Source organism: Pinus tabuliformis, chromosome 2_1 (genome assembly GCF_031772625.1).
Source record: "Pinus tabuliformis cultivar Carrire ecotype Pingquan chromosome 2_1, CPIR1, whole genome shotgun sequence".
Taxonomy (NCBI): domain Eukaryota; kingdom Viridiplantae; phylum Streptophyta; class Pinopsida; order Pinales; family Pinaceae; genus Pinus; species Pinus tabuliformis.
Genome location: NC_142299.1, coordinates 57,602,139 through 57,746,317, shown reverse-complemented (window position 1 = coordinate 57,746,317; position 144,179 = coordinate 57,602,139). Strand labels below are relative to the sequence as shown.

General features: G+C 37.0%; 1 protein-coding gene across 2 annotated transcripts; it reads left to right on the top strand.

Annotated features, from left to right (window-relative positions):
* The first annotated feature begins 41,833 nt into the window (after positions 1-41,833).
* Positions 41,834-133,075, top strand: LOC149198765 (cyclin-dependent kinase F-4-like). 2 transcript variants are annotated; one of them, XM_089402154.1, is made up of 20 exons: positions 41,834-41,991; positions 53,340-53,668; positions 53,810-53,856; positions 54,128-54,793; positions 55,081-55,159; positions 55,316-55,384; positions 55,500-55,589; positions 55,707-55,845; positions 62,419-62,521; positions 62,618-62,670; positions 62,797-62,863; positions 62,991-63,099; positions 63,311-63,376; positions 63,485-63,553; positions 63,654-63,717; positions 63,908-64,027; positions 64,165-64,196; positions 64,611-64,683; positions 100,451-100,514; positions 132,521-133,075. In XM_089402154.1, the coding sequence occupies exons 4-20, from the start codon at positions 54,786-54,788 to the stop codon at positions 132,693-132,695; spliced, it is 1,380 nt and encodes a 459-aa protein (XP_089258280.1). In that variant the 5' UTR covers positions 41,834-41,991; positions 53,340-53,668; positions 53,810-53,856; positions 54,128-54,785; the 3' UTR covers positions 132,696-133,075. The 2 variants fall into 2 exon arrangements, with proteins under 2 accessions (XP_089258280.1, XP_089258279.1); XM_089402153.1 differs by having other exon boundaries at positions 53,340-53,674.
* The last annotated feature ends 11,104 nt before the right edge of the window (positions 133,076-144,179 follow it).

Sequence of the window (144,179 nt, the reverse complement as noted above, 5' to 3'; positions counted from 1 at the left end):
CCATGCAAAAAATTTCATAACCATAAATTGGAAGCATTGGGGGCTTTCCTTCAAGTTTGAATAAGAAAATGAATGAAAATTCTTCTTATGTTTGAAAGATTCCCTTTCTTTCCAAGAGGGTCTGAGCTTTAGGGGAGCATTTGTTGGATGTAGGACTAGCCAACATTTTTCTACAATATGAAAGGAAGAAATTATGTACAGGACAAAAGTGAAACTGAGTTTTATAATTCTAATGTGATGGGCACCCATATTGTACTAGGTCAAAATCAAATTTCGAATGTTGCAACCTTGGCATGCCCTTGAAGACATTGAAATAGATAATAGTGTAAACCAATATGAAGACATATAAAACTTCTTTGCTTTAGTGAAATTTTCAAGATGGTACAAAATTTCAAGAAAAAAATAAAATGTATAAATTGTATGAGCTTGGTCGAAAATGGTTCCCTGATGGAACAAATAATGTAACATAGGAACAATGTCAGTAGATTTCTCACCAAGAATCCTTTCAAATAACTAGGTAAATTCCCTATACGAAATTTCCAATGTACATACCTCAATTTTGTTGGTATTAACTAGCTACTTGGTAGGTATTTTAAGAATTTTTTGAGAAGAGGTTTTCCTCCATTATGGTTGGTGAGGAAGGTGTCGGCCTCTGTCGTTTTAAAGAATCAATTAGCTTCAGGAAGTTGAAGTATCTTCTCGAATAAATTGGGAGTTAGAGGTATACGAGTGTTGCTTGGTTTTGCAAATTGTATATGTCTCTTTCTACTATTGAATTTATTAGCACACCAGGAAACCAACTCTAAAATATCAAAGACTTCAAGCATGCACCTAGTGTGTACAATGCCTAAAGTCTAGGCCTTATTAGTACTCTTATATTTTAGGTAAATCTTTGAATACCATTGGTAACCCATGGACCACTAAAAATCATAATCTTGTTTCCCAAGCACTTTAATAATGTCTCCACAAAAAGCCTTCCTTATTTTGCTCGACATCTATGTTTGGTACTTATTTAACAATGTTCAATGAGTGAATGAACTAAGATCGGGCTTATTGGAAACTTTGGTAGTGTTAAGTGTCGTATTAACTTCTTTTAAGTGAAGATCTGGAAGGAAACGTGGTTCATGAATAAAAAGTATTGATTTAATTAAGAAATATGATCGTATCTCAATGAAAATGTGCATCATTTAATATAATATGAATTTTTGGTCATGTGAAGTATGCACTAGCCTAACAATTTAATACATCTTGAGAAAAGGTAGTGGGAATATAATGAATGTGGATGTGGGATACAAGTATATGATAATGTCAAGGAAGGACTCCCACAATTGCATGCAAGAGGAATGGTTAACTATGAAATGACTAAGTATAGGGCCTTGTCGGAGAGAGTCATGTGGGCTCTAGGATGTGGGGAAGTAAGTGAGAAAATGGTATCCCACAACTCGTATAGAAACAAAAGTGGCTAAGTATAGAAAGGGGGTGCAAATTCTAGATTGCAAAAATGTGGGTGCAAATTGAATATCGTGCGATGTGAGTGTGAAATGACTTTGGGAAAAAGAGGGTTTGCAACCCACATACATGAAATGACTAAGTATGGTAGATGTGTTGTGTTGTGAATAATGCAGGAAGAAACTAGTAAAAAGGCCTTCCATAACTAACATATGCAAAAAAAAAAATGAATAAGTGTTTTGAAAGAAAGAATGTTCGTTTTAATAATGTGTCAAGAAAGATGGCACATTATTTATCAACAAATGTTGGTAAACTAAACACCATATTTAATACATTTTGGAGAAGACAATAGGTTTTTGTTTTTTTTTGTTTTTTTGTTTTTTGGTCTAGAGGAATCAACAACTAGGCTAGGCTCATACTCATGTGACATGTGTTCTATTTTGACCACTACCACTAAACCTCCAGGTGAAACCATGTGTGCCCCAATGCCACAGTACACAAGGCTTTTAGGGGGGATTTGAACCTCAAACCACACACTTAACAAATACTTCATATCATAGCCATCGCCAATCAAGTTGCCCCCTAGGGGTGAACCACAAAGGTTTATATATGATATCTTAAAGACAATTTTTTGCATTATTTTCATCCAAAATGGATAGAATATTCCAAAAACCTTGGATGAATTTGTTTTTGTTAGTTGATGTTCTTTTGAAATGTGTGTGTGTGTGTGTGTGTGTGTGTGTGTGTGTGTGTGTGTGTGTGTGTGTGTGTGTGTGTGTGTGTGAGAGAGAGAGAGAGAGAGAGAGAGAGAACATAAGTTAAATTAGATTTTTAAACGGATGTAATTTAAATGTTTTACATTTTTTCATATATTTTTATTATTTTTTCTTGATTTTTAGTCATAAATTATTTAAGGATTTCTTTTTAGTGCACCGAATACAAGTTCTACAAGAGTAGAATTTCACCCTTAAAGGATTAAGTTATCTATTTATTTCCAAAAAACATGAACTCTTAACAAATTAAAAATAATTTGCAATATTTCTATAAAAATAAAATATAACTTTTTAATTAATAATAATTATAATAAAACCAATATATCATTTTATCATGAAGACAACCTCCTCACCTCTCTCATTTCAAGCAGTGATTAAGCAAGAAAAAGACCAATTTCATGGTTTCAAGGAGGGAAGAACTGATCTTCCTTGGGAAAAATAATCCCAAATTATTTTGGAAGGAGCTCCAACGAAAAAAGATACAAACTGGAAATAGTATTACAGCTTCTAAATGGTTTGACTATGCAAGACAACTCTATGAGCAAGATCCCAAGAGTGACCCTCCCCCTTTGGTCAATACTAATATTGAACTCTTCACAGTGCAAGAGGTAGAGATGGGTATCAAGAAGTTGGGTGTTGGAAAAGCAAAAGACTTAGCTGAACTCCAAGTAGAGTATCTAAAGTAGGGCTCAAAAATTCTTACACCTCACATTACAACAATTTTAAACAACATCATACAACAGGGGCTCCCCACAGATTGGACAACTAGTATGGCAATACCTCTTTTCAAGAGCGGTGATGTCAATAATTCCTCCAATTATAGTACCATCACGATAAACCCTTTGTTTGCAAAGCTATTTGGAAGCATGCTAGAAAACAAAATTAGCAAGTGGGCAAAAGAAATAGATAAGCGTGCTAAAGGGCAAGCAGGTTTTAGACCTAAACATTCCACAATTAATCATTGTATAACTTTAAGGCACATCATTGAAAAAGTTTGGGAGAAAAAGGAAGAAGTCTTTTGTTGCTTTGTTGATTTCAGAAAAGCGTTTGAATCGGTTCCTAGGGATAAGCTTTGGCACATAATGGAGGAACTTGGGGTTCCTAAACATTCGAGAGTAGTTGTGCATAGGCTGTATGAAGAGGTGAAAGTCAAAATTAGAACTTCAGTAGGAATTTCTGAAAGTTTCAGAAGCGATATCGGGGTCAAGCAAGGTTGCCCACTGTCTCCTACCCTTTTTGGTTTATATATCGACAAGCTTGAGGAGTGGTTAAATTCGCAAGGGGTGATGGTATCTGTTTGGGCAAGTTTGTTATAAGGCTTCTTTTGTATGCATATGACCTTATTCTGCTTGCTAAATCAGCTCTTGGTTTGCAAGAGCACTTACTATCCCTTGAGAATTTTTGTAGAAGTGTGGGAATGCAAGTCAATATCAGCAAAACGAAAGTAGTGGTTTTCTCTAAGAAACGAAAACATAACCAACATAAGTTCTATTTTGAAGGCAACATTCTGGAAGAAGTTGCAGATTACAAATATCTCGGAATTGACTTCAACAAAAATCTAAGCTGGAATGGTTGTAGAAAGAAAAGAACTTTGGGGGTTGGAAAGCATTTTATGCTTTTCAAAATAGGTGTAGAGAGGCAGAGTTATGGGACTGGAAAACCTCTCAAACTCTTTTTAGGCTTCTGGTGATTCCGATGATTCTCTATGGTTGTGAACTATGGGCCAACAGTACATCCGACATTCAGTGGAGACAAATTGAGAAAATTTAGAAGCGTTTGATTACAAACAAATTCAATATTAAAAGTGTAGTTCCTTATGCTATATTGTTAAGTGAAACATGGACTCCTTCTATTGCAGCAATTGCTATGGTGCGAGTCATAAGGTATTTAAAAAAATGAGCAAATGGAAGAGGGTAGATGGCCTAAGGTTGTCTTTAATGACAAATTGTGCAAGAGAAAAAATACTTGGATGTAGCAAAATAACAAATGGTTTAGTAAATGGGGTATTTGCTTAAACGCGTGTCCCATAAACAACAAAGAGATAAATTCTTTTGTTATGGGAAAGTTCCACAAGCGTACTTGGGATAAGGAGCTAGGAAGAAAGAAAAAGTATTATATTGAAGTGTTTAATCCCACTAATAGTCATCAACCAAAAGCATACATAGAGGTCAATATCTCTTTGAGAGCCAAAATTCTTATTGCTAAGTTAAGTACTAATTCTCATCAACTCCGTTGTGAAATAGGGCACTGGAAAAGGCCAAAAGAAGTGTGGGAGGAAAGAGTATGCATTTTTTGTTCTTCCGGAAAAGTGGAAACAGAAAAAACATTTCATTTTTGAATGTGAGGCCTTCAAAGACAACAGGGAAAATTATGCAGATACGCTGGCAGCTAGCTCTTGGGATAATCTATTCAGCGAGGGGTTTGTCGAGAAGTTGGGAGCATTTATTTTGAAGCTTCACAGAAAAGGGTCAAATACATCAAGCAGATGAAGAAGCAATTTGTCCCATAGGCTATCTTTAGCCTCGTGGACGTTAAAATAATTTCTTTCTTCTTTCTTTCAAATAAAATATCTAGAAAACACAAACAACTATTTTATTTATATTTCAAAAATATTTTAGTACAACTTTAATTTCTTTTTTTTTTAAGAATGTGATAAAAGCTATCATAACTCATTTGTTAATGGGTAAAAATAATTATAGTTTATTATTAATATTGATAATGTAAACTAACTCATCACTATTATTCCAAGAAAACTACATCAATTAAAATAATTTATTAGTAATTTATAAAAATAGATTTTCACTCTTAAAGATTTAACTTATTTACTTGTTTCCAAAGAGCATGGACTCTTAATAAATTTGAAATAATTTGAAATCTTTCTATAAAATTAAAATATATATTTTTAATTAATAATAATTATAATGAAACTAATATCCCCTTTCATTGTTAAAACAACCTCCTTAACCCTCTCATTTCATCAACTAAAATAGATTTTCAAACTTTTAATTTTCTCAACCTAGATGAATATTGAACTTATAAACTAAATATTTATGAATCAACCACATCACGAGAAACACAGTGAAATATCAACCAAATGCAAATAATAATGGGAATGCACAGAACAAGGAAATCTTAAAAAGTGGTGCACGCGATCCTCTTCAACAAATTATTCACTAGTTTGAAATGTATTTTATGCATATCGCTCCCTATTAAATAATATTTATGCAACTAAGTAATTTAAAGGGTAAATTCAATCAAATTTTCATAAAAAAAACTACTCAAACTAATGAACTTCACAAAATTAAGCGTAAACCAGGTGAACATATGAAAATACTTGGGGTTTTCACCTTTTATTGTTTTGATTATGATTATTCTCTGGCTTTACTGTTTAACCATGGAACATGAGCGGGAACAACCATTACAACTATGACTTTGATTCTTATTATTGTTCCGATTCAATGTTTAACCATGGAACATCAACAAGAAATGACGATTATAATGTGCAGGGATACAACGACTCAATGCCCCAATCAAATCCAAAATCATGCTTCTAAATGGTCTATGTTAGAACAAAATACCATGGGAAAACCATGGGTTAAGAATACTATGGTAAAACCATGGGCGAATACAATGTTATTTTTATTTTATTTTAATGTATCACTATTTTTATTATTATTATTTTATTTGTATTGTTTATAGGACGTGACAACATCTTTTTGTCGCAATCAATAAAAAAATGAGTAATTTTTTTAAAATATTATATTATATTTTAAAATAAAATATATATATATATATATATATATATATATATATATACTTTAAAATATTGTTTTCAAAATCTAGAATCTAAAAATTGCCAATGGTAAATAAACTATTTTACTTTAATTATTAATTTATTTTATTTTTATTTTTATGCAATTTAACCGAGTCAAAATGGTAAACAAGAAAGGACAAGACATTACAACATCTTTATGGTACTAGGATGAAGAGCGCCTTTGCAATCCATTGTTTTTTAAATTTAAAAATTAAATACTATGGCGATTAGCATCCATTGAGCTTACATTCGGTTTATTGAAAAGTAAAAATTACTTAGATTCCTTTAAAATCTTATTTCTATGCTCAAAAAGCAATACGAGAAGCATTCCAAGATTACCATGGTTTTGATGACTTAAGAGGTTAGGAAGGTCAATAATGACATATTTTGAAAGTGAGTTCTAATTTGGGTGTACATAGGGAACTCTAAGAGAAAGTTTATTTTATCGTCAACCCTCTTAATGTCACAAACGTGATAGATTCTTGCATCCCATAATGTTTTAGGAATTGTCCAATTCCCAATTTCACTATGCAACTCATGGGAGTTGTTTCATATTTTAGCAATGTTGTTTTCTTTCTTTGTGGTATTCACAAATTGAAAGATACTTTTGATCTTCTAGATTAGTGTTGACCACCTACTTGTAATATCTTAGCTTCTTTTTATTTCCTAACTCTTTATTGCACCACAAATTATCTTTAAATTTATATGTAATGATATTTTTTTATATTTTCAATATCCTACAAGATGATACCTTCTTGTATTCCCCAATGATTTAGCCAAAACTTGATGTCTTAATTATCTTGTTGTGTGAGCCACTCGTAATTAGGGTCAAAGTTGGAAGTAATTTTGTGGACCCTCTTGTCATTCATGTTGTTTATCTTATTCTTGTACATTAAGTACCTAACCATGGTTGTGCATTCAATGCGAGAGATGCTTGTTTCTACAAGGAGTATATGAGAGGATGTATTTCTTTTAGTATTAACATTATAGGTTATAAATTTCTTTTGGATTTCCTATATCCTTCTCCAATATTCTCTATATATACTGCATCCCCAAACTTCACATCCATATAAGGTTATAGGAGTGATGAGAGTATCAAATATGAGTTTTTTTCTTACCCCATAATTGAAGATTTACTAATTTCTACTTGTTTTCAAGCCCATAATAAGCTTCACACCCTCCATTTATCCTTTTTTTCAACACTATCATTCAAATTGAGCTTATGATGTATATCGATTCCAAGATATTTATATTCCGACACTTCCTCCAAATTATTATTGTCATATATAAAAGTGTCATAAGTGATCTTATGGGATTTGATTATCAGAACCTTTGTTTTCTTTGTGTTCACATTTGTACCCATACTAGAGCAAAAGTCCTTGAGGATTCACATATGATTATCGAGGTCATAGGGTTTCCATTCCATAAGAATAATATCTCACAACATATAGAACAAGGATGGTGACTATACTAGTGAGAGTAGGGCTAGTACAGTCAACTTCTTCCAACCAACATTCTAACTTATCAATGTAAATGCCAAAGAGAGTAGGGGATAGGGGATAATCTTGCTTGACGCTTATATTATAATTAATTTCTTTCTACCACCCTTTGATGTTCCTAAACTTGACAATGACACTTTCATATCACCTTATAATAGTAATTTTACCTCATAGAACTCTTAAATCTTCTAACCTACTCCAAAGATTAATCATAGGCAGAGTGTCAAAAGATTTTCTAAAATCAATGAAACAACAAAGGAGATTGGTTTTATTATTGTGCCACTCTTCCACAATGATCCTCAATGTAACAAGTCAATCCACAGTCAAATGACGTCCTCTAAAGTCAACTTGTCCTTTAGCTCTTTGTTCATGGCTTTCAAGTGATTTGCTTCTTCTTTTTTCCAAAATATTTTCGTAAAACTTGGTTGAGATAGGGTTGATCATAATGTTCCTATAATTAGAGGCATTGTTTTCAACTGCACTTTTAAATACAAGAACAATGAGGCTTTGAGTCTAGGGTTTAGGGAAGCCCTGCTTGATTTCTAAATTGAAGAACTTGTGTATATGAAGAAAGAGGGTAGGCCCTCAAATTTTCAAGATTTCATATTAGTAGCCTTCAATGTCCTTATATTTCCATTTTACAAGTCATTTAACCCCAAAATGTATGTATTTTATAGAAAATATTTCATCCTCTATGTGAACATAAGGAACAATGTCCAAAACAATATATGATTCATAAAGATTTTTTAGATAGGAGTTCCATTTCTTCAAGTGAATCATATTATTTTCTTTAGTCTTGCGACTCAAAAATTACTTCAAAAATATCCTAGGATCAATCTTTGATAGCTAGAGAAGCTTCTCTTGTTGTGCCTTATTTTGCTTTTAATTAGGGATTTATATCGTTTTACCCCATCCAATTTATGAACTAGTAAAAAGCATCTTTGATGATTTTTCTAACAAATTTGCACTCACTTTCATACCAAGGGTGGCTATCCTATTTTTCTTTTTCCCCAACACCTTGATTAAAAAATTAGTTAATGGAAGTACATAGGGTTGCCATAAATATATCTTCCCGCTGGCTAACATTGGATGACCAATAATATCCTATCTTTCTTAACGCTATACTATAACTAGTGTTCTTCCTTTTCAACACTTAATCATTTTTTGCATATGTGATTTTGGAAGATATTTTTACCCAGTTGCTTCCTGCATAATTCATAACTAAAACTTTCAACACTTAGCCATTTTTGTGTGTGAAAGTTGCAGGCTCTCTTTTTCCTAAAATCATCCTACATTAATCATTTTACACTCACATTTCTATAGCCTAAAAATTACCCCCCTTTCTCACTAACCATTTTCGCTTCCATGTGGGTTGCGAAAGACCTTTTTTTTTTACTTATGAACCCACGTGACTCTCTCACGCAAAGCTCCAAAGCTAGTCATTTCCATACTTAAACAATCCTCTTGCATGTGAATGTGGGAAGCCTTGTTAGACACTATTCCATACATCTCACATATTGCATTCATTGTATTCCTATCACATTTTTTAAGATAGATTAAATTATAATGGCTAGTGCATACTTTGCACAATTGAAGAACCCTCTTGTATTAAACCAACAATTTTCATTTATTAACCATGTTTCCTAACACGTATTCATATAAAAGAGGTTAATAAGACACCAAACACTATTGAAGTTTTTGATTAACTTGATTTTAGTTCATTCGCCCATTGAACATTGCAATAAGTACCAAGGAAGATGTGAAAGAGAACAAGAAAGGGTTTTTGTGAAGAAATTGTTAATACACTTAGGGGACAAGATCATGTTTCTAGTGGTGCATTCCTTACCGGTGGTATTCAAGGCTTAACCTGGAATAAAAGAGCAACAACAAGGCCTCGACTTCAGGTATTATACACGTTGAGTCCATGCCTATACTCTTTGATTTTTCAAAGTTAGTTTCTTGATGTGTTAATAAATTTGATAGTAGAAAGAGACACATACATACACATACAACTTGAATATGCTAACAAGACACTTATACCTTTAACTCCAAAATTATCCAAGAAGATGTTTTAACTTCCCAAAGCCAACTGAGTTTTTAAGATAACAGAGGTTGACTCCTTCTTCAATAATAACAATGGAGAAAAAAATTTAACCAATATGGCCTACCAAAGAATTGGTTAATAACAGAAAGTTGAGGTATTCATGTTAGACAATCCCTATAGGGAATTTTCCTCGTTATTTGCAAGGATTCTTGGTCAAGAATCCACTAAGTTTGTTCCTAGATATTCTCTTTATGTTTTACATTATTCTATCCATGAGGGGGTCATATTTTACTAGGCTCATACAATTTCTATTGAAATTTTATTCTAACGTGGAAATTTTACTTAAAGAAAGAAGTTTTATATGTCTTCCTGCCTGGTTTATGCTAACATCTAATCCAATGTCTTCAAAGGCCATTTAAGTTTAAAACGTTGAAAATTTGACCTTGACCCAGCGCAGTTCTAGTACCCTTCACTCTGGAAGCACAAAGCTCAGTTCCATTTTCATCCAATACATAATTTCTTTATCGCATGATGTAAGAAAACTTTAGTTTGTCCTTTAGCCAACAAATGCTCCTCTAAAGCCTTGATTCCTTTACAAATGAAGGGAATTTTTCGAGTACAAGAAGAATTTTTATTTATTCGCTTGAAGGGGAGGCCTAATGCTTTCAATTTATGTTTGCGACAATTTTTTCCAAGTAGAAGTGTGTCAACAATAAAAGCGTTGGGCACATTTCTTTAATGAAAAAAGAAAGGAACAATTTATAACTTTGCATATCAAATTTGGCAGTTTTAGCGTCAAGAATATTTCCAATATAAATGAATATGCTACTTACTTTGAGAGTTTTAAATTAAATGAATTAGGAGAAATCAAAGGTTTTGACACTAAAACTATTTTTTTATGCTCATCTTAATTTTATTGGATGTGACACTCTATTTTGAGCAAGGCAAGTTGAAGGTGGAGGAGATAATGAGGTCTTACCTCAGACACCTCAAGTTTTCCATGGAGATGTCAATTCCCTACATGATACCACGACGACATGGATATTATGTTGCAAGTGTTGGTTTTACCCCACAACAATCCCATAAGAGTAGTTCTACATCTAGAAGTCAATATCGAAGAAAAGAACCAAGGGGAAACACTAGTGATGGTGTTGGAGAAGGTGGTAATGGAAATCACCCAAGTATAATATGGAGAAGAATCATGTTGTTGGAGTTAGTTGAAAAAGGAAGAGAAATAATACACAAGGAAATACTTAGGATACACCTAAGAATGTGAATATTCAAGTAATGGAAATTGGTATGAGATTGGGCTGAAAAAGAAGTGCTAGAGAGTTATTCAATTGTTGAAAAATTGACTCGAGAAGAGTCTCTTGATTTTAAACTTGAATTGGTTACATTGCATCATGTAGTGTATAACAAAGTTCTATGAAGAAGCAATTTGAACAAGTGAATTTAAAAAATTCGTAGGTGGTTGATAAGGTAAACTTAAAAAAATATGTCAAAGGAATAAAATCTCCAAGTTGTTCAAATTTCATCAAGCAACTGAGATGCACTAGCTTACCAGATTACTGAGAAGAAAATGGAAAAAGGTAATGTTGAGGAGGATAAGAAAAGAATTGGAAATGACATTGTTATCTAAGCCATTGTTTGTTAAACATATATCCACCATCGAGCCAAGTAAAGCTTTAGAAGATACGTCGAAAATTAGTTCAATGTTTAGAGCAATGTCAAGTTTCTTAATCAAAATCCGATAATACATGGTCAATAATAGAAATAAAAGGATTGACATAATATTGGATGTGTGGGAAGTAGTCACGACTTCGGCCAACTTGTTCATTAGAAGTAATTTTCTAATTGAATATGCACTAGAGGACTTACAAAAGGATGAGATGCTCTATAAAGAGGATTTAACTAGATTTATCATCAAAGTATCAAATATGAATAAAGCTCAAAGAAAAGAACAAAAATTGTCATCCCAAGGAAGAATTAAGAAATTAAAGGCTTGTTGGAAGGAGAGAATTAACACGAATTAATTCCAAATGTGACAACATTAAGAAAAAATGTAGCTATTTATTCTTCAAGTTAATTGAGGTGGCTAAGGAGCTAGAGGGTCCCAATTTAATTATGGATGTGATGTTACTAAACTAAGAGTAAATGCAAGAACATGTTGATGTACTAAAAATCAAATAGGGAAATGGCTTCAAAAAACTTGTTGATTTTCCCAAAGAAGAAATTGAGAAATGGTTTATTCATTTTGTGAACAAGAATGATGATTAATCAAAGATAGTACATCAAACTGGTTATGATTTAAAGGGGATTAGATATGAATCATTCAAAGCCCGAGTAAATCAAGAAGTGCCCCTTGCACCTTTACGAGATTACACTGAACAATTGCTCAAAGATGTTCTACAAAACATAACGACTTCAAGATGACTCATCAAAAATACTAACGATTAGGTCTTCAACACACATCCAATATTTAAATTAAGGAAATCTTCAACACAAAGAGAAACTTCTTTATCCAATATTTCAATTAAAATTGTCTAGTTTGGGCCCATGTCTCTCTTCTTCTCGCTTAGTAACCATTCAACCTTCTTATCTTTGGAGCTTTCAAAGTATCAAGGTCAATTCTTAATTGTAATTTCTTTTCACTTATAAGAATTTGTCTTATTTATATTATTCATGGGAGCCCCATCACTATACTTAAATTGATGAATATATTTTAATTTCTCAGATATTATAAACTTTTATTTAAACATTTGTACATATATTTTTAAAATGGTTCCTAGGAGGACTACCAAGAGTTCATGTGTAGTGTGATCCTTTAACTTTGAGTTTTAATACTAAGATTGCAAGTGTGTAACTCTTTTCATCCCTACAAGTTTGAATGGAAATTATCTTTTAAAAATCATTGCCAATGTGTTCCATGATTATTTCCATCTATCTAGTTATGTGATTCTTTACTTATAGTTGTAGTGGAATTGGTGATATTCAACTTTATTCATGTCTTTCTTAACGTTGTATTATAATTTTTGAATATTTAAGGCTTGGTCCTACCTCCTGCCCTTTCTTTTCTATATATTTTTTTTAAATTTTGGTATTATTTGTGAAAGAGGACTGCCACATCTATAAAAACGAGCAGGGGAAATTGTTCCCTCAAAAGTTATTTTTGATATTTTGTCCAATCCCAGTGATCAACATTTATTAGCGATCATAATGGGCACAAATAAAAAGGTAGTTTCACGTATCTGTAAAATTTTTGTGACTTGTTGAAATCGAGTTCTTCCCCAACCACCAAATGGACTCAAATATCAAAGGAGTGTGCTCTATTAGTTGTATGGATTGTTCTTACAAATTACATGGACTTGACAGGAACTCGAACAATCTTGGCAAGTTCTTGGCTAACAAGAAAGACTTGCAGATTTACAAAGAGAAAGACTTGCAAAAATACAAAGACAAAGGAACCTGTGTTGAGCACTAGAGTGTCTCAAAACTTTTGAAGGGCCAATTACAAGAAGTAGATGAAGACTTATTTAGACAATTAAAGAGATCAATCATAAAAGTCAATTATTTCATATGGAGATTTCATAAAGAAAGAAGATACGATAGGACATCACGAATGAGAAAATGAAGAACAAAGAAATGAAGGGGGAGTGAGTAGAGGAAATAGCAGAAGGAACCATCAAAGAAGACAAAGATATAGCCCTCTCGATCTTAGAGGAGAACATATCAATTTCCTATTATTCCTCCTGGAATTATTCTTGTGTTTAGTGGTGATGGTGTTATGGATCCAAAGAAACTTCCCAATCAATTTTTGACTATATTTAACATTCTTTTGATTCAACACAATGATGTTATGGTGAGAACCTTTTTGCACATTTTGATTGGACCAACGTATGATTGGCATCTTTCACTACCTCCTAGAATAAATTATTTTTTCTATGATGAACAAGTATATATGTTAAGATATGCTTAGCTAGTTGTATATCATACATTGCCTACTAAGTTTATTAAAATCCACCTTGATAAAAACAAGAGAATTAGGGATTATTATTATTATTATTAATTTATTTATTTTTATTTCTGATTTTACCACAAATTCATGTACATCAATGTTTATTGACCTAGTGGTATTTGGATGTTATCTTGATTCCATGCCCTCAAATATGCAATATGTTATGAAATCTTCTCAAATTGAGCAAGGCAAGTTGAAGGTGGAGGAGATAATGAGGTCTTAACTAGACACCTCAAGTTTTCCATGGAGTTATCAATGCCCTACACGATACCATGACAACATGAATATTATGTTGCAAGTGTTGGTTTTACCCCACAACAATTCCATAAGAGTAGTTCTACATTTAGAAGTTAATCTCGAAGAAAAGAACCAAGGGGAAACACTAGTGATGGTGTTGGAGAAGGTGGTAATGGAAATCACCCCAAGTATAATATGGAGAAGAATCATGTTGTCAGAGTTAGTTGAAAAAGGAAGAGAAATAATACACAAGGAAATACCTAGGATACGCCTAAGAATGTGAATATTCAAGAAATGGAAATTGGTATGAGATTGGGCTGAAAAAGAAGTGCTAGAGAGTTATTCAATTGTTGAAGAATTGACTCGAGAAGAGCCTCTTGATTTTAAACTTGAATTGGTTACATTGCATCATGTAGTGTATAACAAAGTTCTATGAAGAAGCAATTTGAACAAGTGAATTTAAAAAATACGTAGGTTGTTGATAAGGTAAACTTAGAAAAATATGTCAAAGGAATAAAATCTCCAAGTTGTTCAAATTTCATCAAGTAACCGAGATGCACTAGCTTACTAGATTGGTGAGAAGAAAATGGAAAAGGTAATGTTGAGGAGGATAAGAAAATAATTGGAAATGACATTGTTATCTAAGCCATTGTTTGTTGAACCTATATCCACCATCAAGCCAAGTAAAGCTTTAAAAGGTACGTCGAAAATTAGTTCAATCATTAGAGAAACGTCAAGTTTCTTAATCAAAATCCGATAATACATGATCAATAATAGAAATAAAAGGATTGACATAATATTGGATGTGTGGGAAGTAGTCACAACTTTGGCCAACTTGTTCATTAGAATTAATTTTCTAATTGAATATGCACTAGAGGAATTACAAAAGGAGGAGATGCTCTATAAAGAGGATTTAACTAGATTTATCATCAAAGTATCAAATATGAATAAAGCTCAAAGAAAAGAACAAAAATTGTCATCCCAGGGAAGAATTAAGAAATTAGAGTCTTGTTGGAAGGAGAGAATTAAAAAAATTAATTCCAAATGTGACAACATTAAGAAAAAATATAGCTATTTATTCTTCAAGTTAATTGAGGTGGCTAAGGAGCTAGAGGGTCCCAATTTAATTATGGATGTGATGTTATTAAACTAAGAGCAAATGCAAGAACATGTTGATGTACTAAAAATCAAATGGGGAAATGGCTTCAACAAACTTGTTGATTTTCCCAAAGAAGAAATTGAGAAATGGTTTATTCATTTTGTGAACAAGAATGATGATTAACCAAATATAGTACATCAAATTGGTTATGATTTAAAGGGGATTGGATATGAATCATTCATAGCCCAAGTAAATCAAGAAGTTCCCTTTGCACCTTTATGAGATTACACTAAAAAATGGCTCAAAGATGTTCTATAAAACATAACGACTTCAAGATGACTCATAAAAAATACTAACAATTAGGTCTTCAACACACATCCAATATTTAAATTAAGGAAATCTTCAATACAAAGAAAGACTTCTTTGTCCATTATTTCAATTAAAATTGTCTAGTTTGGTCCCCTATCTCTCTTCTTCTCGCTTAGTAACCATTCAACCTTCTTATCTTTGGAGCTTTCAAAGTATCAAGGTCAATTCTTAATTGTAATTTCTTTTCACTTATAAGAATTTGTCTTATTTATATGTTTCACGGGAGCCCCATCACTATCCTTAAATGGATGAATATATTTTAATTTCTCAGATATTATAAACCTTTATTTGAACATTTGTATATATATTTTTAAAATGGTTCCTAGGAGGACTACCAAGAGTTCATGTGTAGTGTGATCCTTTAAATTTGAGTTTTAATACTAAGATTGCAAGTGTGAAACTCTTTTCATCCCTGCAAGTTTGAACGGAAATTATCTTTTAAAAATCATTGCCAATGTGTTCCATGATTGTTTCCACATATCTAGTTATGTGATTCTTAACTTATAGTTGTACTAGAATTGATGATATTCAACTTTATTCATGTCTTTCTGAACATTGTATTGTATTATTTTGAATATTTAAGGCTTGGTCATACCCCATGCCCTTTCTTTTCTATATTTTCTTTTAAATTTTGGTATTATTTGTGAAAGAGGACTGCCACATCTATAAAAACAAGCAGGGGAAATTGTTCCCTCAAATGTTATTTTTGATATTTTTTCCAATCCCAGTGATCAACATTTATTAGTGATCATACTGGGCACAAATAAAAAGGTAGTTTCATATATCTGTAAAAAAATTATGACTTGTTGAAATCTAGTTCTTCCCTAACCACCAAATGGACTCAAATATCAAGGGAGTGTGCTCTATTAGTTGTATGGCTTGTTCTTACAAACTACATGGGCTCGACAGGAACTCGATCAATCTTGGCAAGTTCTTGTCTAACAAGAAAGGCGTGCAGATTTACAAAGAGAAAGACTTGCAAAAATACAAAAACAAAGGAACGTGTGTTGAGCACTAGAGCGTATCAAAACTTTTGAAGGGCCAACTACAAGAACTAGATGAAGACTCATTTAGACAATTGAAGATATCAATCATAAAAGTCAATTATTTCATAAAGAAAGAAGATACGATAGGATATCAAGAACGAGAAAATGAAGAACAAAGAAATGAAGGGGGAGTGAGTAGAGGAAATAATAGAAGGAACCATCAAAGAAGACAAAGATATAACCATGTCAATATTAGAGGAGAACAACATCAATTTCCTATTATTCCTCTTGTAATTATTCCTGTGTTTAGTGGTGATGGTGTTATGGATCCAAGGAAACTTCCCAATCAGTTTCTGACTATATTTAACATCCTTTTGATTCAACACAATGATGTTATGGTCAGAACCTTTTTGCATATTTTGATTGGACCAACATATGATTGGCATCTTTCACTACCTCCTAGAATAAATTATTTTTTCTATGATATGGAACAAGTATATATGTTAAGATATGCTTAGCTAGTTGTATATTATACATTGCCTACTAAGTTTATTAAAATCCACCTTGATAAAAACAAGAGAATTAGGGATTATTATTATTATTATTATTATTATTTTTGGTTGATAAGTGGGTGAACCCTGAAAATCACGCTTACCATGTGGCTGAGAGGCCACGACTTAGGGGCATCTAAGCCATCAAAGTCACCCAGGGATCGCACCCGGCCTGAGCCGCACCAGCAAAAACCATGCTGGATTTTTGGTATCGGCGAGACTAGAACTGGTGACCTTTTGCTTACGGAGTGCCTTAACAACGTGCTCCTTCACCGACTGTTTTGTATCTCTTTGATATTAGGGATTATTATTATTATTATTTATTTTTGTATTTCTAATTTTACAACAATGTTCAATGACCTAGTGGTATTTGGATGTTATCTTGATTCCACGCCCTCAAATATGCAATATGTTATGAAATCTTCTCAAATTGTTACTTTACAAGAAGTAATAAGAAAAGTGATTGACATGGAGGAAGATATGATTGAAAGTAATGTTGACCCATAAATTATCATTGGACATGTTGGAAATATTTTCGTCGTTGATGTCAAATATAGGGGAGACTACAATGTCCAAGATAAAGATTAGAAAATAAAGGTTGTTGTAATTTTTTTATTATATATATATATATATATATATATATATATGTATATATATATATATATTTTCCAGAGTTGTGATGCCTAATCTAGATACCCTATTATTGAAGGCATTTTTACTCTATGTTAAAAAGCTTATTCTAAGACCTTTCCAGTGGTATATGGCGCTCCCTCTAAATCCATAGGAATGGGGAAATATGAAAGATTTCATCAAGATGACCCAACCAAAGTATATGGAGGTCGATCCAACCAATTTTACAAGTTGGCCCCATATGTGAACATAGAAACACCATAAATAAAGGACATATGAGTTCATTTGAAGAGTAACCAAGCAAAAAGAAATATGAGGTTGCAAGAGGAGCCGAAGATTAATTTTTGGGGTGAGTTTTGGAGTTTAAATGTTGAAGCAAAAATGTGATTTATGGGGTGAACGAGTCATCTATGCTTTTTTGCTATAACTTTTCTTTTGGGTTGTTTTAGACCATGAAAACTATAGGAGAAAGAGAGATGATTTTCATGTACTCGTGGTAAAAATTTCAGACCTTAGTTTGTTACAATTTCAGGGATATGCTCTTAGGATGTTGGGCTTCCTAAATGCTCCTGAAATTTGCTTCAAATATGTCAACTTGCCATTTTCACTATAGATTTTATTCTTGGATGTTTTAGTCTTTGAAACTTTATGGATATAGGTATAATATCTTCGTATACAGATGGTTAAAATGTCATACCTTGTTTCACTCTAATTTCAAAAATATGCTCTAAGGAAGTTGGGATTCTTGAATGCTCTGGTTCAAATATGTCGGCGTTGCATTTTCGCTATAGATTTTCTTCTAGGATATTTTAGTTCATGGAAATTGGTGGATATAGATAGAAGATATTCATGTAGCTATGGTTAAAATTTATGGCCTTGGTTTGCTAAAATTTAGAACATATGCTTTAAGAAAGTTAGACTTTCTTAATGCTCTTGAAACATCCTTCAAATCATTCAACTCCGTATTTTCACTACACTTTATTTCTACGATTTTTTAGATTGTAAAAATTGGAGGAGATAGAGAAGAAATCTCAAGGTACCTCATTAGAAATTTCAGACCTTGTTTATTTTGGATATATGATCTAGAAAAGTTAGTGATCTTGAATGCTCCCAATACATGCTTCAAACAATTAAGGTTGGAATTTTTGCTATAACTTTCTTTTTGAGATGTTTTATACTGTGAAATATAGTTTAAGTAAAGAAGAGATCTCAAGCTGCTAGTGGTATAAATTTCAGACCTTGTTTTGCTATAATTTTGCAGATACGATCTAAGGAAGTTAGTGTGTGTGAATGCTCTTGAAACTCGCTTCAAACAAGTCAGCTTGGTAGTTTTGTTATAACTTTCTTTCTGAGATGTTTTATATTGAAATCTAGAGGAGATATAGAAGTTATATCAAGGTAATTGTTGTAGAAATTTCATATATTGTTTCGCTATGATTTTAGAGATATGGTCTATGGAAGTTAGTGTTCTTGAATACTCCTGAAACATGCTTCAAATAGGCTAGCTTGGTATTTTTGTTGTAACTTTCTTTCTGAAATGTTTCAAACTATGAAATCTAGAAAATATAAAGAAGATATTTCAAGGTATCTATGGTATAAATATCATACCTTGTTTTGCTATATTTTCAGAGATATAATCTAAGGAAGTTAGTGTTCCTAAATTCTCCTAAAGCATGCTTCAAACAGACAAGCTTGGCATTTTTTCTATAAATTTCTTTATGAGATGTTTCAGGCTATGAAATTTGGCTGAGATAGAGAATATACCTCTAGGTACATGTGGAATAAATTTCAAAACCATATTTGCAAAATTGGATATGTGGCATTTTGTTCAAATTCATTCTCGAAATCAACAAGTTTTGGGAAAAGTAGGCCTAATGAAGGAAGAAGCAACAAGTAAACTTGGTGAAGATATAAGCAACAAGTAGACTTGGTGAAGGAAGAAGAAACAAGTAGACTTGGTGAAAGAAGAACCAACTAATAGACATTGTGAAGAAGAAATCAAACTAAGTGAAGTAGGTTGGTGCCTATGAATATTTGCAAAATTGGGGATTGGTATCTCATATAGGTTGGTGCCTATGAATATTTGCAAAATTGGGGATTGGTATCTCCTATAAGCTGGTGCCTATAAAGTAGCAGAGGGGATTTGTGTCTTCCATAGGTTGGTACTTACAAAGTAGCAGAGGCGGTTGGTGTCTCCAGTAGGTTGGTGCCTACAAAGTTGCAGAGGGGATTGGTGTTTCCTATAGGTTGGTGCTTACAAATTGATGTAATAGTAGCTTGGTGCCTACAAGTTCTCTCATATAAATAAGTTTTGTGGTTTTCTCTTGTAAGGGTTTCCACATATATCTTGTGTACTTATTCAATTTATGAGTTTGATGTTTTATGATGTTTGGTTGGATTTAACAAGTAAAAATTGTTATTATATTGATTCTCTCCGCCTCTCAATATAATTGTGAATTCCAACAATATGTGTTTAAAGACAAGTATCTTGGCTAGTAGGGTCATCTTGACTCCTCTTTTCATCAAAATTAACATGAGAACAAGGGATTGGAAGATGTGTTTTTCATGATAAAGGAGTTGAAAGAGGCATTTTTTAAGGATGGACTCAAAATGTAAGAAATATTGTAGAGGAAGTTTTGAGAACACAACAAGAGGAAGAAATTGCACAACTCAATCAAACTCCACAACAAATGCAAAATGAAATCACTCATTTCAAAAGAAATGACAATTTTGTCTAATGACAGTTGCCCTAATCGAAACATTAATGATCCAAACCCAAGATAATGGGGTGATAGAAATCAAAGAAATGAAAAAGCATATAACAAGAGCACCTCACGTGCCAAATCCAAATACAACTTTATTAGGAAAAGATGATGTATTTGAAGAAATTCAAGAATATTTGAAAGCCCCAATAGATGAAAATATTCAAGAATATCATATCTTAGAATCTATGCAATGGGAAGAAAATATGTTGGCCTCCACATAAGGAGATTCTATTGCACAAGAAAATTGCGAAGAAAATTAAGAGAACCTAATTCATACAAGAGCAAACTAAGAAGAACAAACCAAGGAATCAAGTTGATAAAGGGGAAATTATTAATATTTTTTTTAATCAACATCTCAACAAGTCACTCCACTTCTCACAAAGGATCAAGCAAATATAGCAACACATATGTCTTATAACATAGTAGATGAGATTATGAAGTTCCACGTCAGCCTTTCTTTTCTCAAGATAATCAAATTACCTCAATTAAGGGAGAATCTCCTAAATTTTTTGGGGAATACGAGTCCATCATGTTCAAGAATAGAAGCAACCTTAGTTGCATTCAACAAAGAGAAAATATCTCTCCACCAAGAGTACAAGGAAAACCACCTCATTTCTATATTTCTCTTGAAAATCATGATTTTATTCTTCATAATTGCATGGTTGATAGTGAAGCTACAAATAACATCATGCCACTTTCAATAATGGAATCTTTGGGCTTAGAATGCATTAGATAATACGAAGTTGGAAAAAGTGTTTATGCTACTAATTTAAGAAAAGTTCCCATTTGCAGTGAAATTAAGTACTTTTATGCATGGATAAATTCAACAACACAAATTGCTACAATGTTCACCATAATAGTTGTAGATTTTATAGCCACCCATGGAGTTGTTCTTGGTCATGATTGGTGTTCTATGATTGGATGTTATATCATGAATAGTGGAAGCTATATAATGTTGCCAAACCAAGCTGGAACCATGGCTAGAATTCCAGGGGAACAAAGGAAAAATGATCGGAAAATATTCAAAATTGCATAGATTCATGAATAAGAAATTATGTTGTTCTCACTATGGAGTAGACTAAAGATTGTGAACCAATTTTTTTCCAAGGATTTTGGGGAATGCCATTTGATGTTTCCTATTCGTGTTTTGGAACTATAGCTGGGATTGTATTTGAGAGTCCCAATAGCTCCATCCTTGTGCTCTCATACTAATGTTTTGTTATTCAAATAATGAGGCAGAATATGAGGCATTGACTCAAGGTTAATCCTTGCCATTCAAATGCATATACAAGATTTAGTTATAAAAAAATATTTTGATTAATCATAAAAAAAACAAGGAGAAGTGCGAGATTAAGAAAGAACAATTGAAGTGTTATGTTATAAGAGTTTGAGATATTTTCAAAATTCCAATTCTTTCAATATAATCTTCATTCCATGAGAACAAAATCAAATGGATAACTCCTTAGCAATAGCAACATCTCTTTCCAATCTAGAGAATCACATAGCATAGAATTCATTTCATGTTGAGAGAGTCCATTACCCATCAATACTTGATAATAAATATTATTGGAAAGTATTCGAAAACAATGAATATATCACATAATTCATCTTTGATGCAGAATAGATGTTATCATTCGCACTCGATTCTAAAGATTCTCAAAGGGATATGAATAATAAGGATTCATGCTTGACTAAGATGCAAAAAAGTCATCTCTTTCAAAAAAATGTGCAATTTTAGAATCTTTATTTACGAGAAATGATTAGCACAAAAGAAAAATCCAAAAGGAATTTTCTTTGAGGAGTGTTCAAGAAACTCAAAAAAATAATCTCGGCATATCAAAAGCCCCGAAGTATCTAAATCTAGGAACCAATTGTACTCAAGAAGAAATTAAACAATATCTTAATTTATTCAAATAATTTCAAGATGATTTTTGTGTGGACTTACTATGATATGAAAGAGAACAATAAGTCCATTATTTAACATACAATATCATTCAAGGAAGGTACAAAACCTTTTAGGCAGAAGGGAACAATCATAAATCCAAATTTGAAACCACGTGTCAAAATGGAAGTTGAGAAGAGGAAAAAGGCTGGTATTATTTTCCTAGTGGAGTATTTGAAACAAAATTCTAATTTAGTGGCACTAAGAAAGAAGAATGGTGAAAATTGTCTCTGCTTCATTTTTTCAACTATAAATAAAGCATATGTAAAAGTCAATTATCCACTCCCAAATATGGATTTTTTCTTCTAACAGGTTATATATTTTGCATTAATGTCCATGCTTGATGGGCTCTTGGGATATAATCAAGTGTTAATTACCAAAAATGATAGACATGAGATTGATTTTGTAATGCTATGGGGAGCATCCACGCATGAAAGGATGTCCTTAGGGTTGAAGAATGTTAGAGCTACACTTCAAAGAACAAAGGATCATATATATATATATATATAATAAGGACATGATTGGTAAGTTTAATGGTATCTTACCTAGATGATTTTACTATCCATTCAAAATTAAGGGAACTACACTATCAAGCATCTAAGACAAGTATTTTAGCATTATAGATTGTATGGTATATTTCTTAATCCATGGAAATATGTTTTCATGGTAACAAAAGTAAAAAATTTGTGTCATTGTAAATAAAGAAGGGATTTATATTGATCCAAATATAATTAAAACCATAAATGATTTACAACCCCCAACTTCCCAAAAAGGGGCACTATAATTTTTTAGGATTTTTTTTTCAAAGATTTAAGCTAGAATATGCCTTAATAGTAAATCCCATAAATAAATTGCTAAAGAAAGATTAAATATTTGAATGGACACTAAAAAACACAAATGGATTTTACGAATATCAAATAATCAATTATGACAACCACAGTACTAGCAAGTCCAAATCTTGAATGAGATTTCATACTCTACTCCTTTGCTTCAGAAGAAACTATCACCTATATACTTACTCAAGGGAATAAAGAAAGGATACGAGCTCACTACGAGCTCACCATTTCATTCACAAGGAAAACTTTGCATGACTATAAGTTGAAATATTCAGATATAGAGAAGCAATCTTCTGCCTTAGTAAAAGTGGTTTCTCATTTCATAAAATATATTATCTCAACACATGTTATTGCTTATGTACCACATCCTCCTGTCAAGGCCATTCTTAATCTATAATTTAGAGAAGGAATATTGGCAATTTGGTTGTCAAAGTTGCAAAAGTATGATATTGAAATAAAACCCCTAAAAGTAGTAAAAGGACAAGGATTATGTAAGTTAATTACAAGTATTGAAGTTGTGAATATTGTTCCTACAAATTTTGAAGAAGATCATATTATTGCAAGTGTGACTAATACAAGGATATTGTCTTTTATTTAAAATTTGGGAAATTTCGAGTCAAAATTACTTCAAAGAAAGAAGGGCACTCAAAATGAAAACCAATAATTATGTTTTAGTCTTTGGAGTTTTATTTAAAATAAATTTTGATGGTATGTTGTTAAGATACTTGAATACTCCAATTTATCACCAAATTCTTCACAAATTACATGGGGGAGTTTGTTGGAAGAGACTTTGCTCCTTTGGTAAATACTCATAAGATTATCAAAGTTGGTTATTATTGGCTGGCATTATTTAAACTTGCTTATGTCATGATCAGAAAAAGTGTTACTTACTAGAAATTCTCTGGAAAGATGAAGATAAGAGTTATGTCATTGGAGCCTATTTCATTAACAAGTCCATTCTCACAGTGGAATTAGATGCCATCGATCCAATAAATCCAAAAGCTAGTAAAGGTTTGGATAGACTAGAAGATCACATAAAGGCTTAATGCATCCTTGATTCACAATATATCTGCAAACAAAAGTAGGAATCAGATTGTCTCATTGTATCAACCGACTAAGTTCTTGAACATCTACATCACATTGACTATTATCAACAAACACTTCTCATTACATTACATTTTCTAAGTTGACCCCTTTGTTTATTACTGGACAACCCATTTTAGCAATTATTGTGTTGATAATATATATTCATTAAATACATACATGATTTGATCATGTATAACACCAAAAGTAGCATTAGATATAGCCCGTGCTGCTTCTTTCTTGATATCAAACTCAACTGATTTGATATTCACCTTATGAGTGACATCAGTTAAAGAATTATTAAACTAAGGTATTACAGACTCATGTGCTGGTGTGTGTTCTATGTTATTGAAGCAACGGATCGATCAGATTTCCAATACATAGACAATAAAATGGAAAGACGACATAGAAATACAGTAAGCAACACAAAGACACAAACAATTTTAATAAGGAGTTCACAATATTCTCAAGGGCTATGTCTCCGGTCCAGCTTTCAGTGGTGGCCTTGTTTTATTGTGTCTTTAAGCAGAGAAATTACAATACAGGGACTCAATATGAGTTCTCCTGAAGCAGGTTTTGCTTGGCAGGGTGGTTTCTTGGATTCCCCAAGCCACTGGAGTACACAAACTCTTCTTCTTCCTACCAGCTCTATGACCTTTTGGTCTACAGTGGAAAGACCCAAATGTGATGCTCAGTCCGGACAGATTCTTCTATGGGAAGGCTTGAATCTTCAAGCTCTCTCGTGCTCAATGTTGCCTTTGGTCAGCTCGGCCCTCTGTCTCCTTCTGCTTTGCTTTACTATTCTCTGTGTTCAGTCCTCCTCTCAGGGTTCACTGTTACACTTCGTCTCTCGACTTCTGTCTCTCTGTGTCTAGCTTGACTTCCAACTAACTATCCTCTTCCCTTGTACATGGCTTTAGCCATTCGAATCCTATGCCTGTTCGGTTCCTCTTTCGCCTGTCGATTCACCTTCTGCAGCTGCGCTTGGAGTTCCCTGTGTTCGGCATCATCATGAACGCTCAGGGAGTGGCCACTTGTCCTCCTCTAAACGACACCAGCATGCTTCGTCGGTTCGTTTCTTCAGTTACTTCGTGGATGCGTTCTTCCTCCACCGTGGTGGTCAAACAGATTCCAAATCCCTGTAAAATTCAGCTTAATTCCCTGTCGATTCCGCTTCCTCCATCGGGCGCGATCTCAGCCGTCCGATCTGGGCCCTCCAGATCCAACGCCATATGCATGTTTCGCGCGGTTGACTTGCTCGATCGATAGCGCGCTATCAACAGTGGTTTTCTCTCACCTCCGCCTGCCACGCGTCAATCAGTGTATGGAATCACTCTGATTTCGTCCAAAACCTCTTACCGTTCAAGGGTGCCCCGATCAAAACCGTCGGTTTCCAGAGCGTGGGTCCCTCCATTTGTGTTTAGCGCTTTTTCCCTTTTCCGCCCGCAGTCCTCCGGTTCCCCCGCACAACCGAGTGCTCGGGATTTTCCTTCATGGTCCTGTTTGTATAGCAATGCGCGATTAGCGCTAAGCAAAAATCAAAAATCACTTCCTTTTCCCATTTCGGGGCTCCCAGGGGCTACTTTGGCCTCCTGCGCAGTCTCCATGGGCCTCGGTCAGCGCGCTTTGACTGAGGTCCTCGTCGTTCCACGTTGGCTGTCATTGCCACTGGTTCAAGGTGTTTTTTATCGTTGTTTTGGATTTCTTTAGAAATTTGTTCGACCTGATACAGTCATGGTTCTTTGATAGTCTTTCATGGATCTGATTCGGATCATCAACAGTTTGCGACAACTATACAAGAGAGGGAATGATATTTGCATCGATCACAACATGTAAACTAACCCAAAATCAAGATACATGAACTTCAACAACATTTTATAAGTAATATGACATTCAATGAAGTATCATTCTTAATCTATAAAGCACTAGCTAAGGAACCTGTATTTGATCATTGTTTCCTGCAGTTATGTTTGAGATGGTCCAAAATGCTTCCTTCTTAGTACTTTTCTAATGATTATGGGTCAACAGGGCCAAGAGGCACGCAAGTGCTTGATTGTTGATAATGTATCGAGGTAGCACATCCCCATAAAATTACTTGAGAACATAGTCTAGCAAATAAAACATAAGTATTCATTTTATCCCAAAGAACTCATTGGAATATTTAATTTATGTGGGATGGTATAGAAGACTAATTAAATCTCCACTTGGATGCGTACACCATAGGTTGACTTGCAATATTTCAAGTTTCAAACTAGGTGCGAATAAAGACAATATATATATGAGTCTGTACATCGTCTCTAGTTACAATTTTGCTCATAGTCCAGAGAGCAGGGATAAGAATAGATGGAGATGGATGATTGTATGATTGTAGAGACAAAACATGTAGATTTGAAATTTTCAAATGCCTTCAAACAAAATAATAGCACTAATCAACCTCTAACCTCTATCTAAAAAACATAATTTTGGAACTAATAGAACACATTCTTAACCATAACATTAATATTCGTACACGAAATACACCTATCTACAACATTAACAATTTGTAGAAGCTTAAAAAATTTCATCAATTTTTCAATGTTTATGCTTACAACAAAAGCCCAACCAATCTTCGTCAGACACCAACTTCAATCAAAGCTTGGATTTTATCATTTGTTCCATTAGAAAGCTAAGACAGAGACCAACAAGCATTTGTTAAGACTTCTTCATCATTTGAATGAATAAGACACTCAAGTGCTCATAGAGATCGCTTTATTTGCAAGAAAATGGTTCATGAAAATTTTAGTCCGATGACAAATTGATAGAATGAGCAAGGCAAAATTATTTACAAAATCAACGATATAAATTCCCTACCTGGTCGAATGCAAGTTATGGCTTGCCTTGATAGAAATTAGACAAGGTCCAAGTGGTATTTCTCAACATAAAAAGCTTAGTATGCTCATTCAGTTGAGCAAGGAGTGTTATCAAGGCACCATGGCTGAGAACTAGATCTATGCATTTGGGTGAGTTGTCGGCCACATTTTCCAATGCCCAAACAACTTATTAATGTAAAAAGACAAGATATTAAACAACAATGGCATTATAGGCCCAAATGCAAAAACAAAATCTTGGACTAAATTTATTGGAAAATACTCTACTCCAGAGTATAAATATTGGACCAAAAACTTGGTATCAGAAACAAAGTAACGAAACATTAAAAAAGAGTTCTCTAACTTGCTCATGAACATCATCACTAGGTGAATTTAGCAGTTGTACAAATATTGGCACAACTCCACGGTCAATGACAACTCGTGGATGCTCTGATGTTCCTAAAGTTATGTTTGTCAAAGCATGATCACAACTCGTATATGCTCTGATGTTCCTGAAGTTATGTTTGTCAAAACCCATGCTGCTTCAATTGTAATCAAGCAAGCAAAAAGCCACAAAGCTACTTTCAAACCACTGAAGCATTATTTCCTATAGGGGAAAGAAAACATAATCCCTCAACACTTTCATGAAATTTTCAATCAAGCGCACTCCTACCTTCTATCATGTATGGTATAAAACAATTAGGGCCTTCACCTAAAGCTGTGGAAAATCATGCTTCATTAGGAATTCAATAAAGTGAGGAACAACACTTGTATCAATAACTTCTTCTATAGGAATACTACGCTCTGTGAAAAGAACAAAACAAATGAAGCAAAGCTTCGACATATGAATCAAATAACTACAACTATACCAAAATGACTTCCAAGAGGTGGAAAACTCTAGGGCGTGTAGGACATAAATGAAATGAAACGATATTTTAAGGTCCACAAGACTAAAAATAGTCTATGAGACAATTAGTTCCTTGTTTTCGCTTTTTGCAATTCAATCCTTTTCCGATTCAAATTGATGATGCGCTGGCTCAACCTTCCAACAATCCCCTCTCTAAAAAGACAATGCCAAGAAACTGATGCTAACATATTTTCATAACTTTCTTTGATGTCTTTGAATACATCACATTCCAAAATGAAATATTTTTCTAATTCCATAAATCAAAATTATTGCTCAAATTTCAATCTTAACAATTTTGAATTAAACTTTCCTATCCAACTCGAATCCATCTATACTCGCACGCACTGGACCACCCTACTCGCGAGCATTGGACCACCATACTTTTGAAGCATAGGTGCGGAGCCCTGCCAGAAATTAAAGTTAAAAATAAGGAAAATCTGGGCGGGGGACGAGGTTCGTGCGAACGTCATCCCTAGGGGAATGGAGTGGGTATGCGACAAAGGGATGACGTCCGATAAAAATCAACGCACAAAACCATAGTAAACATTGTAAAAATACTGAATTTTCTTTTCGTGTAAGCTAGACTAATGAAAAAAAAAAAAACAATACTATATGTGAAAGTTAATCAGACCATTGTTAAATTATTATTATTTAACCATTATTATGTGTGACATAATAATTGTTAAATAATAATAATTTCTTTCATATAATAATATATATTTTTATTGATAATTTTTTAAAAAACTTATGATTAGTTGACTAAAAAAATTGACACGGATTAACATAGTGCATTGTGATCTATTTATGAATAATATAAAGTGTATGCAATAATGAGACACAATTTAATTGTAAATTATTTAAGAAAAATAATATTTAAGGAGCACTAACCTAATGGACTATGTCATATATTTATGAATAATACAACGTTTATGTAATAATGACTCACAATTTAATATATAAATTATTTAATATTATTATTTTTTGATTTATTTAAAAACAAAGAAAATAAATTGAATTTTATTTTTAAAGTTATAATTTTATTTAATTAACTAAAAAATAAATCAAAACTAAAAACAGATAAAAAATAATTTTGTGTTAAATTTATAATTTTATTTAATTAAATAAAATTATTAAATTCTATTTTGAAAAAAGATTAATAATTCTTTATTTTTATTTAACTTTATTGAAATAATTTTTTATTTTTTTTAAATATTAAACTTTTAATGACAATTTTTTATTAAATTCTCTATTACTAAAATTCTTTATCACATATGCTTTTCTCAAATTATTATTCCCCGTTTCAAAGGGTAATAACATATTTAAAATACTTTTGATTGTGATATTAAATCTCAATGAATTAAAAATTGATATAGGTTTTTTAATGTAAACATTAGAAAGAAAGGAAAAAAATATTTCTTTAAATTTTTTAAATTTATTTTTTCTCAAATTTGATTGGGTAATTTGCCTAGGCTCTTATTTTGCCATCATTATATGTACTTTACAACACAATATTCTTCTATTAAAAACATCTTACACATCATTAAAAATACTTTGAATAATTCAATTTTGCAGACTCTAACCGCATCTCAAACCAGCAGAAATAAAAAACAAAATCCACGCCTCGTGTGAATGACTAGACAAAGGTACAAAGTCGTCAGTTCATCAATTCTGAAATGTGTACTGACATTTAATGTTCTTTAAATGAGTAAATACATTAACTTCAATCCATCGCCTAGGCCCCAGGGTCTTCTTTCGGATTGTAATTCATCAGATGCAAGCAGTCAATGCCTTTAGACGTTAATTTATCCTACGAGCATCGAGTTAATTTAAATTTAATTGACACGACCTTCATAATAACTCAACGTGATTGCTTTAATCTTCGCTTTCAATTAATCATTTTTTATATGGAAGGATGAGGTTCTGTGCTTTAGGTCGGACAATTTCATCAATTTAAGAGAAAGTGTGCAACACGTTTAACAATATATATGTCAATTAAAAATAGTTGAAACGACATTCATAATGGCACGAACTGATTGAAAGTTGAATAAAATGTAATGGTTTAATCTCCGCAGATTTATTTTGATTGATATCAAATTATTCCTACCCTATGAGATTGATATGATATATATTTGCATTATGTCCTGCCAGAGATTCCAACAATCTTGGGAGATTTTTGCATGTGATACTGATATATTTGCATTAGGTCCAATGCGTGTACTAAAAGTTGACAGAAGATTCGAGCAAGGATCGGATCAGAAGTTGGTGTTTTGTTCCGAAACAAACAGATTTGGATCAATGTCAGGGTTACCGAGTTTGATTCATATTTCGCCAAACCATGTAGTTAATAATAATTAAATTATATTTTTAAATTCTAATATAATAATAAATACAAATTAATTATATTCTAATATAATAATAAGTACAAAATCAAGTAATTTAATTAGACGATTAATAATAATCTAATTTCAATGACATAGTCAAGTTTTAGAGATTAAACTATTAAAAATTTTAAATTTTATCTTTAAAAAAATAAATTGTTTTCTTTAACTACAATATTCTTATAATCATTTAATTTTGCAAAACAATTTAATAAAGTATAGAAAATACTATGTTTTTAAAACAACTATAGCTATTGAAAATGTCCATGGAAATAAATTTTTATATTATGGGAGAGACTAATAAGACTATTGTTGTGGTTGAGTAGGATTAGACTCTCCACTCTCACAATGAAGTACTACAATAAACAAAATATCTCAATCTACCAATTAGTAAAGGCCTAGTCTAACTTATAGATTAAATTACTTTTTTTCATGATGGTTAATTTTAATCAAAATTTGGATCCAAAAAGCAAGGCTGATACTGTAATCTCGGCTCCCGCTGCAAACCCTGGAGTCCGCACCTGCGCATTCGACTATCTGCGAGCGTGTCTGCTCTCGGCCGCCCTGCTCCCTGCGAGTGGATCTGCCTGGGGCTCCCTTTCACCTCTACGGGCGTGCTGATTAATGGAGGTCTGCACCGGTTTTGACAAGCCCATCCCCTAGGGCTCGCGGTCATGGAGGCACTGGGCTCTCCCCAGTCACCCCCTCCTCCTTCTCAGCCACTCTCACCTTCTAAGGCCTTCAATCAACTTCTGGCAGGGCTTCCAAAGAAGAAGAACTTTGAAGTCTCGAAATTTGTCAAAAAGCTGGATGATATCCCAACGATCTCTCTCCCTCCTGAAACCCGATCCAAGTTGCTTTGTCTTTGGCTGAACGGGCTCTCATCGACCAGTTTACTGGGCTATGGCCATCTCCAAAAACCATTGAGAGCTGGGTCAACAGAAACTGGGCGCCGTTGATCAAAGAAAATGTTACTTCTTACTTTCTGGGAAGAGGATACTTTCTCTTCGAATTCACTGCAAAGGAAGACAAAGATTTGATCTTCCAAAATGGCCCCTACTTCATGGTCCCTCAGGCATTGTATCTGAACAAATGGACCCCGGATTTCGATCCGGTAGTAGATGTGCCCAAAGCAGTTCTGGTGTGGGTTAGACTCTCGAATCTCCCAGTCCATTGTTAGAATTGGGACTCACTGATGCACATTGGAAATGCCTTGGGGAAATTTATAAATCGAGCGAACAATAAGGATCAATACGACTGCGCCAGGATTTGTGTAGAAGTAGATCTGGAGGTAGGGCTTCCTGAGGCCATCAAAATAAGTGTAGGAAGTTGGACGCATCTGCAGAAACTGGATTATGAGCAGTTGCCCTTCAAATGTTGGAAATGTCATGTTTATGGTCACTTCGCCAGAGGCTGCCCAACCAACAACGAGGCTGTGCAGGGGAAGGAGGATGGACGGAATCAAGTCAAGCGCTCCAAACCTTCCAAGTCACAGAAGTTGGGAGGACCTAGTGGAAAAGGACCTCATCAGTCTTCTGCTCAACATATCCTGACTAATCCAACTTCAGAAAACAAGTTCGACCCTCTCAGCTCGCAACCAGAGAAAACCCAGGAGGTAGAGATCCAAAAGGAGACAGAAGCTACTCAGGAGATCGAGAACCAAAAACTAGTCTCTCCAAGAAAAGGTACATATGCAGCCTCCCTCAAAGGTACAAGCGCTGAAAACCCCAAAGGTAAGAACTTAGAAGATAATGAAGAAGAGTAGGACACAGATGAGTCAGAAGAGGAAGGAGAAATAGGAGAGTCCCAAGCCTTGGTAAGAAGATCTACGAGAGGCCATAAAACGGACAGGGAAAAAAGAGAGGAGGAGACGTACAAGGAAAAATTACAAGGCAGCCAACCAACTCTGGAAAAACTGCTAGCCTCAAAGCCCAGAATGCTGAAAAACCAGCCCCAAGGCTCCAAGGGAGCCCACCAGAAACATAAATAATGAAGGTCATCTCCCGGAACTGCAGAGGTATGGGGAGTAAAGTCAAGGAAGAAGCCATGAGAAGCCTGATAAGAACAGAAACTCTAGACATACTTCTCGTCCAGGAGACTAAGCTGGAAGACATAGTCTTCCTTCAAGCAAGCAAGAAACTTTGGTTTAAAAGTGAAGCAAGAGCAGTCTCTGCCAAGGGCGCCTCGGGAGGGATTGGCACTCTATGGAACGCCAATAAATTTGTAGTCATCAGTGAGGCTAGCAATACTCACTGGTTGATGTTGAAAATGCAGAATTTGGATACTAAAGAAATACTCTGCATCTTCAACGTTTACTCTCCAGTCAGTGCGGGGGAAAAAAAGGTTTGTTGGGACTCGATAAGACATCAAGCAGACTTAATGAACCTGGAAAATATTATTATTGCTGGAGACCTCAATCTCACCCTTCACTCATCTGAAAAAAGGGGAGGTAGTGCAGTCCGAGATTCAACAAGAAAATGGGCGGAGGATCTCATGCAAGACTGGGACTTGCTGGATATCAAGCCTTCTTCCGGTAAGTACTCTTGGACCAATAAAAGATTAGGCCCTGGTCATAATACTGCCAGATTAGATAGATTTTTCATTCAAAGCACCTACTTGTTGCTTAGTTTAGAGCCCAGAATGCACATCCTTGCTAGCAGTATCTCTGATCATAAACCCATAAAGCTAGATCTTCTAGCCCATCTTGATTTGGGTCCTATTCCCTTTAGATTCAGTCCCCTCTGGGTCAAGGAGCCAGACTTCATGCAATTAGTCAAGGATTGTTGGAGTCAACCTGTTAAAGGATCTCCTTTCTATATCTGGGAATAAAAGCTCATAAGGGTAAAAGGAGCACTAAAAAGATGGGCTAAAAACCTATCCAAACCTGATATAGAAAGAAAAAATATTAAAGTCTCCCTTGCCACTCATCAAACGCATATGGAGAATGCTATAGTCACAGAGGAACTTCTGGATCAAGAGGCCCATCTGCAATAGTGTTATCATAAGGCCTGTTTAGCTGAAGAGGAATACTGGAGAATAAAATCTCGAAATCTCTGGCTCAAAGCTGGAGACAGAAACACTGCTTTTTTCCATAAACAAGCACAGATCAGAAAATGCTTCAACACTATCTCTGAGATTAAGGAGGACAACGACACTTACAAGGAGTTTGCAGACATTAAGAAAGCAGCCTATGCCCATTTTCTAAACCTGTACAGTGAAGAACAGGATCAGCAACAATCCCTAGATCTGTTAGACTCTATTCCTTCTGCAATTTCTCCTTGCATGAACGAAATTTTGGAGGCCAAACAAAGTCACTAAAGATGAAATTAAAAAAGCCCTTTATGATATGGATCCGGATAAGGCCCCTGGGCCGAATGGCTTCTCTGCCAGGTTTCTCAAAGTCTGTTGGCCGATTGTTGAAAAGGACCTGCTCAAAATGATTCAAAAGTCACAAAACACTCAGAAAATAGGCGGCAGCATAAATTCTGCCTTCTTAGCCCTCATACCTAAGGAAAAAGGCGCCAGCAACTTCAGTAGATTCCATCCGATTTCCTTATGCAATACTGGGTACAAACTAATCACAAAAGTAATAGCAACTAGATTGAACCACATTCTTCCCAAAATAATCCCGGAGAATCAAGGAGGCTTCATCCAAGGGAGGCAGATCGTGGACAACTTCACCCTAGTACAGGAGGCAATTCTTTCAAGTCTTCTTCGAAAAGAACAAGGTATGGTGATTAAACTTGATTTAGCAAATGCCTTTGATCGAGTAAATCATAGTTTTATTTTAAAAGTCATGAGCAGGTTTGGTTTTGGAACAAATTTCATTAACTGGATCCGGGCATGCATCTCGGAGCCATGGATTGCTCCTCTTGTAAATGGAAGAGCCACAGATTTTTTCAAAGCTTCGAGAGGGCTTAGGCAGGGGTGTCCCCTTTCCCCTCTGTTATTTGTCATGCAAGCCTCTGTTCTCAGCGTTCTGCTAGACAAAAAAATGCAAGATCAAGATATTAATGGACTGTGTATCGCAAGAGGGGTCAAGAAAATTAGTCATGCCTTATTTGCGGATGACACTCTGCTCTTGGGTGCTGCCTCTCTCTCCTCTGCCTCTAAATTTAAAGCAGTTCTGGAAGAATTCAGCAAGGGCATAGGCAGCGTTGTAAACAATAATAAATGCCACATCTTCAGCTGGAACACCCCGCCCAGATTGCTCTCTGCTATTTCTAGATGTCTGGGGTTTGCAGCCTCCTCTTCTTGGACTTCTTTCAAATACTTGGGCCTTCCTGTTGCTCACAAAAGACCTACAAGCAAAGACTGGCTCCCTCAGCTCGAAAAATTCCAGTCTAGGATCCAAGCCTGGGGTTTCACCTGGCTCAACTCTGCTGGCAAATCTATCCTTATCAAATCAATGCTTTCTAGCCTCCCTCTATTTCAATTTGCCGGGATGCTTGCTCCAGCAACCATACTAAAAAAAATGGAAGAGTTCATATGGAGGTTCTTCTGGAAGGGAGGAAAACAGAACGAAAACAAGATGCCCCTTATCAGTTGGGAATCCATTTCCAAGCCATTGTGGGAGGGTGGTTTAAACTTCAAAAACTTTGGGCATCAAAATGTGGCTATGGCAGCTAAGATCATCTGGAGGATCATCGCGCCCAATCCTAGCTGGGCCCAATTGGCCCTCTGGAAAAAAATACTTCCGAGGTCCACGTTCTAGCTGCTTAGACAATGTGATCTGCTTGCCCAACTCGTCTTTCCTCAAGCTGTATGCCAAAGTTGCTACTCTAATCAAGGATCACACCCACTGGATCCCTGGAAACGGCAAAAAGATCAACATTTGGACTGATAAAATCATGCATATGGATCCGATTGAAGACAGAGCCCCACTGGAGTGTTGTGAGACTAGATGGATAGAGAGGGGCTGAGTACGCTGTGGGGCATTTCTCTCTGGAACGATACTGATTGGGCAGGGTGGAAAAGAATTGGAGTGCCAGTCCATCTGACCAACGAATGGGCCACGCTGCTCGATCTTCTCCATGGTCTGGCGCCCACGCACAGGAGGAAAAAAGATGCGAAAGGCTGGGGGCTGAAAGCCAGAGGCTATACTGTCTCCGCGGGATATGCTAAGTTGAACGAGAGACCACATGTCCCCCCCAATCCAGCACCTTGGCAGGGGGTCTGGCGTTTCCAGTCATGGCCCAAAATTGATTTTTTTGCCTGGCTTCTCTGTCATGGCAGAATCCTAACGTTTGACAGATTGCAGAAAAAAGGTTTCTACGGTCCCTCTATTTGCTCGCTATGCAACGAAAATGCTGAGACATCAACCCATTTAACTCTGGAATGCATCTTCTCCAAGTAGATCTGGTTCTCCCTTATTTACTCCTTGGATACCAACTTTTTGCTCCCTTGTTCCACCGCTGATCTTTTCTCCAATTGGGCAAACAAATATCCTGGTCCCCCTCCTAAAAACCTGATAATCAAAACATCATGGGCTATCCTTCCAAAAGTTATTCGCTGGCAGATATGGCTAGAACGTAATAGAAGAATTTTTAGAAATTTTAGACAACATCACAAGGCCGTTGAAGTCAAGATCAAATGTCAATTAAAGGAATGTTTGACTGATATAAAAGATGATTCTAGCCTCAGCCAGCAGGATATCACTTGGGGTTCATTCCTTGACTTACAATTTCAACCAGCAAATAGAACTGTCCACCCTTTTAAAGATTGGCAAATAAGTAAATCGGAAGTAGACTTTCAAGACTGGCTCAAATCGCATTCAAGGCACTCTCTCTTTTTCGATGGGACAGCTAAGGGCAATCCGGGTAGAGTTGGTGCAGGAGGTGTTGTTGTAAATTCAATTGGGGAAAAAATACACTCCTATGCTTAGGGGCTTGGACACTCAACCAACATCCAAGCTGAAGCTTTGGCACTCTTGCAAGGCCTCAAGACCCTTAAGGAGCTGAACATAAAGGAAGAAACAGTTATAGGTGACTTCTAGATCATCATAAATGCAATGGTCTCCAATTCCCCAGCTTGAGATCTTAAGCTAGCTAGGCTGATATCCAGAATTAAGGGCTTGGAAAACGGTTTTCAGAAGTTGAATTACTATCATGTGTTGAGAACTCATAATAAAGATGCGAACAGTGAAGCCAATAAAGTTGCCCTCCTCTCTTCGGGGTCAAGATGAAAGACAGAGAAGAATCATGGGAACCCATCCCATAAGCTGTTTATCATCATGTTTTACTGCTTGATCTTAAATAAATTTGTTTGTATTTCCAAGTGGGGAAAAATTTCGGAAATAGAATCTATAGAAACCCAAGCAAGGAAGAAGACCTCAAGTTTCAGCAGCATTCTCACTCTCAACAGTGAGACGCACCAGGATTTAGACATCCTCATTGTAAACAGATTTTCGGCATTCAGGCCAAGATGAATATAATCACTCCATAGCCGTTTCTGTCAAAAGAAAAATTTAATCAAAATTTGATATATATATATTTTAAACTTGAGTTTAAATTGTTTAATCTGCGTAATTGGAGTGCCCTAGTTTTCAGAGTGTTGAATTGATTTATGAATTCAAAAATGTATTTTAAAAAACAACAAATCTTGAAATTGTATTGCTGGATTTTGGTGAATTCCGATGAAAAAGGTTTTTTCGTCTATAAGTTAGACTAAGCCATTAGTAAAACCTAAATTGACTAAATTCTAAATTTTAACATTAACACGAATTCAATGTTTTTACTTTAATTTAACTAAGCCATTAGTAAAACCTAAATTGATTAAATTCTAAATTTTAACACTAACATGAATTCAATGTTTTTACTTTAATTTAGCTATATTTAAATTAAGCGATGAGTACTAGCTACTATATAACATTTGTTTTAATTAAATTTCAAGTAAATTTTAGCTTTTCAAGAAAATTTTAGCTTTAAAATTTTCAATAAACATCAAATTATAAAACAATTATGAGTATAATATTAAAAAAATACATTGATGTGCTTCTTTTTAACAAAGAATCATCAAATACAAATTTCCTATTATATTTGCAAATAAATAATAAAGTTGCACATGGGAGAACATGCTAAGCATATATAAATTTACATTAATGATGAAGAACATGAAATAATACTTGGTTAATATCTTTCAAAATTCAATAATTAAACTAAGTCGCAGGGAATGCTAGCTATACGACCTAGTTAAATATTTTAAACTTAAGAATTTTAGAATATATTAGTAATAAAGAATCTGATAGAAATTTGTGGTTTAAAGCTAATTTATTTGAAAGAATTAAAATTAAAGAAAAAATTGTAACTTTATATTGTTTTAATAAAAATATGATTATAAAGTTTTGTATATTCAAAAATTATTTCATATTAGGGATGTTCATTTTTTTATAATTAAAAAAATGAATTGGAAAAAATATTTTTGGAAAAATATTGTTGTTAAAAATAATTAAAGTTGTTTCCATTTTAAATAATTTTATTATTTATATATAATTTATATGTTAATATTTTTTTAGCTTTATTAGTATTTAGAACTTTTTTTAATGCATACACTTTACACAGTGTTTTTTTTTCCAAACTAAAGTCAACATTAATAAAATTTGTTTCTAAATAGATATCATTTTTTATTCAAACGTTAAATAGATAAATTAAACATCTCTCTTCTCTCTCTTTCTCCCTCTCTATATATATTTCGAAAAAAATATCTATATTCATATAAATATGGATATACATGTTGAGATTGTTTTTTAGTTAACATTGATAGACATTCTTATTTTGGAATTTGATTGAGGGTGCAAGATTGGATAGTGGAGATATGTCAAATTGTCATGTACCTTTTTTAATCCCTTAATAATAATGAAGAAAGAAGTAGATTCAATATCTCGAGAGGGACTTAGTCTCTAGAGAGGTCATGTTGGTTTTCTATAACCTTAATTGGCAAGGACAATGTAGAGAAATCGAAAACATATGTGCTAGTTTTATCCAGACTGAAAATGAGGAATCTTCATCTTTGTTTTTTTGTAAAGATAGACCATTCATATTACTTTAAAAAAAATGATACACACAATTATCATTAGCTGCTAGTCTGCCACTTGGAAAACTAGACTAGTAGCATAAGTTCAAAATTTTAAGATTGCTAATAATGTTCGATATATGAGAATTTGTTAAATTGACAATGTTTCTAACAAAGAAAATAAACTCTATAGTAATGGACATATTAATAACATGAACATAAAAGAGGTTCTGTTGCAAGTGAATGACTCACTTGGGCTTCTTATTACAAGACTATCCACTTGAACTAGTGGTTGTGGCTCATTATCATTATTAGAGGAGGAAAAGTTAAGGTTTGCCAAGTTCTTAGCAAGGATTGTGACTTTTCTATTGAGCCTATCAACTTTGTTTAATAGTTTTGTCATGCATATAATTAGTTATGGTTGTGTAATTTCCTTATTAGTTAGGACTCTACCTATTAGGGTCTTTATATGCCAATAAAGATTATTAGTTTGCATGCAAGAGGTAGTCTTGGCTCTAGTGGAATTCCCCACATTTGGAATCTAGTTCCTGGTTTCTTAATCCACGTGTCTATTAAGAATGTAGCGTCTTGATTGTCGACCATGCTCTTTCGTGTTTGAGATGGCTCTTTGAACCACTACATGGATTATGTCCTTGTATTGTTCCATTGCTGCCAAGCTCCTGATTAGGCTCGAGTTTGTGTGTTGAAGAGGGATTATACTCTTAACGAGGGGAGAGACTAAGACACCCTCATATGCCATTGCATCGAGGAGTAGATACTCGACACCTAGCCATAGCGATAAGCTTGAAACAAAGAGTGGAATCTAAGTGGAAAGCTAGCGAAATGGAAGTAGGTGGAGTGTCGAGAGAGTTATGCAGGAAGATAGAGATAGGGGGAGGGGTAGGAATAATAAAACAAAGCACAAGAGAGGTAAACATAGAGGGATGAAACCTGGGAAGCACGAGATGAGACAAAGAAGGGAGATCATAGCAACGAAGGAGATGAGGACCAAAATTAATTGCAGTAAGAAAAACAAGCCCCACATAATAGTTGATCCTAGGGAAGGGATACAAAACTGGAAACCCACAAATTCAAAATTTGAGTTCAATGTATTAAGAAAGATTTCTTGTAGAAATTTTGAATAATATGACACTTATTCACAGAGATTATCCTGATTATACACTATTGCCGAATACATGCATAATACATAATCTCCTCTACGTTGATCATCAATTTTGCGGAATTAAAAACAATGAAACATCAATCGCATGCGCATATAAACACAGTATGTAACCCAGGGAAAGCATACAACTGAAAACCCCAACTATCTGTATATTATATTGATTGAGAACATGTAACAATACATAGTACAATACTCCTCGCAAGTACTCAGTACTATCTCCACCTGTTACACACAAACTAGCTCAGATCTGATGCCTCAAATCTCCTCCACTGTTTGCCTGCCTCCACTGCGCAATCCTGCAAGAGAATAATGATGAATGGCTGAACCAAACTCGTTATACCTAGTGTGTGACCACGCAATCCTCATTGGCATTACTCAATCCATTGATTGTGCAAATCTCATGCACAACTATAGTCACAACTGACAGTTGTCTTGCCCTTTCACTTACCTCTAACACCTGTCTCCACTGAACTGTCCATGCACTGAGTTAACTGATGTATTCTTCAATTGCTTTATGAGTTAATAATTAGTGAATTAATTAATAATTAATTCACACAACTCATCACTAGTGTATTCTTTAGTTAGACTAAATACAACTAGTTCAACCAAGTCAAGCTGAACACAACTCCATCAACTCCTCAATCAACTCCACCAGAACTCAACCACTTGAGTTCTAACTGAAGTCCCTCATGCAATAGCTCAACTGACCCATAAGAAAAGCGTATTTCCTTTTGACAGCCGCATGTGCCACATCCGTAGCTCGAACTGAAGTGCTCCAAGAGAATAAGATAATGTTTATAGTCCAAATATTATTAAGAGCTAATAATATTCGACTGTTCTATATTTAGACTTGGCAGTCTAAAAATAGACTCTCCCGATATGTCTAAAAATAGAAGTCCATCTATTTTTACCAACATGACCAATCATCCACAAATAGCATCCTGCGACTCATAGACCATGATCCATATGTCTAAAAATAGAATTTGCGCCAAAAATAGCCTGCAGGCCCACTTAGTGAAGGCGACTCCTTTCCACTAAGCTCCATCATCTTGTTGCATTTTCAACATTTCTAAAATTGAAGCATAATTCCAAATTGGAATGACGATTAGACCAAATGACCCGTAGAGGCAATGACTATTGCAGGTTGTTCCAGTGAGGGAATTGCTTTGTCTGAAAAGTTTCCTGTAGGGAAAGATCACTAGTCTCACATTCCTCAAAGCTTCCATGAAACAACCTTCCAAAACCAACAACACCACATTGACTTCCTACTACCCATGGTTGATAGATTATATGGATGCAACAAGCATCGACCCTTGTATATTTGTCCTCAACCAACCTCCCCTTAACATTATGCTATTTCCATTATCCAATTCGTTCTGTAATGACACTCGAAATTCCCTTGCAAGTCGAGATCCAAATTGATTGTACTTCTCCCAAGTTCCACATGATCAATTGTAGATGCACTACAGGTTCCCATAGGTGGGTTCACATTGCTTCCAGGGTGTTATGTGTAGGAGGTCATGCATGCTATCAATTGGAAGGCAAATTGCCTTCTTCATTTATGTCTACGACACTAATCCAAGTTGGGGAGAGCAACCCTTTGTATACATATCCACCATGGGGAGAATCTCCATCTTTGTTATCAAAGAAGAGAAGCATGAATCGAAAAGAAGGAAACAACAAACAAAGGTGTACTCATATTGTTTCATATCCATAAATGTTATTATTGATGCTATATAACATATCATTATTGTTTAGTTATCCTCACACATTTCAAGAGCACTAATAAAATGCTATATGAGCTGTGGTCTTTTTGTTTAGTATTGATTGCAAAGCATCCCATTTTTGTTCAAATCGCTTATTGATACACAAGATTTGTTCAAAATTAGCTTAGGATATCAATGTTAGACAAATTTAACTAATAAGTTGGAGTTGCACTTTAGTTTTCAAAAAAATTCCCTCCATAAACAAAGAAAAATGAACACATTAAATTTAACCTTTGTATGATCATCATCATCTCTATAAAGGTAATGATACCTATTGAAGTTCTCCATTCACCCATATATATATATATATATATTAATATAAAAGCAAAATAATTGGAGTTTTATTATTATTTTTTAATTAAACATGTAAAACTATTTGAATTCAAACATTGCTTAACAATACACTCAGTCATTTTCCATTCAAAACAGTGTAAACAAAACACTATTAAATTTTAAATTAAATGAAGTTAAAACAGGATGAGTTTCTCAATTTATAATATTATTTTCATTAATAAAAGCCACCTAATATTTTGGTGGACCGAAACTCCCGGGACGTATTTCTTTGGGTTGATGATCCTTCGTCCTCTTAACTTAACTCGAGTCGAGTCAAGCAAAACCACACCACGTATACTATCATAACCATATGCGAAGCGAAACTCCAGTATAAATATGTATTCGCAATTAATAATTTCAATCTTCTGCGCATCGAAGGGATGTAGAAAACAATTAACGTGTGGAATGCCTTGTGTAGGAAGAAACTTGGTGCTTCAGGGCCTTGCCATGGGTATAGCACATTAAAGACTGATCAAGTAAGTTTTCTGCATCTTTACGCCATTCTTGAATAAAAATTCTGTATCTGTTCGAAAGATTTGAGCTTTGGATCGTTTTTTCTCTTAAAGATTGATTACAGGGTTTTGAAAACGCTTTATAACAGACAATTTCTGTAACGGCATCGGAGTATTTTTAGTATTTGAGGCTTTTTCAATTCATGCAATGTGGCGGTAGGGTGTTATTGTTATTCCTGTTAGAGAAATTGGGGCAGAAAATGCATTTGTTTTATATTTTGTCTGTTTGTAAAATTTTTGCTTTCAAGGCCGTGGATAATTTATTGCGTCATTGCGAATTTTGAAATATATCCTTGAATTTTGTTTTGGGACTAGTTTATCACAGGCAGATCCATTTTTGAGACTTGGTGACCATATTTGCCAATACGACAAGCGAAAGAGCGAAATTTTAGGTTAAATTTGGTTTATCCTCCAAAATTCTGATTTATGCAAATTTTTATTTCCAGAGATTCCAAGGAGATTATGAGCGGCAGAGATTTGCATGTTTTTTTTTTTTTTGTCCTGGATCGAATTAGAAAATTTTCCACACAGAGAGGAGAAGATAAGGTTCGGCTCTAGGGTGCATCATCGTTCCATGGAGGCTGAGGCATGGTGACCATATTTGGAAATATGACAAGCTATAGAGAGAAATTTAGGGTTAAATTTCGTTTGTCCTCCAATAAAAGGAAAAACAAAACTGATGTATGCAACATTATTTTTCAAAGATTCCACGGGGTTTAAGAGCTGCAAAATTTATGTGCTTTTATTACCTGGGTCGAATTAGAAACTGTTTTCCATACAGAAGTGAAGATAACTCTCGTCTTTAGGTTACTGTCGTTCCATGCAAATTGCTTCTGGTCTTTTTGTCCGAGTTCCGTTCTATGCAGACTGCTTCCACCCTTCTATTCTTTCTGCTAGGGAGCCCTAATTAAAATAAACACGGACAACAACTTTTTGGGAATGCTGGAGAGTGAAATTTTAAAATTACCGTACCACATGGACGACAGTTGTCACTAACCAACTCCTATATAACCAGAAACGTGACCAGACCTATTTCTTTGCCTTATATCCATTTCTGCGCTTGGTACTACATTAGTAAATTAGTAAATTTCGAATCAATATCATATAATAAGAAACACGGAAGGGGTTACAATGTACTGAAATGTTATAGCCATAGCTCAGGCAAGGGTAAGCTTAGGAGTTCTGAAAGTTCTGACTGATACCTGCCCAGGTAAGTTTGCTTCTTCTCTCGTTTCTGTTTCCTCTTTTTGGTAACACATCAAACTGCCTATTGCAGCGGCAGACAGCCTGCGTATCCCTTTGGAGGCTTAACTGCTCCGTAGACAATAGGGTCACAGATTTTTTTAGGGACAATATGCATTCTTTTATTTTTACAGTTTCCTTGAAGGAAGAACCAACACCTTGTGGAAATGTGAAGCACATTGGGAAGCATGGGGCCATATATTGTTACGTAGTTCAAGGAGACTTAAATTAAATTTTCTTTTGATTCAGTTTTTTAACTTTTTAGAAACCACCTATTAACTTTGTGAGGACTTGAACAGGGGTACTTAGACAGGATGGCACTTAGATGGCATATCATGAGGGTCTTGGTCCTAAGATAGCTTTTTGTTTTCAGCACTTTTTGAAGTGGATGAGATGAGATGGAGTCATCCTTCTTGCATACATGGGCAAGCATTGGATGAAGTCACATAGGATTCCTCTTTGTTGGTGCCAAGTTTGCTCTCATCAGCTTTAGGCTGAAATAGATCACTGCCTTCCTTGTTTGGATAGATTTGTCAACTTTGTTACATATAAGTGATGGGATAGAGTTTGCCTCATCTTTGGGTCTCTTCCTTAAAATGAGACTAGGAAAAGGTTTTATTGTCTTTACATGGACTTAGGTGGATCTCTATCTATAATTTTATATTATTTAGTTCAAGTGACTTTCTTAGATTCTCATGTATAGATAGCATAGTTTTAAAAACCAGAACGAGTGACCGGACTGGTCCACCTAATAAACCGGAACCGGTCAAACCGGGAATGGTTAGATCTCAATGAACCGGTTTCAAAAAAACACATGAAATAATTATTTTTTAATGAAAAAACTGTTTTTAAGATTTAAAACCATGATTCCAAACCAATAGACACAAAATATGCAAAGTTTGCTCATATATATACCATGTAAAGGTGAAAATATCAAAATCGCACCAAGTGCAATACATATCAGCAACAAAATATATGATCAGTGAGGCTCTAAATGGCCTCTAGAGTCCAAAAACAAGGCCTACAAGCTATGGGGCCACTGGCCTACTGCAAGTCTACATATATGATATTAGTAATCAACATTATCACTTGAAACTTCTCATCATGATAAAACTTATTTGATTGAGTCTTGACTCCAAAACTTTGCAACTGCTTGAGTCAGAAACTTCTCTATTGGTTCGGTGACTTGGGTCTCAAACTGTTGAAGGTATTCTGCTCTAATATACCCTATTACTTCATTTGGTGCTCCACATGCTTTACATGGCCTCCTATCCCAGCAAAGTGTTGCTTGAACCTGTTAGTACTCCCTCCTATAGATTTTTGGCAATATTTGCAAATTAGTTTGCCGTCAATCATATCACAATGAGTCCATGCAGTATCCTTGGCTTTTGGAGACATGGCGGCTACTACTTAGCTCAAACTCTCTGTTGTTCCATTACTCTAGCAAAAATTCAAAACTCTCTAAGCTCCCAATGAAACTCACAAAAGCTCCAAATGAGATTTGTGAGGCAAATGGGGGGGTGAGCTCCTTTTAAAGACTTGGAGAGGGCGTTTTTGGAGGGAAACAACCCTTACTTTTCCTCAAACACCTAGGAAGCTTCCGAAAAAAGTCTGTGTGGGTCTGTCATTGTTCGTAGCAGCCTTGGTAATGGGCCGACCAGTTTATGATGATACCGACTTGCGTGACCATAAATCAGCTGGTTCTGTCATAAATCAGCTGGTTTGACTGGTTTTTGTGATTTTTTGGCGAAGTCAGCCCTCAAACCGGGTTTTTTCTCGGTTCAACGCGGTTTCCTAATGAATTGGCTGGTTTCCGGTTCATGCTTGTCGGTTTTTAAAACTATGATAGATAATAGTCCTTATGTAGGTCTTGTAATTACCTTTTTTTTCCTTTTTTGGCTAGCTCAAGTAGTGAATGACGATCAAAGGTTCTAGATTCTTTTGATATTAGATAAATTATACATGAGTTTTTTCTCAACTTCCCCTCCTTTGGTCATTCTACTTTTGCGATGTTTTTGGAAAGGTCTCGCTCTAGGCCTTGAGATAGGACTTCATCGAATTGACAAACAAGGTAGTTTTATGAGGGACCAAAGTAAAAAATTTCTTATACTTTGTTGCATCGCTATTTCACCAAAAGAAATGTAACAATTTATTGTAGTCCCACCCAAAAAAACTCGGCATTTTTTTAATGTTATTCATCTCATTGCTTTTTTTGATCTTGGTCTAATATGTAGTGTCTATTCAATCTCTATGGCTTTTTGCTTTGACATTATTTGGATTTCAAAATTGTGCATTAATACCTTCATATTTGTTTTTGTGTGAAAGGGATAATTACTCCTTTTGTTATTAGATAAGATAATTTATTAATGTCAACCAATGACCATGGATAATAGAAATGGGCTAAACGAAAAGAAGAGAATCTATAAGAGAAGGTATGAGCAAAGGTCAATGGTAAGAATTGAAACTAGGTTTAGTGAAAAAGGTTGTCGAAGGGCTTGAGAACATCATAGTCAAATGGTTGATACATTGTTAGAGGATGTCCCTTTGGAGTGTTTAGGGTTGAGGGGGCTTGGTAAGATGATATTGGTGGGAACGTAGGAGCAATGAAGTTTAACCATCCTAAATATGAGGCCATAGGGAAGAAGCTTTAGACAAGCCCTTGGTTGCTTAGGAAGAAACCTAATGTCTTTAATTGAATTGGAATTTTAAATGGTGTAGATCTTTGTGGTTGTTTACCTCAATTTGATGGGGACAATTGAGAGAAAGAGGTGATCCTCCTAAAGGTGTTTGGTTTAGATGCAGTAGGTAGATATTATGATCTATGTTTGAAAACCTCCATCGCAAAGAAAGTGAGGTACCTTTAGTTGGCCCATCGATCCTTAATATAGGTAGTTATATTTTTTTGTGATCTCATTGTAGATGAAGCCTCGAAAAATAATGTACTCCATCTTAGTCTCTTATAAGTGGCAAACCTTACCCTGATTATAGGATGTGGTGACAAGACTTTAACTTAAAGCTAGTGAGAGCACACTTGAAATTTGCCAAGCGGGATCTTCAAGGCATGCATCCTGTTTCTCCATGTATATGAAGGTTTGACTGTAACACCATCTCCTAGCTTCAAAAATTGCTTGGAATAAGAGGTTTTCTTCGAGCTAAGACTCTTAGGAGGTTTCTGTTTATAGGTATCCACTCTTATTACTGTTGATTTTTGGTAGCATCGGATGTGCTCTAGCCATGAAAATTGGTGGAGAGGCTAAGGCACATGAGATCTCCAAGACCCATAAATTGTTTGGAGAAATTCCACCCAGATGGAGAGATATTAAAATAATTAATATTTTTAATGGGGTTCCTAAGTCTAAACTTAGGAAAATTAAAATATTAATGTGTATTAATATAATATTGGTGAGAAAGTTCTAAATAATGAGGATCAAGCCATATGTAATCTTAGCTGTTGATTAGGGACTTAATCTTGACCGTTGAATCATCAACAGGAAAAGTATAAGAGGAGGCTTGAGGGTCAGTTAGAGACACACCAAGACACCAAGAGAGATCAGTCAGTTCGATTTTTTGGGGCGAGGTTTACTGAGGAAATCGAACAAGTGATCAGTTGTAGTGAGGGACAGCTCGACAGGAGGTCGAGGAATACATATTAGAGAGGCAGCATAGTGCCGGAAGAGGCAGTGCAGAGCCTTGGAGGGTTGACGCAGAGGCTGAGGAGGCTAGTGCAGAGGACGCAGAGGGTAACGAGCCTGACGCAGAGGTTGTAGAGGCTGACGCTGTTGACGCAGAGGGCTTCAGAGGCTGCGTTGAGGTGATTCAGTGGGACAGACCGTGAGCTAATTGGCTGACACAGAGCTAGAGAGGGTGACGCAATCCCTAAGAGGGTGACATAGGTCCAGAGAGTGCATGGAGCAGCTTTTGCTATCCAGCACAAAGAATAGACAGAGTCATTGTGGGATCGTTCATTCGGTTGCTGATCAATCTGAATATTTGTCTGTGGATAAGGTATTGCTGCCAAGGGTGAGCCATTTCTGGCACCCTAGTTGTATTCAGAATCTGCTTAATAATAAAACCCTCTAATGCTGCATCGGTTTTCCTACATTGTGTTTTTCTGGGGAAGATTGTCCAAAAATGACGGTGTCTCTTGTGTTGTCTCAGTTTATTTTAGTTGATGATCTGCATATTTGTGAAAGCTGCTTTTGTGTTTACTTCGATATTTATGCATATAAATAACTTGTTAATGCAAAGAACAAGTAGGAGATAATAAACCAGAAAATGTAGTAGGGGTTATGATGTGTTAGATTAAGGATTTTTCACATGGTATTAGAGTGATTGCAGATCAAGGAGGACTAAAGACACCAACAAAAGAAATTTGAGGATTTGCAGCAGAGAAGCGTTGTCTCGAGAGACAGTGCTCTTCTAGAGCTGAAGAGGCAAGAGGAGGAGTGACGCAGTGGTAAAAGGGTGACATAGAGGCTCACGTAGAGCCTGCGTCAACATTTTGAGTCAAGGGAAGGGTCAGCGCAGAGGCAGAAGAGGCTCATGCAGAGCCACGTCATCCTTCTCAGCGAGGTAGGATTGACGCAGTTGGTCGGAGGAGCAGATTCAACCTTTATCGTGATTGCGCAGAGCCTAAAAGGCTCATATTCTTCAGTTGCCAAGGCTAAGGGAGTTGTGCAGATTGTGATTTGAAGAGTTGGTGGGACGTTGTTTCTGTCGGTGCAGAACAATGTCTAAGGAGACAGAACCAAGGTAGAGGGAATCACTACCTCGACGGATTTCTAGCCAAGGAATCCAGATCTGAGTTGCAGTTGCAAAGAAGGATTGGAGAGGAGCGGTTCGACAGTTGGCCAGAGGATTTCTAGGAGGGAAATCAGGACTCAGAGGGAGTGTAGAAGAGGAGCGGAGATGGCAGTGAATGGATTGAGGGATCAGGACAGGTTGGACAAGGCTTCCAATTTTGTCATTTGGAAGGCCAGGATCTTGGCAATCTTGGATAAACATTGCATCAAGGACTATACCTTGAGAACCGTAGTAGTCCCAGTTGACACTGATGCTAATGAGAAGTATGAGGAGGCCTAGGCAAAGGTGAAATGCATGATTCTAGATGGGGTCAAGGATCATGTTATACCACATATTGCTGAGAAGAACACAGAAAGAGAAATGTGGGAGACCTTGACCACCTTATACCAGGGCTCTTCCGTACAGCAGAAGATGTTATTAGAGAATCAACTGAGGTCATATCAAACGCAGAAAGGAGAGGAGGTAGATCACTTCCTCCTCAGGTTGCAAGGAATTCACGACCAACTTACTTCTGTGTGGTCTACACCGGATCCAGAGTTTATGGTAAGGATTGCTTTGAATGCAGTGTCCGAGGACAAGGAGACGTTTATCCAAAGCATTTTGGGTAGAGCGACTCTCCCCGGTTGGGAAGAGATGTGGGCAGCGCTTCGAGAGGAAGAGATTAAGAGGTTGACCAAGGTGGGTTGTAGTGGTAAGGGAGTTCAAGTCAAGAAAGAGGAGGATGTGGATGTGGCTCTAGCATCTGTGGGGCAACAAGGGAAGAGGAAGAAGAAGGATATCTCCAAGGCAAGTGGTTCAACTGTTGGGAGCTGGGACATTATGCTTCTCAGTGCCCCAGGAAGAAAGGTAAGGGAGAAGCTTCCGACTCAAAGGCGACTCCAACAAAGGTGGAGAAGGATGTCGAGACTTATGATGATTGTGGCATGAGTGCTCATGCACCTCTAGAGAAGAGGTGGGGAGACACCGAGTTGTAGTCAGAAGGACTACATGCTAGGGGCAGGATCCTTGAGGTGCCCAAACTCTTGGATCACATACGACTACGAGAGCCCTTAAAGACAATAGCATGATGACAGGTGTTGGGTGGAGCAAGGTGTGATGGAGCGCCAAGGCAGTGTTAGAGTGTAGAAATTTGAGGCAACATAGTGTTAGAGTGCGAAAGGCACAGAGGTGTTTGCAACAACGTAGTGGCAGCAGAGGGAGCACAAAATAGAAACAGAGGTAGCTTCAACATCATGAGGCTTCCAGACTGACCAGGATGTCAGTATTTGGGTGAAGTCAGTTACTTACTTCTCGGTAATTGAGTTGCAGTGCAACAATTAGCAGTGGTGGTGCTACGGGTAGCATGAGGCAACATTTTGAGAGGGAGTTGCTGTACAGATGTAGCAGTGGCAGTGTCATGGGCAATAATACAGGAAGCAACAGTGCAGGGGATGTGAGGTAGTAGGCCAAGCATCGACATAGGTACTGATGCAGAGAATTAGTGTGATGTTTTTGTGGTGAAGCATTACTAGAGCACATTCCTCGCTAAGAGGGATTGTTGATTTCTGGTAGCATCGGATGTGCTCTAGCCATGAAAATTGGTGGAGAGGCTAAAGCACATGAGATCTCCAAGACCCATAAATCGTTTGGGGAAATTCCACTCTGATGGAGAGATATTAAAATAATTAATATTTTTAATGTGGTTCCTAAGTCTAAACTTAGGAAAATTAAATATTAATGTGAATTAATATAATATGGGTGAGAAAGTTCTAAATAACAAGGATCAAGCCAGATCTAATCTTAGCTGTTGATTAGGGACTTAATCTCGACTGTTGAATCGTCAACAGGAAAAGGCTTGAGGGTTTGTTGGAGACACACCAAGACACCAAGAGAGATCAGTCAGTTCAATTTTCTGGGGCAAGGTTTGTTAAGGAAATCGAACAAGTGATCAGTTGCAGTGAGGGGAAGCTTGGCAGGAGGCCGAGGAATACATATCAGAGAGGCAACAAAGTGCTAGAAGAGGCAGTGCAGAGCCTTGGAGGGTTGGCGCAGAGGCAGCAAGGGTTGACGCAAAGGCTGAGGAGGCCAGTGCAAAGGACGCAGAGGGTCGTAGAGGATGACGCAGAGGGCTTCAGAGGCCGCGTTGAGGTGATTCAGTGGGATAGACTGAGAGCTGATTGGCTGACGCAGAGCTAAAGAGGGTGATGTAGTCCTGAAGAGGGTGACGCAGTTCCAGAGAGTGCATGGAGCAACTTTTGCCGTCCAACACAAGGAATAGATGGAGTCACTGTGGGATTGTTCATCCGGTTGCTGATCAGGCAGAATATCTGTCTTCGGTTAGAGGTATTGCTGCCAAGGAAATTCTCTTAAGGGCGAGATATTTCTGGCACCCTAGTTGTATTCAGAATCTATTTAATAATAAAACCCTCTATATGCTGCACCGGTTTTCCTGCATTGGGTTTTTCCTGGGGACGATTGTCCAAAAATAATGGTGTCCGTTGTGTTGTCTCAGTTTATTTCAGTTGATGATCTGTATATTTGTGAATGTTGCATTTGTGTTTACTTATATATTTCTGTATATAAATAACTTGTTAATGCAAAGAACAAGTAGGAGATAGTAAACCAGAAAATGCAGTAGGGGTTTTTGATGTGTTAGATTCAAAAATTTTCACAGTTACCTGGTTTAAAGATTGTCTAGACTATAGGAGGTGTCTTAGAGCATCTAAGAAATACCTAAAAGGGGAAAATGGTTTTGTGAAGTGCCATTAAGCTAACTAAGAAGTCTCTTGAAACCAAAATGGATTTGCTCTTGAGGCCTTGTCGATGCAATGGAAAACTAACCAATTGCTAGTTAGAGGATAAGCCTTTGGAGAATAACCTAATTGCAGGGACCAATGTTGCTAGACCCAAGCCCTTAAAATTTTCCTTGAAATATCTTTCCCACAAAACTTACCTACCTAGTGTTTTACCTTGGAAAGAATAAATAACATCTAGGATGATGTTGTTAACAACCACCATCGTAGTAGGTTGTTTTCTCTTCCTTATACATTGTGCATGTGATGATAAAGGCTTCAGATGAGGGGATGGATGCAGTGCGATTGGATATGAGATGTTAATTTTTCTTACCTTAGCAATTTGACAATTAGTTTCGAGCAAAATTACAATTATTGAATAATAACCCAACTAGGGTATTACCAAAGTAAATTCAATGGAAATCAAATTTACTAACTCAATCGCAAAAATGACACAATAGATTTTGCCCAATTAGAGTCCTTCATTAAATAATTTAGAACTTACTTGGGCTCCCTTCTTGGGAAATGGCCTAATTGACGAATTACATACAACACTGGATTTAATCCGCAATTGATCAAACCCCTCCTTGGCTAGTCTAGATCTCCTTGATGCGCCTTCCTCGAACCCAACACACTCAATGAGATGTCTCTCTCAATCTCGTGTTGCTGTATGGTGTCTTCTCCTTTCCCTTAGCCTTGCTTTTATAACTCTACATTGAGCTAAATTGCTAGTCGTAATCTCCAAAGTTGTTGATGGATGAAATTAGATCTCGCCTCACTTGAGATCAAGGGTTGAGATAAAAAAATAGTCACTAAAGTAATGTACTTTACTCTTCCTAAGTTTACTTTAGCTCAATAAGCCAACATAATAATTATGTGTTTTTCCTAAGTCTAACTTAGGCCAAGTTATAAAAACAACTTGCTCACACTAGAGCAAGTATCTAAGTAGATCTTAGGCAACTTCTGCACGCCTAGACACTTAGGTCTATGCATAAGTATTTGCCCAAGCTACAAACATCAACTTAGGAGAGGGTCCAGAGTTTGCACTTCGGACATATGTCACAAGGTTCATCGAACTTTAACCTTGAGGTTTGAATTTTGGCGAACCTTAAAAATATTTTGAGGTTTGACGAACCTCATCGAACCTCATGGCCATTAACCAAGTCCATAGATCAAAACTCATAACCTCATGTCACAACTTAAGCTTGTAATCTATCCTTGCAGTTTCCATGTTCGTGATAGCATTTTTTTTTATTGATGTTGATTTCTTACAATTTTATCCCATATTTCATTTTCAAGTTAATATATCTATACATATAGAAAATGTATATAGACGATCCTAATGGCGAACATTATCTGAACCCCATCAAAAAATTTGAACTTGAACTGAACCTAATCATTGTTGAACCCGAACCATGTGACATTGCTTTGGACTGAGAAGATAAATAGGGAACACTGAAGGGTATAGACGAAAACGATGTAGCTGAAGCAAGGTTTGGAGCTGTGGGAGCTTATGAGAAAGAGTTGGGACTAGGTAAAGCACCAGTTGTTTGTGCTGCCTTTGGAAATGACGAAGAGTGAAAGGAACCAACACAAAGGGCATCTGGAGTAGGAGAGGGAGAGACAGATTGAGGAAGGCCGTAGTTCGATTGAGGATGGAATATGCGGGAATGTGGGGGGGGGGAACCTTCTGGAATAATCCAGAGGTTTCTCCTCCATCGTGCTAGGTGAAAAGTGGTAAGTACGAGGCGAGGTATTGCAGTGATGACACAAACCAGATCTCTTGGTTGTTCTACCTAGAGGACAGGTGGCATCAATACAGCACAGACCTTGCTGCAACTGAGGAACCAACTGAGGAACCCACCGGGGGATTTTAGTAGAGACCTCCATGCCGTAACGAAAACTTGAGGGAAGGTTTGACATGTGAGAGATGCAGAGCCATCAGAGCCTCATATCACATAATATACCTTTTATTTTCACAATATGTGACGTGCAAAGTTTAACAAAAATTCAATGAAGATAGTCCAGAACATGCCACAAGTGTCCACTTCAAAACATAATTTGACTAAGAATACTCAATTCAAGGATAGTCACATAAAGTATAGAAGTAGACTTTAATTTTGAACTGATGCTAAGTTTATAGGTCACATGATCCTATTTTTACTGTTTTACTATATATTTTATGGGAAAGCTCATTTTCATGTAAGATAGTCTGGTATTTGCATATTGTAGAGACTATAACAACTAGGGAGTAATTCGATTGATAATTTAATCTTTTCCTTTTACTCTGTAAAGTTGCTCCTATCTTGACTCCTGTGTAACATATTTTTAGACTTTATGCTGACTGGTGCGTTTCTTATGTGGTTTGTTTGGATTTTGGAATTATGTGGAGATTTAATACTGTGTTTCTGAGGCCATGTTGTTTTTCCTTTTAAATAGAGTTCTGTTGGTGGGTGTTTGAATGTTATATAACTTTAATATTTTGATATTATGCAGTGCTATATTTAAACTGCAAGTTTTGGGACACTTGTGGTACTTACTTTAGAATTTGAGCAGTTCTTGCCACTTGAAGCTGGTCTGTTATCTGCATTGGAACGATTCTATCTTTTGGGAAATGTGGGAAGCATGGAATCTCTCTGCTGTGGATGCTATTGCTACAGAGAGCGGATTACATTATTATCTGGTGTTTGTTTCCGGCACTTTGGTGGTCTGTGCAAGTCTTATTTCACATCTGTTTTTGGCCATACTCACTAGCTACTCGTTCGTCATGCAAGCATGGCAGAAGATCTAACATGAATGCCTGACACTAGTGCTGCTGCAGTATGGTAAAAGTATGCTGTAATTGGTCGTAAGAAGTCTTCACATTTGCATTATCAGGGAATATTTTTTTTTTGATATTTGAATTTCAACATCATAATATTTTGATGCATATATAAATCTGATTCTATTGGGCTTTTTGCATACAGTGTGAGATCGAAGTAATTCAATTTCGACAATTTATATTGTTTCAGTGGTAATAATATAAACCCTGTTGTTTCTTTGAGATGGGTTCTTTATAGTAGCTTTTTCAATCCATTTTTGTATTTGTTGAGTCTGACTGGAAACCAGTATATCTTGGATCTTGCTTCAAATCTTATTTAGTGATGTTTAAGGCTTTAAGCCAGTCATTTTGATGTGTTTGATGGTAGGTTGGAGGCTACTTTGCTTACTGTTTTGAGTATAACATTGCAACTCTTTGTAAACATATCTAATTTGAAGCAATTTCTATTTCTTGATGATTGCAGGGGTTTAACTTCTAGTTAGAACCTTCCTCTTTGTGCATGTTGATCTGCATCCAGACATGGTTGTGGTCAATTTGTCTACTTTAGCAATCATACAACTTTGTCCATTGTGACAAAAGAAAAAGTAAATGAATGAAGAACAGCTGGGAAAGGTGTTGAATTGTTAATATCGTGAAGCATGGCTGGACGAGGTGCAGCAATGAGTTCTGCTATGTTGCAGTTTTAGCGGGCTCTTGTGCTTGCAATAAAAGGATAGTGGGAATGAAGGTGGTCTGATGGCTGTGAAAGCATTTTTCAGAATGCAACCTGATGTGCTTTGTATCCTAGGCTAGTGCAAAGACTTAAGAAATTCTTTTGATGTCTAACAAGGCAGTAAAGAGTTTGTAGTGGTTGACAGAATATTTTCATTGTGATTGGTTTTAGAGCTAAATGTGTAGTTCTGGTTGGATGTTCATGGCTGCTATTCTCCAGCCACTTGGTGAATATCCCATTGCCTCTTTAGCAGTAGATTTGTCAGATTTGTGCACAATCGAAGAATGGAGAGACAGAGACTGGCACTGTTTGGATCTTCCTCTTTGTGACATGTACAATATTCAACAGAATAAGAAATATCTGAGTTTTTATTTCTGAAGTCCATTACGTTACCCTTTTCTAAGCACAAATGGAGCGGTAAGTAATCATTCAAGGGAATGAGTAGTTTGCTAATACTGGCATTACTTTGGCAATGCATTGAATTTTAATGCAAGAGCATTCCTGTTTTTTGGTAAAATGCTGCTACTTACATCAACTGCATACTTCTTGGCATTCCTGTGTTTTGTGCATTTATTGCTTGAAGGACATTCTAGTCGATTTCATGGTTTAGGGTCTTTTCTTTGCTTATAAAGATATAAGATGGCAAATTATATGATGTGTAAATTTTTAAACATCACCACCTTTTGCAATTTATTCTGTTCTAGGTATAAGATCATCAAGCAACTGGGGGATGGCACCTATGGAACTGTTTGGAAGGCTATTAATAGGCAGACCAATGAAATAGTAAGTATTTTATGCTATATGGGACTTTCTAATGAAATTGATGAGGCTTTGATGATATTCTGTCAGTAAGGAATCTAGATTACTGTTGTTGGTTATGATATCTTTTTAAGTTTGGTAATTATATGGATTGTAAAAACTGAATCTATGTTCTTCCAGGTTGCCATTAAGAAAATGAAGAGGAAATTTTATTCTTGGCAGGAATGTATGAATCTTAGAGAAGTGAAGGTAAGAATATTCTGTATGTTCATCAAGATCTATTCTCTTACTGGTTAATGGTAATACATTTTTAATATCTTATTCACAAATACTAATAGCTGTTCTGGTAATTCTTCTGGTTCAGTCTCTACGCAAATTAAATCATCCCAGCATCATAAAGCTCAAGGAGGTTATTAGACAAAGTGACTATTTATATTTTGTATTCGAGTACATGGTAGGTTTTATGTTTAAGTTATTGAAGTAATTATTCTGCAGCCTTGTTATGTACTAGTGATCTAAGGGTGAAGCTCAATGCTTGATAGTAACGATTCTGATTTCACATGCTATATAGGAGTACAATTTGTATCAAATAATAAAAGATAAGGACAAGCTATTACCAGAGTCAAAAATACGCAATTGGTGCTTCCAAGTATTCCAAGGTCTTGCTTATATGCACCATCAAGGGTATTTTCACCGCGATCTTAAACCAGGTAAGAGATTTGTTCCTTTTCGTATAATAGATGATTTGGTTAATCATTAAAATACTAAGGTGAAGAGCTACTTGTAATGCAGTTGCCTGAATTAAATCGTTTACAATGTTAATTCGAAAATGGGATAAAAGACTTCAATTTTGTTGCTAGTTTGAGGATAATTATTTTCTTCTATAGAGTTAACTCTGAAAATGATGGTTGATTGGTCATAGTAGATTGTTGCTTACATCTATTCTGAAATAAAAATTCTATGTATATAGAATGATGGGACTGATACAAATATGTGGACAAAGACTCATTACCAGTGTTGCACTAATCACGATTATATCGTAAAATTGTGATTATATCGTAAAATCGCGAGTTTTTGAAATCCGCGATATTATCGCACTATTAATACATTTTTTTATTTTTTATTTTTTATTTTTTATTATTCGGTGATTTTTATGAAAAAATCGCGATTCGACCTCAAAAAAATCGCTGCCCTTACCAACAGCGCGTTATATAACAGAAAACACGATTTTTTAATTCATTTGCATAGCAGAGAGTGGCATGTTGGCAGCGACGGGATTTTGGAGTGATCTCTTGGTCGTTTGGGAGTTGAATCTGCTGATTGGAGGAGAAAAACGGAGTGAGAGCTAAGGAGGAGACGAATTTTCTCCATCAAACCGGGCACCAACATTTTGTGTTTTGTAACTTTGTTTTGGTTCTTTTTCTATGTTTTTGGTTGGGTTTGGAATCTGGATAACCCATTGTTTATCAAAAGAATTCAATGGGTTATCAAATATTTTTGAATTGATTTGAATCTTGATGGGGTTTTTGTCATTTGATTTTTCATTTTGTTTGTTAAAATTTCTTAAATTGTCAAAAATTCCATGTGTTTTATTTTTGTTATAACTTATGTTACTCATGTATGTAATTTTTTTTAGTTTTTGTACAATGTAAATTGTAAGTTTGTAACTTGTAAATTGTAATCCTTATTTTGCCATAGGTTCACTGAATCACCATTCAACTTCAAGTTCAAAGTTCAAAGTCAAACATGCCAAGGAAATTGGACCCTCTGTGGGAATTTGGTGACCCTGATGGAGGGATTGATAGAATGAACTTGTCTTGGAAGTTGTGTGGGCAGCGTATGTTAGGGGGTGTACAGGTTGAAGTATCACTTTGCTCAAATCCCTGGATTTGATGTAGGGCTTTGCACAAATACAAATCTTGAAATCATCCGAAAATCCATGAGATCATTGGAAAATTTAGAGCACAATAGAGAGGCCAAAGCAGAAATGAAGAAGCAACTAACAAAGTCAGGTGAACAAGGAAGTGGCACTAGTTCTATTTCAGCATCAACCAACCCGGTAGCTGCCTCATCATTTTTTGTTCCTAGAACCACGCCTGGTTTATAGCCATCTATCACTTCAATGATTAAAAAAACTGAGAAAGAACACGCGGACAAGTTGTTGGCCAAATTTCTCCTTTGGAGTGATATTCCTTTCAGCATTGTAAGGAATAATCTATTTTTCCAGCCTTCTGTTGATGCTATTGCAACTGTTGGCCCAGGGTACAAAATCCCTTCTTATCACGACTTTAGAGGCCAGATTCTTCAAAATGAAAAGGTTGACTGCACCAAAAGATTGGAGGAGTTTAGGGAATCATTGGCACAAACATAATGCATTGTGATGTCAGATGGTGGTTGGACTGACCAAAATGGGAGAACCCTTATAAAATTCTTGGTTAGTTGTCCCAAGGGGACTATGTTTATGAAATTTGTTGATGCATCTACACATATCAAAGATGCAAAAACTTTATGTGATTTGCTGGATGTGTTTATTTTGGAGGTGGGTGCAGAACATGTTGTCCAAGTCATAACGGACAATGCTGCAAATTATGTTTCTGCTGGCAGGATGCTTATGGAAAGCCATCCTACTTTACTTTGGACACCTTGTGCTGCACATTGTATTGATTTGATGTTGGAGGACATAGGGAAAATTTCTTTTGTCAAAGATATTGTTGAGTCATCAAAAAGCATTACAAAATTTATATATAATCATATATCTGTGCTTTTAGCTTGATGAGAAAATTCACCAACAACAAAGAGTTGGTTCGCCCTGCCATTACACAGTTTGCCACTAGTTTCATATCTCTTCAATCCCTCTTGAATTCTATGTGGGATGTGAAGAGAATGTTTCTTTCATAGGAGTGACGTGCTTTGACAATGAGCCGAAACCAGAGGGAGAGGCCATATGCAGACTAGTTTCATACCAGGAAGACTTCTGGGCGAGAGTGCAGCAGGTGTGCACCGTTACTGAATCTTTGGTAAAGGTTCTTGATTAGTTGATGGTGAGAAGCCCGTAATGGGCTATTTGTATGAGGCCATGGACACGACAAAAGAATCCATTCGGGCCTACTATGATGATAAGGGAGATGAGGGGTTTCAGAGACAACTCCTCCTATGGGAAGTGATTGATGAACGATGGAACAACACACTCCATCGTCCCATTCATGCTACAGGAATCTACTTAAACCCCGCATTTTCTTATGCATGTGGGTTCGTATTTGATGTTGAGATCATGGATGGATTCTTACCCTGTGTTCAGAGGATGGTGCGATCTCCAGCAGAACGTACAGAAATCTCCAAAGAAATTGAGACATACAGGATGGCAGGTGGCACATTTGGCTTTGACATGGCTATGACTAATAGGAAGACTAAAATGCCACATATTTTTTAGTTTGTTTCAAATTTCATTGTCTCTTCAAGTTCATAACTTCATACTTTGATTCAACTTTCAAATTTCATTTTTTTTCTTATGTTTATTTAAAACTTTATTTGTAATTTTGTTGTAGATGCATGGTGGAGAATGTATGGTGCCAGGGTACCCCTTCTGCAAAAGCTTGCCATTCGAATCCTCAGCCAAACATGTAGCTCCTCAGGATGTGAGCGCAACTGGAGTGTATTTGAAAGAATATCCAACAAGAAGAGCAACAGGTTAATACTTAAAATATTGCAAATTTTCAAATAATTTTTTGAATTCATTAAACAATATTTTTTTTATAATTATTATTTCATGATCTTTGTACTGGTTGGAATCCCAGTGACTTAATGACATGGTTTACGTCTACTACAATCTTCAATTGTGGGTGGGGCAAGTTGAGAGGAAACCTGATATGGAGGCCATCTCATTGGATGGGATTGACACCACTGCTGCATGGAGGGTTGAGGCCAAGAGGCCTCTCATGGAGTCTGCTGATGATTGGTTAGTGCAAGAGGTAGTGGAGGGGGAGGAGGAGTAGGAGGAGGAGGTGACACCACCTACCCGGGCTACCCCTGCCACCAGTAGAGGACGTGGTCTACCTCCTATAGCTTCTACTCCTAGTTCTTCAGCTTTTAGAGCACAACGGAGTCCATTGCCAACTCTGCCAACATCTACATCTAGAGGGAAAGGGAGAGCTATTGCATTTTCTCGCAGGAGGGGTAGAGGAAATCAATAGTATTAGACTTTAGTTGTTTAGTTCATTTCATTGTATATGACATTATGACTCATGATATGACTCATGAGATACATTATATTTTTTGTTGATATTTTGAGGCTGATTTGGGAGTCATGAATCAAGACTTACTATTCAAGACATGATTCACTGTTATGTGTGATGTAGCATAAGAAATGATATTAAACATCTTATATATTAGTTCTTTTATCATATTTATGTGTCAATGTATTTATTTTATGTTGTAGATGCTTTAGATATTAAAAAAATTGAAAAAAAATGAATATTTTTGTATGTTACGATTTTTTCTTGATTTTTACCGATTTTTTTCTCTATTTTTACGATTTTCCCGATTTTTTCCCTGTGCTGATTTAATCTCGATAACGATTAATGCAACATTGCTCGTTACGACCTTAAACTAATTTAATGGTTCTTTTAAATAAACAATGCCACTAGTAAGCAATACACTAACATGAATGCTCCATCCCCAGCCAAAATATTAGAATTGAAGGATTTTTCTTTTAACATTTGGTGTAGGATATGTTGGAGGTTAGAATTCTTTTAGCAAAGATAACTTTCCCTTACCCACTATTTATTTCATTTCCTATAGAGCCCCTGTGTTTTAGAGTTGTTTTCGTGTTTAAAAGGTTTCAACACAGAAACATTGGGGTGGTTAGGAATTCTTAGAAACCTGGTCTAGAATAGGTTGAGTGGACCAATAATCATCTTTATAGTGCCCTTTTGCATGACAATCTATTTGGTAGGGCTATTGCATTTCTTTTAGTGCTGAAATTGATTTACTTTTCAAGGTTACGATTTTCGACACTTCAACGAGTGCCCGCTTCGACTTTACATTTTTGCTTAAGGGGGAAGAGATTGAGATCACGATGCCTACGCCTATTTGGGCTTCATTTGGGCTTCTAGTTTTGTGGCCTTGTTTTAGCAAGTGTAAGACCCTCTATTTATGTCTCATTAATTGATATAACTCCCTTGCTTTCCTTGAGTGGTATTGTTTCTAGAACCAATTTTAGGATCTCTTTTTCAAGCAACACTTCTTGGATTTGATCATCACTTCTACATTCCTTTATTGCCCAAATATTTGGGTACCAAGTTTGCTATATATTAATGGAGCTAAGGCTGAGAGAGCCCAAAACCTTATTCATAGGCACATCATATGATTCAAGCATATGGTCCCCTAGCTATTTGTTGAGGGGGTGTTTAGAGCACATCACTTTTGCCTTTGGGGTCATGTTTCTTTTGGGTTCTTGGCTACGCGAAATTCAGAATTCTAGGGACTCAACATGAGGGGGAGATAGATATTCATACCTTGCGGGCTGCTTTTTTGTGGTCATCAATTCAAGTAGCCCTTTAAATGTGCTTGTGGGTGGTACAGGTGTTCTACTACTTTAGTGGTTGGTGACCTCTCTAAATTATCTACTCCTTTTAGGTACCCTCTAGACATGCTATGGCTTATCTAATTGTGCTTTCGAATTGGGCCATTTGTGAGGACATTTTCCTTCACAACATTTTAGATATGATGGACTTCACACTCGAGCATGCGTGGATGGGCCCCAACTCCATTTTCTTCCTCTGTTTATGGACACTTGAAGACCAACTCAGAGCCCTCCAGGCTAAGAAAATATTTGACTTATCTCCCTCCCACACAGAGTATCTTTCTTGATCTTGGCCTCACCAAATCTCAACAGGGGAAGTCAAGTTGTCAAGGGATCACATTATTGTTGTGTGGAAAGAAGGGAAGTGGGCAGCTATTTGTGATCTCAAGATTGTCCTTTGTGATTCACTCTTGCTCTTGGGCCAAATGATGATGGTCTTGTTTAACTAGGGGTTATGCGAAGGGTAGCTAGCCAACTACATTTTATGATGCAGTTAGGTACCACAACCTCCCTTTCCTCATAGGGACACATGCCAATCCCATGTCGACAACACCCTCTATCAGTGGGTATCACTAGCTTGTTGGGCATGGTTGTGTTGACAAGGGACTAGATTTTTATCATTGGGGAGGGTGGCGGGGATGTTTTACACGAGACTCCCTCCACAATATGGTCACTGTGGTGTCATTAAATGAGCATATCATATTTTTATGGATTGGGTTCCATTGCAACAAGTCCTTTCTTCGAGACAGTCACATTTCAATTTGCTACTTCCCCATAGCCTTGTTGCATTTTGCACCAATGTTGAAAAAATTTGCATTGGCAAAAAATCGGCAAGGGTTTAGAAAACATCTTCTTGGAAACATTAGTGAAAAAATGAGCAAAAATTGGAAAACTATGGGAAACATTAAAAATACACAATATATTCATTTTTTCAACATCGGAAAAAATGAAAAATTGGGAAAAAAATCACTAAAGGAAAAAATTGTGATTTTTTTGGGTTGAAAAATTGCCTGGCAAAAAAAATGATTTTTTTGGCACATCGCTGAAAAATCGGCCATTTTATCAACACTATTTTGCACTACATATAGGGAGTTTGAGGGAGACCCTTTCCTCTTTATGGAGACGTCTTCTACTACTCATTGGAAGGTCATTCTCCTAGGACGGACAGGATCTGACATTTTGTTTCCCTCTCTTGTGCAGCAATGCGATCCTCAGCGACTGGTCCTCTTCTTGAATCACAACATCTTCGCACATATATTTTGCTGGACAACTGGTTGATAGTTTGTAGCTATATATGTAGCTCTGCTTTCTTTTTTTTCTCCTTACTTTCAGTATTGATCGAGTAGTTGTTTTTGCACTCCCATATTGTATTTACACTAGATTGTACTTCTTTGTCCATCTATCTTTTGCTTCTTACTTTCAGTATTGATCAAGTAGTTGATTTTGCACTCCCACATTGTATTTACACTAGATTGTACATCTTTGTCCATCTATCTGCTTTTGTGGTCATTTGTTAAAGAGTGGTAAAACTATACTGTGTTCCATATGTATGGATGTGCCTGTTGGATTGACTCTTTTAAAGGGTGTTGTTCTTGGTTGTTCCATGAAAATATGTTATATAAGTTTACCTTAACATTTTTAATATAGCGATGGCTGTTTGATTGAGGCCATCTTTAATTGCTTTTGTGGGGATGGTTTCCAGAAAATCTACTGGTGACTAAAGATGTCATCAAAATTGCTGATCTTGGTCTTGCTCGTGAGGTTTGCTCGGCACCCCCCTATACAGAATATGTCTCGACAAGATGGTAGGTTTATAGCCTAATTTTATAGCACAATCTAATATCGTCAAAGAGTTTGTTATAATTTTATAACAGAGGCTTATATTGATTTTTTCCTGGCAGGTATCGTGCTCCTGAAGTATTGCTTCAGTCACCATATTATAATAGTGCCACTGGTAAGCATTTTGTGATGGGGATTTGTGGTGTCATTCTCCAAGCTTTATGACGATCTAACATTTTGTGTGGTATCAATATCTTTTGGTGGCTTAATTATTTTTTAATCTAAATTTGAATTATGACAGATATGTGGGCTATGGGGGCCATAATGTCAGAACTTTTCACCTTGCAACCCTTGTTTCCTGGTTCTAGGTATGTGTGAAACATCATTCAAGGTTCAAATGTGGTTTGGTTTGTTCCTTTTGTGCCTTATTTGATTTTAGAAGTATGAAATGGTTGATGGGTCTTTGAAATAATCTTGTTTTGGTGATGAATGCAGTGAAGTAGATGAGATTTACAAGATCTGCAGTGTCATTGGCACTCCTGATCATCGGACATGGCCTGAAGGGCTAAGACTTGCAGCATCTATGAATTACCAATTTCCACAGGTTTGAAAATAAAACCTCTGATTGCTATTATAATCCTGTGTTGTACATTGTCTTAGACTCTACTCCATTGTGGTTACAGAAGTTTTGGCTTTGTATTTTCGCTGCTGCATTTTATTTTCAAAATTGAGTTCATGTTTTTACAGCTGAAGAAGTTATAACAAGATATAACAGACTGACTCAGGGAAGTAATTGTGTTTGGATGATGATGCAGTTTAAGTCCACTGATCTTTCAGTTTTAATACCAACTGCAAGCGAAGAAGCCATTGATCTTATGACTGTAAGTTATCATCATTTTGAAATTTTATTCATTCCCAGATTTATTTTCTTTTTATCCTTGTATAAATTTAGTTTTATATATTCCACTCAACTTATGGAAGTTTTGCAGTCACTGTTGTCATGGGATCCAGCTAAGAGGCCAACTGCAGCTGAATCGCTCCGGCATCCTTTCTTCCAGGTCTAGTAATTTCAGTGGCATTTATCTTGTGTCATGGAAGGCTGCTGCTTCTCTTTTCTGTATGTGTGTCTGAGATTGTGGAAGGCTTTGTATTTTATAGGCTTGCTTCTATGTACCCCCATCCCTACGAATGAGAGAAGCAGTTTTGAAGAACCAATCGCCAGGTTAGTTCTGTTTGTTTTGTGACAGCTAGGTTTGGGTGTTAAGATAACTATTCATACTATCTAGATGAAGATAGGCTTGCAGACCTTTTTTTTGGTTTTAGCTTTTTGTAAGTAAATACCCATTGCCTGAGTGAAAAATTACTCTGAAGGTGGCCATAAGCATACTTCTAAATTTTAATGCTTTGTACAGGACAAGTAGGGAAAGGAGCTTTTGGGGAAAAGCGTGATAACCAAAATTTTGATACTCCATCTTACGCAAAAGCATACAACAGTGTTCCTTTCAGAAAGAGAGATGGTTCTTTAAACCCGAGTAAGTTTATTGAACAGGAGTAACTATCATAATGATACATAATGTGGTTAAGTATCTTCATGGTTTTATAATAAGGTGTAGAGCAAGGTTATTAGTGCGTTGCCTCTTTTTGCTGATCTTTATACTTGTCTTTCCAGATGTTCCACAAAAAGGAGTGATGGAAAAACAGGTAAAACCATATTTATATCATTATATGCTTGTTTATTATTCAATGCAATGATCTTCCTTCAAATGTTTTAATGCCCCATGTGAAAGATTTAGATGGGTCTCCAATCTGAACATGTAGGTACTAGCGTAGAGTGATTAGTTGTAGTTTCCTTCATGCGATTCTTACAAACATGGCTTCATCAGAAGAGTTTAAAAATTCCTTCTGAATTTGGTAAAAAAGAAAGGAGTCAGTGGTCCTTTTTTCCCGAGGATGATGTGAGTGTTAGTTGCACTACTTCGAGGAGTGATTATTTCTAAAATGATTTGCCATTTAGTGATTTATGGATAGAGTGGCACATTAATTTTTAGAAGGATTTCTAGATACAGAAGAGGTTTTTAGTTCTCTCTTGACAAGAAAATTATTGCTTTGTACCAGAATGCAAGTCGTGAGCGGTATGTCATGAGCAATATCAAACAGGGTCACTTACAACATTTCAGCAATACTAAAGGTGCAGATTGATAACCAAACTGGAGTGTTTAATTATTTTACAATTTAACTGAATGTAATTCTTTAACCTTTCACGTGAAACATGTTGTTGATCCCTTCTTTCTTGCCTATTTTCATTTCAAAGAGTTGTTGTGAGCTTTATCTATTGGATGTAGAGGTTTTAGAATGCCATATGGTTGGTGGAAACATTTCTTTGTTGTATCTGAAAACTCAAAACTGAGCAAGTTGCCTTTGATCTCTTCTTTTCTTCTGAGGAAAATATTAAAAGGAGAATACAGAATTTTTTTTCAGGTAATGAAACACATAATACAACAAAAATTGTAAACCAGCAATGTCCAAAGACCAAGATTTTAGCCGCTGATCGAAAACCCACCATTTGAAAACCTACACAGAAGTTCAAAAATTACATAAGCTTCAGCCACTGACTCGAAGACTATTTTAAACATCTGAATATCTAATTACTCGTCTGATCAAATATCAAGTCTAGTTATGGTAGATACTCCATTAAGAAAAATATTCCATCAGCAGAATACCAGGATCTTGTCGCAATCCTAGTTTGGATAATGTGTTAGCTGCAACATTGGTGCTAACTGGTCAGTCTGCAGAGGCTGCTACTTGGTCCTTTTTGGGACCCATTCTTCTTGTTAGGGCATTTAGTTGCATAATGCCCAAACAAGTGGCATGAAAAGCACTTGATCTTGCTGAGATTCTTTTTCTTCTTCTCGCCCTTGGAGCTCGGTTCTCCACAACCATTGTTCGTTTTACCCTTTGACTTGCCCTATTTGCTGGCTAGGGCAAATTTTTCTTATCTTCCCGTGATCCAGATTGAGCTTGTCTACAAATCTCTTTTTGGACACAGTCACCCGATAATCGCTCCCAATATGGAAGTTTTTGTCTGGCACATATTCCATCCATGAAAGCTTGCCACGATATGGTGAAACCCAACAGGGAAATATTCACCAGATCCCTATCTGAAACTCTTCCCTCACTTGGGTAAACTTGGTGATGTAAGACACCACAAAATCTGACTTGGAAATTTCAATGTTCTTGAGCTTGTCCTTAATACCAACTTTCTGGCCTTGCTCGAACCCCGATGAAGACCAATGATGGCTGTCCACTTGGCTTTGGCTGTCTTCTTCCTAGTCAGGGGAGGAATAATGTGGTCTTTGACTCCCTCAAAGATGATTTTTCTTGCCTTGGCATCCTTCTTGTTAGGCTGTAGTCAGGGGAGGAATAATGTGGTCTTTGACTCCCTCAAAGATGATTTTTCTTGCCTTGGCATCCTTCTTGTTAGGCTGAGCCAATTGCTGAGGGTTTGTGGATGCAGCTGGGACATTATCAACAAACTCCCACACCCCTTCTCCTCCAGCACCACTGCTATCCTTTCACACCATGAGTAGAAGTTGGATGCACCGTCCAATTTGTCCTCAAACTTGACCCAGAAACCCTAGCTGCCAAATCGATCTCATAAACTCACTCCCTCTGAAACGCATCACCTGCTCCTGAAGATAAAAATTGTGATCGATCTTCAGTTAGAGGCTATGCTCTGATACCGTGTTAGATTTCCTTAAAACCCAACAACTGATTCACAATTTTCTAAGTGTAAAAATCAGAAATACAAACAGTTGCTGTTTTGGAAGCTTAAGTTGCAAATACATTGGGTTTTTTAACTTAGCATGCACAACTGAAATTAATAATAAATCTTAAGGCAAACACATTCAACACATAGAACACAAGATATACTCAGGAGTCAGGAAATCCAACTCCGGGGAATACTTGCAAACTTTGTGTGTCTTCGGGCAATCTTCGTAAAATTATTTTCAGCAAAAGGGCAATCTTTGTAAAATTTACTGCAATGGAAAACTTCCCTTTCTCTATAGGAAAACACTGATCAACTCCCAAGATAAATCGATCTCCCTACTGCGCACTCAATTTGTCGTACAGCTTGCGCATATCTGCCTATTTGCTCACACGTGCGAGCTGCAAATCTCTCTTCCTGCGAACATCTGTGAGTGGAATAACTGTGCAGAGGTTGTAAGACCAACTCGACCCTCATTTGATCTCCATTTTCTGACCACTGGCTGCAAACTGATCCTATGTTTGGGTGACCCTCATGAAGTAACTAGTAACATTACTAGACCTTGAGATTTGGATGGATTTGAGTTTGTTTCTCAAAATCATCTGCCTGTTTGTGTTGTCACTTTGGAATATCTCCACTAGAGCCTTGAACATATTCTAGGCTGTCTTCTTCTCTACCAAGCGAGGGATGAAATGATCCTTCACGATATCCATGATGACCTGCTGAGCTTTAATGTCCTTTTCATGGGCTGCTTGTTGCGTTGCATTTGTAGATGGTTTAATTTGCTTATCAACAATCTCCCAAAAGTCATTTTTTTCAGCAGCAACATACCCCTTGCCTTCCAGCTCCATCTATCCGGTCTTCAAACCTGACACTGGCAATTGCCATTTCTAGGTCTGATAACTTTTCTGCCTTGTGCCATTTTTCTAGCACCCACAAGAATAAAAAAGTTCTGGTTTGTAGATCTGCTAAGATCTCCTCACGGATCTGTGTTCTGGTCCTTTAAAAGACCCACAAAAAAATTTTGTGCCAAAATATTTAGTGGTACGGTCTCTCTCTCTCTTATGAAGAATGACCTTTGCCAGTCACTGCTGGCAAATTTGGTTACTCAGCGACTTTTCTGGCTGTTGTATCACTCTGTATATTGATTCCTGTGTAGCTGTATGGTTTTATACAGTGCATACTGTGCCCGGAAATTTGAATCGCTTTTCTGTACATTGCTTCCTTTATATCTGTATGGTTTTGTACAATGCACACTGTGCCTTGCATTGCCTTGCTGTTCGACTGTGTACAATTTAAACTGGTAGCTTCTTGTACAATGACTGCTGCTTCTGTCTTCCGTACAGCCGGTACTCTGCACTCTTAACTTTCCTCTCGTGTGGCTGCTCTGACGGTCGTGGCTCCATACCCTGTGTGGTTGTTGGCTGTTGGCAGCTATCTTTTTTTTCAATATTCTTTTAACTGTCCAAGAAAAAAGTTTTATTCCTCTTCTTTGTTACATCTAAAGTTCTTTTTTAATTCAGCACCCAGGCCCCCCCCTCCTCCTTGCATGTGTGATCCTCAAGCTTCTGGTGGTTCATGTATGGCATCATATGAGCACCTCCCCTTTAACTTTTCCTCCGCTGCTCAGGTTTTTACTTTTGCTCATGACATGGTTGGCCTATGAGGTGTCCGCTAAAGTCTCCCTGCTTTGTATGTTGTATGGCCAATTGCTGTCTATGCTCCTGCAATCCCGTGATCCTTCTTCAGCTGTGTCCTGTCTTAAATATGTGCAACTAGAGACTGTTCTTCCCTAAGAGAAAATGCAGTGATGCCATGTTAATTTTCCTAACCCCAACAAGCTGGCTAATTATTTCCTAGTAGATTCCTTGCATAAAATTTAATTATATGCAGATCTACTTAATAAAAAGCATGGCTGAGATTTTAACATGTAAATAAAATATATAACAGCAGAAACAAACATTAACCAATCTAATACACTTGTACACATAAATTTCTGTCCTTCAAATCTGCTATTTCATTAATAATAATGTATAGCATACAAGGGTCAATTTCTTTAATAGTTAAAGTATTTTTTTTGGTTTTTAAATATTTGGAATGAAAGCATGGGAAACTCAGGAGTACTTTACCGCATTTCGGGGATGGTAAATCAGATAAATCATCGGCCTTGATTACGGGGCCACATCCCGAGGGAATCGAAGAGAGTCGAGCCCGTAACCCGCAACAGCTAGCTACAATATCAAAGAACTTCATGTCTGGCTCTAGACCTGTGCAGAAGTACCTGTTTGACCTACGAACAACAACAGTTCTGCTTATCCCCGTAAGGCCCATATATTTAATATAGATAAAGAATGGTTTCTACCTTTACTATATAGGTTTGTGCGTAGACTTGATAATAATAACGAAATAATTTTTTAGACATAGACTGTGGTTCCATTCTGTAACAAGGCTCCTCTAGATGAATCAATGAAAGACGATTCGAACTTGGGAAGCCTTTTTTCAATCTCCTATAGCAGAAATATGGCATACCCACTACAACTACTTATCTATCTAGAAGAATAAGTAGCAACATGCTGCCCACCAACAGAAGACCCAAAGGGGCATTCATCATCATTAACATGACAGACATTGTTGGAAGAAGATCCTAATGAGAGGTCAACGATAATGCACTCAAGGGTGTCGTAGTCCTCATCTTCATTGTTCACACCCCACAGGTTGAAGGTTTGATTTTACAATCTTCGTTCAAGAGATAAGGCAAATATTCAGTTGACTTTAAACATTCTTTTGCCTTTGTTGATGCATGTTTGTTTCTCTTCGCCCAAAGGATGAACTCATAAATACATTGGTTTGATTATTCTCTTGAAGAGTTGGCAACTTTTTAACTTTCCTTGAAACTCTGCAACTACGTAGATGAATAACTGAAAATGATGCACCTAAATACTGAATCCAAATTTACTTTCATTGAGATACAAAGTTTCATAACAAACTATAAGCAGTGGAAAAATAATCGAGAGATAAAAACACAATCACACAAATTGACACACTTGTTTACCCATGGAACCCAATATGGAAAATTGTTTTTTTTGTTGTTGTGGTATTTTATTGCTTTTTCTTGAACAATTGGATCTATTACAAAGCAATCTGTCTCTGAGAAAGTGTTATGCTTCTTCTCACTAATCTCAAGTGATATAATTGATCTCGGTCTGCCCTGATCACTGCTTGATCTTGGTCCTCTAGCACACAACTGTTCCCCTTCTGAAGCCTTGACTTGTCGTGTGCCTTGCCTGATCCCAAATCCTACTTCCTTGCACATTGAAGCCCCTATCTCCTTGCGCACTTCTCCTATTTCCCTAGCGCAGAAGGGAGCTCCTATTTCTTAGCACACATCCCTATTACTTAGCGCACTTGTGACTCCTATTCTTTAGCGCAATTCAACTCCTAAACATTGCACACTTACTCAAATTTTCACATACACACAATCTCCTAAATCCTTGCGCATAATTGATGCTCAATTTTGCGCTCTCCACAATCAAAGACATCTCACAAACTAGTGTCAATTATGTGCCTTCGTCCTTCTCTTTATAGGCCCAATTTGAGTATGCAACGAAGGCCTAGTTCAATTTTAGAAGTTGGGTTCTGATAGCGAGATAAGTGAGAGTGATAATCTTTCTCTCTCCCATCAACACTTGTTTCAACTTGTTCTTCCTTCAATCAAGACTAAAGACTAACTCGCTCTAACTGAGCTTATAACTGCCACCTCATTTTGTAGTCAAACTAATGAAGCCTCCACTTAACTAAAGCTCCAACTCTACTCATGCTATCTTGATGATCATTCTAGTAAATTGGAAATAAACTCATCCTAATTGAATTCTAACTCATAAGCTCGCTCATGCTAGAGAGACAAATTGTGGTCTTCACTGGTTAAGGAACATTCCCAAAGACCTTTACTCGCTACATTTTCAACACTCCTTCTTAGCACGGAAGGTACTTTTGGAAGAACCTCCTTCACTTGGATCTGTCTCGCACACCACCACGTTATCCGCTGTTGTATTTGACCCCTTTGAATTAGAAGACTTCCTTGCTTCTTGCTGTGTAATCTGATATGAAGACATGTTCCTTCCAACCATGCTCCTAGGATCCTAATATTGAGCATCTAACAATGTCATATCATACCAGTTGAGGCTCTTGGTAGTACCTAAAGAATCACTCTTCCTTGCCACCTGCTCCCTCTCAACAACTAACACTGTTCTTACATCCAAGACACTGGCCTTGTACTTCTCCACACTTCCATTTGCTCCATGCTTCACCTTGTACACCCATCATGAGCCTACTATTGATTTTCCCTTTGGGTGTGGCACAATCTCCCAGACATCGTTCTTCATGATGGAGGAATATTCCTCCACCATGGCATCTTGCCAAACTTGCTGAGAGGCTGCCTCCTCATAACAAGAAGGCTTTGAGTCTATCAACTCAGTCATCAATGCCATATACCTGGTGTACCTCTGTGGCTGCTTGCTCTGTCGAGCATAGAGCTAGGAGTCTCAACTCGCTCTTGGGCCTCTTGATCGGCTGACTTGGCTCTCCTCCTCCACGTGCTACAAGTCACTGACTGAGTGGTTGACTCCACTTGTCTGTGTCTCTTTTATCGGTCTTGTGCCAACTCTTGGTCATCTTGCTGTGCGACCCTCTTGCCATGTAGCTGAGACTCAATTTGCGATACTAGTTGAGGCTCCTTCTTGGGAGCGAGTAGCTCCTCCTTAGGTGCTTGAATATGTTGTTGCTCCAAGGACTCTTTTGGAGCTTTGCTTTCCTCTAACCTTATGTCTCTACTCTGCGCATTTCCTGCCTTACTGTTGAAGGTCGTGCCGCTCTCAACCTGTAGCAGGTACAAATTCTTCATCCTCACATCTATATGCTTCATACATCTAGAAGCTAAGTGTTTGAGGTAAGCCTTACCTCTATTGAAGATGACATCACAACCCTTATCCTCTTGGGTAGCAACAAAAACAAGATTGTTCTTCAGGTTTGGAACATAGAGGATATCCCTGAGATGAAGGGAGCTACCTGACTCCCCCTTAAAATTGACAATACAAACTCCCTTAGTCGTGTACTTGCCATCATCTCCTAGCTCAATGTAAAATTGCATGTCCTTCTCCTTTAGGTGGTTGACGTATTCCTTATTCCTTGTCATATGGACGGATGCTCTAGAATCAATATACCATTTGATGTTGCCTGCTGAGCTTGCCATGCAAGCTATCAATGAGAAATCTTTCTTGAATTGAGAGGAAAACACATCTACCTCAGTTGATGCGGCTACATGATCCTTGTTGTACTCCTTTCGATTATGACACTTAGTGGCATAGTGCCTGAACTTGTGGCAATGGAAGCACTTGATCTTGCCCAAATCCTCCTTATTCTTCTTCTTGCCCTTCTGATTGGACTTGGCCTCTCCTTGGCCCTTCTTTGCCTTGGCTTTGCTACCTTTGCTTGCCATGGAAAAGTTATCGTCATCCTCTGTCAGAGATGATCTCCCAACTCTCATCTCTCATCGGATTTCTTCTTGACTAAAATTTGACCACAACCTTTCCCACCTGGGAATATTCTCTTTGCCATTGACTGCATCCTGGAAATTCTCCCAAGACAGTTGAAGTTCTAGATGGGCTAGACTCCCAAGTTCACTGTCTACTACAATGTCGCCCACTCCAGCTAGCTTGTCCTGAACATGGGTGAACTTGGAAAGATACGTAATGATGGGCTCTCCTTTGTTCATCTAGATACTTCTTAACTTCTCCTTCAAGGCAAGCTTCTTGACATCAGTGGAACCGTGATACAAATCTAAGATGGATTTCCACATTTCATATGCTGTCTTCTTTTGTCGAAGATGAGGGATAATAGGGTCTCTGACCCCCTCGAGAATGATCCTCATTGCCTTGGTGTCATTCTTGTTATGCTGGATCAATTGTTGGGCATCTTAAGGTGGCACTATTTGATTCTTTGCAAATTCTGGCACCCAATTATCCCCTAACACCACTGAGATTCGCTCCTTCCTTGAGCAAAAGTTCGAGGCTCCCTCTAAATTCAGCCCAATTGCTGAAAGGTTGTTTCAATGCTTTCTTCTTCATCTTCAAAAGTTTCCATGTCCTTTCCTACATCTTCTCTTTCAACTATAACTGTAACTAGACTGTTGTCTTGTTTACCTGCACATTAAAAATCAATGTTAAAAACATCTTCATTAAAGCTTTCTCTGCTTCTTTCTTCTTTGCCTCTTCAATTGTATTGAGGCTATATTTTACTGTTATGCAGTTAGTGGATATTCTCATCAAAGTCATCATTATCAACCACAAGCAAGCCACAAAGATTCAGCGTTCAACGTAATATTGTTGTGGCCATGATTGAGAAAGTCGAGAAGCCATTTTGACTAGTCTAAGGTAGAGTCGATAACGAGCAATTGTTCCTTTTTGTTTGGTGAGTCGTTTTGAGCAAAGTTGCCATCCAATTAGAATTGCGGTTGTTCTTTTGAGTGCAACCTCGATCCACAATTTTTTTGGTCATTAATTGCAGTCGCAACAAAGTGAGAGCCTTTGTTCATCCAGATACTGCTTAACTTCTCCTTTAAGGCAAGCTTCTTGACATCAGTGGAATCTTGATACAGATCAAAGATGGATTTCCACATTTCATATGCTATCTTCTTCTGTCAGAGATGAGGGATAATAAGGTCTCTGACCCCCTCAAGAATGATCCTCATTGCCTTGTGTCATTCTTGTTATGCTGGATCAATTGTTGGGCATCTTGAGGTGGCACTATTTGATTCTTTGCAAAATCTAGCACCCAATTATCCCCTAACACCATTGAGATTCACTCCTTCCTTGAGTAGAAGTTCGAGGCTCCCTCTAAGTTCAACCCATTTGCTGAAAGGTTGTTTCAATTCTTTCTTCTTCATCTTCAGAAGCTTCCATGTCCTTTCTTACATCTTTTTCTTCATCTTCTCTTTCAACTATAACTGTAACTAGACTGTTGTCTTGCTTACTTGCACATTAAAAATCAATGATAAAAACATCTTCATTTTGCTCTACAGTGAAAGCTTTATGTGCTTCTTCTTTCTACTTTGCCTCTTCAATTGTATTGAGGCTATATTTTAATGTTATGCAGTTAGTGGATATTCTCATCAAAGTCATCAATGTCAAACACAAGCAAGCCATTCTGATTAGTCTAAGGTAGAGTCGATAACAAGCAATTGTTCCTTTTTGTTTGGTGAGTTTTTGTGAGCAAAGTTGCCATCTAATTAGATTTGCGGATGTTCTTTCGAGTGCAATCTCGATCAACAATTTTAGTCGTTAATTGCAGTCACAACAAAGTGAGTTTTAAGTTTTGGAGCTTTTGTTTTAAGTGGATTGGCATTTTAAAAAGCTTATATTTGTTTTTTAATTGGTATATTGTGAAAGATTCGTTGGGGAGTTTTATTTAAAAGAGAATTTATTCTTATTCTTATTTGAAAAAGGAGTTTATAATTTTATTTTATTGTTATTTAAAGAGATTAGTAAACATTATTTTTTTGGGGGGGCGATATGGAAAGAACACTGATGCAATAAGGAGAGAAGATAGAAAATAAAAGAAAGACTATAGTCTTGGGTCGCAAAGCAAGATTGAAGCAAACCAAGAAAATAAATTGAAAGGAAGAGCCAGAGTATTTCGAAGAGCTCACAGAGGTTTTTTTCGTAGTCGAGGCACCTAAAAGACGAGCAGATGAAGTAGAACAATTCGAAGATGAATGGATTGGGATGGTTTTGGTAACACTTCCAAAATTTATCGATAAAAAAATTGATTTTTGGGCTTGTCAAAATGAATTGCTCTCTGCTCACTATTTGCATGAGTCACTATTTTTTGTAGTTACATTTGCTTTGTGATTTTCTTGATCAACTATCCTCTTCATGCAATCACGTGCATAGTGGCCAAATTTATTGCAATAATAACATCTTACCTTTGATTTATCGAGTCTTTGATTGCTGATGAAGCTTTTGTTGTTGCTTCCACTTTCTTGTTCTTGCACTTATTTGCCATCTCTCCGACCACCATTCCTTCCACCTTGACCTCTGCCTCTTGATCTACCTTTGCCTCGTCCTGGGTCTCTTGAGATACAAACTTGGCTTTTAAAAGCAATTTCTATAGGGAATATCCACTCACTGACTAATAGTGGAAGATAGCCTCAATGTAGTTGCAGAGGCAGAGAAGAAAGAAGCAGAGTAAGCTCTCACTGCAGAGCATAATGAAGATGTTTTTAACATTGATTTTGAGTGTGCAGGTAAACAAGACAACAATCCAATTATAGTTATAGTTGAAAGAAAAGATGAAGAAAAAGTAGTAGTAAAGGACATGGAAGTTTCTAAAGACGAAGAAGAAAGCATTGAAACAACCTTTTCACAATGGAGTCAAGAAGAGATCAAATTTATCTATCAAGAAATATGGCGGAAAAAAGATCAGCAATATTAAGCGCAAGAAGCAGAGCAAAGTTCATAGTTCGAAGATGAAGAGTTGTGGCAATAGTCCATGAGTGAACAAATCTTTGAAGAGAATGTTGTAGAAGACAGACTGAGAAAGTCTAAATTGTTTTTCAAAACAAATACAAGAGAAGTTAGAAAAATTGCAACAAGAACAAGTGAAGAAATATGGAGCTTACAACAAGAAAGAGCAACTGAGAATGAAGTAGGATTGAGGCTATAGAATTTGGAAGAAACGATCCACTTAAAACAAAAGCCCCAAAACTTTACAATTTGTTGCAATTGCGATTAATGACAAAAAAATTGTGGATTGAGGTTCCACTCAAAAGGACTGCGATTCTAATTGGAGGGCGATGATGGCTTTGCTCACAATAATGGCTAGGGAGTAATTTGACGCGCAGACTACAACCGACTGCATATGATGGAAACCTCTCGCTTCCTCATGACTACAACTCACCAGACAGAAGGGAACGATTGCTCTACTATTGGCTTTGCCTTTGACTAACCAGAATGGCTTCTCGACTTTCTCAACTGCAACGACAACAATATTACGCTGAATGCTGAATCTTCGTGGCTTGCTTGTGTTTGACGATGATGACTTTGTCAATCGACTCTGATACCAATATGGATGGTGAAGATATTGGTGAATCCCACTGTGACAAGACGCATGTGGATGATGACTGCAAAGGGAGTTAGTTTATCATCATCTAGATAATAAACTATGCCTTGCCTGTGCCTCTTGATCTACCTCTTGCATCATGTGGATGATGGTTTACCTTTTCTAGATTCTTATGTAGAAGTGATTCATCCTCGGCTCTTTGAAACCTCGCTCTGATACAAGATACCATATTAAAATGGAGACTACGTTACGAGGTCAAGACATTTGGGATTACATCAAGATTGGATATGCTAAACTTGTAAATTTCACAACAGAACAAGTTGTCACAAATGCACAGAAGGACCAATCGATGTTAAACAGAAAGAAGACTGCACACATTGCAAATTATCTAACAAGCAGTGGATGAATCTATATTCCAGAAAATCATGACCACAAATTTGACAAACACAATGTGTTAGATATTGGCAATGAGCTATTAAAGTACGACCAAAGTAATTATTGTTATGTTGCAGAATATTAGGAGATAATTTGAAAGGCTGCAAATGAAAGAAACAAAGAAAATCCATTTGTTAATGAATTGAGTTTTGACCATTGTGAACCAGTTAAAAAATATGATGATGAGATTAAAGATCAAATAGTGGTTGAAAAGGTCCTCAACTCTTTGTATACTAAATTTGATGCTGTAATTGCAGTTATTGAAGAAGCGAAGGATTTGGCGATGTTGCCTGTTGATGAATTGATGGCATCACTTCTATCCCATGAGTCAAAGATAGATAGAAATAAGGACTACTCCATAGAAACTTCTTTAAAAGTCAAGTTTCTATCTCAAGTGACAGAGGTCGAGGTAGAGATTGAGGCGGAAGGAATGGTGGTCAGAGAGATGGCAAATAAGTGCAAGAACAAGAAAGTGGAAGCAACAACAAAAGCTTAACAACAATCAAAGACTCCATAAATCAAAGGTGAGATGTTACAATTGCAATAAATTTGGTCACTATGCACATGATTGCAGGAAGAGGATAACTGACCAAGAAAAGCAAAAAGCAAATTTAACTACAGAAAATAATCACCCCATGTTCCTAGCTTGTAATACAATGCAACCCTCTAATACGGATGAATTAGTTATTGCAAAGGTAAAATTGGGGACAGACAAGACTATGGATGTAGATGGCAAAGGAGTGGTTAACATATTGACTAAGCAGGGGGAAACAAATACAAACTTAGAGGTATACTATGTTCCAGGTCTAAAACATAATCTGATAAGTGTTGGTCAATTAACGTAGAAAGGATACAAAGTTATCTTTGAGGGACAAGATTGTCTTGTATATGACAAGTCTCCAGGAAAGCAACTGATAACAAAGGTGCAAATGACGAAGAACAAATTTAAGTATGGGGGTTTACGCAGTGCATTATATTAGATATCATTTTGGGATTCAACTGCGTTAAGTAAGTCATTCACGTATGACCATTTCCATGAGAGGTAGTCGTAACTGACTAATTTCTCATGATTTTTGAATAGTTCACTTAGCACTCATTGCATCGGGTGATGCTCACAGGGGTGAAGAAGTGGGATTGAAACTAGTGAAATGAATCACATAGCATCAATCATCACTTCCGGGGCTTGCACCCGGTAACCAGGACTTCCCAGGAGGTCACCCATCCCGGAACTCCTCTGGCTCAAGAACAAATTGATCCCTCTGGTCATGAATCACAAAAATCAGTAGAAATATATAGTTAGAGGATTACCTCCCATCCAAGAACCCTCTAGTACCTATGAGTGTTATATCTCGGGAAAGCAACACTGTGAAATCTTTTTGAAAGGAGTTGCATACAAAGCAAAGAAGCCACTAGAGATGGTTCATACATACTTGTGTGAACCCATGCAGACAAGGTTGATTGGTGGAAGTTATTACTTCCTCAAATTTATTTATGATTTCAGCAGAAATTCTTGGATTTATTTTTTGAAGCATAAGTTTGGGACTTCTAAAAAATTTGAAGAATTCAAAGCCCTAGTAGAGAATTAGAGTGATCGTCAGATCGTGGTGGAGAATATGATTCGAAGGCATTTCATGCTTACTACAAACAACATGGAATCAACAAGCAATTTACAACTAGATATACTATGTAGTAGAATGGAGTGGCAGAGAGAAAGAATAGAACAATTATGAACACGACATGAGGCATGTCAAAAGGAAAAAAATTGTCAAATGAGTTTTGGGCAGTAGCAGTTGCATGTGCTATTTATGTGATAAACAGTTTTACAAAAAATGTGATGAATAAAGTTTTGCAAGAAGCATGGTCATGTATGCTTTGTAGTGCAACTCATTTTAGAGTCTTTGGATTTATAGCATATGCACGTATACTTAAAGAGCTAAGAGGCAAGTTAGATAATAAAAGTGAGAAGTGTATATTTACTGGGTACAATGAGCGTTCAAAACAATATAAATTATATAACCTTGTCACCATAACGACTATAGTCAATAACAATGTGGTGTTGAAAGATTAAGAGTCGTGGAATGGGAGTGTAGACAAAACTGTTGATGCAAAAGTACCACTCATAGAAGAAGTTGTAGCAGAAAATGAGCAACAAGGTTCACAAGAAATGACACCAATCAGAGACACGCCAATAATGACTCCATGATATTTTGGATCGTTAAGTAGGTCAACAGATTAGAATACTCCTAGCTATCAGTCAGGTAATGAATAAAAAATGATAGCATTATAGAGAAAAATGATACTTGGGTTTTGGTTGAGTTACCTAAAGATAAAAATCTTTTTAGTGTCAAATAAGTCTACAAGATGAAGTTGAATGTAAAAGGAGAGGTTGACAGATTTAAAGCAAGATTGGTAGCAAAAGGGTTCTCGTAGCAACCAAAAATAGACTTATGAGAAACTTTTGCTCCAGTAGCTAGGATGAATACAATAAGAGTAGTCTTGGCAATAACAACTAGAATAAGTGAAAGTGTATTAGATGGATGTTGAATTAGCCTCTTCTTAAATGCCATTTTGGAAGAGGAAATCTACATGCAACAACCTTTAGGTTATGATGTTGAAGGTCATGAAGACAGTTTATAGACTGAAGAAAGCACTATATGGACTCAAACAAGCTCCAAGAGCCTTGTATAAGTAGAATTGACAATTATATGACTAGGAATGGATTTAGCAGAAGCAACAATGAACCAACCTTGTACACAAAGTAAAGATGATGAAGATTCATATGTAAATACGACTTTGTTCAAAAGATTGGTCGGTAGTCTTATGTATCTCACAACTACAAGACCGAATTTTATGCATGGAGTTAGTCTAATTTTTAGATTTATGCAGTCACCAAAAGAGTCACATTGGAAAGTTGGCAAAAGGATTTTGAGATATATGGTAGGAGCTACAGATTGTGGCATATCGTATGCAAGCACATACAAGAAAGATTTGGTTGGATATATTGACAGTGATTTTACCGGAAGTTTGGATGATAGGAAAAGCACTTTCGATTATGTGTTTCATCTTGGTTTAGGAGTAATCTTATGGACCTCTAAGAAGCCACCTATTGTGACACTTTTTCATCCGTAGAAGTAGAGTATGTAGCAACTACATCAACAATGTGTCAAGTAGTATGGTTACGCAGAGTTTTGGATGGACTTAAACAAAAACATGGAGGATAGACAACAATCTATTATGACAAAAACTCAGCGATCACACTATCGAAGCATAATGTGTTCCATCAAAAGAGTAAACATATAGATACAAGGTACCATTTTACAAGAGAACTTGTGAACAATGAAGAAATTTATTTGGAGCCTTGTAAATTGAATGATTAGTTTGTTGATATATTCATTAAGCCATTTGCAAAAAATGTATTTGAGTTTCATAGAGGAAACTTAGGTGTTGTAAGTGAAGTTGAGATGTAGGATGTTTAAGTTAGGATGAGTCATGTCTTAGTTTAGCGGTCTTAATTAAGGGGAGTGTTGAAATAGGTAATTACTCCCAAATGCAGAATAATCTAGAGAAAGACCTTGAGTTTGTTTGAGTTCAGTGTAAATTTAGAAAAGTCAAGTTAGTGAGTTTGCATGAAGTAGTTAGTTCAGTGAGCTTTAGTTAAGAAGTTAGTTAGAAAGAATGAAAGGAGGAAAACATAAAAATACACACAAAGAACGTGAGTTGTTGCTCTATTGCTTTATTAAACACAAACTTGATTCTCCTACAACTGAACTCAATATGATGTATTTATTCTTTCTAATTATCTTCTTAACTAAAGTTCACTCGCACTAACTACTTCATGCAAACTCACACTAACTTGACTTTTCTAAATTTAGACTGAACTCAAACTAACTCAGACTCTTTCTCTAGATTATTTTGTATGCAGGAGTAATTACCTATTTTAACACTCCCCCTTAATTACAACTGCTATACTAAGACATGACTCAACCTAACATAAACACGCCTGCTGGTCTAAGTCTTAGCTAGGCTTAGAACACCTATGTTTCCTCAATGAAACTCAAATACATCTTTTGGTAATGGCTTAGTGAATATATTTACCAACTGATCATTTGATTTACAAGGCTCTAAATAAATTTATCCATTGTTCACAAGTTCCCTTATAAAATGGTAGCTTGTATCTATATGTTTGCTCTTTTAATGGAATACATTATACTGTGATAGTTCAATGGCTAAGTTGCTGTCTCAATAGATTGTTGTTGGTCCTTCTTGTTTTTGTTGAAGTCCATCCAAAACTCTGCATAACCATATTGCTTGACACACTGCTGGTGTCACTGACACATATTCTGCTTTCGTTGATGAAAGTGTCACATTGGCCTGCTTCCTAGATGCCCATGAGGTTACTCCTGAACCAAGATGAAACACATAACCAAAGTGCTTTTCCTATCATACAAACTCCGTGCAAAATCACTGTCAGTATATCCAAACCAAATCTTTCTTGCCACAATATGTAGTTCTTGTTATGTATCTCAAAATTCTTTTGCTAGCTTTCCAATGTGACTCTTTTGGTGACTCCGTAAGTCGGGAAATCTATCTAATTCCATGCATAATCTCCAATCTTGTAGCTGTGAGATACATAAGACTGACAACTAATGAACCTTTGTCATCATTACTTAACTTTGTACCTGTCACTACTGGTGTAGGTGCAGGTTTACAACTTTCCATTTTGAATCTTTTCAGCAATTCTTTTGCATATTTATCTTGACAAATAAAAACCCTTTCTCTAATTGCTCAACTTCTATGCCAAGAAAATACTTCATAAGACCAAGATTTGTCATTTCAAATTCTTTCTTCATTGCTACTTTAAATTGATCTAGTTCAAGATCACTTGTATAAATCATATCATCTACATACAAATAGACAATCAAAATTTTCCCATGTTGATTTACCTTTGTGTATAAGGTTGGTTCACTGTTGCTTTTGCTAAATCCATTCTTGATCATATAATTGTCAATTCTGCTATACCAGGCTCTTGGAGCTTGTTTGAGTCCATAGAAAGCTTTCTTCAATTTGTAAACTTTGTCTTCATGACCTTCAACTTCATAACTTGGAGGTTGCTGCACATAGATTTCCTCTTCCAAAATGCCATTTAAGAAGGCTGATTTGACATCCATCTGATACACTTTCCACTTATTTTGAGTTGTTATTGCCAAGATTGCTCTTACTGTATCCAACCTGGCTACTGGAGCAGAAGTTTCTCCAAAGTCTATTCTTGGTTGTTGCGAGAGCACTTTTGCTACAAGCCTTACTTTAAATATATCAATCCCTCCTTTTTCATTTAACTTTGTCTTGTAGACCTATTTCACACCAATGAGATTTTTATCTTTAGGTAACTCAACCAAATCCCTCTATAGATTCTATTTCTTCATAAATAGCTTTCACCCAATTCTCGTCTTTGATAGTTTCTTCAGGTAATGAGGGTTGAAATGACAATAATGCAAAATTTAAATTGATATCTAAATCTTCATAAATATCCTACAAACATCTCATTTTTCTCTTACCATTACTTGTTTCATTACCTAACTGATAGGTGGGTGTATTTCAATTTGTTGACTGGTTTGATGATCCATGCTGCTCAAAATATTGTGGAATCCTTGCCTGTGTGTCTTTGATTAGTGTCATTTCTTGTGATCCTTGTTTCTCATTTCCTTCTACATTGCTACATCTTCTGTGAGCGGTACTTTTGCATCAACAATTTTGTCTACACTCCCATTCCACGACTCTTGTTCTTTGAACACCACATCTTTGTTGATTATAGTCTTTTTGGTGACAGGTTAATATGATTTATTTTCTTTTGAATGCTCACTCTACCTAGTAAATATACACGTTTTAACTTTTATCATCTAACTTGATTCATAGCTCTTTAGGTACTTGCACATATGCTATGCGTCCAAACACTCTAAAAGGAGATACATCACAAGGCATACCTGACTATGCTTCTTGCAAAACTTTATTCATCACGCTTTTTGTAGGGGATTTGTTTATCACACAAACTGCACATGCAACTGCTTCTGCCTAGTACTCACTTGACAAATTTCTTCCTTTCAACATGCTTCTTGCCATGTTCGTAATGGTTTTATTCTCACTCTTTGCCACTCCATTCTACTGCAGTGTATATCTGGTTGTACATTGCGTTCTTATTCAATGTTGTTTGCAGTAAGCATGAAATGCCTTCAAATCATATTCTCCATCGTGATCTGATTTTAATACTTTGATATGACAATCACTCTGATTCTCTACTAGTGCTTTGAATTCTTTGAATTTTTCAAAAGTCGTAGACTTCTCCGTCAAAAAATAAATCCATGTATTTCTGTTGAAATCATTAATAAATGTGAGGAAGTAATAACTTAAACCAATTCACTGTGTTCGCATGGGTCCACACAAGTTTGTATGAACTAATTCTAGTGGCCTCTTTCCTCTGTATGTAACTCTTTTGGAAAGCTTTCACGATGTTGTTTTCCCAAGACAGAAGACTCACAAGTACTAGAGGATTCATGAACGGGAACAATTACTTCAATGTTCCCCTAGTAGCCCAATGACAATTTCCAATAGCAATCACATTAACCATAAATCACATTGACAATAATTGTAGATAGAACATAAAATAAAATGCATAAAATAAAATGTAGAAGACAAGCCAAGATAAGAGGACACTAGATTTGATGGATGCCAAGGAAAACCCCAATGTGGGGAAAACCCTTTGATTGATTCTTCTTATTATTATATCCAATGTTCAGTAGAGAGAGAGAGTACAAAAAGTCGAAGTAGACTTGCCAAAACGAAGTCAAAATAACCTTGTCAAATCTGCAGTCAACTGCAGTCAAACTCAGCCTTAACCAGACAATCAAAGGTGGTCAATGTAGCAGTGAAACTTGCCTCCATGAGCTCGGTCAACCTTAGCCAAACTTGACCTTGCTTGGTCAAAGTTAATCCAAAACAGTCCTTCAAAGTTAAATAAAATTTGGTCAAAAGAGAGACAGTATGCTGTAATTTTTTGCGGTTAAAGTTGCAGTCAACCTTGAAGTCAACGTTGGTCAAAGTGCCCATATTTTCTCGCTTTTTGTTCCTAGCAACTAGGGCTCCCAAGATCGAACTTCTGACCCAAAAATCACAGTCTAACTTGGTCAATGCACCCCTCGTCAATGTTGGTCAAACCTGCAGCAAAATTCTGAAATTTCGGGTTGCAATTTGTCCTCCACCTTGCCACACGTGTGAGAGAAAATAACTGCCCAATAGTTGTATAACCCAATCAGATGAGGAGAGAGAAGAATGTGTGAGTGATGATGATGCCAAATGAGGTGAGAGGTCACTTGTATTTATACAAGTCGTTGAGGGTGAAGGGCTTCATGAGCCTACATGATGATGTGGCCAACTTGAGGAAATTGCACGTGTGGGCATATATTCAAAAACACACTTATGCTTGTTCAAATTAGATCATCTTTAGATTAATTTTGGTCCTCTCGAAAAGAGGAATTTAGTGCAATCATCATCTCCATCAAATGAGATGTCTAAAGTGGAATTTGGCCCTAGTTGCCAATTTTAACACTCCCTCTCAACTAGGTTGAATTCCACCTGCCAATCCATCCATCACCATTGATCATTATGCGATCTTGTCGTCATGTACCATCTCTATATCTCATATCATCTCTGCTCTGTTCTGCTGAACACTGATATGAATAATGAAGAAGAATCGATCGAGAGTGAGTCACAAAACCTTACCACTCTCCACTGACAAAAGTCATTCTAGAGGTAGAAGCTCAATCAGACTTGATCCCAGATCAAGTTGTTGAACATCATGCATCCTAGACATAAGGTGTACGACAATACACGATGCGTCCATAGGTAGTGCTATGGTCCATATCCACCTTTCCCAACTCGTTCGCTAGATGAGAGGTACTTCCCATGAGTCCGAGACTACTACCTGGGTAGGATGTATGCTGGGGCATCAATAGGAGAAGGTGAACCACTCATACTGCACATATGCCATACGAGAAGGTGGACCACTCATCCTATGCATATGTCAGTCATAGGGGAAGGTGAACCACTCACCCTACGTACATGTGTCATCAATCGTAGGGGAAGGTGAACTACTCGCCCTACACACATGTCAACCATCATGGGGTTTCATAGGGGAAGGTGAATCACTCACCCTGTACACAATGCACCAAGAGGGGAAGGTGAATCACTCACCCTGTACACAACACACCAATAGGGGAAGGTGAACCACTCACCCTGTATCTAGCGCACCACTAGGGGAAGGTGAACCACTCACCCTATGGTCACTCATAGCTCCAAGAAGAACCCCAAGCCCTAGGAGATCCTAGAGCTCAATGTCCAACTCAAGCGGGACACTCATGGGAGGGTCTTTCCACGACTCCAAGTCTTTCTCAGAAGGCTAAGAATTTGACCTTCCCCAAGGGCTTTGTGAGGATGTCTGTGACTTGCTCATCAATCTCGATGTGTTGGAGCCTTATTGCTCCCTGTTGTACCATGTCCCAGATAAAGTGGCACCTGATATCAATTTGCTTGGAGCGGTCGTGGAACACGAGATTCTCTGAAAGGAAAATCCTGTTGAAGAAAGTGTAACTAGGTTTGGTCTTCATGATGACATGATCTTTGTATTTGATGTAATAAAAGGAAATAAATTATTTTTGTAATCTTGCTACATGGGTTTCATGAGCAAGAAGTGTCTCTAGGTAAAAGACTTATTCTTGATGTCTTTAGGATTTATTGTTATGTCAAAGAGTCATGTCATGAATGGAGAAGCTCCTTTGGAGCTTATATAAAATGTATTGGTGTCAAACCAGCCCGCCAAGACCAAGAAGAATCCTCCAAGAGCAAGCTCACCGAAATCTGCAAGCAAAAAAACAGAGGAATGTAATGTCCGCTCCAAAATGAATTAAATAAATAAATATATGACATGTCACTGTTCACGTCGGCTCAAATAGATGATACCAACCACTATAAATACCCTATTGAGTTATCTGCAAATGGCAGAGACATAACTCACATTATCCTTTGAAATGTTGATGGGTGTAGGGTGCAGGAAGGCATGGCTTAGGTCTTGGATGGGTTGTAGGTCGAAGATCTTGTATGGGTGCAGGCAGGTGCAACCTCAAACATAATATAGCTGCAGGGAAGAGGATTTAGATGAGACAGTGAGCCGCAGTAAAACCCTCTTTGCAATCCCAGCCTAAATGAAGGTTAATGTTCTGGGTCTCGGATATCAACATATTACAGATAGGTATGGGAGCAAAGATCTCGAATGGGCACAAGATCTCGGTGACAAAATGCAGATCTATTGTTTCGTTTGAGTGTAGACCGATGTGTATCTCTTGGAGATCTGAATCTTCGGATAGTTACAATAAGGTACCTCTGTCATACATATATTTTGCAAGGAAAAACATGATGACAATCTTGCTTAAGATCATAGTCTCGACATAATCAGGAGCAACAATAACTATCACAATCTCGGCTTAAATGAAAGGTAAGGATCTCAGTGCAAGAAAGGATGAAATCACAGTCTCGGGGGATTTGTTCCATGGCAGTGAATGTATATATGTGATGGACAGGACCTCAGAATCCTGACTATCTTCGTGTAGCCTCAGTCTCACTGTCTCGGCTTAAGGAGAAACATAATGATCCTATCGTTGCCCTCACTGTCTCAACACTTTTGTTATAATGTACACTCTCTGTTGCTCGCGGTCAACATTATGATGATTCTAGCTAAAGTATAGTGATGATCCAAGTATGGTGTAGCAACAATGAAGCCCTTAGTACATTGATCAAGGGAGAGAATCAAATGTCTATGATGAAGATCTCAGTTATGCAACAAAAATGGCTTCAACAGTGCAACAATCATGACGATCTCAATAGTGTTCAAGGAAGAGGATAAGATGTCTTGCTCTTGGAGAGGCTAACTGTGTCAAGGGTCATGGTCTTGGTATTCGTCAATGTAATCTATATAAGAAGAATTTTGCGTGGGTTTTCCTCTCCAAGAGGGAGAGGTTTTGGCGCTGGCAGTAAGCCAAATATTTGCATTCTTGTCTCTTTTGTTTTGAAAGCAGTTTGATACACACACACACTAATAATGAACAAAAAATCAAGTTAAGATTAAGTGTAGAAATACTTCACAAATTGTTATCATGTAAAGAAGAATCATTCTAACTTATGTGTGCCCTAGATTTTTCAACAAATCCCACTTTGGTTGTCGCAAAAGATCACCGGGGTATCTAGCACATGCTCAAATAGCTCACTAAAGAGCTTCCTCAACCAAACGACCTCTCAACAGGCATACTAGCTACAATGTGTTTGACCTCGATGATGCTTAGAGCAATCAATTTCTGCATCCTGCTCATCCAAGAAATTGAAGCAAACCTCAAAGAGAAGCAACATCCAGGCGTGCATTTTCGATCCACCATTCTGCCAACCTAGTCAGCATTAGTATATCCATGTAGCCTCAAATTCCCGACAGTGTATCTCAGTCCATAGTTGATTGTGCCATGGAGATATCTCAATAGATTCTTAGCAGCAATCCAAATCCAATGTATGTGATGAGGCTCGACCATAAATTGACTCAACATATTCACTGTGAAGCATATGTTTGGACGAGAGTTTACCAAGAACACTAGTGCCCCCACAAGATGTCTATTCGGAAGGTTTTGCCAATTTGGGCCTAACAATACTACCACATAGCTTCTTGAAGTTGAGTTCCATTGGAGTAGACACATACTTGCAATCCACCATCCCACATCTCCCGATAGCTTCACAATGTATTTTCCTTGAGAAAGGAAAGTCTTACTGTGCTTTTGCCAGACCTCTAGGCCTAGAAAGTAGTGCATCGGTCCTAGGTCCTTCAACTTGAACTCAGAAGCCAACTCCCTCTTACATTGATAAATGAGAGGGTCTGTACCTGTCAGAAAGAGATCATCTACATAAAGGACCAAAATGAGAGGCATGTCCTTTTCAACCTAAGTATAGATTAGGATCCACATCGCTCCTTGTAAATACCAACTTCGTAAGATACTTCTCATCCTCTCGTACAAAGCCCTAGGGGCTTGCTTCAATCCATAGAGGGCTTTCTTCAACCTACATATGTGCGTCCTTCGATCTTGTACTTCGAACCCTTGAGGTCGTTCTAAGTAGACTTCCTCCTTAAGCGAGCCATGCAAGAAAGCAACCTTAATGTCCATTTGATGTAGGCTCCATCCCTGAGAAGCAACGAGAGCAATAATAGATCAGATAGTGGTATATTGGGCAATCGGTGCAAATATCTCGTCATAGTCCACTCCTTCCTTTTGAGAAAAGCCTCAAGCGACGAACCTGGGCTTATATTTTTCTGCACTCCCAGCTGCTCCATGTTTGATTTTGTATATTCATTTTGAGGTGATTATGGACTTGTCCTTCGGTCTAGGCACCACATCGCAGATAGATTCATATTCCTCATTCATTGCATCCTTCTAGGCATTGTGCTTAATGGCTTCTTTGAACGAAATGGCTGAGATTGAACAATAGTACTCATAGTAGTTAAGTACCCTTGATACTTGTTTGACTTCTTTTCAAGGAATGTCCCTTTTGGAGCGATATTTCTTTCAGCATCTTCGAGAATATCTTTGAGCCACAAAGGTCTTTTCCTTGAGGTAGATGGATCACGGGGAGGTGGATTAATGGGGTCCATCGGGCCTTCAACACCCATTATAGGCTCATATGTCTGAGGTTTATCCTGTTTTTTCCATAGCATCATCATTGTCCTTCTTAGGGATGGGGAGATCTCTGGCTTTCCCAAGGGCAGTGTCTTCATCGAAGGTGACATCATGGCTTACTTCCACATCTCTTTGACTAGGCACATAGATTCTATATGCGTTTGAATTTTCACTGTAGCCAACTAATATACCTTTTTGGCTAGATGCTTCCAACTTGTTTCTTTTCTCTTTAGGTGCATGAACATACACGGGACAACAACATATTCTAAAATGGGAAATTCCAAGTTTCTTACCAGTGAAAACTTCCTTGGGTGTCTTGAAATCCAATGCTTGATGTGGGCTCCCATTTTGAACATACACAACAGTGCTGACAACTTCTCCCCATAAGAACTTCGATAGACCTTGATCATGGAGCATGGCATAGTGGCTTCCAGGATTGTTTGATTCTTCCTTATAACAACTCCGTTTTGCTCAGAAGTGTATGGAACAATTGTCTCCCTCTTAATGCCAACCTCTCTGTAAAAGTCATTGATTTCATTTCATTCATATTCGGTTCCATTGTCAGCACTCAATATTTTGATCTTTTTCCTTGTTTGATTCTCCATCATGGCTTTGAAAGAACGAAACCATTTGAATAGTTCATCCTTCTTCTTCGAGAAATAGATCCATGTTTTGTGAGAGAAGTCATCCACAAAAATTGCATAGTATAAGTATCCGCCCAATGATGTTACTGGCAACATACTAGATAGGTCAGAAAGGACCAATTGAAGAATATCGGTAGCTTGGCTTTCACTTGAAGGGAATGGTTCCCTTGTAAGTTTCCTTGCTGCACAACCCTAACAAACTCCATGATTCATGTTGAAATCAGGCATACCTGTGACCATCTTCCTTACCCCAGGTAAGGCTTTATAATGTAAGTGGGCGAATTGGCAACATACCAGACAGGTCAGAAAGGACCAATTGAAGAATATCGGTAGCTTGGCTTTCACTTGAAGGGAATGGTTCCCTTGTAAGTTTCCTTGCTGCACAACCCTAACAAACTCCATGATTCATGTTGAAATCAGGCATACCTGTGACCATCTTCCTTACCCCAGGTAAGGCTTTATAATGTAAGTGGGCGAACCTTCGGTGCCATAGCTCAGATTGAAGAGAATCATTGCAAGTCAAGGCTCCCAAAGGACATCCTCCAACTTGATAGATACCATCAACCCTAATTCCAAGTGTGAATGCATCTTTAGGGTTTCTTTACCAAATACGTGCATTTCCATCAATAAATGCTACCCTGAAGCCTTTATCTTCCATCGCAGAAATATCCACCGGGTTCTTCTTCAAATCGGGCACATACAATACTTCTTGTAGATGAATGGTTTGACCTTGATTTAAGTGAAGATTGACAACACCTATCCCTTTCACAGGTTAGGTGGCATTATCTCCAAGTATGATCTTCAAATTAGTCTTCTTTTCAATCAAATTTGAGAGGGCCTCTTTGTACCTAGTTAAGTGCCTTGAGGCTCCACTATCAATCAACCAATGATCCAAAGTATCCGAAGGAGAGGTAGTAGATAAAGCGGAAAGAAGATAAAACTCTTGTTTTTCTACAACATTACTTTCCTCATACCTGCAATTTCTTGTCCTTTTGGCAGGTCGACCATTTCCATATCAAGCAGCGGGAGCATTCCTCTTTCTTTTATTGTTGAACCTGTTGTTTCTTTGATTGCCATTGCTTTTGAAATTGTTGTTGCTGTTTTCATCATCCCTTGGAGAATTCTTATTGTGAGGACACTCTAGCATAGTGGCCAAACCTATTATAATTGTAGCACCTTCCTTTCCTTCCTCCTTTGAATCCTTGCTTGAACCCTTGGTTCTGTCTCCTTGGACCAACATTATTTTTCTTCTTTGCATGAGCGGAGAAAGAAGTAGGTTCATTTTTGTTTGAAGGTTTGTCTCTCCCCATAATCTTCATCTCCTCTTGAGTGCATCTGCCAATGATCATCGAAACTAGGAATTTTGTCATTATTGAGATTCGAGAATAATGGTGGTGTTAAACACATCCAATGCTCTTGAAAGACCTCCAAGTGCAATGAGAGTGAGCTCCCTGTCAATAATTTCTCCAGAAGATAGTAGGTCATTCTTGATTTATGTTATTCTCATAAAGTAGGATTGGATAGACTCCCCTTTATCCAGCTTGATGTCCTTCAACTTGTTTTTGAGAAAGAGGATTTGATTTGCATTGTTTACTTTGAACATCCCAACCAACTTATCATATATTTCTTTAGAAGTTCCCAAATCAGAAACATAGGCCCAAATAGTTTTGAATAGAGTCAACCAAAATTTTCATTGCTTTGACCTCACCTTTTCTATACTTCGTCTTAGCAGAAGCCGGTGCATTTGAAGGAGACTCCACCACTTTTTCCTGCACCTCCAAATTCGGGTCTAAAGTCATCTTCCATGCATGATTGTCATATTTGTCATTGAGCTTGTTCTTAGTCTTGAAGTAAGATGAAGAAGCCATTGAAACTTGTCCAATACATCTCTCTTGGTGATTGCTTTTCTCTCTATTGCTTGGGCTTTGTCTTCACTTGGGCTCTGGTACCATGTTAATTTTAGTTAACAATGGTATGTTCTATGTTTAGCACAATTACTTCAATGTTCCTTTAGCAGCCCAACGACAATTTCCAATTTAGTTTTCCAATAGCAATCATATTAACCATAAATCACATTGACAATAATTGTAGATAGAACATAAAATAAAATGCGTAAGACAAGCCAAGACAAGAGGACACTAGATTTGGCAGATGCCAGGCAAAAACCCCAAAGCGGGGAAAACCCTTTGATCAATTCTTCTTATTATTATATCAAATGTTTAGTAGAGAGAGTACAAAAGTCAAAGTGGACTTTCCAAATCAAGTCAAAACAATGCTGTCAAATTTGTAGTCAATTGCAGCCAAACTCAACCCAAATCAGAAAGTCAAATATGGTCAACACAACGATCAAACTTGCCTCCTTGAGCTTGGTCAACCTTAGTCAAACTCAACCTTGTTGGTCAAAGTCATCCCAAAATAGTCTTTCAAAGTCCAGTCAAATTCGGTCAAAAGAGAGAGAGTCTATTGTAATTTGCTGCAGTCAAAGTTGTAGTCAACCCTGTTCAAAGTGCCCAGATTTTCTCAATTTTTGTGCCCAACAACTCGGCCTTCCAAGATTGAATTTTTGACCCAAAAATCACAGTCAAACTTTGGTCCATGCACCCCTCGTCAATGCTGGTCAAACCTTTAACAAAATTATGAAATTTCGCCCTGTAATACGTCCTCCTTCTTTCCACACTTGCGAGAGAAAATAGATGCCCAATCGCTGTACGACCCAATCAGACGAGGAGAGAGAAGAATGTGTGAGTGATGATGATGCCAAATGAGGTGAGAGATCACTTGTATTTATACAAGTTGTTGAGGGTGCAGTGACATGTCCCTTGGGCTTCATGAGACTACATGATGTTGTGGTTGACCTGAACAAATTGGATATGTGTGGGCATAAATTCAAAAACACACCTCTGCTTGTCGAAATTAGATGATCTTTTTAGATCAATTTTGGTCCTCTCGAAAAGAGGAATTCAATGCAATCATTATCTACATCAAATGAGCTTTTTAAAGTGGAATTTGGCCTTAGTTGCTAATTTTAACAGAGGTAATACTCTAACCGTTTGTTTTTATTGCAATAATCTCAAACCAAAAAAATGCAGATGTCCAAATTGAAGGTGCCATAACCAATAATCATAAACACATGCAACCTTAAAAGAACTGACATGATTTATGTAATTCATGCCCAGAGGGAACAATTTGTTCTTCATCATTTGCACATTTTTATTAACTGGTTGCTTGGAGATTTGTCATATACAAGACAATCTTGTCCCTCAAAAATAACTCTGTATCCTTTTTGCATTAATTGATCAACACTTATCAGATTATGTTTTAGACTTGGGGAACATAATATACCTCTGAGACTGTCTTGGCCGTCCCCCCTCACACCCCCACTTGGTCAGTGTGTTGACAACTCCTTTGCCATCTACATCCACTGTCTTGTTAGTCCCCAATTTTACCTCTAATATCCAAACATTATTAGAGGAATCATGCATTATATTACAAGCTAGGAACATGGATGAACTATTTTCTATAGTTACATTTGCTCTTTGCTTTCTTTGATTAGCTATCTTCTTCCTGCAATCACATGCATAGTGACCAAATTTATTGTAATAATAACATCTCACCTTTGATTTATAGACTCTTGGATTGTTGTTGTAGCTTCCAGTGTTGCGAACATCGCAATTGAGATTAAATCGACGACGGGAAAAAATCGGAAAATTCTGGAAAAAATCGGCAAATACAAAAATATCCTTTTTTTTTTTCAAAATTTTTAATATCTAAAGCATCTACAACATAAAATAAATGCATTGAAACATAAATATGATAAAAGAACTAATATATAAGATATTTAATATCATTTCTAGTGCTACATCACACATAACAGTGAATCATGTCCTGAATAGTAATCCCGAGTCCCAATTGAGCCTCAAAATATCAATAAAAAATATAATCATGTATCTCATATCACGAGTCATAATGTCATATACAATGAAATGAACCATATAACTAATACTATTGATTTCCTCTGCCCCTCTTGCGAGAAATTGCAATAGCTTTCCCTCTAGATGTAGATGGCGGTGGAGTTGGTAGTGGACCCTGTTGTGCTCTAGAAGCAGAAGAACTACGAGCTACAGGAGGTAGACCACATCCTCTACTGGTGACAGGGGTAGCTTGGGTAGGTGGTGTCACCTCCTCCTCCACACCCTCCACTACCTCTTGCTCTAACCATTCAACGACAGATTCCATGAGAGGCCTCTCGGCCTCAACCCTCCATGCAACAGTGGTGTGAATCCCATCTAATGAAATGGCCTCCACATCAAGTGTCCTCTCAAGTTGCCTCACCCACAATCGAAGATTGTAGTAGACGTAGACCATGTCATTAAGTCGCTGGCACTCCAACTTGTACAATGGTAATAAAATAGTAATTATAAAAAAATATTATTTAATGAATTCAAAAAATTAATTGGAAATTTGGAATATTTTAAGTTTTAACTTGTTGCACTTCTTGGTGTGTATTTTTTCAAATACACTCTAGTTGCACTCGCATCCTAAGGAGCTACATGTTTCGCTGAGCACTCGAATGGCAAGCCTTCACAAATTGGGTACTTTGGAGATGACACCATCCTCTGAACATAAGTGAAGAATCCATTCATGACCTTAGCATCAAATAAGAACCCACAGGAGTAAGCAAATGCGGGGTTCAGGTAGATTCCTGTAGCATGAATATGACAATGGAGTGTATTGTTCCATCGTTCATCAATCACTTTCCATAGGAGAAGTTGTTTATGAAACCCCTCATCTCCCTTATCATTATAGTAGGTCTGAATGGATTCTTTGGCCCTATCCATGGCCTCATACAAGTAGCCCATTGCGGGCTTTTCACCATCAACTAATCGAAGAACCTTTACCAAAGGTTCAGTAATGCAGCACACCTCCTGCACTCTCGCCCGAGGCTTTCCTGGTATGAAACTAATCTGCATATCGCCTCTCCCTCTGGTTTGTGGTTAAATGTCAAAGCACACCACTCATATGAAAGAAACATTCTCTTCACATCTCACATAGAATTCAAGAGGGATTGAAGAGATATGAAATTGGTGGCAAACCGTGTAATGGCAGGGCGCACCAACTCCTTGTTGTTGGTGAATGTTCTCATCAAATGAAGCACAAATGCATGATTATATATAAATTTTGTAATGCTTTTTGATGATTCAAAAATATCTTTGACAAAAGGAATTTTTCCTTTTCTCAAAATAAACACATCCAACAAATCACATAATAATCGTGCATCTTTGATATGTGCAGAAGCATCAACAAATTTCATAATTAGCCAAGAAGTTTATAAGGCTTCTACCCTTTTGATTATTCCAACCATCTGACATCACAGTGCATCTTGTGTGTGCCCATGATGCTCTAAACTCCAATCTCTTGGTGCAGTCAACCTTTTCATTTTGAAGAATGTGCCCTCTAAAGTCACCATAAGAAGGGACTTTGTACCCTGGGCCAACAACTGCAATAACATCAGTAACAGGCTGGAAAAATGCATTGTTCCTTGGAACATTGAAAGGAATATCATTCCAAAGAATAAAATTGCCTAACAACTTGTCACCCTCTTCTTTCTCCCTTTTTTAATAATTGAATAGATAGATGGTTGTGACCCACGTGTGGTTCTAGGAACAAAACATGAGGAGGCAACATTAGGGTTGGTTGTAGATACTGATGCTGAAGTAGAACCAGTGCCACTCTCATGTTCACCTCCTAACACTCTACTCCCTGCTAGTTGACTCTTCAGAGCTGACTTGGACAATTTGGTTTGCTCTTCCAATGATCTGAGGGCTCTTCGGACGATTTTCGGATTTGTATTTAAGTAAGGCCCTACCTCATGTCTATGGATTTGTGTAAGGTGATACTTCAATTTGTATACCCCTATCATATGATGCCCACATAACTTGCAAGTCAAGTTTGATCTGTCAAACCCTTCATCAGGTTCACCAAATTTCCACAGAGAGTCCAATTTCCTTGGCATGTTTGTAACTTTGTTGAACTCTTGAGTTTTAATGTAAGATGAAGTTTGAAGTTGAACCTAGGGCACAAGAAGAATTGCAAGTTAAAAAAATAAAAATAAAATTTACATACAACACATTGAATTTTTGACAAAAAAAACTTCTACTCAATGCAACAACGATGGAAAAAATGCACATTCAAACCCAAACAAAAATGATGCAAAAAAACTAGAGCACAAGAAGAAATTAAACTTATAAATCTAACAATCAAGTTTTTGCATTTTTGACCAAAATGAGCCCTTTCCATTCTATGCAACAACAATGAAAAAAAACACAATCAAATCCACTCAAAAATCATTGAAAATCAATGGGTTATAGAAACCCAAGCAAAAACAAAAAAAGGGCCAAATTTGATGCCCATACAGGGAAACGCTTTGCTCAATAAACTTGGTCCAAACTTGATTTTTTCTTGCTTGGGATGCTAAATTCCTTCGCTTTTCTTCTCTTCTGCCCTTGTAGATGATGACTTCTCCTCCTCAGCTCTCAAACTTGCCCGCTGTTTGAAAAAAATGACACAAAAACCAAAAATTGGCCCTTTAAACTTGTTGTTTTTGCCGTCCACGATTTTTAATGATTGGATCGCGTGAATTTTTCAAATAAAAAATTTGCTGAAAAAATCGGTGATTAAATCGTTTTGGTGAAAAAATCGTGATTAACACCGACTTGCTTCCACTTTCTTGTTTTTGATCTTTTTGGCCATCTCTCCGACCACCATTCATTCTCCCTCGACCGCTGACTCTTGATCTACCTCTTCCACCATGTGGATGATGATTGCATTCTCACTTATCTTTAAATAACTATTTTCTATTCATTAATTATTCTCTCTTATACATCCCACCGAGTTGCGACTCTTCTCACTTCTTGCTTCACATTACAATGACCCAACCATAAACATGGGACTTTCTAATTACGGAATCTTGCAAGCTCTAACTTTCTTGTTCTCATGCAAACTAAGAGTTGATCCTTTAACTAAAATTTTCTAACATCGCTTTAACTTATCTCAACATTTTTCTTTTCCTCAACTATTTATGCATTGCATGCATACGGGAGTAATTATTATTTTTAACACCCCCCCTTAATTACAACTGTATGACCCAACCTTAACTTAGTCATGATGCGATTATGCCTGCTAGACTTACAATCAAAAATTGGCGCAGAAAACTTTTTACAATGTTGGATTTTCTTTTTCGTTTCCTCCAAATTCTATACCCTCGAAACTGCTTCATGCTCAGTTGCGCTTTCTTGCTATAAGCTCTATATTTCTTCATTTGTTGCTGCTGTAATTTTCTTTGACTTTTCTTGTATTTGTTCGTTCACTCCTTGAGTGTTGCCATGACTCTTCATCTTCAAATTGTGAACTTCTCTTTGCATCTTGCGCTTCATATTCCCAATCTCCTTTCTGCCATATTTCATAATAGTAGAATTTGATCTCTTCTTAATTCCATTGCTGAAATGTTCTTTCAATGCTTTCTTCTCCGTCTTCATAAACTTCCATGTCCTTTCATTTATCTTTTTCTTCATCTTTTCTTTTAGCTATAATTGTAATTGCACTGCTGTTTTGCACTGCTGTTTTGTTTAACTGCACACTCAAAATCAATGTTAAAAACATCTTCATTATGATTTGCATTGAGAGCTTTCTCCGCTGCTTCTTTTTTCTCTGCCTCTTCTACTGCATTGAGGCTATCTTCCACTGTTATGCAGTCAGTGGTTATTTTCATCAAAGACTTTGAATCACTTTATCCTCTTCTTGATCGTCAGCTGTTTCTAGATCATACCCTGCTTCACGAGCAGTTCCAACTTTTGCTTCATAACTTGCTACTACAGTGACAACTTCAACATTCAATTCTTCATCAAACATGGAACTTTCCATATTGCCACAATCAATCCCTATTTAAAGAAAGAGACCACAAATGTCATCAACATAATCTTCATCCACTCTCTGGTGAGATACCTTAACATGCATATGCCCATTAACAATTTAAACTTCATCAAATTCATCAGCTGCTGTTGAATTCACAAGAGATGCACTCTCAACTCCGCAAACCATTACTTATATGACAAACTTTCTATGTCATTCTCAAACATAAATGTCACAATCTCTAATGCAAAGAGGTCATCATCAGTTGCAATCTTACCAACTAGATCGCACATGTTATTCACTGCTTTATTGTAACTTTCACCATCATCATCAAGGTCTATTGCTGGAATCTCCAATTCACAAGTCACCTTGCAATCATTATCCACAGTGTCTTGTCAAAGTGGGATTCACCATGATCTTCATAATCCATGTTATAGTAGAGTTCTCAAGCATTTATATGTTCTTGCTCTGCTTCACACATTGAGGTTCAATTTCTCTCTCTGCAATCTTTTCTACGGCCTTTTGATCCATATGCACGTCTTTTCTATGACCTTTTTATAGTCTTCACGGCCAACATCCACATTTGAGTGGGATTCTCCAAGCTCTGTTGTCCTCCTAGAGTCTTGCACATTTACTCTCAGACCTGCCGTTGAATCCTCTATTGATTCTTCAATAGATTGTGACACTTGTTGTTGCATGCCATTTTCCTTTGTACCAAATTTCTGCTTTTATGATCTTCCATGCTTCCTGGGAAAATGTAGCTTTTGCTACCTTTCACAGAAACTTCTCTTCCAATCCTTGTTTTATAAAATCCAATAGTAATGCATCACATACTTCATCATATGGGTTATTAGACTGGTATTCAATCAACTCTTTACATCGAAGAAAACATTTCATTTTGACAATCAAAAAATCAATTTTTTTAACAGTAAATTTGAAAATGTTACCAAATCCATCCCGATCTATTCATCCTCGAATTGTTCTGCTTCATCTACTTGTCTTTTAGATGCCTCAGCTGCGGCAAGAACCTCTATGAGCTCTTGGAAATACTTTGGCTCTTACTTTCGATTTTTTTGTTGGTCTGCTTCAGTTTTGCTTGGCGACCCATGACTGCCATCTTTCTTCTGTCTTTTGTCTTCTTTTTTATTGTGTGAATCTTCTTTCCATATCGCCCCCGAAAAAAATATGGTTTTAACTTTTTAGCATGCGCTCCGCTGTAAGTTACAATCTTTATGAACAATCACTTAAAAAAGTCTCTCTGAAGATATGTTTTAATAAAAACTCAAAAATCACTTTAAAAGTCTTCCACAAATATGTATGGCCAGGCTCGTTAGTAAATCTCTTCTCCTTTATAAAACAAGTTTTGACTTTTATTTTTGAAATGAACCCTTTTATGTTTTTCTAATACAATATGGTAAAAAAACTGTTTTTATTTTAAAAATCTCGCACTGCATTAAACAATACCTTACAGCACTTTGGAATAAATAAAATATTGTCGCACTTTGAATAAATAAAATAATGTCACTCACAGTGGTGCGTTCACGTACCCCAAAAATTACTTGCAAAGGATCTGGCTGAATACTCGCGGCTTAAGATGGTGGCTTATAATCTTAGGGCTTCGGCCCTCTGGTTGGTTTAAAAAAATTGACAGCTCTATTCAGCAGCTCTGCTCAAAACTCATCGACCAGCTTGTTGTGGCTTGTCGCTTGGCAGTGGTGGAGCCAGACATTCTCACACAGAGCGGCTTGTAGGACTGGTTACAGTCCGGTCAACTTACGGCAATTGTGCCGGGGCAATGGCCCTTTCCCCCTCACACAAAAAAGAATTCTTAACTTCTCATGCAGACTGCAGCTGCATGCTCTCGGAGACCTTAGTTCTTCCTCGGCTCTTAGAAAGCTCGCTCTAATACCACTTTGTTTACAGACCTTCGGAAGGAATGGTGGATCCAAGGCAGAGATAATGCACTCAAGGGTGTCAAAGTCCCCATCTTCAATGTTCACATCCCACAGCTTGAAGGTTTGATTTTACAATCTTCAATCAGGAGATAAGGCAAATATTCAGTTGAGTTTAAATATGATCTTTTGCCTTTGTTGATGCAAGTTTGTTTCTCTTTACCCAAAGGATGAACCCATAAATACATTGGTTCGATTATTCTCTTGAAGAGTTGGCAACTTGTTAAAGAACTCTAGGTTCAGGTCTCTACAATTCTGGAATTTAAGAACCATGATATGACCACCATGCAATGGGTGTAGTAGTGCCCCTATCAACATGTGCTGTTCATTTTCAAAGTGCCACTTCCTGTGCTAAACTCTGGAAAGTAGTTCTTTAGCTCTCGGACATCCATAGCTACAAGAAAAATCTTTGTAAATGTTGCCAAAGAGAGAATGTGTATGATATTTGTTCCATAGACGGAAAATGGCATGCAACAAATCTGACCTCAATCCTAATCTCTCCTTGTGGGACAAATCTGCCCTTTCTATAAAGATTTTTTCAGCAGCAAACCTAATGGCAATACTTGCAAAATCCCAATAATCCGTGAAAAGATGAAAGAGATGAAGAAACATCAGCTTAAACCATTTCTTGTCATCCAACTCGAACTCTACTATTGCCTCATCTCTTCCATCCAAGGCAACCGTTCTTGCAAAATGTCCGGTGTTGAATCTTCTCTGTGTTTATTCAACAATTGAGCAAATTTAATGTCCCTTTCCTGAACCTCTTAGAGCATGCTTGCTGCACTTACTTTCTTCCTCGGCTAACTGTGCATCATCATGTTCCTTTTGGAAATGGGATGCATCCTTTTTGTTGATAGATTTACATCTAAACGGCTAGGAATCCAAAGCTACATGGCTTTAACCATTGTTTATGACCTTGTAAACATTTTCTTTTCACTTGCTGCAAATAGGCTTTAGACCCTGCCAAGTTTTTTCTTGCACTTGCTGTAATTAAGTAATCACCTTGTGTTTTTATTCTTCTTCCTTATCTTTGTGCCTCTCTTTCAGAGAAGAGAATTGATGGGATATTTCTGCTAATTTTGATTACCACCACTTACGCTGGTTTGAGGGCAAGAGATTTTCTGAGCTGATGGACGTGAGGCCATGTGGAGTCCCTCTTCCTTTACCTCAAAATATGCTGGTTTTAATTCTGGCATTTTCTTGTTTTTTGTTTTTGTTTTTATGCTTACACAATAGCTATTTTCTGCAGCATGGAATGGTTCTAGAGTTCCCGAGTTGGTTGAAATGGATCTGGTAGCAAACACTACTGGATCCTGGAGATTCTGGTGTGGATCAGAAAATCTGTGATACTGATCTGCAAAGAAAGTTTAACCAATTTGCCATTTTAGGGTGGTGAAATAGGTAACCCTGGTCTAACTTGGTTAACTGTGCATCGATATGGTTCCTTTGGAACTGAGACATCTTTTTCGCTGATAGATTTACATCTAAATGGCTAGGAATCCAAAGCTGGTTGGCTTTAAACATTGTATTTGACCCTGTAAAATTTTCTTTTCGCTTGCTGCAAATAGGCTTTAGACCCTGCCAAGTTTTTTCTTGCATTTGCTGTAATTCGGTAATCACCTTCCCCTTGAGTTTTCCTTCTTCTTCCTGATCATCTTTGCTCCTTACTTTCGGAGAAGAGAATCGATGGGATATTTCTGAGCTGATGGGCGTGAGGCCATGTGGAGTCCCTTTTCCGTTACCTCAGGAAATGCTGGGTTGAATTCTGGCATTCTTAATTTTTTTAGCTTACACAGTAGCCATTTTCTGCAGCATGGAATGGTTCTACAGTTCCCTAGTTGCTTGAAATGGAACTTGTAGCAAACACTACTGGATCCTGGAGATTCTGATGTGGATCAGCAAATGTGTGATACTGATCTACACTGAAAAGTTAACCTATTTTCCATTTTAGGGTGGTGAATTAGGTAACTCTTGTTAAGAGCAGATGTTGGTTGGTATGTGTTACTTCTTTAGATATTTGCCTCAAATTGTTAAGTGTATCTGTCAGCAAATACTGCTGGATCCTGGAGATTCAGGTGCAGATCAGTGAATCCATGATTCTGAACTGCACCAAAAATCAGGGTGGTAAATCTTATAATGCTGGTTAAGACCTGTTGTGCATGCCTCTTGTAACTCTCCAACCTACCAATTATCCTGTATTTCAAGTCAATGATGTGCTTTTTATAACTTTTTTCTAAGGTTTTAGGTAACTGAGCAATAGCCATAAGAGCAGTAGCATATTGCTGGAAATTTTTTAAATATCTGGGAAGAGTAATACCATATATATTTGGTTGATTGCTAATGTGATTACTAAGTGCTTGATTCTCATATTCTGATGCAGATCCTAAGTATGGCGGTAACAATAAAGAAGCTATCAAGGATATATCTTCGTATTTATCACAAAGGTAATTTACTCCTCTAACAAGCATTAACGACTTTATTGCTGCTGTTTTATCTTCTTAAATTGACAATGGGCATTATTTGGTATCGTATGTGCATTGAATGGGATGTGAATGCACATACAATATCTTGAAAAGATTGTTAAATCAATGCCTTTATGTTCTTTTTTCCACTGAAACATTTGATGACAAGTCTTCACTTTGATTTGATTTCAAACTACAGTGCCTTTATTCCGAAGAAAAATCGTATCTTTCTATTAAAAAGAAATAAAATGTTACATTTGCAGATGCACTGTAGTGCATTCAAAATAAAATGTACCTGCAGGGAGTGCATATAATGTCTACAAAAAAACTGACTGGGCTATAATGAAACTAGCCCCTGAGTCCTCAAAAGATAAAAATAAAAAAGATATATACTGTTCATAAATACAAGTCTGTATCAGAATATCCTACTTGTTTAAAAACAGTATACATAAATAACAAGATCCTACTATCATAAAACAAAACAAAAATAAGACTTCTGCACTTGTAGATTAGCTATCTATGAAAGACTGATGACGGAAATTGTGATCTTGCCCCATCAACATGTTCAGTGACCTGCCAGTCCCCCAAAACCTGTTGAGTGCCTTCTTTGGATAAAAGATCTGCTGCAGAATTCCTTTCTCCGTAAATGTGACAGCATGAGTTAAAGTTATAAGCCTGTTTGAGTTCCAAAATTTCTTCAAGAATTGGTTGCAGTGTGTGTGGCATCTTTGAGATTCATTAAACCAGTTGATGACATTTCAAACTACACTGTTTTATTTAATGCAGACCAAATTACTTCAAATCCAATTGTATTGCAGTATTTTAGTTTCCTTGCCCAAGCTATCTACCCATAATTTCTGTTTGTAGATCAAAGGTTAACATTTCCTTGTCCATACTTTTGGAAAAACATGGTAAATGATTACTGATTGTTCTATATATTAGTTGTGCTCCACCATATGCAAGTCAACTGTCCAGAATTTAAGTTGCAGAGGCATCTTATACTGAAAATGGCAATATTAATAGTTGTTATTTTAAAAATTAATTCATGTGAAAACATTTCAGACAGTCTCCTAAGCCAAATCTTATCTTGGTGGAGTGCATTTTAGCAGTTTCAACTTGTAGGTAACTCTATCCTTGGAATTGTTGGCTTGGAAATTTTTTTGGTATGAATATGTCATAGAAATTTTGGGAATATCTGCAATGCCAATTTTCAAATCTTTACCACTTTGTCCTATTTGATATAAAATTTAAAACGGAAATGTGCATTGAAATATCACTTGTGTTCATGCATGTGCAAGTAGTGTTCCTCTGTTTCTTAAGACGTTGAGAATGCACAGTCATCTGCTGGCCTTGTCTTGGCCTAGTTAGTCTCTGGAATGAGAAGAGATTGCCGGAGGATTTTAACAGTCAGTTGTGGTTCATGGATGCATATCCTAAGATGTTCTTGGATGCCGACAATGAGGTTATTGGTCAACCTGGCACGTTGGAGGAGATTTCAAGGGTTCTTTGATCTTTTTCCTGTGATAAATGTCCTGGGCCAGATGGCTGGACAGTGGAAATCTTCTTGCATTTCTTGGATATTATGGGAAAATATATTTTAGCGATGGTGGAGTCGTCCAGGTTTTCTCGTGAAGTGACTAGTGCGATAAAGTCTACATTTATTGTGTTGATCCTGAAATCATCTGGTCCACCGTCTTTCCGAGATTATTGTCTTATTTCATTATGTAATATTACATACAATGATACAAACTGATATAAAAAATTATTGCTTTTCGGATCAAGGAGAAGCTTTTTGTTCAATATGATGTTGCCATAGTGCAATAATTTATACATTCTATCAAGACCAAAAAGAAAGATGCCTTGGTCGTAAAGGTGGATTTGCATAAAGCATACGACTCTGTTGACTGGAACTTCCTTCGAATGATTGTAATGGAGATTGGTCTATCTATTGACAATGTTGATTGGATTATGGCTTGTATTTCTTCTGTTCAATATGCAGTGCTGGTTAATGGTTTCCCAACACAGGTTTTTAGGGCCTTCAGAAGACTTCGACAAGGTTGTTCCCTGTCCCCTGTTGCTTCTACTAGTCATACACGGACTGAGCAGAAAGATCATGCTTGCTTAGCAAGAGGGTCTCTTTTGTGGTTTCCAGGTAAACACAGATGTTTCTATTTCTCATTTAATGTTCATGGACGATGTGCTTATTTTTGGACAGGTCTCTATGCCCCAATGGAGGATTCTCTTCACAATCATCATGAAATTTGGAGATGCATTTGGCCTATTTTTAAATAACTAGAAGTCCCTGCTGATTCAGTGTTATGGCAACAAGGATGTGGGCGTGGAAATTGCTTAGTTATTTGTAGTGTCTACCTCAGAGCTGGAAGATGGTTTTGCATATCTGGGCATTAAACTGAAACCAAATAAATACAGAATCAATGATTGGCACTAGCTTCTTTTCAAATTTGAGAAGAGGATGACTCTCTAGACACATAGTAGATGGCTATCTATGGGGGGCAGGTATACAATGGTGCAATCAGTCCTTCAACATATCTCAATTTATTGGATGCATTTATATATGTCACCCAACAAGATAAATTCAGAAGAATAAGACCATTTTCGCAAGTTTCTTATGATCAGGTGTTAGGGGGGAGAAAAAGTTCTATCTGGTTTGTCTGGATTCCATATCTCGAGGGAAAGAACATGGCAGATGGGGTCTGCTAGACATTAAGATTTGTGGGTGGGTCTTATTGCGAAGAGTTTATGGAGAGCCATAAGTGGCAATGTCATCGACATTTGGCAAGAAAGCATAAAATGAAAATATATGAATGAGATGTCTCTTATGGGCTGGGTTGTTGAGAAATCTAGGGCATGGATAGTTAAAATATTTCTTTGCTTGATAATTGCTTGTGATATACTTTTACTTCTTAGCCTATGATCTTTTCTTTGTTATGTTGTTATTGTGCTCTTTTCATCGCACTCTTTTCATCAAGGCAATTACCAATATGCACAATAAAAGACAAGTGACACAGTATGTAGGCTTGTTAGCTAGGGCCAAAACCTCTCACCACTTGAGAGGAAAACCCGATCAAAATTTTTCTTCTAGATATTCAATTGATGAGCACGAAGACCATGACACAGATCCTTGACTCTAGTATCCTCCTAAGAACCTTGTTACTAACCTTGATGCTCTGCCTCTTCCTTCTCTCAATTTCCTTCTTAATCTTGAATTGGTCTTCTCGGCTCCTTTTAGAGAAACTCCGTCTCTATTTTTCACACTACTCTTTCTCGGCTTCCTTTAGAGAAAATCGGTTGCTAGTATTTCACTGATCTTCTCTAGAGAAACTCGGTCTCTAGATCTCTATCTCGGTCACCTAGAAGAATCTTTCTTTTGTTGCCTAGATGAAACCTTCTTCTTCGCTTCCCCAGAAGAAACTTCCTTCTTTGCCCCAGAAGAACCCTTTCCTTCACACTGCGTAGAAGAATCTCTTTCTTCAATGATCCAGAAGAATCTCTCTTCGATATGCCCTGAAGAAACATTCTCGTCCTTCTTTCGTACTTCTCTTTGCAGCCCCTTCTTCGCACTCCTTCTTTACCCTTTCTTCGCACTTCTGCGTTACTAAAAGCTTGTCGAGTTGCTTGCCTCTAATGGAGGCCGAGTGTGGCTATATATACACCTCATCATATGTCCTTTAGGTTAACATGATCGCTGGAGGTTAGGATGACTTCTTCAAGCATGTTCTTTCATCTTTGTAGGCTGACTTGAAGAGGATGAGTGACAAGTTCTTGAAGGAAACTTTACATAGACAATATTGACCTTTTACAAAGTGTAACATTACTTAATTACATGACAATGACTCTATCATTTTATGACTAGATGACAAATAAATCCTAAAGACTCTCATTGGGAGTCTTGACTTCAAAAACAAAATCTTTTGCTCATAAAACCCATGTAGCAAGTCAATACAATAATTTTATTTTTACTTCTTTACATCTCATTACATAAAATCATAATTACATGTCATTATGAACACTGAACCTAGTTACACTTCTCAACACTCCCACTTAACTAGGGAGGTATTCATAATGGTACATGGATTTTCTCAATCTCATAAGAAGAATTCGGATTGGTAATTCATTTGTATAGCATCATATCAACCAACATTGCTACATAGCAAGGCCTTGACTAACAACTCCTTATCCCCACAAGATCTAAGCTCAATGCTGGCGAGATCAATTATTTATAGACACCTTTATCATTATCTCTCTCGGAACATACCCCACCCGAGTTCTCTCAGCCCTTAAAGAATATCGGCCCTCCATGACTGCTCTTTCTGTTGGATGTCCTATCTCATCCTCAAAGAGCATCGGATGCCAAGTAATTACCCAATCCTCCATTCTGTATTCCCAGGTGAAGACCAGAATGTCATGTCTATCTCTCCCTCTCAAATAAGGAGGCCATATTTCAATAAGGAATGTGCTCATTCTAGAAAAAGGAATGTACCTAAGCTGCCTCTTGGCTTAGGAATATCCAAGTTTCTTCCAAGGAAGAAACTTCTTTTTCTGACTCCCTCTTAACTAGGAACCTATAACATCTCCTTGTGAAACAACCAGCTGCCTGAAGAACTCCTCTTTTCTTCGATGTCATCAATTTCTTTTTGTTCTGGAGTCTTTATCTTTCGGGGACTTCTTCATAGGGCACAGACTGTCCATCCCTTCTATCCACGAGTTAGTCATGTCCTCACCTGATCAAAAAGTGATCCATCAAATTTTCCATCTGGCCTTTGCTTTTATGCCATTCTGCCTTCATGCCATATTTTCTGGAAGGATCTTATATTCTTCAATATGGTCCTCTTGGAAGTCATCCACAAATCTTCCCTTTGGCAGTCCTACATAAACCCATCTAGATATTAGTTCAAAAATAAATGAACACTTAAATGAAGATTACTTTTGTGATGGTCTTTCATCATGACATCTTCTTGTAGGTATCAAAATCTTGCATGTAGATTGACACATTTTTCAAAGATATCTATTGTCAAGGGTCTCCATCTTTTTCCGACTCGTATACACATTTCCCAAAGATATCTATTGTCAAGGGTCTCCATCTTTTTCTGACTCCTATTAGAGTCTTCATATCTTTCTGGGAGACATTCTAGTCAAATTGTCTTGGACTTCGGATGTTGAATGCCTTCTACCTTTGTTGCATATTTTCACAATCTCTTCCTTTCTTTTCACACACTTTATTCCCAGTAGCTTCTAATCAGTTCATCAATTGTAGTCAGTGTCCTCATGATTCATATGAGAACATATTGTGTTGATTTCATCTAGTGTGACTTATGCTTTTCTGCAATCTTTCAGAGGAGGAGATCCTTTCTTCTTTCGATCATATTTCCCAAGATGGAAATAGTGATCCATATTATCTGCAACCATATGGCATGACTTTCATAATAATCTATGTAAGCATACATATGTTATCTTTCCGGTCATCCATACTTCAAGTAGCAACTTCATTTGAATGAATGAATTTTAACCTTTAGACCTTTTTCCTGCTATGCCATCATACCATCATCCCTTGAATCCTTACGAGTTGGAATTCTTGATGAAACTCTTGCTTCCTTTCTAAATCGGCGAATCCTTTGATAAGGATTCCATCAGAGAGACTTGAGGATCTTTCGTATCCTTACTTAGCATATGTTTCCTTATTGACTAATGTATGATGATCCCATTCGATGATGACCTCTACTTCAATGAGGTTTCCAAGAGCTCTTACTTCTGATGCTTCTATCACGATGCTACTTTGACTTTCTAATCTGATGCATCCTATCTTATTTACATTGCTTTCTATCTATAGGCTACAAGTGAAAAGTACCTTATAGTGAAGAAGATCATCTCAGTCATAACAAAGATCTTTTTTCTTCTTCCTTATTAAGCTTCTTTGTCGTAGGTTCTTTCACTTCTTTAATATGGGCTTTGTCCCTATCCCTTTTACGTTTAGGACAATTTCTTCTTATAATGCCCAAGTTTCTGACAACCATATCATCTTTCCTTAGTCATGTTCTTCTCTTTGTTTGGATAATCAAACTTTCCAAATTTCCCTTTTCTTCTTGTCAGTGATTGATCCCTTCTATTTGAGCTTTTGTTACTTTCTTTCTTCAAGTTGTCTTCTTCTGCCTTGCAGAGAGACCATAATTTGATGAATGGGATAGCTTCCACTTCACTAGTAGATATGAGGTTACTTTGCTCATCAGTCAATGCATTTAGAATAACAAAGATTATTTTGTTATCAGATACCATCTCTCCTAGATCGTACAATTGCCCTTTTATTTGAGATGCTTTTGAAAGATACAATGATATTCGTTCATCCTTTGACACCTTCAATTTATATCGATCATAGCTAAGTGGTATGATCTTTTCTATTGTGCTCTTAGAGAAAAGTTCTATCACCTTATCATATATTTCTTTAGATGTCTCCAACTCGGCTACATAGGGAATAAGAGGATCTTTGGTAGACTCCTTAAGAGTATTTTGAGCCTTGAGATCCCTTTCCATGTATTTAGATAATGCTTGTTCCTTGGATGGCTTGGAGACCTTTCCATGGACATGATCAATGACTTCATCAAGCTTCTTGACTTCATCACCTAAGTTTTGATACCATGTTGAGAAATCTAGGTCATGGGTAGTTAAAAGATTTGTCTGCTTGATAATTGCTTGTGATATACTTCTACTTCTTAGCTTATGATATTTTCTTCATTATGTTATTATTGTATTCTTTTCATCAAGACAATTACCAATATGCACAATAAAAGACAAGTGACATGGTAAGTAGGCTTGTTAGCCAGGGCCAAAACCTCTCACCACTTGAGAGGAAAACCCAATCAAGATTCTTCTTCTAGATCTTCAAATGACGAGTAACAAGACCATGACACAAGCCCTTAACTCTAGTATCCTGCCAAGAACCTTGCCACTAACCTTGATGCTCTGCCTCTTCCTTCTCTCGACTTCCTTCTTGATCTCGAATCGCTCTTCTCGGCTCCTAGAGAAACTCGACCTTTATTCTTCACACTGCTCTTTCTCGGCTTCCTCTAGAGAATCTCGGTCTCTAGGCTTTCACTGATATTTTATAGAGAAACTCGGTCTCTAGATCTCTATCTCAGTCGCCCAGAAGAATCCTTCTTTTGTTGCCCAGAAGAAACTTCCTTTGTTGCCCCAGAAGAAACTTCCTTTGTTGCCCCAGAAGAACCATTTCGTTCACATTGCGTAGAAGGATCTCTTTCTTTATTGGTCCAGAAGAATCTCTCTTTGATATGCCCAGAAGAAACCTTCTTGTCCTTCCTTGGTAGTTCTCTTTGCAGCCCCTTCTTCGCACTCCTTTACTCTTTCTTCGCACTTCTGCTTTATCGAAAGCTTATCGAGTTGCTTGCTTCATCATATGTCCTTTAGGCTGACATGATAGCTGGAGGTTAGGCCAACTTCTTCTAGCATGTTCTTCCATTGTTGTAGGTCGACTTGAAGAGGATGAGTGACGAGTTCTTGGATGATACTTTACATAGACAATATTGACTTTTTACAGAGTGTAACATGACTTCATTACATGGCAATGATTATCATTTTATGACTAGATGACAAATAAATCCCAAAGAATATCAATGGGAGTCTTGACTTCAAAAATAAAATCTCTTGCTCACGAAACCCATGTAGCAAGTCAATACAATAATTTTATTTTTCCTTCTTTACATCTCATTACATAAAATCATAATTACATGTCATTATGAAGACCGAACCTAGTTACACTTTTCAACATGGGTTAGATCTAAAAATGATGTAAAAAGATATGGGTCACATCTTTGGAACAGTTTCACAAAAATTAAAAGGTAGCTTTTGAGTAACCTTCAGTGGAATTTTGGGAATGAAGGTAGGATCCTTACTGGAATTGACCCCATTCATGGTATGATGAATTTTAGTCTAACTGTGGAACTCATAGACGTTTTACATGAAAAAGGTATATTTTTTCTTGTTCAAACTTATGAAAGATTGGGAAATCCATTTTCTTATCCAATTTGGAAATGGACAGATCAGATAGCCCTCGTCGGAGGCGCACGCTGTTCGGTGGGGACCAATATGTGTCTGATCTTATATTGGCGGGCATCACTCATGATGATGTTGGTGATGGTGTTGAGTTGGAATGGGTCAAGGAAGGAGGGCCAACTGGCGGTGGCTGACGTATACAAATACATTCAAAAAGGAACCCATAAAAATCAGAACCAATGCTGGTATAATGAGTCTTGGTCATGGAATGTCCCATTGAAGATTACTAATTTCATTTGGCTGGCCTAGAAGAATTTTACTCTCATGTGGGATAATTTGTATAAACATGGCTTTAGTGGACTGTGTCGTCGTTATTTTTGCAAGGATTCTATTGAGCTTGGGTTACATATATTCCTACAATGCCTTTTTCCATAGCGATATGGATTCATGTTCTCAAGACTTTTCAATTACACTCGGGATGGTCCTTTATATCGGTGGAGGAATGTCTCAAATGGTGGTTCAGAAGATGGGTTCGACACAGGACTCTTCCATTGTTTATCATCTGGGAAATATGGTGTGCTAGAACTACTGCCATTTTGAGGGTCGTCAACTGGACATTGGTTGTATTTCTTCACGTATTTGTGCTCTTTTTTGTGAGTGCGTAGAAGCCAATGAAGACTTTGAAGCCTAAGAAAACCATAATTGTAAATCAAAAGGTCAACAGAACGGTTGGATACTTTGATGGCACCTCCCAATTGGGTAGATGTAGTTGTAGGGTGGTATTTCGCATTAACTTTGTTGTGGAGTTTCAATTTAATTGGTAGGGTGGCAGAGGAACTAACACTAGAGCTAAGGTTATAAGTCTGTGGGGGCACCTGTATAATTTTAGGAGAATGCAGATTGACAATATTTCTATACTGGGAGATGCGAAAGGTATAATTGAATGGATTAATGGTCGGGTAAATATTGCCATTCCAAATCTGAAAAACTAGCTGCTATGTATTGAGAACTTGAAGAAGGCTTTTGCTAACATCTCATTTAATCATGTCTACAGAGAGCTCAACGCTGTGGTAGATGGAATTTCAAAAAGAGGAATTTTGGTTGCCCTTGATTCTATACATTTCTGCCCCTGGCATAATGGTGTGATGCAAGAGGAGGGTGTTCTTTTGATGCACTGATGGTGATCTCAGTCAATGTTTGAAATATCCCCCATTGGTAAACTATATGCGTACATTGTTTTGGGTATTATTGTCAGTCTTTTGTTGGAAATTCTTGTGTCCTTTGTATATGCTCTTTATTGTAGATTTTGGTTAGTATATTTTGGTTTTTTGTATGGGATGAAACCTTTATGTGGAAAGTTTGTCCTTTATTGGAAATGATAAGGCCTTGGTATAGATGATTTTGAAGCATACTATGCATATGTATTGGTTTTTTTTAATGAGAATCCAACGTTTTATTTTTCTTCCTGAAAAAAGTCCAATGATGACCAAAATAAGGCAATATGTCTGAAAATATTTTTGGGATCACAAGAAAAAGAAAGGATCGTGTGGAACTGCCCTCAAACCCTAACACCTTCAACATAAAGGAGAAAACGATGCCTGATGATGAGTGAGAAACTGGTGGTGGTTGAGGTATACAAATACATTCAAAAAGCAATCCATAAAAATCAGAACCAACGCTGGTATAAAGAGTCTTGGTGTTGGAATGTCCCATTGAAGATTACTAATTTCGTTTGGCTGGCCTATAAGAATTTGACTCTCACGTGGGATAATTTATATAAACATGGCTTTAGTGGACAGTGTCGTCGTTATTTTTGCAAGGAGTTGACTGAGCATGTTTATATATATTCCTACAATGCCCTTTTTCCATAGTGATATGGATTCAGGTTCTCAAGGCTTTCAATTACACTCGAGATGGTCCTTTATATCGGTGGAGAAATGTCTCAAATGGTGGTTCAGAAGATGGGTTCTACACAGGACTCTTCCATTGTTTATCATCTGGGAAATATGGTCGTCAACTGGACATTGGTTGTATTTCTTCACGTATTTGTGCTCTTTTTTTTGAGTGCATAGAAGCCAATGAACTTTGAAGCCCAAGAAAACCATAATTGGAAATCAAATGGTCAATAGAGCGGTTGGATACTTCGATGGCACCTCCCAATTGGGTAGATGCAGTCGTGGGGTGGTCTTTCGCATTAACTTTGTTGTGCAGTTTCAATTTAATTGGTAGGATGGCAGAGGAAATAACACTAGAGCTGAGGTTATTACTTTGTGGGGGCACTTGTATAATGTTAGGAGAATGCAGATTGACAATATTTCTATACTGGGAGATGCGAAAAGTATCATTGAATGGATTAATGGTCGGGTAAATATTGCCATTCCAAATCTGAAAAACTCGCTGCTCTGTGTTGAGAACTTGAAGAAGGCTTTTGCTAACATCTCATTTAATCATGTTTACAGAGAGCTCAACACTGTGGTAGATGGAATTTCAAAAATAGGACTTTTGGTTGCCCTTGATTCTATACATTTCTGCCCCTGGCATATTGGTGTGATGCAAGAGGAGGGTGTTCTTTTGATCACTGATGGTGATCTCAATCGATGTTTGGAAATATCTCCCATTGGTAAACTATTTGCGTACATTGTTTTGGGTATTATTGTCAGTCTTTAGTTGGAAATGCTTGTGGCCTATGTATATGCTCTTTTGGTTTTTTGTATGGGACGAGATCTTTATGTGGAAATTTTGTCCTTTATTGGCAATGATAAGGCCTTGGTATAGATGATTTTGGAGCATACTATGCACATGTACTGGTTTTTTAATGAAAATCCAACGTTTTATTTTTCTTTCTGAAAAAAGTCCAATGATGACCAAAATAAGGCAATATGACTGGAAATATTTTTGGGATCACAAGAGAAAGCAAGGATCGTGTGGAACTACCCTCAAACCCTAACACCTTCAATATAAAGGAGAAAGCGATGCCTGATGATGAGTGAGAAAGTCCACCAGAACTAAACCTTCGATGAGCTAGAGTAGGAGACCATAAGAGCACTATAGACAAATAACCAAGCACAAAGGTCACAACAAGACGACAAAAGGGTGCACTAGATATGGTGCTTCTAGAGATAGCAATAACTCACCATTATGATATATGGTGATAATTTAAAGTATATCAATACACATCTGAAAAGGTAGGTTGCCCTCCCCAAGAGGGTTTATGGGCCTGTTACAGCTCAAACTAGTAGGGGTCCTAAAAGGGGATCCTTAAAAGGCTACCACTAGGTCAAGGCAACAATAGAGCAATAGCCCACTGTCACCTTGACTAAGGCTCCCTACTCTTTACAACCTTTCCCCGATGGGAGGAGACCCCTTATAATAAGGATCACGAAATTGAATGGATCAATGATAGGATGATAGGTGATCCTAAAAGCCTTTTCACAAGAGAGGCTCAAATATATGGCTTGCTTGCCTTGAAAGCAAGATGAAAGGCTCTCTAGGAAAGGCTTAGGGGAACTCTAAGAGCTAGGGTTTGAGTATATGACTTGTAAAGAAGATTCTTAGCTCCTAAAATCCTTGTGGAAACTTGGCTTCCAAGTGGTCTTTGTGAAATTGGCTTCAATAAGTTGGGACCACACAAGACCAAGTGGACCCGTGTTAGGAAGGGGGTGGGGTTTAACAACCAATGATAGACTTGACCTAATCAAGGGGAAGAAGGGGATCAAGCAAGGAATTTTCAATGAAAGATAATGCAATGATCCCAGTGAGGTTTCTAGCCTATGGAAACAAGGGGCAAGAATCAATCTTCAAGCTAGGGCTTGTGATTTCCCAAGATCTCATTGTCATAATCTCATGAAATCTAGAGGGCTTCTTGAGGACACACCAGTGCAGTTGTGGACCAGAAATCAAACTGTTTGGATGGCTAGATTGTGAGAAAATTGACCCGTTAGGTGACCTATGTAGGCTAGGCCTAGAAAAGAAGGAAAGGTGATGGAAATAAGCTTTGAGGTGATCACCTATGGAGGACTAGTGCCTAATTCTTTTGGGGAGATTGGAGTCAAGTAGAATTATGACTATGGAATTTGGATTTTCTATGTCAAGGAGGCCTCGAAGATAGCTTCACTTATCATTAGGGCAACAACAAAAACAACTTCAAGAGATTTATACTTCGCTTTGCAAAATAGATTGCTTATCAAGATGAATTTCAATGATAAAGCATCTCTAGGAACATTCACTCATAATACATGTTCCATACATGAAGCATCACTATCTAGAAACAAAATTTCCGCAACTTCGCATAAATGGATGCAGTGAATTAGCCCTAGTATAGCGAAATCCCAACAACAATGTATGTGACAAAATAGAAGGAAAGAATCGCATTAAATTGCACTTACATGTATTAAGAATATATCCAACCATCAAAACTTTGCTAATTAAGAAGGTCGAAGACAAGAGAAAATGATCTAAACATCAAAATTCATTCCATGCTCCAAAAATTTGTCCTCCAAGAAGGATAGCGAAGTTCTCTAAAGAGATACTAGTCCAATCCAAGTGATGAAGCTAAAGTGAATTCTCATCACTTGTATTTATACACTTCTAATGAGTTCGATTTAGCTAATTAAGCCTACATTAGCCCTTATAATAAAATAATGTGCAAAATATCTAACTTTTGGTGACAAGCCCACCAAACTAGCTCATAAACAAAAGAATAAGCTTCTCAAGAGGTTGAATGATCAATAATACATGTCGTTGGTCCTTCTAAGAAGCTTGGTGAAGTCCATAAGTGCCATAATGATGAATAGTTATCTCAAAGGTAGTGGACATGGGGTTGGCGGCTTGTTCTCCAAATAATAAACTTGTGGTGCTCCCAATGGGTGTGGGGGCACACAAGTAACCTCATGGGTCTCCAAATAGATCGAAGATGCTTGTAGAGCATCTACAAGGGCTTAGATGATTGTGTAAGTGATGCCACATCAACATGGAGGTCCTGGCTCATTTGCCAAGTGCATGGTACAATTGTGGGGATTGCTAGTCATGGTGAACCAATTGCATCTTCCTTGTCCAATAGTTGAATCTCGAGCAATCCCTGAACATCTCTGGGGATCCATGGAATGCTTTCTACTGCTATGGAGGCCCATGGCTATCTACACACACCCTACATGTGCCAATGTATCCCTTTGGAGGGTTAGGACCCCGTATAGGGAGACTAAACCCAAAATGGAGACCATTAGCAATCCTGCATAAGATTCAATGCATCCCCTAGCCTTCTGGTACAAGCAGTTATTTAAAGGAATCGAGTTAAAGAGCTTACAAACCATGGACAACAGGTGGGCACTTCATAATGGCATGCCCTTCCATAGTGGGCTTTGGCAGCTAATGTCTCCAAGCTCTAGAGGGGGTTAACCAAGTATCCTATTCGTTGGTTTCTACCTATAGAGGGGGATAGTATGTCCAAGGTACATCCCTCAAATGGCGGTGGCATGTGATAAAGAGATGAATGGAATAGGGAATGAGGGGCAATTTTGGGTTGCATGTCGAGGTTCAAGGGTAATTGGGGTATATAATGTATAAGAGGGAGCAATCATGGTGACCTTGATTTTTCCACCCTTCTTTATATGCCTTTTTCCTTTTATGATTTTTCTTTGATTAATTGGTCGGGGCTCAAAGGATAAGAGCATGATGTGTAAGGTACAACAGTGGATACCCCTTTTAAGGTAGTGCGGTTCATTTCCCACCAGGGGTTGGGACAATCATGGGTTCGAGAATGATAAAGGAGGCTCATTTAGGGCCTATGTGAACTAGGGTGGTGTCCATGGGTATGGGGTAGAGCTTATGCATTTGGCTTTTGCCCACGTGCTAAATTTGTTTGTCCCGACCAACTTTTGCATTTTGCGGTACATTTTCCTATTGAATGTGGCCAATTATGCTTTTACTTTTCTTTTCAACCGCATCAAATTTCGGGGCATCGTTTTAAACTCGACCCAAGGTCTGGCAAAGGGGAAGGGGAGGCCAACCCTATGTGGACCCAATTGGGAAGAATAATGAATGGGGCTATAATGAATGGAAGGGGAGGCCAACCCTATGTGGACCCAATTGGGAAGAATAATGAATGGGGCTATAATTAATGGAAGGGGAGTAATGTATGTGGATAAGGGAGTGGGACCATGCAACCAAAATTGGGGTTTCCCATGTAGAACCACCCTAAATCCCAAAGGTCTGTAAAAGAGATCCCATGGGACTAAGATCCAAGGGTAACATCCAAAATAGGTCTAGGGGACAGATGCACAAACCTTGCCCACTCTTTCCACCAATTCCCCCTATTAATTCATGCCCAAAAGTGTCTTGGATAAGAAAACTACAATACTCAATTACCAAATGACAAGGCATACCTTTAGGTTCAGTAGGCCCACCTTCAAACATACGATCATGACAGATGGGTGAAGGACCACATGGCTGGCTCAGGTGGTGGAGAAATGGGACAACGAGCTAGTTGGTGGTTGCAGATTGCCAACAGCTTGGAGAAAATTTTCTCCTACGGATATCACCCACAAAATGGTGGGTAACAGGGCCTACATAATATTGAGTACGTTAGCCTTAACCATAATCTAGTATTGCAATAAATGAACCTTAGTTGGCCTTAGCCACAAATTAATGATCAATATTGGTTTGCCTAGCAACATGTGTAGCTTACAACATATTAATGTACACTGATGACCAAGTAGGTTTATGAGACTAGAAGTAATAGTGGGAATGCAAAAGAAATTTCCTAGGAACTATTAGGTGCAGAGAATGGTGGCACATCGAGCTATCAGGTGGCTGCAAGGCGTTGTTGGCTGAAGACAAATCTAGGAGAAAATTTCTCTTATAGGGTTCACCCACTGGTGGTGGGTAACACTCCACATGTAGGTCTCTAGCCTGTTTGGCCATATTGGTGAAAATATCTTGAGATCTTGTCATGTGACAAGATGCTCCACTGCTCACAAACTGCACCCCTCTTGTGATGGTGCTAGAAAGGCATGGCACGAAGGCAAAGTTCTCAAATTTTTAGTGAACTCATCCATTTGGGCTATGACCGTTGTAGATGTCTTTCCCTTGCCTTCTTGTTTGTACAATTTTCTACGTGACCAAACTTATGACATGCAAAACATTTTACTTTGCTCATGTCCTTTTTACTTTGTGAACATCCACCTCCACCTTGGTTTTGCTTGGCCTTTTCTTTCCATTCTTTGCTTACACAATAAGAGGAAGTTCCCCATCCCCACCACCACTCCAATGTTGTCCACATTGGAAGGCTGAGAAACCACTCATGGTGCTTGTTTTCGGGTTGGTAAACAACTCTTAGAGTGCTTGCTATAGCTGATAAACCACGTGTATTTAAATTGTTGCGTGAAGTGGCCATGGTTTCCAAGATTATTGGAAACTAACAATAAGTTTCTTTAAGGCCTTTTTTTTAAAAATTTTTATGTTTTGAAATTGAACAATGGCTAAAAGATTGTATGTAAAAACTAAATATTTTTGTAGTTGTAAATGTTTAGGATTATTAATTAAATAATATTGCATTTACTTATTAGTATTTACCTAAAAATGAAATCCTCCATTTGAAGGTAAATGATTCCCTTCTGGTTGTTCTCATTACATAACTATCATCATTGGAGATAAATGTCATGAGTGAAAGTTGATCTAAAAGGCAAATTGCAAGAGATAAAGACAATCTAAATGAAAAGACAAAGTCCCAGTGGAAGATAAACACAGGAAAAATTATAATAATGATGAAAGAAGAAGAGATAAACATCGAGGATGGTGTTATCTTTTATGGGATCATTGAGATATATTATTAAATCCATGGTGTTAGACATCATGGATTTAATAATATAAGAATTATTATTGATGAATATGTCAATGTAATTAAAGCGGTTGGAACAAGAATCAGTTAGCGTTTGAACGATTTTTTGGTAGCTACCTTTTCATTTTTTTTTCTACACCATGGATCTATGCTAGGTGTTCATTGCACTAACCAATCACAAAGGGTTGTTTGTGATACCAACCTAGAATGATAATGATAGGAGCAATAGAGGGAAACCTGCTATTGGCGACCACCATGATCATAAGGCATCTAGTGAGGTAGACGTATCACAGGGTAGTGGAAATCAAGACTTGAAAGTCTAAAACGTTGACGAAGCCATGGAATATGAATGTCCAGAAAGAAAAATGGCCAGAAGTGACTAGGAGATAGACCATTTCTTGGTTCTAATGTCCATAGTTTTTGCAGTGTGGGAATCATAAACGAAGAGTTCCTTTCTTTGGGACTTGGAAGCAGTAGATTTCATGCTTCAAAGCAAAAATATTTAACTGTTCATGGAGAATGTGCATTTCCTTTCCGCAAGTATATGTAGTGAAGTCATATGAGATGGAAGTACAACCACATGGAGTGGCCAAGTTTTTTTGAGACGCCATGTATGAGGTGAGGAAAGCGTTTAGGGTTATAGATTTCACCACCAAAAGTTATGTTAAAATGCTCCTTATCATTCAAGCAATGCTATCTTTTTCATCATATATAGTAAACAGTAAATATTAAATATTTGTGTTTCATTGAAATGAAACAAACGAACGCTTTCTTTCTCACTTCATTAATGTTGCTAATGTTGTTACAATTTTTGTTGATGGAGCATATGCCAGAGTAATTTTTGTTGCGTTCCCTCATGTAACTTGTGGTGTAATTTTTGTTAGCCGAGTATGAAACACATTCAAAAGGTTATGAAAGTGGCATATATTCAATATTCTAATTGAACTAATCAGTTAACAAAATTTCTGAAAATTGCAAGATAAGTTAAACATATTAAAAGCATAAGTTAACCAAAGAGAGATAAGTTAATTATATTAATTTCTTGAAAAGATTTGCATGGTTATTGAAAAATCCATCTTATTTTTCTTGGAAAAGATTGCATATGAATCTTGTGTGCATAAAATGGGGGGGGGGGGTGCGTTTCATGCAACACTGGTGTGGACGAGTCACATGTTTACTTAATATAATCTATTTGGGTGCAACTACATGTTCTAATGGACATCAAGGGAATTAAACCTCATTGACCAGTGAAAAACTCTTGATGTCTTATTAGTTGATCTAACCCTATTGGGTGCATTCTTGTTCATAGAAGAATATTTTATTTCCCTTTATAATTCATGTCTTATCAGTTGATCAAACCCTATTGGGTTTGTTCTTGTTCATAGAGGAATGTTTTATTTCCCTTAATAATATATTGATTCCTATTCTCAATCTGTTCTTTTTCAAGCCACCAACAAACTAAGTCATCTTGTTTGTTTTCATCAACCATGAATTTTAAAATGAAATTAATCACTGTAGAAATATGTGATAGTTGGGATAAATTTATCATTAAGTTTGAGGAGATATACATTGAATTATAATTTATGCCAATGCAAAAGATGTGATCAAATTCAACATTAAGTTGAGGAATTATATAATTCAAATGCAAATTTAAATCGAAATCTAAAAAAAATAGATTCCTAAATTTGGAGGAATTTGAACTTGATGTAATTTATTTAACTGACCTTGTGTAGTTTATTAAATTGAATTTATTCGGCGGACCTTGTACAATTGACTGTTATAGTGATTGAAATAAATTTGAAAGTTCATTATTGATCATCAATTTATATTTGACAGTCAAGTACTCTGATTGCCCGTGTCTCATTTTTTGCACATCTTTTATTTGTGTGATTTTATTGTTAAATAAGGAATTTGACATAATTTGATTACTATTACTAATGATCGACAATTTTCTTTTTCAGACTTCACTAGTTAGTGTTATTATTTGCTAGATTAATTTAGTGCTTTTGTTATTGCTTGCATTTAAATTTTTTAATTTATTTTCAATGTCATGACCTGAGCGCATGGTTGTGGTACTTGTTGTGACTTACCTTGTAGTTCAATGGGTATTTTTGAAAAGTCATTTGAGATGGAAGAAATAAAGACCCATTGTTTTCCTAGATTAAGGGATATTCTCTCCATGGCTATCTTGCTAAGTTACCGGAAACTCCTGAAGAATTTCCCAGAAACGCGGATCCCCGTTTCCGATACATAAACGGATATGATTCTTGTCTGAAACACTGTAAAAACGTTTTTGTGACGTTTCAAAAAATCGGAAACTTTAGATTTGGAATTGGATACGTTTCCAAGGGATTTAAATTTTTTTGGATCCGTTTCCGGTAAAACGGATCCAAGAAAATTGTGATCAGAATCCACCCTTAAAATGTTAAAAAGCTTGAAAATTTGCATAGCCATAAATAAATAATAAAAATGAAGAAATCAGATTTGCAAATAAACTCACTATAAACAGAGTCTCATAAAATCTTTTCTAAATCTTTAGAAACAACAACACTCCATATATTTATCAAAAATTCTTACTAAGAAAAAGATAGATGTTCAAAAATGCAAATAAAGGGGTTTGATGAATGTCTTCGTAAAGAGATTTATTTGAGCGATTAATTTTCATTTTGGTTAAGGTTTTGTTAATTGTCATTGATTTTGCTTTTGATTTCATAAATCCCTCCAATATAACAAATCTTCTCTAGCCAATCTTGTGCCTGCATATAGTCACAAGACCAAGCTAACATTGAGAAGATTGAAATGTTCAGATAGGTCTTGATGGAATATCCCAATGATTCCATGGGCCTTTTAATTTTCATGCAAGGAAGATAGATATCATCTGCCATGCATGATACGTTCTTTGGAGGAGTTGGACTTGAAAGCACAAACGTTGTTGCATTTCTGATTACATTATTAATGATGATGATAATATGTTGAATGTTATAATAATCACTAATGATGATGACAATTTTTATGCTGAATTGATGATGATGATTTGTTTATGTTGAATTCATGACGATGACTATGCATTTTTTGATATAGATTCTAGATTCTAGATTCTAAAAGATGAATGGTAATATGAAATATATATATATATATATATATATATATATATATATATGTATATGTATATGCATGCCGTTTCCTTGCCGTATCGTATCCTCATATTTTGAAAATTTGTCGTATTCGTTTCAAACCCCGTATTCGTATCTGTTCCCGTATCCGTTTCAGTGCAACTTAGCTATCTTGATGTGTTGCTGCAAGATATAGCGGCCTACTGCAAAGCCTCACTATGCACTCTAGGTCAAGGGCGGCAATGGGATCAGGAACCATTGTCATCTTAGTGGCTGTTCTTTTGCTGTTTTGTGGATGGATTTTATCCAACAAGGGAGGCTTCCCCAATAGGCCTCAAAGATTAACACAAGAACTCCTAGGCTAAATATCCTCCTAGGAACCTGCTAATTAGACATCCCCATAATGTATTCAATAAGGTAGGGCTTTGGGTGAGAACGAGGGACACTCTACAACAACAAAATTTATGATAGCAACCATAAAAATAGTCATAAGTGATGATAAAGGATAAAATATCAAAGGCTAATAAATATGCAAACAAGAGAGGCGAAAGCAAATATTTTAATGGCTGAAATGCATAAAACAACTATGAAACCATAGACATCAGCTCTAGAATTATGGGTGAAAAATGCATAAAAATGATATATTTCCCTTTTCAATTAAATAAATGCTAAGGTGTTTTATGCTATTTAATGCAGATTTTGCCAAACATTAGCCCTAGTTTTCCATAAAAAATAAGAAAAAGAACATTGACATATAGTGACTAGTGCCTTTAATCAATTGGGTATATGAAGTCAAAAGTGTGAGGAAGACCTCGATGGAGAGAGAAACAGAGAGGAAAACCTGTCAAACTGACGTTGACAATTTTCACAAAGGAGAGAGCTAATGTCAAGGAATACTATTCCAAGTTTTCTTGATGGATACTTGGAGACAAATCTTACATATCATGAGGACTTCGTAAAACCCGAATTATGCAACATCAACAAAATGGAATAAAACACTTGCAATAAATTAGTACCATTCCCCATGGCACAGTTCACCATCTTATTAATGCATTGCATCCAAGGAGAGAAAGAAAGTAGTGCACACTGTTAAACACACACATGGTGAAAACAAGATATGAAGGATAAGCATTAGATGCGTCTATTATTCACATGATTTACATTTATAGTACATTTTGATGACCCTTAGTTTCCATATAACAAGTGGTCTTTTGGACTCCCTTTGACTGTTTACATTCTACACCAACCCTTAGCAGATTACGTGTCCCCCCTTAATCCGAAGGGGTATATACGAGTCTAAAAAGAGAGCTATAATACAAAATACAATAATGCATGACAATAATAAGATGAATGAGCTCTCTGAAATGAAAGTATAAGGTGGTGGTTTAAGGATGACTACTAACACTGGAATGCTTAGTGCAATTCTTGAAACTCTTCCAAATCTTGCAAGAAGCTGAAATCTTCTGCTAGAGGAAGTTGTTCCTAATGCTTTGGAGAGGGAGACCTTCAACCTAGAAAAGGGAGGTCTATAACCTGCGGTGGTTTAAGGATGACCACCAACTCTGGAATTCTTAATGCAATTCATGGAACTCTTCTAGAATTGGCAAGAAGCTAAAGTCTTCTGCTAGAGGAAGTGTCCCCAGTTCTTTGAAGAGGGAGAAGTTCAACCTGAAAAAGGAGGTCTCAACCCCATCATAGATTGTTTAAGGCTGACCACCAACCAACGACATGCTCAAGGGAATCTCTTTCTCTGGCTACAACTTTGAATTAGGCAGTAGGTTTAGGTTGTGGCTCAGGTTCGCTTGATGTGGCTTTGAAGCTTGTAGACCATCACTTCCCCCCTGTCAAATACAAGGAGAGGAGATGGAGAAAACTCAATTGCAAGACTGTTCAATAATGTAGAACAAGTTCTGAAATATGATTGAAATATATTCTTGGCTGTTGAAGCCCATTGCCAATAAGCGATCCATCCAAGATGAATCTTTGTTCTTGCAGGAGGATTGTTTTTGAAGCATTTGTTTGAAGAATGAGTGGTTTGATGACAGTGCTCACATGGATGAAGATGAAACAATGATCTTTCATGTGACCGAGTTGGCATTTAACAATCTGTTGTGGTTGCTGTGGAAGAGGAGCATGATCTCGAATAGCTGAAGATGAACCGTCATAAAGAAATCCAACACTTTGAAACTGGATGGGCTTTGAATAGTCCAGGATATGAAAGGACACATCCTTGTCATATCCAAGACCAGTTCTGTTTCTGTTATTGACGATCTCTTCCCAAGGTTTGATAATTGGCTTGGGAAGTGCAAATTGAACTTCTACATCTGTATCTTTATGCAAATCTGTTCTGGAACTGGGCATTGAATCAACCTCAACTTCATATTCTTGTTGCTGATGGGAGTTTGTCTCAATCTTCAACAAAGGATTGTTCTGAACATAAAACAATTTAGAATGACAACTCTTTCGCTGAAGCTCATCTCGCTGGAATTGTGATTCAAGTTGCAGAAAATCAATATTTTCTTGTGCATTTTGTAGAAAAATTTGAATATTTTCAAAATTTGTTTTGCTAATTTTGATTGTGTCATCAAAAGGACAAAGTATCAAAGTATTATGTAACTCTAATGCTGTATTAATTTCGATCATTTTCCTTGAAAAAAGCTAATTTGCGCTGAAACGGATACAAGGTTTGAAACAGATATGACAAATTTTCAAAAAATTTGAATATGATACTACAAGGAAACGACACACACACACACATATATATCATATTACGATTCATCTTTTAGAATCTAGATTCTATATCTAAAAATCTATGAAATTGTATTCGTCATTTTTTCTTGAAGTGTCCGAATCCTATCAATTAGACACGATTTGAGGGAATTTGATTCCCAAATTCAGGACATGTCGTGTCCTAATGGGACACACTTGAATCCGGGTCGTGTTCCGTTAGGACACAACGTGTCCCGAAAAGCGGATTCGAATCCGACGAAAATGAAACCCGCGGGCCTTAAAAACAGTGCATTCCTTTTTTTATTTACCATTTTCTCTCATTCCTTTTGCAAAAAGTGAGCTGTGGGTTTGCTGTTAAAAGTTTGGAGCAAGGAGACAAGGGTTTGGAGTGCTCGGCAAGGAGATTCAAGCATCAGGTAAGTGCATTTCATCTCTATTTTTTTGCATTTGTATTGTTTGTATATGCACATTTCTTTTACAAATTTGTGCATGTTTTGTTTATTTCCTTTACAGTATTTAGAAGGCAATGTGCATTGGAGATGCAACTTTTGCCACAATACTTTCACAAGCACATATTACCGTGTGAAATGCCATTTGTTGGCTTTACCAGGTTGTGGAGTTGGAGCTTGTAAAGCTGTTCCTTTACAAAAGAGGAAATAAATGGAAAAAGAGTTGATTGTTGGTATGGCAAATGTGGCTGCAAAATCAAGAAAAACCAAGAATGATGACACCCTTCCATTTTTGAGGAAAGACACAACCAAATTTCCATTTGAGAGTTCTATTGGGGGACAAGCAGCAAAAAGAAAGGCAATTTCCCTTGGTCCAATGGACAAGATTTTTCAAAAAGAGAAACGAGAAGAGCTTGATCTCACCATTGCTTTCTTTTTCTATCAAAACTTCATATCCTTTAATGTTGCATGCTCACCTCTATTTAGTGAAATGTGCCGAGCTCTAACTCACGGGTCTCCATCATGGTATGTGCCTCTTGGTTCAGAGAAGCTTAGAACCACATTGTTGACGAAGGCAAAAAAAGAGGTGCAAAAAATGCTTGAGCCTAATAAAGTATCATGGCCAACATCTCGGGTTAGCATTGTTTTTGATGGATACATAGATCCAGCACGACACCCACTCATCAACTTCATGGTGGCTTCTTTGAATGGTCCAGTTTTCTTGAAAGCAGTGGATACACTCGGAGAATACAAGGATGCACAATTTATGGGTGAGTTATTTATTAAAGTTATTAAAGATGTAGGGGTTGATTCTTGTGTGCAAATCATTACAGATAATGCACCTGTTTGCAAGGCTGCTCGCATGATTGTGGAAGTTAAATATCCACAAGTGTTTTGGACACCTTGCATTGCCATTCATTGAACTTAGCATTGAATTCCATTGCTTCTGATGTGCTTTGGATTGTTAACATTATTGAGGATGCACGACATATCCGTAACTTCGTGCAAAATCATACAAATGCCCTCACTATCTACAAGCAGTACAACAATATATCATTGTTGAAGATCACTGATACACGGTTTGCCTCTTCATTCATCATGTTGAAGAGGTTGAGGGAGGTCAAGACTGCTCTTGGGGCCATAGTTATTTATGAGTTTTGGTCTTTTTGGAGAAAGACAGATCAAGTAGCCTCTAAAAGAGTGAAGGACACAGTGCTAGATGATGCTTGGTGGGAGAGGGTAGATCTAATCATTCAGATCATGGACCCTATTATTTCTTTGCTTCAATTTGCAGATACAGACAAACTCATCCTAGGAATTTTTTTTTTCCAGGGATGGGATTCCATGATCGACTTTGTGAGGAGCATTATTCTACAGAGTGAGTGCCCCGAGTATGGGACATCACCAGAGGCCTTCTGTGGTACTATACAAGATATTGTTGTAAGCAGATGGGACAAGAATTGCACACCTTTACATTGTTTGGCACACTCATGGAACCCAATATACTACAACCATGAGTGGCTGGATGGTGGACCTTCTCGCGGATTCCCTCCTCACATGGATGGTGAAATCTCAGAGGGGAGGAAAGATGCATTCAGGTGGGTTTTTCAGGATAGATCATTGCTTGATGAGGTGGAGGATGCCTTTGCAGAGTTTTCCACTGACACTGGTTGATTTGCAGGATATCATGTGATTAGAGACAGGGGGCTAAGAAGCCCTATTCTTGATGGGCAAATCATGGGGCAACAAGCCCTCCTCTTCAGTAGTTAGCCATGAGGCTCATCTCTCAGGTGACTTCATCCTCTTGTTGCCAGAGGAATTGGAGCACATATGGGAATTTGTATAGTGTGAAGAAGAGTAGGCTTGAGTAGTCCAGGGCAGAGACAATGGTGTATGTGCACACCAACCTTCGTCTTATTTACAAGTAGAGGGAAGAGTGGTTGAAGGGAAAGACAAAGATGTGGGATGTCTTTCTTGATGATATGGGTCTGGACAACGGTGTTGAGTTGGCATTGGCCAACATGGATCTTAATGATCCAGTGCTAGAACCTATTGGATTTGATGACAGTGATATTGTAAAGGGGTCATCCTCCACGCCAGCAGATGCATAGGTGACTATGGATATACAGGGGAGGAGGAGGATGCAGAGGAGAGCAGTGGTGACCATGATGATGAGGACATTGATGCTGATTCTGATGATGACTATGAGGATTGATGACTCATGAGTCATGGGCTACCTACTGCCTTGAGGCTTTTATATTTGTAGTTGTTTTATTTTTTCTATTTCTATTTGCCATTGGAATTGCACTACCTATGTAACACATTTTGGTTTGATGAATTAATGAGAAAGCTACAACTATTGGTGTCTTTATCTTACTATCTTGTCTTTTTCCTATTGGATCATTGATGAATTGAATATGTATTATGATTTATGATTTATCAATTTAGAATTTATGATTCATTGATTTATCATTTATGATTTATGTGACGGTGAGATGTATTTGAATTTTGTATCAACTATGCATGCTATAATATTACTAACTTACTTTGTAAATAGTAAAACTAACATCTAGATGAAGATCTATGTTTGAAATCAATGAATTTGTATAATTAATGAGAAATTGTGTAAGAAATAATTAATTATATATATATATATATATATATATATATATATATATAATAAAATAATATATAACGAATCCTACGTGTCCTGTTCCCGGGGGTCAACGTGTCTGTATCCGACACTCGAATCCCTGTATCCTACGAATCCCGAATCCCTGTGTCAGGTTACTTAGATAAAAATACATAATCATCATCATGAATTCAACATAAACAAATCATGATCATCAATTCAGCATAAACATTGTCATCTTCATTAGCGTTTATTATAACATTCAACATATTATCATCATCATTAGTAATGTGATTAGAAATGCTACAACCTTTGTGCTTTCGGGTCCAACTCCTTCAAAGAATGTGTCATGCATGGCAGATGGTCTCTATCTTCCTTGCATGACAATTAAAAGGCCCATGGGATCATTGAGATATTCTACCAAGACCTATTTGAACATTTCAATCTTCTCAATGTCAGCTTGGTCTCTTGACTATATGCAGGAAAAAGACTGGCTAGAGAAGATTTGTTATATTGGAGGGATTTATGAAACAAGAGCAAAATCAATGACAATTAACAAAACCTTAACCAAATTGAAAATTATCGCTCGAGTAAATCTCTTTATGAAGACATTAATCAAACCCTTTTGTTTGTATTTTTGAGCATCTATCTTTTTTTGTTTGTATAAATTTTTGAACAAATTTTCATGCGTTTTAACATTTTAAGGGTGGATTCCTATCACGATTTTCGTGGATCCGTTTCCAGATTTCCAGAAACGGATCCAAAAAAATTAAAAACCCTTAGAAATGTATCCAATTCCGAATCCGAAGTTTCCAATTTTTTGAAACGACACAAAACGTTTTTTACGGCATTTCGGACAAGGATCGTATCCGTTTTCCACGTTTCCGGCGATTTCTTCAGGCGTTTCCGGTAACTCAGGAAAAACAAATGAATCTTACAAGTGCTGCTCCTAAGAATGAATAAATCCTCCCAATTGTGAATCAACGCCTCTAGAAACACATTCAATGTGCCCTCCACTATCGACTAAATTTGAGAAGCCTGCAATTGAGTCAAAGGTTCATATCGAGCATTGACATGTAGTGGTCACATTATGCATGTTTATGTGGGAAAATGTAATATTGTGGATGATCCTGCTTCTCTCTACGTTGGTCTTGGATATGCGCTTCCTCGTGTCTTTGCTCTAATAAATCTTTGTACGTGTGGTTCCTTTCCGTCTTCAACTTCAACATGGTTCATGATAAACTCACATATCATCATAATATTTGTGCTGAAAATCTTCCCCTCATTAATATTATTGATTTGCTATTTACTGGAAAGCAAACTATCAAAATAGAAGAGGCTCATTCTTTACAACTTGCATAACACTCAAGCTATGATTTTGACCTCGCAACCACGTTGGATTGGATTCAAACTTGCAATCTTTCAAATCCAATTCTGACTAGGGCCGCAATCCACAAGGTTCTCCACGCGTCACCCCCGTTCTTGGTATCACTGAGCACCATGCTACTGGCATTTAAGACACGAATCACTACGCCAATCATATGCAATTATCCACAAAAAGCAGAAGTAGAGGAAACATAGATATATGCATCTATACGAGCATCTCACTTTGGCAAGCTGCTATGGCAGTAAAAACCAACGTGTAACTGATGATGAAACAACAACCACCGAATCAACAATAAACAATCGATCTGAACATGAGCACGAAAGAAATTTTTCATCTCTTACTAAGAATCCACGATGAAATGCCTTCAATATTGAGTGTTGTTGGTCACAAAGAGGGGGGAGTCGTTATTGTGAAGCATATTTACAACGTCTCAGAAGCACATGTTAAGCAACGCAGATAGTGGTGTGATGCTTGGTAGAGATTTGATGGTCTCTCTAGAGGAGCTCCAGGGATACATGACCAATAAAACCACTTACACAAATGAATCAGATGAAACCACAACCCAAGTCACAAAAGTAATTCATAACTCATGTGGCATGCAACCTGTCACACACCATGTTCACGAATCCGTCAAACAACAAAGCAGGAAGTGCCATCATTATATAACAACCAGGTATAGCAACCTCTAACGGGAGTCAGATTGGGAGCAACAATCGCATTCGTTGACAGGCCATCAGGCATATCAATATAAATGTAATCACATAGATGAAGTGAGGGACAATTTATCGACCAAGCCCTCGACACATACTTTTCTTCTTTTCTTGAAGCCAAGCAGAGCTCACACTCACTTTTGCACCTTCGATTTTACATATCCCTCTGGCTCACAACCGTTCATTGCTATTAGAATAGTCTTGTTTCCACGACAATGCCAGTCCTGACATGCAAAGATAAACAACGAATAACTGGAGTGTTACACAGATAGCGATAGCCAGGGATAGGGTCTAGCAACTGACAAACCAATTGTAAAAGGCTCTGTTATGCAAATATAATTCAACTAATATGGCGGTGAAATGTGGTTGCATGCAACTTCACAGGGTAGATAATTGAAAGAAGAAAGCGTAAGCGTTTCCAGGAGACAGGTACGAGAGGAGAGGCAACAAATTAATGGAGCGCTATGGACAGGTGCACAGTGAGAATGCTCAAGTTATGGCAAACAAAATAGAGAATCACTGGTGGCGCTCATTTAGGCTATCCATGAGACCAAAGAGTCCCGAACGTTGCAAGATATTTATGCTAAATTTTAATGACTGTACAATTCGCTGACAAACCCAGAAAACATTTGAATTTGTAGACCTTAGGGAAAACACCAATTTTGTTCTTTACAGATTGTGCAAGTTGGAGAAGGAGAGATTCCAGGAAACAACTAACCTGTGAATAGAAAAATCAGTGGTCAGACGTTTGTACTTAACAAGGATGGCAGGACTAGGTGATACATCAAGTGCGCAGAGAGCGTTATGTTTGAAATACACCATGCTTAACAAGAAACAGTCAGATCAGAAAGGTAACACGCATAATAGCAGAGTGCTTAGTACACGCAAGACCACAAAACAAGCAGACAATGTATGACAAGAATTCTGATGAGCAGAGGCCAGATTAACGCGCAGAGAAAGGCCCACACACACATAATGGTTCACACTTGAGCATGGCCAGTATACGCCTTCTCTGATACCATGTTAAACACACACATGGTGAAAATAAAATATGAAGGATAAGCATTAGATGCGTCTATTATTCACATGATATACATTTATAATACATTGTGATGACCTTTGGTTTCCATATAACAAGTGGTCCCTTGGAGTCCTTTTCACTGTTTACATTCCACACCAACCCTTAACGGACTAGGTGTCCAACACACACTTTTATATAAGGTTAACAAAGTTGATTTGGGATAAATTTAGACTACAAGTCTTAAAATAATATTTTAAGTGTTTACAAGTTAGGTAGGTCACAAGCCGACCTAAAAGATAGCTCTCTCAATGATAAAATGTAGCTCACTTCACCCCACTTGTGAGATAAAAAGGCTTCCAAGGATGACATGATCATCTAAAAGTGAAATCTCCATCAACAAGGTGCTTCACCCCACTTGTGAGATAATAAGGCTTCCAAGGATGACATCATCATCTAAAAGTGAAATCTCCGTCAACAAGGTACATAAGATGAGTCACATGAATGCTCTTCACTCAAAGTCATGTTCTGATCAACAAGGTGTCCAATTGTCAAGCAAACTACCCTCATCAAGATATCTCCATCAATTAAGTCCACATCATCCTCCTAGGTGCCTCATTATGGTGATATCATAAGGCTAAGGCATGTTGTCATCATCACTAAAGGTGCACCATTCCTTTCAACAGGATTTCGGGTCATCATCGTCCATAAATTGGTCTAGGAATATGGCAACATCCATCAGGGAGGTGCAAAGGTGCACCGCTCCATTCAAAGGGATTTGAAGTCATCATTGTTAATAAAATAGTCTAGGAATAGGGCAACATCCATCAAGAAGGTGCAATGTCAGCTTGGGTGTGTCTTGTGGTCACTGGGGCGCATCATCTTTCCTAGAAATGTTCTGGCTTCTCTAGGCATTGTTTTAGGCTTTGGAGGGACAGTAAAGGGTTACCATCAATGTTGGAATCATCTAAAAGTGAAATCTCCATCAACAACGTACATAAGATGAGTCACATGAATGCTTCTCACTCAAAGCTATCCCCTGATCAACAGGGTGTCCAATGGTCAAGCAAACCCTCCTCATCAAAGTATCTCCATCAATTAAGTCCACATCATCATCCTAGTTGCCTCATTATGGTGATATCATAAGGCTAAGGCATGTTGTCATCATCACGAAAGGTGCACCATTTCTTTAAACAGGATTTCGGGTCATCATTGTCCATAAATTGGTCTAGGAATATGGCAACATCCATGAGGGAGGTGCAAAGGTGCACTGCTCCATTCAAAGGGATATGAAGTCATCATTGTTAATAAAATAGTCTAGCAATAGGGAAACATCCATCAAGAAGGTGCAATGTCAGCTTGGGTGTGTCTTGTGGTCACTGGGGCGCATCATCTTTCCTAGAAATGTTTTGGATTCTTTAGGCATTGTTTTAGGCTTTGGAGGGACAGTAAAGGGTTACCATCAATGTTGGAATCATCTAAAAGTGAAATATCCATCAACAAGGTACATAAGATGTGTCACATGAATGCTCCTCACTCAAAGCTATCTCCTGATCAACAAGGTGTCCAATGGTCAAGCAAACCCTCCTCATCAAAGTATCTCCATCAATTAAGTCCACATCATCATCCTAGGTGCCTCATTATGGTGATATCATAAGGATAAGGCATGTTGTCATCATCAAGAAAGGTGCATCATTCCTTTCAACGGGATTTCGGGTCATCATCGTCCATAAATTGGTCTAGGAATTTGGCAACATCCATCAGGGAGGTGCAAAGGTGTACTGCTCCATTTAAAGGGATCTGAAGTCATCATTGTTAATAAAGTGGTCTAGGAATAGGGCAACATCCATCAAGAGGGTGCAATGTCAGCTTGGGGGTGTCATGTGGTCACTGGGGTGCATCATTTTTCCTGGAAACATTTTGGCTCTTCTCTGAGTGGTAAACGTCCTGGCTACATTGCTTTGAAGTGTTTTCAAGTGGGGTTTGACATCCTCACTAAGTTGTTGGAAAGTCTTTATGAATCCCTCAAGGGATGGTTGCTATACTTGGGAGACAACATCTATGACATACTCTCAATCAAGGTTGCACGAAACGGGGAAACGGGTATGAGTTTCCGAAACGGGAAGCGATACGAAACGCGACCTCCCCAAATTTTGGAAACGGGGAAACGCGAATATATATATATATATATATATATATATATATATATTAGGAATTTAAGAAATATGTGCAATCATAAAGCATATATGATACATTCTAATTTATTACATTATGATAAAATTGTCAATTGTCAATGCATAGACTATAAGTATCTAAATTTACATCACATTTGCTCATGAATAATCACATAATGAAAATAGAAATATCCAAAATCAGCCACGAGAAATTTCTAATTTTTTGTCTCGTGGTTGATTGGGAGTCTCCTCCTACATAGTCGAATGACCTTAGTGCTCTTGATTAAATACAAGTTTCATACCCTAGTACCCTACATTCTCTTGATTATTGGGAGTCTCCCTTGCATAGAGGGCTTTGTTCTCTCGATTAAATACAAGTTCCATACCCTAGTACATGATAAAATCCAATGGAAACATTGAAATCCCCCCAATCCTGAAATCCTGAAAAACAGATAAGTCTGCTGGATTTTGAGTAAGATCTAAAATTCTACTTTCTCCATATGAAATCCAATGACGGCGAAACCACTCTCAAACATCCTGAGTCATTTCATGGTAATGTTAAAAATTTAAGTAAAAGGATGAAAATGAAAAATAAAGGAGAATATCACTTTTACTTTAAGAATTTAACATTACCATGAACTGCATATCAACACTAGGGCAAACAAATGTAAGAGATCTACATTAGAAAAAAAAAAATTAAAAAACAAATGTTTTTTTGGGGGAAACGTGGCCCGTACGGCCTGGAAACGCGTTTCCGGCCGTACGGCCACGTTTCGGTTTCGGGAAACGTGGCTGTACGGCCGGAAACGCGTTTCCAGGCCGTACGGTACGGGGAAACGCGTTTAGTTTCGTTTCCCCTGGCGAAACGCCCCCTAGGGCCATGTTTCCTGCAACTTAGCTCTCAATTAAGTGAGTTCATCATCATAGGTACAAGAGTACTTCACACAAACGTCATCTTAAATGTCTTTCTAGCTTAGGGTTTGTAAACAAGTTACCATGCTTAGGTAAAAGGCACGAGTACTTCACACGGAGATCATCTTCAAATGTCTTGTAGCTTAGGGATTGTAAACAAGTTACCATGCTTAGGTATGTGAGGGTTATCTAGAGGTCCTATTAGGTGCATCCAACCTCAAGAGGAGGAACAGCTCTTAGGTCGACCCATCAATCAGCAGGCACAAATGAATAGTCGTATGATGGGATATAATTGGTGTCAGTTTTACTGATTCCTGTTTGACATAATTGCAGATAGTTTTGTTGATTCCTGATGATATATTTGCAGACAGTTCTATCAAAATAGTAATGGCATTTTACAATTTTGCTGGTTTAATATAACAGTAAAACATCAACATCTTCAGTAGAATTGAGTTCAAGGAAATGTCTAGTTATTTGGAAAAATAATTCGTAGGTTGCCTAGATATTTTGATCAATAAATGGGCAAAGATTAAAATTTCTCTTTTCGATTTTCAAGTGATGAGATCTCTTTTGATCTAAAAATATTCACTATACAATTTACAGTAACAGTTTAGGCATCTGGTATCGGTATTTTTAAAGAAATGATTGCTGATTTTCTATGTTATATAACTTATTTTCATCCTGTATTCCACTGTATGCATGATGATTTTACTTGCAGATTGTTGAGTTTTTCAGTTTAAATTTTGAGATGAAAATTTGTGGAGCTTGATTTTAGTAGTACGGTAAGGAAATAGTGCTGTTTCAGTTCTGTAATATGGCGTTTTCTTGTTGTGGACAATGGAGAGGTTAATGTGTTGATCTTCAGCATGCGGGTCAAGATGCTTGGATGTTTAGAATGCTTTTTATTGTCTTTTGAAAGTGTTGCTTAATCGCATAAAACATTTTGCTCTCTAGTTTTTGATTTTTATATATGAAGTTCTACTAAATGATGTTTCGCTATTTCCCAGGCAAATGGGTAGGAGCAGTTTAGATTATTCGTTTGGTGCTGCAGGCAAGCGTAATTCAAAAGCTGGGCATTTGGGAACATCTATGAATAAATCTTCATCCAATTGCAGAGGCATTTCTCTTCGTCCCTTGCATGTTAATAATCAAGTTACTTCCAGCTATCAAGGCAGATCATAAGCCAGGACTTGTCCATGGCAGCTTGTGCCTGGGGCATAGTTAGATGACATTTTTATGCAGGCAGTCACCCGTAATCTGGACTTGAACTTCCTTTCTGAAATGACTATTGATATTGGAGTGTGGGGACAGACTGGTTTTGGCTTTTAGATCTTACTTCAGGATTTGTTTCTCTTTATTTCTATGTGAACACCTGAGAAGCAGTATTTAAGTAAGTTTAAAAGTTTATGCTGTCTCTAGCTAGTTTTTGTTTTTTCGTATACTTTTTCTACTTCCAAATCCAATATACGTTCACTTTATTTTAGTGGAGGGTCGCACTTCCCAGACATTTATAAATCAGAATATTTTAGGTCAATTTATCGAATGCAATTTTGACATTTTTATATGCAATTTACTTAAAATATTGAGTGCTTTACATCTATTTATAAATCAGAATATTTTAGTTAAATTTTTATTTTTATTTTTATATATATATATATATATATATATATATATATATTTTTTTTGTTTCTCCGAAGAAAAAGCGAACTTTTTATTAAGAAAATAAAAAGTTACATTGCATATGCTGAGCATTTCCAAAACTACTGATTGATTGACCATGCAATCAGTCAAAAAACTCCTTACTGTCTTTTTGTTCCACTGTTTTCAGAACAAAGTTTTGCTGTAGGAATCGGCTGTGTTTGATACAGCCAAGATCTAAAAGATGTCCTCCCCGAGAGAGGCAGTTTTAACATATAAATATATACTTCATATCTTTGGGTCTCCTCAACAGAGAGGAAAACAACCCACAAAAAGTATAAAAAACCATAAAGTCCATTTGCTTAAAACAAGAATAAGCAGTCTGTGGAATGAGTCTGTGCATGAAAAATATAAAAAAAAAAAGATAAGCAAAACATCAGCTGAAGATTATGTATATGGCGGCACATCTGATAATGAAACCTGTCCTTGACAGTCATCCACTATTTTCCACCCTCCCAAAACTTGCTGCAATATTTTAGTTCAATTTGTCGAATGCAATTTTGACATTTTTATGCAATTTACTTGAAATATTGAGTGCTTTCCATCGTTGGTGTATTACTTATTTTAATTTATTTTTGAAATCATAACTAAAAATATTGTATTGATAAAATCTGCGTCTGGGGGTGCAGTGTTACATCAGAGGTACGAAATTTTACCAGAGTTCCTATCAGCTATACTGTTCATAGTATCAATAGTGCTGACATATCTTTAAAACCAAAAAAATAAAATATAGACCTAGGTATTATATACTTGGCAAAAGACACCTAAAATCCGAAAGATCCGAAAGGAAAAACCCATCAGCGTTAACAGAATCAGCTTCAGAAAGAAAATAATGATTACCCATGACAGTAACGTGTTCAGCTCTTCAATTTGTGGTCTTAGGCTGTTAATCTCATCTTCTGCTTTCTAAAGTAGTGATTTTTGGTCAACTAGTATGCCCATACTGGAGGTGATTGCGGAAATAGTTGGTTGTGATTGAGTTGCATTTGCATCATTTCATCCTAGAGATCCTTAATGTTTTGTTCCAGGGAGAGAGGAGAATGTTTTCTGGACATTCTTATAGCGGCAGGTCTCCACCCATGGTCTCTAACAAATAGGCACACCAGAGACCTTTCCTGATCCACTTGAAACATGGACAGGGTTTGAACATAGAATAACAGAGTTAGAGTTCCCCCCAGGAAGTGATGAGATCAGCCCTCGATTCACAGTCCCCAAAACATCTGGGGGAAATTACCTCCACCCTGTTGATTCCCTTTGCCAACATCCATGAAAAACCTTGTGAGACTGAAGTTTGCTCTCCACGTGAGGCTGCAAAAGGCACCCCTTTTAACAGCGGGGTGGCAAGAGAAAAGACATCCGCACTATAACTCAATGGAATGGACAACACCGAGATACAATGCAGCTCCTACCTTTCCATCCAAGCTCGCGGTGCGAACTCTGCTTCGTCCTTTGTAATCCCTTGCCCACGTCCAATAGAGATGTTCAGAATACCAAAACCTAGGAGCTAGCTCACCACGGGAAGCTTCACATCCACATCAACATGCCAGGAGAGGGCCCTCTCTCAATTGCATGCATGGAGTCCCAGGTCTGACACTATCCACCCTGAAGAATACAGAGATTGTGTTTGATGATATTTAGCTCAGACAGGTGTTTTTGCATGAGCTTGGTGTCTAGCCTGCGGAAGATTGCCTCATTAGATGCTTGATTGATAGGAGTAGGTGATTAATATGTTTTTTCCCCAAGTTTAAGTTATATAAAGTACATTAATTAATTTAATGTTAGTTGGCTAAATTTTGAGGGATAAATAATTGAATTATATAAGCCGACTTAGATCTAATGTTTACTGTTGATTTGGCTAAATTTTCAAGGATAAATAACTGAATTATTTAAGCCCACTTAGATCTAATATTTACTGTTGATTTGAGTGGAGTAGGAATTAATCTTAGCCATCTATCACTTTAGAGAGTGGGGGTTAGAAATTTAGCTCAATTGACATTATAAATAAGCTTAAGGGAGAGCTGAAAGACACGTTGATATTGAGAGATTTATTCAATGAATGAGAGAAAGGCTAAGACTTGGGAGAGGGACGTTAAGTTGTGTCGGCTGAGTTTTAAGCTAGGTCCATGTGGAGGAAGGGAGGACAAATTTCCTAGTGCGTAGTTTGTATAGGTGGACACTGATTTTTTTCAAGCGAGTTGAGATTTGCTAGGGTCGAGTATTTTCTAGGAGGTCTGAATTTACATAGGCTGAGTCTCTCTAGAGGTTGAAAATACTACAGTGAGCTGAATCCCAGGTTCAAGGAACAAGCCTATTCAACGCCTTAATTTTCCATATTTAATAAAGTGAAAGAAGATTTGTTGTGTAGAAATTTGTGTTGTTCTTGTGGTTGATTTTCTTATTTTATTTTATTTGTAATTTATTTTTGAAAGTTAAAAATGCTAATATATTTATTTTATTGAGCAAAATATTTTTCCCGTTATTAATTGTTTGAGGAATTGATAAATCAGAGACCATATTAAAATATAACAGTGGTATCAGACACCATATTAAAATATATAACATGGTATCAGAGCACTAGAAAGTGTCACTAAGAGTTTACAATAACAAACTATATCTTTTCCAACGGTGTATTTTTTGAGGTTTTGAGTATTTGATTTGGAGGTTTGCAAGGATGGCTGCAACAAGGCTAAGATATAAAGACCGGTTGGAGGGGACATCTCACTGCAATTCTGAGAAGAAGAGGATAACATTGGAGGTTAATGGAGAACGGGATTTCGGAGTTTGCAAACAACGCTCTCACTACTCTTACTGATGCTATAGAACTAACCATCTTTAACCAAAAAAAAATGTAAGGCCAGGAGATTTTCTTGGATGGAGTAAAGGATCATGGAATCCTTCATCTCTCTGTGAAGAAATCGACTAAGGAAATGTGAGAGCATTTGACCAAGCTATATAAAAGCAACAATGCAGACATAATAATGACGTTGAAAGAAATGTCGAGAAATACCAAGATGTCCAAGTTTGATACAATTGCTACACATCTCACCAAGATTACAGAGGTCCGAGAAGAGCTGGTAGTTTTTGGGGAGAAAGTGTGGACGAGATGGTGAGGACAACCATTCGGGGTCCGAGAAGAGCTGGCAGTAGTTGGCGAGAAAGAGGAGGAGATGGTGAGGAAAACCGTGAATGGCTTTTCCAAGCCATGGGCATCTTTTGTGAAAGGGATCATAATATGTGAGAATCTCCCTAAGAGAGATTAGGGAATGCCTTCATACAAAAAGAGATCCCAAGGAGTCTCTTCATGGGAGTCTAAATGGTGATGATGAGAAATATGCTATGCCTTCATACAAAAGGAGATTTCAGAGGAGTCTCTTCATGGGAGTCTAAGGGTGATGATGAGAAATATGCTCTCATTGAAGAGTCTAAGGGCGATGATGAGAAAGATGCTCTCAAATGAGGGCTAAGTGAAATAAAAATCAACGGCTTACCTAGAAGTTGAGTGGTTCTAATTGTAAGAACTTGTGTTTCCTAGTAGTATGTTACAAATTCAAATCTAGAGGGAGTATGTACATCTTTGTAGATTTTAGCAATCAAATTGTTATGTGAAGCAAAAGTTGATATTTCCCTCAAAAGTAGTTATGTTTTTTCTGCTCTTTTAATTGAATTGATTTATTTTTATATGAATGTATCATGTAAACATGATTTATGGTTTTTTGGGCATGTCGTATTAGTTAGACACATTATTGGCCATTTTATTGTAACAAAGTCTATTCACATGTTAGGAATTCTATAGTAAACTTGTTATATATTTTTAAAATGTATAGATGTTTATCTCATATATTGATTTTTTTAATTAATTAATAATAATTTTTTTTGTTGGCTGACCCACGGGGAGTTCTGAACATATCATGTCATTATCAAGGCGATTGCGAATTGAACTACCCCTCGTGGGCAAGCAGCAATATATATATATGTATATCAATTTGAGATGCAGGTTTGAATATATCATGTCATTATCAAGGTGATTGCTAATTGAACTACCCCTTGTGGGCTTTTTACTAACCATTTAATATATTTACGAGAATTTTTTTTTATTGTTTTATGAGTAGTATATTATATATATTTTAGGGAATTGAAAAATAAAATATAAGGTTATATGTTTTAATTTTTGTAATTTTTAATTTTCATATTTTTGTGTTTTTAAATGATGAGGTCATATGATCATTGAGATTAATTATGAGACTAGATTGACAAGGAATAAGGTTGTATGCTTTTTTGTTTTCTTTTTTTAATATTTAATTTTTATGTTTTATTGGCAAGATCTTGTTTTATTTTTCTAAATGATGAGGTCATTGATCATTGAGATTAATTGTGAGACTAGATTGACAAGGAATCAACTCTTGTGTTTACATAAGATGGTATATAATGGATTATTTGTTACAAATATTATGAAATTCAAAAGAAGACTGTGTTACAAATTGAAACTAACACGTGTAAAAACAAAGTGGCCTTTTTTTTTAGTATTTCAAAGATTACAGAATTTTTTCTTCCTACATTGTATAGTGATTCCTACATTGTATAGTGACACATTTCAAAGATTTGAGAATTATTTTTTGGAGTTCTAAGATGGTATATAATGGATTATTTGTTACAAATATTATGAATAGTGACACATTGTATAGTGATTCCTACATTGTATAGTGACACATTTCAAAGATTTGAGAATTATTTTTTGGAGTTCTAAGATGGTATATAATGGATTATTTGTTACAAATATTATGAATAGTGACACATTTCGAAGATTTCAGAATTATTTTTTGGAGTTATAAGATGGTATATAATGGATTATTTGTTACAAATATTATGAAATTCAAAAGAAGACCGTGTTACAAATTGAAACTAACACTGTAAAAACAAAGTGGCCATTTTTTTTAGTATTTCAAAGATGACAGAGTTTTTCTTCCTACATTGTATAGTGACACATTTCGAAGATTTGAGAATTATTTTTTGGAGTTCTACATGTTATAACTGTTTCTTTGTTTCTATACTAGTGGTATGATATTGTGCTAATACATATGTATGTTGTTAGAAACTAGGACAATACTAAGAGGTAGTGGGTGAATCAATGCTGTGAGAATTTAAAACTTTATTTCACAAAGTAAAGAATACTAAAACACAAACACTCTCTTTAACAACAATTCACGTAAGCATCATTATTAATCAATAGAAGAAACATATGCAACACAATATTTTCTCAATTGCTTTTACAAAGGAAAACGTCAACTTGCTGTTACGTCAATTGGTAGGCTTTAACTTATTTGGGAGCTGCAATTCTCAATTGGTAGGCTTCAACTTATTTGAGAGCTGCAATTCTAAATCCGTTGATTTCTCAAGCTCCAACTTGAAGGAAGCCACTACTCCTTAGTTTATCAGCGACCTCTGAAAGGAGTTATAATATCAACTACCATTGAAAGGAGCTACAACTTTTGATTTACAAGCTACAACTTGTTGGACCTCTTTTGTTCAATTTTCATTCTATTTTCAAACTAAACCATGAAGGCCACTCCTCATAAAACAAATCTTTGTCTCTCAATCACATATACCAATCACCGACACTTTCAACAATCTCTTCTTTGATCTATTGATCATCATCAATCCTTGATGATTCAATTTCTCTTTATAAAGAATAAGCACTGATATTTTTAGATTTATAACTTTAATTAAGTTCATTTCTTATCTTGATTTCAAGCTAATTGATGTTGTGATGTTGTTTACCTTGTTTATACTTGAGTTTTGTATTTGTGCAAATCGTTTTCAAGTCTTGATCTTAAATCAACCTTTGTGTTATTTAGCTTGTTTTCCGTAATTTTGTAAGTTACATGATTTAGTTGGGAGTTTAGTAGCAATTCCAAACTTAGTTCACTGTTAGATATGGCAAAAAATGCCAAATGCCAAATTCTCTGCTTGTGTTAATCAATTTGTTTTCTATAATTTTGCAAGTTACCTAATTTAGCTAGGAGTTTAGTAGCAATTCCAATGGAAAAAAAACCAAATCTTTGCCAATTATACAATTGTTTGCAAACTTCACCATGTGTCACTTAGATGTTGCTACACTCATCTCTAGATTTGACAAACTACCAAATATTCAAACTCTGCCAAAAACATCACCAATTTCTTCGTTCACTGTAGAGCTGCCCAAGTGTCTTTACTTTGGCCCCTTCATCCATATAATCGAGGGTCAAGACCACGACCTTATTCCCTAGTGCTTATCAATTGGCTTACTATCCAAATGAAATCATGCTTACATCGTTGGTGCCACGTCGCCTCTCAAGATTGGTCCATGTGTTACCCGGAAATGGCCTACGTGGCCACGTGAAACCTCTGAAACAAAGTTCTATGTATCTAGCTTTGGATGTGCCACGTGTCTTATGTTGTGTCAACTTCCCACGATATCTTTCACATCAGTGACACTTGCTACTTCATCCTTGTTAGCTAATCCACATGCACCATTTGTCTGCCGCATATCCTGTGCTTGTTGGCCAATGTCATTTGTCGAAGCCACGTTAGGATGCCAGATCACCCATGAGGGGTTGGAAGTTTGTTAAACCTCACACATGTTGTTTACTTGATGTGATTATGGTCGTTAGATTTGATTATCTTGTCTCATTGGATCTATTGGAAGCCAAACAATGCGTTAACCCTTGCATAGTTATCCACTCGATAGCCATTGATCTGTTATCGTTTGTACGATCTTCACATAAACTAGGCCACCATTTAATTGTAAGCTTTTGGCAACAACATCACTAACCTTAAGAAAACATCGAAACATTGCCAAGTATGGAGTGTACTAGGTTCACCACCAATTTTGGCTTTGCAAATTTGACTTTTAACCTGCAATTTTGACAAGCCATATCTTCCACTTTAGGGGGTCATTTTCTGACTTCGATATCACCATTGAAAAGCTCTCTTCAATGCCTATTAATCTGAGCAGTTTCCAATCTCATTTGGGTTATTTTTTTGTGCCAAAAAATGATTTGAAGATGTGATGTTGCTCCATAAACACTCGTTTCACCAATATGTTAGCACAATTGATTTTGCCAATCCATGAATTCCTTTGACATCAATGACAACATTTTTCTAACATTCTCCCCCTTTGGCATTGATGACAACACCAAAAACATTGGAAATAATCATAAAAGCAATTTGTCAAGTAGTGAAAACATATAGAAGCATGAGCATAATAATTTTTAAAATTTCAACGCTTGTTTCAACACTCATACCTACATTGGTTAGCTGAATTCTCTCACTGCCTGAATAATTAATCAATGTTTGCACTTATCTTCTTTCATAATGTTTTTCTTACATCTCTCACTTTAACATCAATGGAAAATAAAATAATATGTTCCCTTATAACCAATCTCCCCTATCACGCTGATCCTGTGAACTTGGAAACTCCCTTTTGATACGTTGAGTGCTCGTTCGCTGTTTTTCTTCCTCCCGAGGAAGATTTAGTGGAGGGAGGTAAACTATACTACTTTGAGTCTCTGCTTTAAATACTCAAATTGAACTTTTGGGAGAGGTTTAGTGAAGATATTGGCTACCTTTTTTTTTGTAGGTATATACTCCAACGTTACAATTTGGTTTAAAACTTGCTTTCATAGGAACTAGTACTTGATTGGAATGTGCTTTGTCTTGGAGTGAAAAACAAGGTTCTTTGACATGTTGATTACACTTGTGTTATCATGAATGATTGGTAATGGCTGGTCATATATCACATGCACATCTTGTAAAGTCTACATCCATAATAGCTAATTGCAACAAGAAGCGACTACTATAAAATCTATTTCAACTGTAGAGAAAAATTGAAGCTTGCTTCTTGCTCAACCGTGAAACAAGACATTCACCAAGGAAAAAAACACCACCACTAATGTTTTTTCGGTCGACTACATCACTTGTCAAATCACCATTAGTAAAAAGAATTAGTGAAAAATCATTACCTTGGGGTTACCAAAGTCCATAGTCATAATTACTTTTAGATATCTGAGAATCCTCTTGGCTGTTGGGAGATGACTTTGTGTGGGGGCTGCTTGAAATATTCCAACACTATCAACTCTCTGCATGATGGCTGGTTTGGAGGTTGTCAAGTGGAATAGGTTGCCAATGATAAATCTATATAAAGCTTGATCCACCTCTGGTGATTCATTAGTCTTGTTGAGTTTCATCCTGTAACCATTGGAGTGCTTACCAAACAACATTCTTTATGCCATGTTTCTTCAAAACTTCTTGAGATAGATGCTTTGCGAAACCAAGGAAATAAGAAAGCTCTTCAAGCATAGACATCTCAAATTCAACCTCAACCTTCATATCACTTGCAAACTGACAAGTTAGATGACCTGAATCACTTGCAAAAATAATATCATCAACATAGACAACCACTACTAACAATTTTCTATCATGAGATTTTCACATCTAAATTGCTATCAACTACACCTCTTTTGAAACCACATTTCAACAAACAACTATCCAACTTAGAGTACCAAGCCCGTGGCTTGCTTAAGACCACACAAGGCCTTTTTGGGCTTGCAAACATAATAATGGTTATCTGAAAATTGAAAACCATTGGGCTGCTCAATATATATTTTTTTCCTACAACTCTCCATTTAAAACGGTAGCTTTGACATTCATTTGATATATATATATATATATATATATAATAAAACTACCAAAAGCCAAGAACATGTGAATTGCTTCTAATTGTGGAATATGAGAAAAAATGTCATCAAATTCCAAACCTTTAATTTGTGCATAACTTTTGCAAACTAACCTTACTTTGTTCTTACCACTTGATCTGGGTTGACTCAACTCCCAGATTTAACCAAGATCTTTTGCTTTCGTGATGTGATTAGAATTGCATTTAAAAGAGCATAACGGAACATATATGCATGCTGTAAAGAAGATGAAACATGACAAGAATCATCAACATAAAACACACGACATTGATAACGGAGTTCGTCCAGGTGGGACTACGTCTCCGGGCCTCGGTGTCAAGATGGTGTAGGCCGCTGCATTAAGTGCTGGAAAGAGTGATGATGTACATGCATGTGTTTTCTCTATCATACAAGGAATATGCCCTCATGCAAGAGTGGCTCCAAGAGATGTTCCATTGCAAGAACTCTCATTCAAAAAAGGACTCCTATCAGCGTGACATAAGTTCACGTATGTTAACAATAAGCATCCCGCCAACATGGCATCAAAGGGATCTTAAATCAAACATACATGGCGAAACATGAGTATCCCGTCAACATGATGACAAAGGGATCTCAATCAAAACATGATAATAAGTACATCTCATATCAATAACAAAACAAGATCCCACATCAAACATCAAACAAGGATCTATACAACACAATGCATCTCAAGCAAAGAGACAAAGAAGTACATGATCACACTGCATATACCTCACATCAAGGAGTTATCTGAAGAAGATGATGATAAACTGCTGAATCTGGCTGCACCATCAATCTCGTGGCATCGAATATCATGGAAATGACTGCTTGCACATTGAATGCTGACACCTGCACTCCACTTTGAAAAGTGGTAGAAAAATGGGATTGTCAAATGGAAAATCTGATTACACCATCAAATTCGTGGCGTCAAATAGTGTAAAATTGACTGTAAAATGTCTGAATTCTGACAATGTGAAAATCTTGAGCTACATGAATCTTTTAGATTCCCCTAGATTCCTCAAAGATTCCCTCCTCCGGGTCATCTGAAGATTTGCTGCTCAGGTCAGAATTCTGTCTGCGCCATCAGGTTCATGTCGCTGAGAGGTGTAGGTTCAACATAAATTTTGTCCAATTTGGACACTGGAAAAAATTTGCCCTCCTAAAAATTGGGCTCAATCATGGTTCTCCCCGCCTCTTTTCCCTGCTCATGGTTCCACCTGCAATTCATTAAAAAAATACGTCTCGATTTCCGTGCTCCACCTTGGCCTCCATGCACTGAAGAAATGAGGGTTTTAATAAATTTTGTGGGTGGACTTTGCAATGTCGTTCGTTGGCCTAGTGACTAAATTTGACGCACTTGTTGGAGGTCATTCCAGGTTCAAATCCCCACGAAACCAAATTTAACATATCACTGTTTTATTTTAAATAGAGTGCGGTTATGATTTTTTTATTGGAACCGTTATGGTTTGATTTAGATGGCGCTGTTTTGTTAAATGGCGCATTGATGTTGTATTAAATAGGCAAAGGTTGTTTGGTTTGGCACTGTGCCACATGGGGCCACCCGGCAGGGGTCGACCCACGTGGGCCGGGCGGGTTCAATCCTCGCCAGCTCCGTATGTTATAACATATATGGCATGTTTGTTATATGGTGGGTGGGGCTGTGGCCCGGGTCCACCGAATGTGTCCCACCCACAGCCCATTACAATGTTATTTATGGCGGTGGTTGGGGGGGTCAACGGGGTCATGTCCCGTCGGCCAAATTTTAATTTAAAATTTGTTATATATAATAAGATAGGGTTTTGGTGTCCGACGGGGATGGGGGGTCATGGCCCGCCACCCAAATTATTACTTTTTTTGGTTTTTAAAACTATAGTGGTTGTTTTCAAATATTTCGAAAATAAGGGATATTGGGCAATTTAACGAGGCCACAATTTCGCCTGTTTTTAGGAGCCAGATTCCATGCATGGGACTTGGTCAATTTGTAGGACACTTAGATTTGCCCATAACCCAACTTTGACCAAAACTTTGACTGGCTCTTTCTCCCTCATACGAGCTCGGATTTGAGTGCTGTTCACACCGTTGGAATCAGGGTGACGAGCACTTCGATTTGGCGCTGGTTTGGGAGAAATCTAACCACTTTGAATTTTGATCCTTTCTGAGTCCTCTGGGACTTCTACATGTGTCCAAAGCCGCCTGGATCAATCCTCCCCACTGAGGAGCTTTTGGTCCACCAAAAGAATGA

Excerpts from the sequence above, each read along its gene's own strand:
- LOC149198765 (XM_089402154.1), top strand. Across the intron at positions 63,554-63,653 it reads TCCGGCATCCTTTCTTCCAG|GCTTGCTTCTATGTACCCCC; the intron begins GTCTAGTAATTT and ends TGTATTTTATAG. Across the intron at positions 63,718-63,907 it reads TTTGAAGAACCAATCGCCAG|GACAAGTAGGGAAAGGAGCT; the intron begins GTTAGTTCTGTT and ends TGCTTTGTACAG.